This window comes from Papaver somniferum, chromosome 2 (genome assembly GCF_003573695.1).
Source record: "Papaver somniferum cultivar HN1 chromosome 2, ASM357369v1, whole genome shotgun sequence".
Classification (NCBI taxonomy): domain Eukaryota; kingdom Viridiplantae; phylum Streptophyta; class Magnoliopsida; order Ranunculales; family Papaveraceae; genus Papaver; species Papaver somniferum.
In genome coordinates this window covers 51701488-51821451 of record NC_039359.1, presented here as the reverse complement: position 1 = coordinate 51821451, position 119964 = coordinate 51701488, and the positions used below count along the sequence as shown (strand labels likewise).

The window sequence follows — 119964 nt, the reverse complement described above, 5'->3', positions numbered from 1 at the left end:
ATGGAAAGCAACCCATGTTGGTGGCTATAATTTGGCGAGAACAAAAGTAAGAAGAAATATGTTCGAGTAAGTTCAGGAAAGATGTAAGAAAGTGTTATTTAGTTTGTAACAGTGTGGGTGTTACAAAAGTTAGTGTGATAGTGTTACAGATTAAAGAGTAGTGTGATTGAAGGATGTCACAGTTAAGTATTACTAGAGAATTATTACAGAAGCGTCACAGAAGAAAGGGTCACAGTTGTGACAGTGAGGCATAACAAAAGGTGTTATAACAGTGAAAAAGTGTGACATTTTCTGGAAGAGGTATTGCAGAAATAAGATTCAATAATCATTGAGGTAAAGAAGCTTGATCGTGAGTGGTTGATTCAAAGGGTTAAGTCATGAATTTGAAATCGATGAGGATGGAGGAACAAAGCTGGTATTGCAGTTAGGAGGACTGGTACACTTTGATGGCGGATCAAGGGTATTGCAGTCAAGAGGACTGATATGTTTTGATTAAGTTGAAATCGAATTAAAAAACTCAGGATGAAAAAGAAAGTTGGGTGGTTATGTTTGAGCTGAAGGGAGGATGGTAGGTGTTTAAGCTCAAACATGTTAAGCTTAAGTGTGGTTGAACAATTTGTGGGAGAAACTTGGAAATCCTACAAAGTGTGGCAGACTTTGTAAAGAAAACAAGATTGTGAGAGAATCTTGAAGAAGTAAAGAAGTGTGAAAGTTTCGACTCTAACAAGCGTAACTGGAACAAAGAAGAAAAGAGAAGAGAAACAACAGTAAGGTTGTGAAGATGATGAGAGAGTGAAGACAACAATAGTGACTGAGACCCCACCATTTTTTTTACTAATGCCACGTCGATGTTTAGACATTACATGTAAAGATATGTAGACATCCAGAATGTAGGTATAATATTATGTTGGATAAATGTAGACATCAATGTTTCAAAGTCTAGACATCGGACACTATTCATAAAATATGTAGACATCAGGCTATAAATACGTGGACATCGGTCAAAATATGTGGACATCAGGATATAAATATGTAGACATAGGACTATAAAGGGTATCTTATGTATTATGTAAAGTCACTCCTACTTTTGGAAGATTTTCAAAATCAATCATACATTCGGAAGACTTTGACCATTTAATCCCACCCGTGGTAATTTCTTCCATATTACTTACAGAGATTGGGGAAATCATAAAAATCACAAATGCAGCGATCAAGTATGTACATATGTCACCCAAAACCCTAGAATAAAGAGAGTGAAATTGTTTAAACACGGGGACTTTTTTCTGAAATTCAGGGGTCCTGGTACCTATGTTGTAAAAGGAGCTAAGAGAGGCGAGGCGCCAATCCCATCGCCTTATTTCGCCTAGCGTTTAAGCTAGGGTTGTCAATGGGTTACCCGGAACCGGACCCGATCAAATAGGGTCCGATTCCGGGTCCTAAAATTGGACCCATTAACAACTTAAGACCCAACGGGTAATTACCTGATTGAACCTGAATCTTAACGGGTAATATCCGATGGGTACTCATGGGTAATGGATACCCGGTTATTTCATCTTTTATTCCTTTTTTTAGCAAAATAACAAGCATTTTGCTACTTTTGGCTTTGATCTTTTTTTCATTTTTCATTTTTTCTTACATTTGATCTTTATTTAATAAATAAATAAAAAAGAAAAAACAAATTTTTATAAAAATAAGTTAGGTTCAAGTCAAAAAGAGAAATATATCAAGTTTTTGAACTTTTTTTAATGTATTTTTTTAATACCCAATGGGTACCCGAAACTGATGGGTATCCGGGATTTTTAACGGGTCCGGTTCCGGATCCACAAATTTAGGGACCGGACCCGAAACCGTTAAAAACTGCACCTTATTTTTATAAGTAGGATCCGAGTCCGGATCTAATAGTACCTGGGAGGACCCTAACCCATTGACAATCCTAGTTTAAGTGCTCCTTGGGCGCCATAGACGTCAAAAAAAGAAAAAAAAATGGTGATGTCACCTCGCCTTGGCACTAATGTTTATTAGGCGCTGACCCTACAGTTAGTGTTCCTTTTACAACATAGCATGATCCTGCTTATAAATGAAGGACTTGGTCTAATGAAATGAGGCTGTTTAGATGATTAAGCATTGTGTTGGACTTTGTGGGTTCTATTTTTTTTCCTTTTTATTTTGAAGACAACTATGTGTTCAATTGTTTGAGTTGAAGAAGATATTTTAATGGATAATACTCTCGTTGAAAGGAAAATGGGTGTGGCGTTATGGTCGAGGAGAAGAGATTTTGGATTAATGGGAGTATAGTGTTGTGTTTGTTTTATTCTTACACTCTGGCTACACCATTTAATGCGGTTTTGGGTCCCATTTGGCTCTTGTATAGTTTCCGGAGATTTTGATTGCCGCAGCTCAACATAGTTCCAATTGACTAATTTCTTATGTGGGTTCTGGTCAAAAATGGTAGATGGTATTCCTAGGAGTGACCGTTTTCTGCATTATAAAGTTGGTCACTTTGAAGACCTTGTCGTATTAGTGGGATCACTTTTATCCGACCCAAAAACTAATTTCATGAATTGGTTAATTGGTTAGTGACTCGTATGAGTCCAAGGTAATCCGAATGATTCATGGGAAGATTCACCTTGGTGTAATGTTGTTACTGATGTACTCCCTCCATTCCTAATTAATAGTCTGGTTTTGTTTTTAAAAAAAATTAAAAAAAATTAAGAGAATTAATCATTGAAAATGGTCCTCATGATACTTGTCAATAAAAGAAGTGAAGTCAAATGGTCCCCACAACACTTGCCAGCAAAAGAAGTAAATTGAAATGGTCCACCTGACACCTATCATCAAAAGATGTTAAGAGAAAAATGGTCCCAGAAAATTAAAGTAACATTTGACTTTCATAATTAGGAAACCCACCTATTTTTTTGAAACATCTAAATATAGAAACCAACCTATTATTTAGAAATGGAGGGAATAGGATTTTATAACCAAAACCTCACTTGTATGGAGGGATTTTGGGTGAAAACACAACCGGAACTGGGAACAAACAACAGCAGCTACACACTTTTTCTAATTTCACTTTTATTATATAAGCAAATTTGTTCCCGGTACATCCTCAACTGTTGAGATTGAGATATAACTTGACAATAATAAGAAAGAGATTGAGATATAACTTGACTATAATAAGAACATTACATGTTTATGCCATAAATTAGTGATCACAAGATTCGCATTTCAACCAACAATCACATCGATTGAAAAGGCCCTTGTAGCCAAATCCAATATCCCTCTATTCCAATTCATTCCAGTGATCCACATATTCATAAGAAAATTCTTCATGCAGAACGGCAACAAAACTTATGCATGCTCAATAAAACACCAATTATTTGTAGACAGGGTTACACTCATACCCGTGGGAACAGCACCTATTCATAAATTAATTTCTTAGTACAGAAAGCTCGGATAAGACCCTTTAATTTACTTCAGCCAAGTAACTTACTTCATTCAAATGTACATCTGCGCATGACAGCATTCAAATAGCGTTGTTGTCTTTATCACCTTCTCCTATCCTCATGGAATCAAGTAATGATTTCCCGTCAAGTTTATGGGAAACATATTTCTTCAAATAATCCAGATGCCCAATTGTTCTGAACATGGCAGGTGTTGCTGGTGTGATCATGCGAAGTATGGGACCTATTTCCCTATCGAGTTTAAGGTTATGAAATGTTGCAACTGATAGCCTCTCCTTTGTTAAATTTATTGTTGCTCTGTGTTCCACGCTGCGGTAAATCCCATTACTCATTATCTGTTAAAAGGTAACAAGAAATAATTAATAGCCAAAACTCGGTAGATGTCCAAGGCTTGGATAATTGGATTTCATTAGATCTTTGTACCTCCAAAGTATCTCCAATGTTCACTACAAAGGCATTAGGTAGAGGTTTAATTGGAACCCATGATTTTTCTTTTTTAATCAGTAATCCATCCACTTCGTTGAGTTGAAGGAGGATCGTCAAACCACCAGAATCTGAATGTGGTGATAAGCCGATGACGTGCTCGGGTTGAGGACAAGGTGGATAATAGTTCATCCTCATTGCCTGTACCCCGCCTTCAAAAGATTCTGCCATGACGTTAGTCTCCATTTGTAAAGCCTTCTCCATCGACTTAACAATTCACGGATTATACAATTTTGGTTTAATAGAATCATGTTTTTCCTGTTCAACAACCACCCTTTGCAAACGCCAAAGGACACAACGTTTTTGGAACAGTTGATCCGAAACTAAATACATCCATGTTCCATGAAAGTTTCTTTTGGTAAGAGATTTTAATACCTATTCTTTGAAACGTCGCAACTTGGATTTCAAAATCCTATTAATCGGTTATGAACTACTGTGACAATAAATTCTTTAGCCAGCCATTTTGGTAAAACTCCGATCGAATTTTTGGGTTTCGTCTGTTTTTTGTTGAGCGATTAACAGAGAAACCCAAATATTAGTGGGATACTTGAAGGAAGTGCAAGAAGACACATTAGTCAGCCATTTTGGTAAAACTCCGATCCATTTTTTTGGTTTCGTCTGTTTGTTGTTGAGTGATTAACAGATATTCAGGAGTATACGATTTCAGTCATTTCGAACCCCAATATTAGTGGGATACTTGAAGGAGGTGCAAAAAAAGACACGACCCAGGGTGTTTGATCGAGAATGGTTCTTCAATCATGATAGTTCTGTTTGGAGGCTTTATAGCAAAGTTGTACAGACAGAAAGCCGTATCAAATCTAATCATAATGTATTTAATCGGTTATAATTCACCAATAACAGTTTTATGGTGTTTTGGGTTGGATTTCTTGAAAAATATATATTTTCGACTTATTTGTATTTCGAGTTCGCTTGAGTTGGTCTGGAGTACATAATTTGCGCCTTAATTTGCTTTTTTTTTTTAGTGAAGCTTACTTCTTTACTTTGTTTTCATCAGTGCAACGACCGGTGGCGCCTGATATGCACCATGTGCACCAGTTCTAGGTGTCCATATGATTGATGAAATCCAAACAAAATCAGATCAAGTACAGTACAGTTGTAAGTGTCATCAGCGATCAGATTTTGTAAGTCTTTTTTTGAGAAAATGGTTCAGTTTTATTAAAACAGAAAAAGAATCGATCAGATTTTCTAAGTCAATAATGTCAATTTGGTTCAATTATTTTTTACGAAATGGCTTCCATGGACTTATTGGTGGTTTAGACAATTCGACAAAACATGTTTTGGTACAGATGGAGAGATAACAGGCTTGGTCAACCTATAAACCAAATCATTTTTTGGTTAAGATGGAGGCAAGACAAATTTTGATCAACCTATTAGCCAAAACATGTGACATGTTAATATATGATTTTACTATGGTTTGGTCATGGAAAGCAATTATCCCGTCTGAGAGGTATTTTATGTGTTGGGTCAACAATGTTTATAATTGACTTTTGCCTTTCTTCACAATTTGCTTTTAGTTTCTTTAGATTTTCCATTATACGTCCACCATTTTCTGAAATAAGTGTCTATGTAGTCGATTGAGGACAAGCAGGTCGTACTGATTTTGGAAAATTAAACTATGTCGGGACTCCGGAGGTAAATCATATTATTTTAAAAGTTAATCGGTGTAATATCTTATACTTAGGTTGATGTTTGGCTAATGCAAATTATGGCTATTTGTAGAAAGCTTGGCAAATTAATGGCAGACCGGGTTTATCTTAAGTTGCACTACGAAGCAGGACCTTAAGATAATAACAAGAACCATAGATTTAAACTTTTTTGTCTTCAAAAGCAATGAGAAGCTTTTCAAATACCATTTTTTATTATTCCTCCAGGATTCACGCCGACAAGGCTCTTTCCTACTCTTTATGGGTGAATCTCTATTCAACCCAGATTTTTAGGATCCATCAATGGAATTGTTAACCATGTAATCTGTGTACAATAATTGTTTCCATTTCATTTATAAGTTTTACGTATCAATTATTTGTTCTCAAATTAAGTTCTTTTTTTTGATCGGTCAAAGAGGATGTATTAAAATGCACACAAGCCGTGTACGGGCGATTATAACTTACCAAGAGCGAAAAGCTCACAAAAGAAGCGACAAGACAAAAGAAAAGCTAAAGCAAAGAGATTTCTAAGAATACAAAGAGTATCAACAAAAGAATATACAAATTGTGAAACCTAAAAGTCAAAAGCCACTTGCAAACCACGAAGAAGACCACTACCTATTGTCAATTAGCAACATCAACATTTTCTATAATTAAATCATCGTGATTTTTTGCGAGATCTTTAAACATTTCTTCACGATTAGTCTTTCGAAGTGGAAATTCTAAGCCCCAAGAAAAACCAAAATCCAAAAATTTATCTGCCGAAACTTTGTTAGGGACTTTAGATTTAGGAGGCTTTTTCATTTTAAAACTTGAGAGATTATCATTTGGGAGCATACATGTATATTTGGATTTCGAACTCAATTTCTTACCAATTCCTTTACTTGGTTTGGACGATGACGCCTTTGCGATGCTTATCATTGAATCTTCCAAAACTAATTGGCAGGTGGATATCTCTTCTTCTTCTTCTTCTTCGAACTCATGAAACCTGTTTTGAGATTCAAAACCAGGGAATGGCGAGATCAGCAGTTGGGATGCTAGTACCTTCCAAAACCAGATGACCATTTTCATGAGTAGGAACCTGCAAGTGGTTTTCTTTCTTCTTTTTTCCAGCGCCTTTCTTTCTTTTATAAGATACCCACTCGCCAAAGACCTTTTCTTGATCAATTAACCTCTCCTCATTCATGCACATCTCTGCACAAGGATCAACCACAATACACGATGCATTGGGAACAACACCCCAGCACATGCCATCCACTTTTCTCAAATTAAGTTCTTATTGTATTCAGATTTAGGATTTCAGATTCTTGGCAGGGAACACCCGCTGAAATCATTTGTATTCAGTTAGAAGAAGACAGGAGAGATATCCCTCCTAACTTCAATTCCTAATAAATAAAATTCATTTTTTGCATCAAAAAAAAAAGAAATTAAGTTCTTATTGTGTGTGGACTACATCACGACAAGAATGAAATGTGTTTGCTAAGGATTTCTGTATGAGTAAATTAATGTATGCGTTATATCGTCCAATTTACCTTCGCAAATTCGATTTGACAAGAGCTATGAAATTCTTTGCCAAGTAGTTAGATTATGAAGCAAAAGAGGAATTGGTCGGAACTCAGTAACCAGTTTGTGATCCCTGAAAAGATGCGTCTGGCAAGTTTCAAGTGGAATTCATGCTTTGACTTTATATCTGGTTTAGCTTTGGTAAGAGGGTTATGGGTTCAGTTTAAGGTTATTTGTAGTCTATTACAAAGATATCATGTTTACAACATTATTAGTCACTGCTTCTTTCACTCATATTTTTAGTGTGTTTGCTTAGATTACAACAAAACACAAGTTGTTAGTGTGTTTATTCAGACTACAACAAAACGCTAACTTACTGAAGATTTTTACAGAAAGAGGCGGTGTAAGACAAAAAAGGTGGAACGTTGTCTTTGGAAGCAGTGGGATGGGAAAAACATTTTTATTCAATTTGTTGGCAGATGGATTAAGATCGATATCGAAAATTGTTTTACCAGTAGCTGAACCAGGAATAACATCACTCCCATTGTACGGAGGGAGTACAGCACATTCAACATTCAAAATACCTGGCATACGAAACAGAACATATTTGGCAAAGTTAATGTGTAGGGTAGAGTGGACCTAATAATATGGGATGAAGCAACAGTGGTGCATAAACATGCCTTCGAATCAGGTGGATAGGATATTGAAGGATTTGATCAGCAATCCGATCAAGTTATTTGGAAGAAAAAATATAGTCTTTGGTGGAGATTTCAGGCAGATGTTGCTGATGACTCCCAAAGCAACCAGGAAAATGACTATTGACGCACCGATAAATAGACAAATAAGAGATTTCAGAATCGTCAGCCTTGGTGAGAACATGTGACTAATTTTTGGAGTTTCGTCTGCAACGAAAGAAAAAGAAGAATTCGGTAAATAGGTACTCAAACTTGAAAATGGACATCTTTCAGCAATTGCACTTACCGATATGAAAAACCCAACTTGAGAATTGCGCGAAACAAATTGTGTCCATCATGTATCCAAGATTTCTCGACATACATATGGTGAGACATAATAGTTAAGTGAAATATGTGTATTGGCACCAAAAACGATAGACTGGATGAAATTAACCACTACATTGTTTCGACGGTCCCCGGAGAAACGCATCATTTATTGAATTCATGCAACATTACCGGATGACAGGATTCATTCAATATCAAGATGCTCCATACTCTAACCAAATTTTTTAATTCCTTGGAATTTCCAGGAATTACAGACCATCACTTGAAATTTAAAATTGGAGTTCCGGTTATGCTACTACAGAAATGAACGAGCACTACAAAATAAGTAGCTTCTAGGGACGACTGTGTTGAAAAAACCGTCCCTAAAGAAGGATATTTGGGAGAGTGATGGCCTGACCGTCCCTAATAGTCATAAAATATTTAAATCAAGGCTAAAATATGTCCGTTCCAAAAAAAAAATGGCCAAATAGTATTAGTGACGGTGGAACAGGGGACGGTACATAAACCGTCCCTAATACCTCTTGGGACGGCTTTTTGTCCTCTTGGGACGTTTTTTGGCCGTCCCAAGAGGCCTTCTGTTTTGTAGTGGAGAACATGGGTCTTTGCAACATAACCCGATTAATTGTAAAACAAATTGATAAAAGGGTTATTGAAGCACAGATCATACCAGGCAACCACGTCAAATTTCATGTGTACATTCCAAGGTTCATATTATCTCCTACTGCCGCAAACTTACCTTTCGTATTAAGAAGAAGGAAATATCCTATAAACGTTTGATTTGCTATGACAATCAACAAGAGCCTAGGTCACTTATTACTCATGAACATTTATATATGGCAGTATCTAGAACGGCATCAAGAGAAGGTCTGAAGATTCTGATAAAGAAAAATGATAAGTTATGTACATCTAGCGATCCAATTTTTACCACCTGCGATGTAGAAACTCTCGAAACAGCGGGTGCTTATGCACCGGATTAGATGCTTGTAAGTTATAAATCGTCGGTTTAAGAAAAAAAAATAGTCCTATATAAATAATCAACCACTACCACCCTATGTAACGAATGATGTCAGCACCACCGCCGCCCCACCTATACATAATACCATCACTGGAATCAAATTGCTAATTATTTTTTTCCATCGGATTTTTGGACTTTTAATTTTTGTACTAATGTTGTTGAAACGAAGTGTTAATGAATCAAAAACTGGTCAACCAAGAAATCATATAATTTTTGTTGATATTTCGATTAGGCTTTTGATCATATCCAATCATCCTTAAATTTTTATAATTTTATATTAATCGGTTGTTTTGCTTTAGTTGTTCATGTTAGAGCATTGCTCAGTCGAACTCGCATCCGTTGCTATCTCAAGCATGTTTATCAATATTAGTGATCAAAACTATAAGTCTTGATTTCTAGTCTATTATAGCTAAAGTCTCGGAATATGATACAAAGTGTAGTTGAGCTCAAGAACTCCATGGCAATCATCATAGAAGACGAAGAACTACTCAAGGAACTGGTGGAACTTCATCGAATAAAAGGTATGTGGAGACTTGAACTTATATATCACTCAAAAGTCTATTTATCTCTTATCTTGAGACAAAAGTCGTTTTGCTGTATAGACTTTGATTATACGTATTTGGTATTTCGAGCCGAGTTTATCTCGCCTATCTATTTCTCGAAATATATGTTGGTAAGCTTTCACTTTAGCCAAATTCATCTTTACCTAGTGACGAAAGTCATGTTATGTTTCAATCACTTTGAAAATTGCTTTGATGAGAAATGGTTTGTGAATAACTACTATATAACGTCCTCTAAGAATGTTTCAATATTTGAAATGAGATTTTTAGATTATATAACCATTGGTGGATATAAGTATTGTTGTGGAAACACATATATGTATAAGTCCTTATTCCTTGAAACGAAGTTTGCGAACTTTGTTGATCAAGAGAACCGGAACAAGAGCCGTGAACTCAGTCCGCGAACTGGCGGAAGTTCTTGACTCGAGAAAATCTGCTGGAGTTTGTGAACTCCTTCCGGGAACTTAAATCCGCGAACCCAGTCCGCGAACTTGAGTTGGGTATATCTAAACACAATTGTTCTTGAACTCATGTTTTTATAAACTAAGGAATACATTTCAAACCGTGGCTATAAAGTTCATGAACCGATTCGAGTGAATCAAATCGTTTTTGCTTCAATTGTGTCTTGTGTAGTTACATAAGATTTCCTTGTAATTGAACAAATCTCTAACTAGTTCATTTGGGTCATTTGAACTAGTTATGGTGAAGAAGAATATGGTTGATATGAAATTGCTCATATGGATAACCATTTGGTTAACTATTGTTGAACCAACAAATGTACATGTTTGGGTACGGTTACACAAACCTAAAATCGTGCATTTCAATTGTGTGTAACAAGCTAAGTTTTCGATCCAACGGTTGAAAGATATTATCTTGAATCTAATCATGTTTTTATCTAACGGTGAATATTGAATGCTTTGTTACCAAGCTAAGATTGATTGCAAACTATGATTTGAAAGACTATATTAGGGAGAACTCTAGCAACTGGGAAACCTAATCCCCACATCTTATGTGTGATACTAGTTGTGTAAGCTAGAGTCCATTCTCCTTTAACCTTTGGTTTCTTCTTCGAAACCAGGTTAACGACTTAAAGAATTCATTGGGATTGTGAAGCCAGACCGAAACTACTTTCTCGTAGTTGTGTGATTTAATCTGGTTGTTTCTATCGTACGAGTACAATCGCAAAGATTGGCTTGAGACTGATATATCTGATAGGAAAGATCAAAAGTAGTCACAAACATCTTCGTCTCATCGTTTGTGATTCGAATGTATCTTCTTTCGCCGCGTCGATTAAGATTATTGTGAGGTGATTGATAATACCAGGTTGTTCTTCGGGAATATAAGTCCAGGTTAGCAATTGGTTCCTGTTCACCTTGATTTATCAAAAGACGGAAAAAAACTCGTAGGTATTTCTTTGGGAGACGGATTTATCTATTACTGTAGACTTTTCTGTGTGATACATATTTGTTTATTAAAGTCTTCGACTTTGTGTCGTAGCAACTCTTAGTTTTGGGTGAGATCATCTAAGGGAATCAAGTGCGTAGCATCCTGCTGGGATCAGAGACATAGGAGCATAACTGTACCTTGAATCAGTTTGATATTGATTGGGGTTCAACTACAATCCAGACCGAAGTTAGTTTGAAGTAGGCTAGTGTCTGTAGCGGCTTAATACAGTATGTGTTCAATCTGTACTAGGTCCCGGGGTTTTTATGCATTTGCGGTTTCCTCATTAACGAAACTCTGGTGTCTGTGTTATTTCTTTTCCGCATTATTTTTTTTGTATAATTGAAATATCACAGGTTGTGCATTGTTCAATCAATTAGAATATCCGACCTTTTGGTTGTTGATTTAAATTGATTGACACTTGGATATTGGTGTTTGGTACCATCCAAGTTATCTTACTAGTATTTGATAAAGACTCGCAGATTTCTATTTGCTTGAGTATATATCAAATATAGAGATTGAGATATTAACTCCTTTGATATACTTTTTATCTAGATTGAGTCTGACTGTCTAATTAATTCTCTAGAAAGTATATTGGAGTTTGTCCATACAAATTCTAAGCGAAATATTGGGTGTAGTTGTTGTACCCCCGCTTTTTCAATTGGTATCAGAACAGGAAAACACGTTTAAGACCTTACAAGTTTGTGTTTGTGGCAATCTGATTCTGAGGACAATATCTCTAGCATCTACGCAAACTAAGATGTCTTATAAAGATTTTAACTATGCCAAATATCTTTGGAATGCCTCAAAGGATTACTTCTTAGAAGATTCTTCCGAATCCCGAGGTAGGAATGTTATCCCATGTGTAGACATCTCTCTATCCGATGAGACATTGGGCACTATGGCAAAAGCTGAAATGGAGCTCACCAGAATTTCACAAAATTCTACTGAGGCTATTGATTTTCAAGATCATGACCAACGTATTGATGAATTTGAAAAGTCTCTTGATCGAGAACGTGATCTCTATAACATCATTGAGTCCTTCTCTAACAATATTAAGAAACTTCTCCAAGAAACTACTCTACAGCGTGAAAAGATTAGTGTTCTTGAGAATATTGTTACGGAAGACTCAATTAGATAAAAACGTTTGATCGAGACGCATTCATCAGATCTTAACATACTTCGTGTCGAAAAAGAGAAACTAGGTGCATCTCTTACTCTATCCCATGAACAGTGCAGATCCTTGGAAAAGGAAAACTCTGTTTTAAGGGGAAATTCTTCTGTACAAACTAATTAAATTACATGAAGAAAAGTTCTCCAGAAGAAGATTGTGTCAAGAAAAGTTTACATAACTTACAATCTTCTCATATGGCTATGATTCAAAAGGTGCCAATTATTGCCTCTTATCCACGAACCTGTACATTCTATGGGGAAAAAAAATCACTATGTTATCCATTGTTTTTCCAGGAGTAAACAAATTTCTAAACTTCATAATTTGCTTCTTTCCACTGTCAATGGAATAAATAGTCGGTCGACTACTACAGCGAATCACATGACCACAGAAAACTAGATACCTTATAAAAATGATCTCCTTCCTAGAAGTCATCACATGGCTCAAATGCATTCTAGTGGTATAAATTCTTGTGCTGCTGATAAAAGAATTCCATGTGTTTATAAGACTGTTTCTGGTAAATCTAAGTCTAGAAAATGGATCCCTCTCTATCCTGATCCTCTTGAACCAGTTGCTAGAGGTCCTAGATTTAGTCCTCAGAGAAAGCCTTCTGAAGGATGTGTTAAACAAGTTGTGTATTACTCTTCTGGGATGAATGTCAACTGAACAAAGGCGAAGAACACAAATATCAAGCTGTCAGATGATATGTACAACTCATTTCTCAATAATCATGGTGGGATTAATTTCCACTCTACCACCTGACTCCAGGTATTCTTTTCCTTGTTTCTAACTTGAGAGGTGCAAGGAAATTTATTGATAAATGCTGAAGTATGTTGTATATTATTTCAGTTTGATGTTCTGTGCTGACATTCCACAACGTTCGCGTTCTCCTCTTGATAGTTCTTAGGGTTTCCAAAAACAAGAGTTTCCTTCTCCTATTTACATACACACATATATCATTCTATATTGTGTTTTTTTCCATTCCTAACAAAAAATTATATGGAGAACTATGCAAAATCTCAAGAGATTGTGCATCTTGATATGGAGGAAGACGCTCAAGGACGTGAGTCAATTCAAGAGATGGTTCTAAAGAAGATGTTTGAAAGAAAGGATCACAACTCATGGATTGATGATTCTGTCAAGGATTTAATTCATTTTCAGAACGATTAAAAGGTCGAGTTTGCAAATCTTCAACTGCAAGTAAACCAACTCTTGGATGGTCCGGCCAGAATCCTTGCTAATCAGAATATTCTGATACAGAATCAAAAGAAGCTCATCATGGGCTGTCAAGGCTGGACAGCTTTCTCGGGTTGTTGATCGTAAAGTTGGTGTTCTAACTCACGAACATGGTGTATCTACGGTAAAGAGAGTAAAGGAAATCAGTGACACCTTCTTTGATGGATTCATTGAAAGATATGAGGTTCTCAACGAACTATGATTTTCTTCTAGTTTTCCTAGTAGATCTTCTCTTTTATTGTTTTATTTAGAAGAATAACTAGAGTTTGGAATAGCCATTATTGTGAGTGTACACATAGCTATGTCCATCGTTTTCATCTTCATGCTTTTAGATTTATTTCTTTAAATTCTAAAATTGTTTGGAAGATGATATTTGTATTAATCTTTATGGTTTTATATATTGCAATCTATTATGGGATATGTGTATTTTTGCCCGTGAACTGTGACTATCCCATATCTTGCCAAAAGTAAAGTCTTTCGTAAGTCGATATTTATGTATTGATAAAAGAATAAATGGACTTTTGAAAAATACAAAAGTTAAGCCTATTATGTCAATTATTGATGAAAGATAGGTTAAAATCTTTTCTTTACAAGGATTATGTCTATTGTATGTCATTGTACAAATGGTGATGGAAAATAGAATGAGTCCTTGCTTATTCCACGGTATTAGGTCGATCTACGATCCACAATTCTTGTGTATATACTTTGTTGTTCCATAAGGTGTCTTATGTTGAGCTCTATCGAATGAGCTATTGTTTTGGCTTAGTTGTTGCTCCGTGAGGTACTTTATGTAGAGCATATTCAACTAAATTAATCATCTTGTTTGGTTATTTAGTTGTTTCTCTGTAAGTTTTCTTATGCCGAGAATGACCAATTTAATTGATTACTTTTGTGATTAGTTTGGTTGTGTATTCCGATTAGATTAATCGTGGGTTCTCTTGTGATTAATCTAATTGGGTGTTTTTTTTTGAGTCTCCATAAGTTCACTTATGTTGAGCATTTAAGATTAAATCATGGGTTCTATTGTGGTTAATTTAATTGAGTATTTTGAATTTAAATTCATACTTATATGTGATTTGTTATGTCCAAAGAAATCCTTCATTTCTTTCGAAATTAAGGTCGCTCTTGTTGTTCTTTCGGGAATGATATATTATAGGGAAGAGTTCTTAATTGAACTTGTGCTTAATTGCCAAATCTTTGTGGGGAGTGCGGTTGTAGAATATTATATGGGTTATCTTGTATCTTTAAACTCCTTGATGAATGCATTTAGCTTCGGATTTATGATTTCATATAAATAAGATGATATGTACTTTCTTTTGGTCATGAAATGTCTCTTTTGGAAATTTCATAAGGATCCCGTTCTTGTACCTTTGATAATTTTGTTGATAAAAGGGGGAGAATTAATATGTAGTTCACACTACAAATACATATTGTTTTCGGATCATTATGTAAGGAGGAGTGGTTTCCATGTGAGATGGAGTATTGACTAAGGGGGGGTGATATATATGACCATAGTATTTTTGTTAAAGTTATGATACAATTGAACTTTGATGTTGTGTAATGATACTATGACACTATATAAGAATGATCGAGAATTATGTTTTCTCATTGTTATATCTACGGCTTTTCAACAACGATGATGATGAACTTACAACCTTTGGGATCATTGGAGTACTTGGAAGTGACGAAGATTTCGAGTAATGTTAAAGATTAGACATATGGAATAGGAGCTACAAAAGTTATTTATATATATATATATTTTTTATTCCATATGTATTGATAGTTTTCACTAAAATTGACAAAGGAGGAGATTGTTAGAGCATTGCTCGGTCGAACTCGCCTGCGTTGCTATCTCAAGCATGTTTGTCAATATTAGTGATCAAAACTATAAGTCTTGATTTCTAGTCTACTATAACTAAAGTATCGGAGTAGGATAGAAAGTGTAGTTGAGCTCAAGAACTCCATGACAATCATCATAGAAGACGAAGAACTACTCAAGGAACTGGTGGAGCTTCATCGACTAAAAGGTATGTGGAGACTTGAACTTATCTATCACTCAAAAGTCTATTTATCTCCTATCTTGAAACAAAAGTCGTTTTGCTGTAAAGATTTTGATTATACACATTTGGTATTTCGAGCCGAGTTTATCTCGCCTATCTATTTCTCGAAATATTTGTTGGTAAGCTTTCGTTTTAGACAAATTCATCTTTACGTAGTGACGAAAGTCATGTTATGTTTCAATCACTTTGAAAATTGCTTTGACGAGAAATGGTTTGTGAATAACAACTATATAACGTCCTCTAAGAATGTTTCAATGATTGAAATGAGAGTTTAGATTATATAACCATTGGTGGATATAAGCATTGTTGTGGAAACACATATATGTATAAGTCCTTATTCCTTGAACCGAATTTTGCGAACTTTGTTTATCAAGAGAACCGGAACAAGATCCGTGAACTCAGTCCGTGAACTGGCAGAAGTTCTCGACCCGAGAAAATATTCTGGAGTTTGTGAACTCCTTCCGGGAAGTTAAGTCCGCGAACCCAGTCCGCGAACTTGTGTTGGTTATATCTAAAGACGATTGTTCTTGAAGTCATGTTTATATAAACTAAGGAATGCATTTGCAAACCGTGGCTATAAAGTTCATGAACCGATTCGAGTGAATTAAATCGTTTTTGCTTTAATTGTGTCTTGTGTAGCTACATAAGATTTCCTTGCAATTGAAAAACTCTCTAACTCGTTAATTTGAGTCATTTGAACTAGTTATGGTGAAGAAGAATATGGTTGATATGAAATTGCTCATATGGCTAACCATTTGGTTAACTATTTTTGAACCAACAAATGTACATGTTTGGGTACGGTTACACAAACCTAAAATCGTGCATTTCAATTTTGTGTAACAAGCTAAGTTTTCGATCCAACGGTCGAAAGAAATTAGCTTGAATCTAATCAGGTTTTCATCTAACGGTGAATATTGAATGATTTGTTACCAAGATAACATTGATTGCAAACCCTGATTTGAAAGACTATATAAGGGAGAACTCTAGCAACTGGGAAACCTAATCCCCACATCTTACGTGTGATACTAGTTGTGTAAGCTAGAGTAGATTCTCCTTTAACCTTTGGTTTCTTCTTCTAAACCAGGTTAACGACTTAAAGACTTCATTAGTATTGTGAAGCCAGACCGATACTACTTCTCGTAGTTGTGTGATCTGATCTTGCTGTTTCTATCGTACGAGTACAATTGCAAAGATTGGCTTGATATTGATATCTCCGATAGGCAAGATAAAAAGTAGTCACAAACATCTTCGTCTCATCGTTTGTGATTCTACAATATCTTCTTTCGCCGCATCGATTAAGATTATTGTGAGGTGATTGATAATACTAGGCCGTTCTTTGGGAATATAAGTCCGGGTTATCAATTGGTTCTTGTTCACCTTGATTTATCAAAATACGAAACAAAAATCGTAGGTATTTCTGTGGGAGACGGATTTATCTATTACTGTAGACTTTTCTGTGTGATAAAAATTTGTTTATTAAAGTCTTCGACTTTGGGTCGTAGAAACTCTTAGTTGTGGGTGAGATCAGCTAAGGGAGTCAAGTGCGTAGCATCCTACTGGGATCATAGACATAGGAGCATAACTGTACCTTGAATCAGTATGACATTGATTGAGGTTCTACTACAGTCCAGACCGAAGTTAGCTTGAATTAGGCTAGTGTCTGTATCGGATTAATACAGTGTGCATTCGATCTGGACTAGGTCCTGGGGTTTTTCTGCATTTGCAGTTACCTCGTTAACAAAATTCTGGTGTATGTGTTATTTCTTTTTCGCATTATATTTTGTTAAATAATTGAAATATCACAGGCTTTGCGTTATTCAATCAATTAGAATATCCGACCTTTTTGTTGTTGATTTAAATTGATTGACACTTGGATATTGGTCTTTGGTACCATCCAAGTTATCTTACTAGTATTTGATAAAGACTCGCAGATTTCTATTTGCTTGAGTATATATCAAATATAGAGATTGAGATATTAACTCCTTTGATATAATTTTTATCTAGATTGAGCCTGACAGTCTAATTGATTCTCTAGAAAGCATATTGGAGTTTGTCGATACAGATTTAAGCGAAATATTGGGTATGGTTGTTGTACCCATGCTTTTTTAGTTTACCCCTACCATATTATGCACAAAACAAACATACCGTGAATTATAACCCCAAAGAGGTCACTGTCTATATACAAAAACTCCAACAACAAAAAATTATCCACAAAACCCCATTTGATTTAACCAGTCTAAAATACCCTTATGAGTTATATTACACCCAACAAAAACTCACGACATGAGATCTAGATTTTTCTTAAAAAAAAAAAATTCTCTCCCTTACACTCATTCTCTCTGGTTTCACCACCACCAATCAGCATCTCCACTCCACCACCATCCAGTGCCAGCGCCACCACCATCAGCAACAACACAACTACCAACTAGTATAACCACTAGCCAACGCCACCACCACCTAGTCTCACAACCACCAATAAGCGACACCACCAACGAGTACCACTAGAAACTACCACCAACGAGAACCACCAATCACCACCACTAGAAACCATAACGAACATCAACTACCATTAGAAACACCAATAACGAGTACCTTCATCCAGTACCGCCACCAACCACCACCTCTACCAACGACCACCACCACCAATACCATCGCCACCACCAATACCCAACACCACTAACCATCACAAACCACCAACACCACCACCAATATATCCAACAATATTGGTTTCAACAGTAAAAATTAGGCATATAAATGATGAAATCAAATTTGGTTTCAACAAAAAATTTGCATTTCACCAGCATAACTTCAACGAAGAAACCAAATGATCCATATTGAATAAACTAGGAAAATATAGTTGAAACCAAATTTGGTTTCATCATAAACGTATTATTTCACCATTAATCTTTTGTTTATGATAAATAAGTATGCAAAAATAAAAGAATTATTGTTTTCACCAACACAAAATTTATTTCAATGTTGTTTAGTTTTTGTAATATTTGAAGAAACCAAATCTGGTTTCATCATTTATCTGACAATTCATCAACACAAAAATTGGTTTCAGCGTTGAGTTTTTGTAAAATTTGATGAAACCAAATTTGGTTTCATTTTTTTTCTGAAATTTCACCAACACAAATCCCTAGTTTTGACAAAGATGATGTATCATTATATTTTTATGATGATTTCTGACGATGATGATCTGGAGGTGTTGGTGATGTCTATAAAGGACAGAAGGAGGATGAGAAGGTGTTGTTGATGACGGATTTGGACATATAGTTGTGGAAAGAAATGATAAGGAGGAGGAGGCGATGAGGGAGAAGGAGGTGTTGCTAATGACAAATCAAGACATAAAAAGAGAAGGAGGTGCTGATGGTATTGGTGGAGGAGACAGATGTGTTGTTAGTGGCGGATATTGGTGACAAAAATACTATTGATGAACACAAAAGTAAAATAAAAAGAGAAAGAGGTGTTGTTTGAGGAGAAAGATGTGTTGTTGCTGTAGATCTATCATTTCTCACTAGTTTACTGGTGGCGGAATTATTGTTTCTGCTGGTGATGATGGTGGTGGGGAGAAGGAGGCATAAGAAAAAGAAAAAAACAAAAAACAAAAGATGAAGAAGAAACCAAGATAAAAAGGGCATGTTTAGCTTTTCTGAAAATAATTAAAGCTAAATTTAAATATTTTAATAGAATTGAGATTTTTGTCTCATTTTTATTTCAAATAGTTTTTATTTTTAAGTAATAATATGTTTGGAGTTTTTGTACCCCAAATTTGGTCACTTTGATGTGTTACTACTAGTTATGCAAACTAAAAGCTACCTTCGCAGTTTGATCATCAAACAAAATTAATGGCGAACATCAAACTAGATTAATGGCTATTTGGGAATCAGTTTCCACCCTGATTAATATTAAGGTGGTGATAAGAGTTAGGTTAATTGTAGAAAATAACAGAATGAGTATTGTTTACCTTATTTTTTTAAAAGGATTATACAAATATGATCTATGTTGTTGGGATATGACTTAGGAAAAATAGGGAAATAGGTGAAAACGCGGGACTCGAAATTTGTCAAGTGGCGACCCAAAATCATCCTTGATGTCTAAACTTTGCCAATCACCGAAGATTAACCTGGTGCGGTGAAATTTTCCACAAGACCCAACATCTGCCGCGAGGCCAAAAACTTTCCTCGCAACTCAAAATCTAAGTTCTCCTACAGATTTTTCATCGTAATCTATGCTCTTCCTGTTACAGGGAGGTACTCAATTGAGATTTATATCGACTTTTATAGATTTTTTATTTGAGCGACTCCCGGAGATTCTCTAACAACATATTAGAGAGTCTTTGTGACTTGTAGAGACAAAAAATTGATATTCGTATCTGTTATTTGTAGATACAAAAAAAAGTATAAATATCTAAGCAAAAATTCAAAACACCTACCGGTTACTTTATCATGCACATTATAATCTAAATACAAGTACCATGCATACCTGGTAAAATATGTCTTCATTATCAAAATAAATCTCGTTGTTGCCTTATGCCTATGTTTTTAATTTCTTTTTTTAACTTATCCCATGCTCATTTTATTTTCTATGCAATCTCGCTACTGGTTTATTCCGCAGGTGGCTCGTTACTTGTTAATCAGCTTAAACAAAACAAAATATAAAAAACTGTCCTACTCTAAAAAAAAAAATATTCCCCAAGTTTCCAAGTCTCCAAAAATATCACCTCTTGAGGAGAGATTTCGACCATGCCTATTTTCCTAAAAAAGTCTATCCAAATATCTGAAAACTATAAATTAGTGACTTTCAATTCTCATTTTAATAACAAGGACGTTGAGGTGACTTTTTTGAAATCCTAATCCAATAACATTAAGTTCCGGAGAATTTAAACGACTTAAAAAAATATTCTAACCAATAACAAGAGATATTAGAAGACTCACTAAAAATCTCATTGAGAACTCTCTCAAAATTATTTGAAATCTCATTCGACTAATCCCATGTAAGTGACCCAAATTTTTCTTGGGAAGTGTTTATGGAAGTTTCAACTCAGTGTAGCTAGTTTTACCGTTTCAGATAAAAACGAATCTACTCAAATAACCATTTCCGAAAGCATGATCTACCCAATCTCCTCCACTTTTACTTTGAGAGTCCGCGTGATCTACCTGCTCTCGCTCCTCTCCGTCCCATATATAAGCATTATGAGAATATATGCAACTCTTAGGAACACTATATTACATCTAAGTTTCTATTCTTCTTCAAAATTCCCTCCAAATGGGATAAGGTTTTTGTTTTAAATCCACTTTAGGATGATTAATCAAAACCTTGCATATTTGGAGGGATTTTGGATGAGAAAACAAGCAGCTACTAGGAACAAACAACATCAGCTACATAATTTTTCTAAATTTTCTAATGCTGGTTTTGTGCAAATACTTGCAGCCAAATCCAACATCTCCTTAGTCCAGTGGTTTACACTTTTATTCTTTTAATCAGTAAAGTTAAAAAATATCATTAAAGAGAAAAACGACACAGCAAAGTGATTCACGCATATTCTTATTCAGTACAGAAAATTCCAACACACAACACAACTGCAAAAATAGTACTTATTCAATAAAACACCAATTATTCAGAGATAAGAGTTATACCCATACACGCCGGAGTGGCACCTATCTATAAAATAATTTCTTACAACAGAAAGCTTGATATGACCATTTTACTGCAGCAAAGCAACATATTTCTTTCTGTGTACATCTGTGCAAGAAATCATGCATCCTTATCGTCTTTATCACCTCCTATCTTCATGTAGTCAAGGTATGATTTTCCATAGAGCTTCTTTTTGTAATATGTCCTCAAATAATCGTCATACCTAACGCTTCTGAACAAGGCAGGTGTCTCTGGTGTGAGCATGCTAGGTATCGGACCAATATGGGACGTCATTTTAGGGCTCTGAAATGTTGCAACTGAGAGCCTCTCCTTTTTCGTGTTTACTGTTACTCGGTGCTCCACGCTAGGATAAATTCCATTAGTCATAATCTATCAAGAAAAAAAGAGAGCAATGGAATAGTCAACACCCATACTTGAGAACGAGATCCAATCTGTATATGCCTTCAACAAATAATTTGATAATAATTTTAACTCTATTTACCTCCAAAAGGTCTCCCATGTTCACTACAAAAGCCTCAGGTAAAGGCTGAACGGGAACCCACATATTGTCTTTTTTAACTTGTAAACCTTCCACTTCGTTGAGTTGAAGGAGGATTGTTAAACCGGTACCATCTGAGTGTGGTGTAGCGCCGAGGACATTCTCTGCTTGAGGACAAGGAGGATAATAATTCATTTTTATAATTTGTCTCCCATCTTCAAACAAATCTTCAATGACTTCGGCCTCGATTTTTAGAGCCTTTCCCATCAACTTAAGGAGGGTCATGTTTAGGTTATTCACCTGCGATGAGTAGGATTCTACTGTCTCCCTGCATGAACAGATAAACTAGCTGGTTATGGATAAATTAAGGCGACATAGTCCAAGAGCAACATATGTTGGAAACCGAATCACATTTCCTGAGAGCAAAAGTGGAAAAGAATTAACCTTAGAGGTATAGGCAGTTTGGGAAATAGCCGAGGCTTTCTCATATGTTTGGGAAGAGTGACCATGAAAAACATATCTCCCCAATCAAGCTGCTGGTCTTCTGATGTAATAAATACTTGTCCAAATCCTTCTAGATCTCCTTCTTCCTGCCAAAATGGCTTTTTCTCCTCCATTGGGATATTGAAGAAATCGTGAACTTCTGATTTTATTTTCTCCACCACCGATATGTCAACACCATGGTTTACCACCTACATCGTAAAACTCTAATTAATTATCTTTTCCTCACTAAACAGATTAACGTGCAATAATCCATAAAGACAATTACTACGGAATCCTAATTAATGTGTCATATACCTGAAAGAAACCCCATTCTTTGCAAGCAGAGTGAAGCCTCTCCAATTCTGCCTCTGCAATGATGGGTTCTGTAGATAGTAATTTCTGCAAATCGATTACAGGTACCGTTTTAGATGAACTAGATACGACATTAGCCGACGGGTCCTGATCAATGCGTAAGTATCGAGCTGGGACTTCAGCAAGCGGTTGTTTCGCCATTTCCTGAACATTAGGTACAGATAAAGAAGAACCTATATTTGAAACTTCTGGTATCTCCATTAATTTTGCTTCCTTTTTAATCAGATTGATGAATTTCTTTTGTTTCAGAATATGATGAACTCAGTTATACTCTCTACTCTTTTTATAGCTGTTCAATTCTTTATCGGCGATTTTTTTTGTATTGTTATACCTCTTCGTAGAAGGAAAGGTTAAACATTTAATATTCAATAGATTAACAACTAATTCCAAATCTGTAGTCTGCACACCACATGCATGCTCAACTTTCAAGAATTATAACATGATATAGAATTTAAAAACATAAATCAATTGAGCCACCCCAAGTTGGTTAGACTCCTAACTTTAACGAGAGGCAGAAACCTTATGGATCCAACCTTATGTGCCTTGTAGCTTAATTAAAAGAGACACCGGAACTTAAGCATCAAAGAAAATATGAGCAATTGAGGCAACACAAAATAGAGACTTTCATGGAAACAAACTAAAAATCTTAGATGTTTTGTTAGGATGACGGTGGGTCATTGGGTTTATACCAAATGCGAATAGTTTTGCAAATCAACAGATTATTTATCTTTTTAGTCGGCGGCATTTATTTATTATTGCTCACTTGCATTATTACGCTGCATTATTACTTATCTTGCTGTGCTTGGTGATTTAACGTTATCCCGTTATCCGTGGATCCAATCTGATATAATAACCTATAACAAATTGTGTAGCTATAGATGATATGTGTTTTGTCAAGACCAAAAACAATAAATTATCCGTTATCAACTTGCAATACAACTTGGAATATTATTATGAATACATTACTCGGATTCATTTAAACGAGGTGTAGTATATGAATAGGAAAATGCTAGACTTACGGCAGGTTTCTCCCGCAATACATCCCGAGTGTCAACCCAACGGTTTTGGAAAGCACTCTAAACTATGTCATACGGTCGGCCCATGTTTCCTCTCTCTTGCGAGATATGTGTGCGGGATATTCGGTCGGTCATTTTATCATTTTCCATATAAATAACCATCGTGTTGGGTGTGATACACTAAACTATGTCATACGGTGGTGATAATAGTGCAGATCACACGACAAGAAAATCGTATACTATTGATTGGCAGATCAAACGTAATAATCCAGTGACAGATGTAATAGTGCTAAAATGTCAATAATAATGCTATAAAATCATGTTATGGATAGATCATGACCGGAATGAAATCCTTGTTCCAAGCAATAATGCCAAGTGAACACCCATCACTATCCAGCAAATGAGGCGTAAATAGTATTTCGTGATTTAGCATAATTACAAAGTTGCAATTCAGAAAATTCTCTAAACCAGTGAGTTTATCAACAACGAATGCAATCATTTTTCATATTTCAATTTTTTTATCTTTTTTGTTTAGGTTTCAGAAGCATTATTATTCAATATAAGTATTGAGTTATTGGTAATGGTGGATAATTGTCCACACATACTAACCGCCAGGTAAGTGGAGTATAATTTGCTGCGTGAAACACACTTAGTAATAATTTGATTATCAACTGTAAACCTAATTTTTTCTATTTAATTCGTCAACTCCAATGCTTATAATAAACATGCCTTTTTGACTTAGGCTTCTAAGGATACGAGTACACTTGGAACAACCATATGAAGGACTCCGCAAATATCCAAGAAAGATCGGATAGAGTGGTAGCTAATGCAGATTGGAATTTGAAATTTCCCCAAGCTATCCTAACACATTTTGTAGCTATATGATCAGATCATAGTCCAATTTCTCTTACTTTAAATAAGAACTTTGAAAAACTAGAATAAACTTTAAAATTTTATGATACTTGGTAGAAAGAATTTTGTTGTGTACAAATCATAAAAGAATATTGGATTCACTCTTTAAATTGCTGATGCTATTTTAGTTAAAAAACTAGAAAGATTATATATTCAACTACTGGATTGGGGAAAATACATATTTGGTCTTCCCTATAAACAAATCAAAAAGCTCTTTAAACAGATTGAAAATTAAACACAACAAATTATACTCACAGAAAAAAAATCGTAATTCAAGAAAAATTATTACAACTGGAAAAACTTTATAAAACACAAGAAGAAATAGCAAGACAACAATCTAGGGACAACTTTATTAAGCTGGGAGAAATAAACACCGAATATTTCCACACTTGAATGAAGGAAATGGAACACTGTTGCATGCCTTAGAAATAGCAATATTGCAGCAACTTTCGACAGAAATAAAATCCATTCATCCACAAATGAATACTTTCAGTGTCTCGTCCCTGAAAATGCACAATCAGATGATGGAGGTTCTAATATATTTAATAATATTCAGACATATTTATCCAGTGAGAATAATGATAAGCTAATTCTCATCCCCACAAGAGATGAATATTAGGAGTTCTAAAAAGTATAAAACCTAATAAAGCACCGGTCTGAATGGTTATTCAACAAGTTTTTTAAAAAAAGAACTGGGATACAGTGGGAGAACAAATAACTCAATCAATTCAACAGTTTTTCAGACTAGTACGCTTCACCCTGATCCCAATAAAACCTTCCTCTTTTTAATCCCAAAAGCTAAACATCTAATTTAGGCCAATTGGTCTCTGCAGTGTAACTTATAAAGTCATAGCAGCACTTCTAGCTAACAGAATCAAACCCCTCTAAAATGGCATCATCTCGTCATACCAAGATGTTTTTCTTTCAAAAAGGAATATAACGGATAACATAGTGAAAGCCCACAAAATAATCCATTCAAAAGCATTCGATAGAGTAACCTAGGTCTTTCTATTATCAGCTCTTAGAGCTTTTGGTTTCAACCCCTCGTTCTTCCATGGCAGTCGTCCTCAAAGATAATTCTCGGATTTTTTTAGACCCACTAGAGTTCTTAGATTGGGAGATCCTTTATTTCCATACCTCTTCGTAATTTGCATCGAAATACTTTATAGACTTCTCCTATCTGATGAAAATGAAAAGCTAACCATGAAGTAAAAATCACATTTCATTGGAGAAGCTCTTGGCAAAGAGGGGGTATTACCTTGTTTGCACAGGTGTATTCCTTTTTAGGGGTGTAAATTTTGCCCGGCAGCTCGAGGCACAGTACCGTACGCCCTGTCCCATGACAGCCGATGGGTGACCGTGGCCCTTTACGGGCTGGCCCGACCTAGACCATTCAAATAAGAGGGCGGGCACAGGCCACAATTCAAATTTTATTGCCCGACCCAATACCCTCCCTATTATCCCGTCAATGCTACCCGCCATGTTAGCCCGCCAGTGTTATCCATTTACCTAGCCTAAGTGATTGTTCTCATTTGTTTTATCCCAGAATATACTTGGTACATATACTTAATACAATCAAACCTCGTAGTTTTCATATGTATTTCTTAACTTTTTATTCCATAGGAGTCTAATTTTGTTAACCATATAGAGAAAATATTGAACAAAATTTAAGGAAGTTTCCTTTTCTGATGATTCAATTCAGGAAAAATTATAGGAAGTTTGGTTTATCTTATTCCCATCTCAATTCTCGTATTTGATTATTAATTTTAAGTATATCTTGTGTATTATCACTACATTTTTTTAATAATATATATGTATAATATATATTTGTTTGTAATACTCAAGGCCCTCCCGGCCCTACCCGCCCGAGCCCAAATTACAAAACAGGCTTGGGTAGGTCATGGGTACTAACTGTAGATAAATAACCCTGCCCGCCCGGCCCTTTTAATTTCATGGATAAGAGATGTTCCGGCCCGTCCTATACCGTCCCATTTAATTAATAGGCCGGGCTGCCCGTCCCGGCCCAATTTACACCCTTATTCCTGTTGTAACTGAAGAGCAATTTTCAAAATGTTGCTTGTTGTGGTTTTCTCATGTATATATAAGTTAACCAACCACAAAGACAAAGTCCACATGAGGAAACAGAAAGACGTACGTGAGAGCAATTGTAGGAATTTTTGTGGTGAATAGCTGATGAATGGTGCGTGAGCATTCTGTTCTGTTGGGTAAAAAATTGATTTGGCTTGTAATACGGTTCCGATTTCTGGAGCCGAGTTGAAGGTCGGGCATGTGTCATGAATCTGACTTAGGATAATGAATGTTAGCAATCCTTTATTGATTGCTTTCCAAATGAAAAACAGGATTTTTCGGGGGTCAAGGAAGGAAGTGATCTACATAGGGTTTGATCATGTGGTTGGTGATCTAGACTAGAAGTAAGAGATTTAATTTGCATTGATGTACAACAAGCAGGCAGACTTGTAAATCAAATATCAACGTTGCTTTGAGGAGAAAAGAAAGAAACAAATAAAAATCATTCAAAATTCAAATGTTAAACCACATGAATATACTATCGTTTATAAGACATTTGGTAACTATCCAGATAGTGAAAGATGCAGCTAAAGAATGCACAACAAAAGTATTCATAAATATAAGTATGGAAGCGAGTTATTAACTTCATTACCTTATCCTATCCTCATGGAGTCAAGCAATGATTTTCCACCGAGTTTACGAGAAACGAATTTCTTCATATAATCTTCATACCCAATTGTTCTAAACAGGGAAGGTGTCTCTGGTGTGATCAAGCTAAGTATTGGACCTACTTCCGTATTTACTTTGGGGCTATGAAATGTTGCAACTGATAGCCTCTCCTCTATTGTGTTTACAGTAGCTCGGTGCTCCACGCTATGGTATATACCATTACTCAGTATCTGTCACAAGAAACCAACAAAGAAGTAATAATCAAAACTCAGTAGATGGTCTAGACTTGGATAAATCAATTTGATTAATGCCTTTTACCTCCAAAATGTCTCCAATGTTCACCACAAATGCATGAGGTAGTGGTTTAATGGGAACCCATGTCTTGTCTTTTCTAACCTGTAATCCATCCACTTCATTGAGTTGAAGGAGGATTGTCAAACCCGTAGCATCTGAATGTGGTGATAAGCCGATCACGTGCTCGGGTTGAGGGCAAGGAGGATAATAATTCATCCTCATTGCTTGTCTTCCGTCTACAAACAACTCTACCATGACCCCAGTCTCCATTTGTAGAGCCTTTCCATCAATCCAATGAGAGTCAATCCTAGTTTATTTAACTCCAGTGAGTAAGATTCGATTGTTTCCCTGCATTTAAAGAATTATATGCACGCAGCCTCATAGTCTTTAACATTAATTTCACACTATGCTTGATTGGTACAGTAATATCATGTAGAGACGCGCAGAACAAGTATCTGAGTGAAAGAGATCACAAAGAGCCAACCTGAGAGGTAGGGGCAATTTGGGTAATAGTCTAGGATTTCTCGTTTGTTGGGGAAGAGTGAACATCGAAAACTTATCTCCCCAATCAAGTTTTTGGTCTTCTGATTGAATAAAGTTTTGTCCAAACCCTTCCGTATCTCCCTTTTCCTGCCAAAATTTCTTTTTCTCATCCATTGGAAGATTAAAAAAATCTTGAATTTCTGATTTCAATTTCTCCACCAACAAATTGTCAACTCCATGGTTCACCACCTACATCATAAAACTCTAATTAATTTCTTCTCAATTTATCATCTTAAAACATAATCGTAGTTGAAGTGTCAGAGGTATATATACCTGAAAGAAACCCCATTCTTTGCAAGCAGAGTCAAGCTTGTCCAATTCTAAGTCTCCAGTGATGGTTTCCACTGAAAGTAATTTTTGCAAATCGATAACAGGTACTGATTGATCTATTAATGACACACTGGAGAGGTGAGTGATCAACATTTCCTGATCATTGCGTATGTATCGAACTGGGACTTCTGCAAAGTGACACTTTAATGTGTAAAAATAGCCCCCTACGGAAACAGGCTTCCAAAACTGCCACCCTTAATTGAAATATACAGATAACACCCTTTTGGGGTTTTATAGACATTTATACCCTTATTTAGAAAAGGTCCAGACCCTATTGATTGAGTCAGCTACCACCTCAGCAATTAAATCTGGCAGAGTCACCTACCAACTCAGCAAAGATATTTATCCCCGTCTTCTTGTTTTTTCCGTCAAATTTTTTTTTCACTTCGTGATCTCCGTCTCTCTTATTTCCTTCTTTCTCAATTTTCAAAGTTCCATCGACTTCTTCCTTCCATCAACATCTTCAGAGATTTCTCAGTTTTTCAATTTCGTCTCAGATTCAATCCGCTGCATACCCATTTCGCGAAGAAATAATATATATATATATCTGAATATGGATTTAAAAAGGAAGAAAAAAAGAGGTATGATTTAGGGTTTAGAATTATCTGTCATCAATTTGAATTGAGGATTCAATTTTGGGTATGTATGAAATGAAAGTTTAATCGATTTCGTTATTTTAGGTAGATAGGAACTTAGTGCGGTTTGTAGAAGAAAAAAGAAGAGCAGAGCAATGGATTGGGAAATTTTGATGTTTTCTAGATTATGAAATAGGTATTTTCATCAACTTCACTTACGATTTAGGGTAACTGAGCACAAAAAAATAAGGTATGATTTAGGTTTTAAAATCTCATTTTTTCTGTTCATGTCGTTAGAGTATTTGGAACTGAGACAAATGAAAAATTTTGCGATTTATTCCGTGGAAATTAGTATTTTGCTTCAGTTTTGATTTTGATTTCTTAGGTTTTTCAGAATAGATTTTGTTTTTTTGTTGTTTTTTTTGTTAAATTAGGGCTCATACTTTCATCACTGTAGCTTGTTGTGAATGAGAAATTTTTATTTATTTGTTTTAAAATTGGGTGTATTATGTAGGGTTTCTCTCTAATTCTTGTTTATCGGATACTAAAGATTTTGTAATATTTGTGGATCCTGTGCTCAGAGATAGTTGGAGTTGTTAATTGAATCGTAGTTCAGAGCATTGATGTGGTCCACCTAAGTTTAAGTGCAGGTAAAAAACTCTTGTCATTCATTACATAATTAGTACTCTTCCTTGTTTTCCTATGCTTTGTCATGGCCACCAAAATCTTCATTGTTTTAGATTCAACAATAGCTCTAAATCATGAATTTGTGGATGGTTGTAACATGTTGTATGAATAACTATTTAACCACTGCTAGCTCTAAATATGGACATTTCTTGGCTTAAATTACAAAATATATTAACCCAATCAGCATATAATTAAGATAGAACCAAAATCCGAATTAAGTTACACTAGACTAATGAGTAGTGTATTCCTTTTACCTGCATATTCTCATCCCAACCTGCTAACAAGAGATCGACTTTGTTCCCATTATTTTGTAAATTAGATTTGCTGTATGATTCCAACTTCATCGAACCGATTGGTTTTCTTAGCATAATTGGTGGCCTTTACACGGATGATATGATGGTGTTTGTTTGATACAACTTCATTCATGGGTGTACCATTTTAGGTTTTGCTATCATATGGTACTTGACATATTGTTTCAAAAAAACTCTCATACGTATTATTGTACACTGCCAATGTATGATATTCATTCAGTGTATGATGGAAGTTTTGGAAGCTTGTTTTTTGCACTTAGTTGTAGTTTCAATCTAATCTATTAACCTCACTTGCGAATTGTTTATAATGTCATATTAATGTCATGATGAGCATGTAGTTTTAGGTAGATAAAACTTAGTTTTTCTCAATCACTATAACTTTGTGTGCGGAGTGTACTTTGAGTAACTAAAGAATATGAATTACTACTATGTTATTACTAATCCTGACTATATTATTTTTGTAGGTTCCAAGTTATGGGTGTAGGAGGGAAGAAGAAGAAGAAGTGTTCTCGAAAAGTGAAATCTTCGATTCATGTGGATGAAACAGTGTTGGATGCCCACTGTTGAGGACAAAAGAGTGGTATCTACAGATGGTGTTGGAAGGTAGATAGGTGACATTTAGCCTGTTAAGGCTAACCATTCATTTTATGTGCTGTGTCTGGTCACTTCTTTTTTATTGCTGGAGATTCACATAAGATATTTCCTGAGTATAATAATCACTAAAGATCGAAGAGATTAATACTTACTTTTAGATATAGTTTTGAATCTACTTCTTCTAATAGATGATTGTATGGTATAGTGTAATCGTGCCACCGTTGAGCATTCCCTGTCAAATGCTGAAATGTATGCATTAATAACCTAAAACCCAAGCTACTGCCTATTTGCTCACTATTTTAAGAAGTTAAATTTGAACAATAAAAATATTTTAGTTATTTATATATAAAAGAAAGTTAGATGCCTCTATGCGAATCCTATTTTTTCCATGTTGCTGCATTGTTCTTTGTAGGTGTATTTGGTATAAGCCACTTGTAAACGGAAACTAGACCGGTCATTCGTTGAGTCACTTTTACAACTTGAATACAGGTGGTTATTGGATTAGTTGGAATGTACGACTATTTATCTTTTTTCAATGTTGCTGCTTTCCGCTCTCAAATACTTAATTCTAAGAACTTTTATGTTGTAATTGGTGTAACTATTTATTTCTATGTTGTAGGATGTTTGTTCACCCTGCCAGGTACCGGGCTTATACGTGCAAGGTAACAACATACTCGAGCCCGAAGGTTTTGAAGTGGGTGCGTAACCTGCTGTCTCCTGCCGAGCAAGAGAAATTTATGTCAACTACAATTGGCACCTTACTGCACCTACCAATGCAAACGTGGTCTAGTGCCTTGTTTCATTTTTTATTGGCTAGTCAGATCTCCACGGGTGATGAAGGTGATAAGGGTAACCGTGAAGAAATGCGCGTAATGGTTTGTGGAAAGGAACTCTCCTTCGGAAAGAAAGAATTCGCATTGATTTCGGGGCTTAGTTTTAGGAAGTCGGACCATAATTTTTCTCGTCCCGCCACGAAGCCCTGCCTTAAGATGAAGCATTTCCCCGATGAAGGAAAACCAGTAACTGGAAAACGTTTGAAATTATTACTTTTTGGCAAAGTGGAGGAGGAAGAGGACGACGACGAAAAAAAATTGAAGAAATGTAGCAAAAAGGAGGACAAAAAAAATCGAGGAAATGTCACCGATCAAGCAAAAAGGAGGTGGAGGAAAAAATATCGGGTGAATGTCACCAATCAAGCAACTCTAATGCTGAATGTGAAATTGTCAAAGTCCCACTGGAATCTGATGACAAGGTGAAATTGTCGTTACTATATGTTGTCCACAGGTATGTCCTAGGAAAGGGATATGACAAAGTAGTTGAGCATGATCACTGGTACCTGGTGGATAACCTCGTGGACTTCAACTCTTATCCTTGGGCTGAAATAGCGTTTAGCAGAACTATTGATAATAGCAATTCTGCCTTAGATTATCAGATTAACGCTAACAAGCCTGTTGGAAGTGAGGTGACTTACAAGAGTCAAGGAATGGCCCATGTCTTGCTGGTAAGAATCAGTTGGGTTTATATTTTCTAGTTGTCTAATTTTTTGTGATTGTTGTTTTAAATGTTTTCATTTTTTCACCAAGGTTTGGGGTCTGGAAGTGTTGCCGAAAGTGCTTGATAAGTTTGGAAGCAAGACTACTTTTGCAAATTGGCGCCCCCATATGTATAGTGTTACATGCGATTTAGTAATACACCATGAGCCTCTACTTACGATTTTGGAGGAGTCAAAGGTATGAAGTAATAACTACCTTAGTTACTTTATTTTTTTGTTTGCTACATTGTTAATTTGGTCGAGTGACTTTATAAAATTACAGGGTGAAGTATGTGATGACATTATGTGGCATAAAGAAGATGCAAAGCGTTTGGTAATGTTGGGGTTATGTGAAGGTCCCTTGGTAGATGACGAAGAAGAAGTTTCGTTAAAGAATGAAAATGTGGTGGAGAATGAAGATCCGTTTGAGAAGGGTGAGGAAGAAAATATGTTAAGAGTCTGAAAATGTTTTTGTGGATGAACAGGTTCCAGAGGAGAGCATCATGGATGATGAAGAGGACGAAGAAGATCTGTTAGGGAATGAAAATGTGGTGGAGGAAAAAGATTTGTTTGAGAAGGATGAGGAAGAAACACGTGTGGAACATCCTCGCTCCCAACTTGATGTTCTTTGTTCTAGGACATCAACTTCAGTCATTGCTTCTTTCGAGTCTTTTGTGAAAAATGCAATGATTGGTCATACGGAGGATTTGAAAATGACGGTGATTGGTGAAATGGAGGTATTTAAAAGTGCAGTGAAGGGTCAGTTGGAGGAGTTAAGTGTCCAGGTAAGTAATAGCCATAAAACAATGTTGAATCATGTGGAGTGTTTAACTGCCGAGATCAAATCAATAAAGGATAAGATTGGTGGAACCAAGACGTACAATGCATTGTCAAAGACAAAAACGGTGAGTTAATTGGAAATTCATTGTATTAAGATAGATAGAAAGTCACATCTATTCTGATATTGAATTTTTATTGAACTGATATTTATGTTGTTTGAACAGGGGACTCCACCTGGAGGACATAACGAAGAAGGAGATTTTGATGGTGCGGCAATGCAGAAGCCAAATGTGACTCCTGGCAATGGATCCAACAGTATTGAATTAAATCCACCATATCCGTACAATCCTCCAAATAAGGAAGTTGATGTGATTCGATCTGTTGTAAGTATTTATTGCATCTCTAGTTTTGTTGCTACATTAGCATGTATATATTTTATACTTTTTTCACAAAACTATCGTGGTATGACTTTTTGACTGTGTCGGATATGTAGGTAAAAAACATTTGTAACAGCTCAAAGGGAAAAAAAAGAAAGCGTCAGAAAAATAAACCCTGCACTGGCCCTTCTGCACCCATTATCGTTCTTTCTGATGATGTTACAAAAGGTCAGGGAAGGGCTAGGAGGAAAATAAACCCTGCACCTTCCCTGTTTCCCCCGTATACTCCTACAGGGAAAGTGGCGAAAAAGAACGCAAAAAAGGTTCCGACAAGCGAAGAGCCTGTTATCATGAATTATTTTGAAGAAGACACATTGGATCAGCAAATAACGAAGCAGGATATAGATGATGTGAACAGATTCATAAACCTCGGGTTAGCCTCATCCCTAGTATACCCTTTTTTGTTACTGTGTCTTGTTGTTTCTCCTCCCTAGTATACCTTTTTGTTTCTCTGTGTTGTTGTATATGTGAAAACTAACAATCATGTTGTTTCTTTCTTAATTTACCACAGTATCAAGGAACATGGCGATAACTATAATGGTGATGGTACATCATTATTGTCTTTCTCTGAGTATAAACTACTACTACTACGTTCAACTGGTTGGTTATGCGGTAATGTGAGTCATATTGTATCATTTGATATTGACGATTAAATCTAATAATGAGAACATCATTTGGGTTGTCAGAAGTTTTATGTTTATTGGTCTTCCTGCAGATTATTGACAGTGCATTGGTGCTTTTGCACAAGTCTTATGCTTCTAACAAATCCACTGGTACCTGGTCATACTTTGAAAGTCACTTACCGGTAAGTTTTTGTGCAGAATAGATTGGATATTTTATACTTATTTATATTATTGCATGAATACATTGTGACTGAGCTGCCTTGCTCGTGAAACAACAACATTTTGCGAATGGTGATTTTGCCCAAGTTGACAGATTCAGACTAGGGTTAGCAGGACGCCGTGGTTCACCACCTAGTGAGCATTTACCCTCTTGGGATAAGGTTGATATCGTATATGGTGTAGTTTGTATTGAGAATATTCACTGGGTCGCAGTCTCCATTCAAGTAAAGGAGAAGACAGTTACAATTTATGATTCTCTTAGACCGAATCGTAATAATCGCTCAAGCAAAATTCACCCGGAAGTCGGTCAAATTCGTGATTATTTGGAGAAACATACAACCGCGGTCCATGGTGGTCTAGATATGACTTAAAAACCCCTAATCAAAATGATACGTGAGTCTTACTTGAAATCTATTTTTAACCTTGAATTTTTAACCTTATATTTGGAGAATTGATCCATATACTATTTATGCAGTAACTCTTGTGGGGTGTTTGCTTTCAAGTTTATCGAGCATATGGTCAGGAAGATTCCTGTTTGTGAAGACGAACCTGCTTTCGCTACTTGTTATCGATGCGAACTTGCGGTGCAGCTATTCAAGAAACAATTTATAGAGGTGAATGGCACAAGTGGTGAATAGTAACCTGTAATCATATGATCTTGTAGTATAATTCCTGGCCAGCATGTTGGTCCCTGTTTTTTGGATGTGTATAGTTGAAAAAGATGTCAGCTGTAGTTCTAAATCTAAGTTAGTGGCAATGGACTCTTATACCCTGGATATATCTGTTTATATTTTGTTGATCATGTTATGATCCTTCAGTTATGTATGTATAGCGGCTTGTCTCTGCTTCTAAAAATTGATGCTTAGATATTTTATCTACTCCATGTTCTTTGAAGGGAGTTAGCAGCTTAGTTCATATTTTCATATTTTCATCATGCATATCCTATAACCTCTTTTTCTTTTCAACATGCTTAGTTCGTCTCTATCTCTATCCTGAGAGAGATCATCTCAGGATCCTATAATCTTTTTTTGCTGATTTGTCTCCTTCTTTTGATGTCTGAGTTTCCTCTACCTCTTCCTAGTCTCTCAGTCTTAATTAACCTAGGACGTGCGGCAGAATGATATGTTTTGCATGCAACCTAGTTCTGTCTTGATTTGTCAAAATTAATTGTGGCTTTCTATCCCTTCCCTGGTGGTCTTTTCAAAAAAAAAAAAAAACACAAAACCAAGCTTATGCGGGTCCCATGAATACTCTTGAAGTCGGATCCGGGTCGGACTCTCCAGACCCGGTACCAAATAATGATTCCCCATCTTTATCTGATAATAATATCTCTATTGCAAGAAGACTATCTTTCTCTTCGCCTTTTTGGGGGGATTCTCTTGAATCCCTAATTTCACCTTTTGTTCTAGTGAGTCCTGAAATATTCTTATCTAGGAACACCTCTATTTATAGATAAAACCAAAATAAAACTGTTTGAAAGCATAGTAGAAAAAATGGAACACAAAGAAACTCTGCTTTTAGAGATAAAATCCCTTCCTCTAGCTCTTGGATGTGGAAATGTATCTACAAAGGAATAATTTTAGTTGAACAAAACAGTATTTAGGAAATGGGTGATGGAATGAAAGTCAATATATGGGAGGATAAATGGATTTCTGTTTGTGTGTTTTCAAGAATATAAGAACCCGGGACGATAAGAACTCGTATAATCCTAGTTAGTAATTTTGCGAATCATTCCCGAATAGTAAATCATATTTTCATCATGCATATCCTATAATCTCTTTTTCTTTTCAACATGCTTAGTTCGTCTCTATCTCTATCCTGAGAGAGATCATCTCAGGATCCTATAATCTTTTTTTGCTGATTTGTCTCCTTCTTTTGCTGTCTGAGTTTCCTCTACCTCTTCCTAGTCTCTCCGTCTTAATTAACCTAGGACGTGCGGCAGAATGATATGTTTTGCATGCAACCTAGTTCTGTCTTGATTTGTCAAAATTAATTGTGGCTTTCTATCCCTTCCCTGGTGGTCTTTTCAACAAAAAAAACAAAAAAAAAACACAAAACCAAGCTTATGCGGGTCCCATGACTACTCTTGAAGTCGGATCCGGGTCGGACTCTCCAGACCCGGTACCAAATACTGATTCCCCATCTTTATATGATAATAATATCTCTATTGCAAGAAGACTATCTTTCTCTTCGCCTTTTTGGGGGGATTCTCTTGAATCCCTAATTTCACCTTCTGTTCTAGTGAGTCCTGAAAGATTCTTATCTAGGAGAACCTCTATTTATATATAAAAACAAAATAAAACTGTTTGAAAGCATAGTAGAAAAAATGGAACACAGAGAAACTCTGCTTTTAGAGATAAAATCCCTTCCTCTAGCTCTTGGATGTGGAAATGTATCTACGAAGGAATAATTTTAGTTGAACAAAACAGTATTTAGGAAATGGGTGATGGAATGAAAGTCAATATATGGGAGGATAAATGGATTTATGTTTGTGTATTTTCAAGAATATAAGAACCCGGGACGATAAAAACTCGTATAATCCATCCTCAGTTCATCCGAGTGAGAGACTGATGCAGAACAAGGATAGTCACACCTGACAGTTACAACTTTCAGAAAATATCTAATAGTTATTTTCAGTTTCTAGTTTCAGTTTCTTATCTTGTGTGTCTAATGTGTGTGTTAGCTTCCTATAACTACCTACTAGTATTTAATCTTAGGATCCTGATTTGTAAAACGTTATTGATGATTGTTATTTTAAAAGGAACTAGTTTTCTGTTTGTGTATTTTCAAGTGTTCTATTTGTTGTTCTTGTGGATTCAAAACACAAATATCTTGAGATTATACCTTGTGTGCAGGATTCAGAACAGTGTTTTGTGGATTCAAAACACACCTTGTGGATTCAAGGCTATTTCTTATCGTTACCGCTGCGTCAATTGGATTCAGAGAAAGGTTTGATCCTTGTTTCATGGATTCTAACAATGATGGAGATGGTGGCAACCGCTCGACTGGAGATGTTCGGGAGAGTGCTGCGACGTTAGGGCAGATTGCTAACACTCAAGCACAAATGATAAGGTCCTTAGATACGTATAATCTATCCTCAGTTCATCCGAGTGAGAGACTCGGGTCTAACTCATGTAATATACGAAACCGGGATGATAAGAACTCATATGATCCATCCTCAGTTCATCCGAGTGATAGACTCCAGTCTCACTCGTGTAATATACGAAATCAGGATGATAAGAACTCATATAATCCATCCTCAGTTCATCCGAACGATAACCTCGTGTCTAACTCTAGTAATCTTTGAACCCGAGATGTCGAAATCCGATAGATATCATATTCAATTCATCGAAATAAGAACCTCTGTTTTAACTCTAGTAAACTTTGAACCCGAGATGTTGAAATATGATATATTTCATCTCTATTAATTAGAAATCTGACAATATGAAATATGATCCATATCTAGACGTGGACTAAAATATACACGACATTTATTAATATACTTGGTCATAATGAAGGTTGTTAATACCCTGAAAACACGAATTGAGTTTAGCAAAGAAACACAAACTTCATGATCTATACGAACAAAATAGGTTTATGTGAACCATTGGATTCTTAATCCGTATGAGACACAATAGATGGTTATTGGCCATCGATTTAGGGAGAAACCCTAAGTGTCGCGAATAATTCCCTAAAGATTCACAGTAATTACAACCGTTGCCACCAATATAAGCAAACCATAACCCTAATTATCACTTTTACCTGATGTATCCCCTCTCTCTTCATCAGTTCATTTGCAAACGAGAACCAGACCAGCCAAAATATCTCCTCCTTTCTTTGAACTCCACCATTACCAACCATTTAAGCCCTATTTGACAAAACCTCATTAAAATTCATTATGATTATTAACCTTCAACATCTCTCAATTGTGCAGCAGTTATGTTTGATTTTACAAAATCAGCAGGTACAGTTAGGGTTTTTATCAAAAAAAATTTTCTCTTCTTGATTTTTTACTGGTCGATTTTCTTAATGGGGGTTTAACAATTATTTTTTCTGGTTGGTTTACGGTAGATCGAACATCTTAAGTTGCAGTTCAGATCTTCTACAGGTAGATCTCAACATCTTTAGTCGCAGTTCATATCGGGTATACTTGATTTTATTCAATTTAGGTGATTTTTACCTTTTGTATAATACTGATGTTAGGTTTGGCTTGTTGATTTTAACCAATTTTTTTTTGTTTTTGGTATTTTTATGCAGATGCATGGAGTTAGGTTTCAATATGGGATTTATCGGTTTGTTTTTAGGTTAGTTACTTAAATTGAATGACTTGAACTTTAATTTGATATGAAAGTTATGTATTGGTGTGATTTTTTTTTGTTGTTGATTTTGCAGGTTGAGAACCTAAAGAAAGAAAATGAAAAAGAAAATGAATGTGAAGATGAATAGAGAACTAAGTTAGGAACATGGAAACACGCCCAACTCAAGCTGAGAAGAAATTGAAAGACTCCAATTTGAAGCTAGTCAATGTAAGGACTTCAACTGAAGCTGAGAAATTGATATGGAAGTTGTGGATTGGTGTTGATGATATATATTTTTTGTTTGTTTGTTGTTTTTGAGAAATTGATATGGAAGTTGTTACCTTATTGGAAGGAACTTTGTAACTACTAACTAGTGGCCAGTTTCCTGTTAGACCTGCATATGTATATACTTCCTTATTGGAAGTATATATACCTTATTGCTATATATACTTATTGTGTGATGATTGTTGAGTGCCCATCATATAGTAACGCGTTCACCAATATATGAATTATAGAAAATATACTATGGTTTTTCTGCTAACAAAGGGGTATCTAAATATAATTTTGATGGGTGTTTGACCCCCTTTGAGATGGTAACATTTTGAACATTATGTATGCATTGGTTTTCTTAGAAAACTATGTTGAAGAAGTTGAATTATGGTAGATAAATACCTTTCTATATTTTATGAAAATGTATGTTCGTCTGATTCGGGATGTATTTTAATAGTTTTGTTTTGGATCAAACCTAAGATGATGGTTTTGTTTATCGTCAGTTGTGCAGTATGAAGCTCGCTGAATACAAAGGGAGAGCAACAAAGTAGCAATGGAGAACTGCGATATTGTTCGTAAATTTATACTCTGAAGTACTATCCTGCTGCATTGCACTTGCACAACAACTTCAGTTACTACCAAGTAAACTGAACAGAAGATAAAAGGTATACTAAATTACCACTCATACACATTGCTCTAAATAAACTTTTTTTTACCATAATACTACAAGAGAAAATGATTGATTTTACTACCACTCCAGTTACATATTAGTCCCATGTAGAGCAGAATACTTCTTCCGATTAATCAATCTCCTATTAAGTGCATTATTCTCAGCTATATAGAATTAACACATTTGACCAGATCATTGTATGTATGGTGTAATAGATCTCCAAGAGGTGGCAACGGCGTAACTGGAAGACCCAACTCAGTTGTTTCCTTTCTTAATCTACGACCTTCTTCAATCGAGTCATACCATTCCTCACAGGACATAACTCCATTGGCAGAAGTATCCAGATTTGTTAAAGACATACTTGAAGAACCCTCATCCGCTGGTTTTGGTAGGTTGTTGGTTTGTTGGTTGCTTTGACGTCTTCTTTTTGAAGGAATTTTAGAAAAACATTTTTCCAAACATGATTTGCTCTCTGATCTTGAACCCATGTGATCGAAGTGGGTAGTTTAAATTGTAAGAAATCACTCCTAAGGGTTGGATGTCATATATATATGTATGTATAGAATTGTAGACCGAGAAAGCATCTTCCTACCTCACTCATATCTAAGTTGTTTGATTTTTCTTTTGTTTATAATTTTTTTTTCTTTGTTATGTTAAATGACTCACCCATTTGCTTTGAAATTTGAATAAGCATTTACTTCCCAACTCCCACACCCCCACCTGCTTTGACTTAAAATAAAATACAGGCCGCCACAATAATTTTTCCCTTATTGGACCATTTTTATGCACAATTTTTAATAGTGATAGAGGTAACGGTTTGTCCCCTTATGGCATGGAGGTGCTGTGGCTAATGTGATGAAAAGAAATTGGTTTTCACTTTTCAGGTACAAATGAGAGGATTTGAAGGGAATGTTGTCAATGTGTGTAAACATTACCCAAGAATGGGACAAGCTTTAAATTTGCTTTTTTCTTCTTCCTTATCTCTTTTTTTTTGAAAGGTAACACAACCCGTAAGCTGCCAGCAGAAGACTAATTGGGAAACGTGAAAAAAAGAAACAAAAAAAAAACTTTTTGACTAATTGTAATTAGTCAAAAACAGCTTGCTTTTTTCTTTTCAGTTACACATGAGAGGTGAACATGAGAGGCGCCAGCTATATTTAGTTGGCATTAAATTCTACATGTTTGCCAAAAAGTATAAATGGACATCATTCAGATTCGTTTGTGCTTAATAATCTCTAGGGTAAAGAAAATCATTGTTATTAGGTACATTTGTTTACAAGTTTTTATCTCAAATCATCTGAAAACAATGGCAAGATCCTCTCAACAGTCTGACGTAACCTCACTTAATTCAACTGCCCGAACAAGAAATCATATACTACCATATATGGGAGGAATGGTGTTGCGTCGGATGGTGATGAGTTTGTTGACTCTAAAAAACCTATTGCTAAGCGTGTAGTAACTAATTTCCACACAACAAAAAACGGTAGCCAATTCTGTAAGGAGTGGTTTGAGTTAGTAGAGGAGGATCGCCAGTTACGTGAAGAATGCAACAGGTTAAGGATCTCAGTCCCGGAGTCATGTATCATTCCTTATCATGGAAGCGGCGTATGGATCAAGGAAGAGAATTTTGGACAGAGTTTGTTTCAAGATCTTGCCCTTGTTGAGCTGATGAATGGTGCAATGAAGAGCAATATTCGAAGGCACAAGAACGCAGAACTTGAAAAGAAAAGTGATGAAGAATGGTTTAAGATAATGTCTGATTAGTTTATTTTATATTTGAAGTCCTTTTTATTAGGTACGATGGAACTGTTTTTACTTGTAGGTTATCCTAGTTATGGCTATATAATTTTCGTTGTTTCAATAAGAAAAGTAAATGAACATTAGCACGTTTAAAAGAGTGCATCACCTAGCTACCAATCACTAAAACAACATGGTAGTAAATGATTTTTGATTCTTGTAATCAGTTCACAGAAACATGCCAGTAGAACTTACAATTAATAAACATAAGATAACTAAGGAATTCCTTTTTAAAGGGTAATTCCCAAATTCAATTACAAAAGACCTACTTTCCGAAATTTAAGGTTTAATATCAAGTCTGAGAAAAACTAATTTACCCTGAGGATGAAAATATGACTAAATCCACTCTACTAATGATGCCTCCTAAACTATTTCAAACAAACATAACAAGGTAAGCAATGTCAGCAACCAAAATCACTCCAGTTCTAAGCCTTGGGACAACGTTTGCTGTTAGCATAATGCCCTATCTGGTGACACCTTGAACAAGCTCTTTTCTTTCTAGGTTTTTCAATGGAAGACCTTTTCCTCTTGATGCTCCGACGACCAACTTCTGGTGTAGTTTTTGGAGGAAGCACCACCCGTTCTGCCACCTCCGCTGGGACATCCCAAGTTTCTGGGCTCAGTACACTATAGATTTTAGGTTCATACATAGATCTCCAAACCGATGTTTTATAATATTACCCACAAAGGCCTTCTTCTTTTATCTTATATGTCTCACACACTACAAGTACGTGGGGACACGGAAGATGCTGATAGTCAAACACTTTGCACGTGCAAGACCTTCGGTCAAGATAGACGGTGTGCTGCTCTTCATAGTCACCCTCGTCCACTTCATATTCGTCCCATCGACATGGCAAGCCACAAACCTTTTTTCCACAGCCCACCGTTCTTTGATTATATCCCGTGCATGTTGACTCAAAGGATCTTGCCGATCACGAGATAGTTGTCTACGTTCGCATAACCATTCCATAAGGAACCTGCGAATGTAATCGACTAAATTACAGATTGGAAGACCTTTAACATCAGCTATTCTTGAATTGAAAGTTTCACAGGCGTTTGTAGTCATGAGAGTAAAACGACCTGTTCTAGCCTTCACCTTGGCCCACATTTCCGGTCCAAGATCCACTTCAGATTTTAAAGCAGCGGGTCTCACTAAACCTAGGTCTCTCATAGCAAGTTCATACTCATCATTGCTAAACGCTTTTGCAGCTCTTGTAAATGCCACCGAAGCCGTGGCGTTGTGGTAGGTCTGTTTGATATTTTCTGCAAGGTCAAACATTACATGATTGACCTATAAGTACAACATGAAGCATGCATATATATATATGTCTGAAATGTATCATACAACAGGGTGGACAACAAAACTTGTTTGGACTGTACATATATGCAATATGATGCTATTGATGCTACAAAACATGTTCTGCCACCTCCGCTATTTCTTTCTACTTTGGCTATTGCAAGTATAAGTTTCAGCTCCCCCTTGCTTTTGAAAGTGTTACCCACACATAGATCATTGTACTTCATATCCTTCGGGGGTTTAGGAATATCCAGAACCGGCGCTGGAGTTGTTGTCACATCATGAAGACTTCGGAGTTTCTTGGCTGATGGAGTCATTACTGGTTCAAGACATCTCCTAGCCTTTGGACCACTAGTACTCGCTGAAAAAATAAAACATTCAACATTAATGTGACTATTTGGTCAGGAAAAACATAATAGAAAAGTACAATAACAAGAGGGACAAATAAACGTACCTTTAACAACACCATCTCCCTTGATGGTTTCATTCTTGGACTGATAATCCTCACTGGAACACGACGCGAGATTGTTAAGAGGGGTCAAGGAGTGTGGGGAAGCATCTTGGATCCGCTGTAATCTCCAGTAGTTGTTTTGGGAGTCACGAGAGGAATATCTACTTTTACTTCTTCTCCATATTTGATTGTGTAAAAGCTTGGGACTCCACATGTCTGGCCAACATAAAAAATCAACATTTCTTCACTAACAATCTTAATCCTTTCCTTAAATGAGGTTCCCGGGACATCTATGAGGCCATACACATCAAAACAAGGTTTGTGCACGAAACCTAAAACATTCATTGCTCTCTTCTTCACATCCTCAAAAGTGTACTTATCAGGTACCCCCGCAAGATGTGTGATACCTTTGTAGTCATCATTACCTTTTTTGTGCACCCATTTACCATTGCAGTGGATGAGAACAGCTTTGCTTATCATTATGGCGACGACAAAGTAGCAACTGCATTTCACAAAACATAACATACTATCAGTTATAAGATCATCCTGTATCATGAACCCTACATAAATTAAGTAACCAAACCACAAAATTAAAGATAACCCGTACCTCATTTCACTGTAAACTATGTAAATAAACATGGATTCGAATCCCCAATACATATTTAAGAACCCTAACTTTGAGTTTGAAATTGAAATTAACCCAAATTTAATATCGAATTTGAAAGAGCTAAAAGTTAAGCTCACCTATAGATCATTCCTTCTCTATCTCAATTGGATGATTTGCTTTCATCGTGTAGCATCTGCCATGAAAAAGAAAAAAAATATGAAAGAAGGAAGAAGAAGAAGATGAACCGCTAAAAAAAGAAGAATGAACTTGGGTGGGTTATGTAAGGAAAAGAGGGGTGTAACGGGGGTGTAAGGAAGGTGAAGCGTTAGGGTCCCGTCAAACGGTAGGGTCCCGGCTTAGATGGTCTTGACCCTAGTAAAAATGTTATCACTTCGTTCATCCCCGTTTTCACCTACATGGCACCTACGTGGTCGAGTTGAGAAAAGTATTTAGAAAGGTCCTGACCCAGGTAGAGAAGGTCCTCACCACGTTCGTTCTACTTGTCATCTACATGGCGCCTAGGTGGTCAAGTTAAAAGGTCCTTATACTAAGGTCCTGACCTCCTTCAAAGGGTCCAGAACTTTCAAATCTTATTTAATTCCATTAACAAGATTATTTTATTCATAATCCAAGAATCCAGTATAGGGTCCAGTTAAAGGGTCCTGGAACTTGACAACAAAATATTAACAAAAATTATCTTATTTTAATATTATTTTCTATTAGAAAACTAGAGTGGGTCCAAAAAGGTCCTGTCAGGAGTCCAGACCCTGTCTAGGGACCCTAAACAATTAAATACCATTAAAAAAATGTGATTTCCAAATTTTTATTTCAAAAAATAAGATTTTTTTAAAATATGTTAGGGTACAGTAGGGTGTCCTGACGTTTTCATCAGGACCTTTGCACTGAAAACCATACGAAAAAACACTTACTTTAAGTTTTGAAAGTTGGAAATAATATTAAACAATTAAGAGTCCTCTAATATCAGGGGCAGAAATGTCATATAGTGACACTTTTGGTAGATTTGGGTTTAGGATGGCACTTTTGGAAACACATTTCCAAGAGTGGCATTTTTAAGAATTGAGCCGCAAAGTGACTGTTTGGCCAATTCTTGAACATTTGGTACAAACAGAGAATCACCTAGCTTTGTCAAATTTGGTGTCTCCATGAATTTCAAATACAGCTTTTCTATCAGATGAAGAACCAACTTCTAGAGATTATAGATAATGGGAAGATGGGTTTTGGTATATGGGGGAGATGAGATAAAGTTGAAAATGAAATGGATGAGTTGACTCTCAAAGGCATCATTTTTTGTCTACGATTTCTACTTTATTTTATTCTTATAATACACCAAGCCTACCCAAATCTAAATGCCCAGGGGAAAGAGCTGGGTTCCACAGACGCGGACACGACACGGAAGTGGAAGCAATTGAGACAGCAAAAGTTTCTGATTAATCACTCGTTAGAGACTATGTCAACAAATCCTTAGTCATTTACTTACTATGATATACCGCAATACCAAGTACAAGCAAAGCAAGTAGATTTTCTAATCAAATATCAACAATGTCTTCAAGAGCAAGAGGAAGAAACATAGAATTTGAACCCAACTTTGACTTTGAGTCAAGTGCAAATATCAAGTACTGCAACAATATGCCTTCATTAAAACACCAGTATTAGTTACACTAGCGGGATATTGGCTTCATCACCCTCTCCTATCCGCATGGAATCAAGGAATGACTTTTCGTCGAGTTTACGGGAAAAGAATTTCTTCAAATAATCATCATACACAATTTTTTTGAACAAGGGAGTTGTCTGTGGTGTGATCATGCTAGGTATTGGGCCTATTTCTCTATCTAGGTTAGGGCTATGAAAGGTTGCAACTGATAGCCTCTCTTTTGTTGAGTTTATTGTTGCGCGGTGCTCCACGCTACGGTATATGCCATTACTCATCATCTTCCACAAGAATGCATCAAAAAAAGTTATGGTCAAAACTCTTTATGCCCAAGAATTGGATAATTCCATTTTCAGAGACTCTTTTTACCTCCAAAATATCTCCAATGTTCACCACAATGGCATTAGGTAGTGGTTTAATGGGAAACCACAGCTTTTCCCTTCTAATCTGTAATCCATCTACTTCATTCAGTTGAAGGAGTATCATCAAACCACCAACATCGGAATGTGGTGTTAAGCCTATGACTTGCTCAGGTTGAGGGCAAGGAGGATGATAATTCACCTTCATTGATTGCCACCCGTCTTCAAACAAATCTGCCATGACCCTTGTCTCGATTTTTAGAGACTTTCCCATCAACTCAAGGAGAGTCATGCTTAGTTTATTCAACCCCAGTGAGTAGGATTCAAATGTCTCCCTGTATGAACAAATGAACTGGCCGGTTATGGAATCTATTGCACTTCAATATGTTTTAAAATTCTAACCTATGTTCGAACGGTGGTACTAGATTGACACAAAAGAGAAAGAAGAAGTAACCTGAGAGGTAGAGGGAGTTTTGGAAATAGCCGAGGCTTCCTCAAATGTCGAGGAAGTGTTTGCATGAAGAACATATCCAATCAAGCTTTTGTTCTTCTGATTGAACAAACCCATGTCCAAATCCTTCCATATCTCCTTCTTCCTGCCAAAACTTTTTCTTCTCATCCATTGGGAGATTGAAGAAACCTTGAACTTCTGATTTCACTTTCTCCACCAATAAAAAGTCAACTCCATGGTTTACCACCTACAACCATAAAACTCTAATTACTTCTTAATCATGAATAATACTTTCGTGCAATACCGATACTACTTTGTTACCGCAAGGCCTGTAGATACCAAAATATGGATCGCCATGTGGACATAGGAAGACGTGAGAATCCGGACTAAAGATCCTGTATCGTGTCACGAAAATCTTCGTCAGTGACTTGTCAAATCAAGTCAGATTCACCATTATTGACAAGTCGACGAGGTAAAATCTATGTGCGAGATAGTGTCTCATCACAAAGTAAGCTCCGAGAAGAGCAAGGGTTATGAAGATCCGTGTAGTACCCTACAAGATATCTGCCGCGAAGTAAAAAAGGACAAAGTAAGATTACTTAGCCGAAAAGACAATCCACGAGATAGATAAATTATGGAGCAAGAAAAGAGACAGGTGTTCCGACAAGTCCATGTGAAGTAAGCGAAAAAAGGGGAAAAAATTTATGGAAAACAGTCTGGGCGAAGTGTAAAGCGTTACTGCGAGAACGCGACGAGATAAAATGAGCTAAATAGAGGTCCTTGGGAAATGTATAAGGGATCAGATTTTTGGAGAATGGGAGAGTTTAACCTAGGGGAGAGATTATGATTTCCTTGTATTCAAGAACTTGTATCTTTGTTACTTTGAATGATTCATCAATAAATATTTCGTTGTTTATCTTACTTATTATATCTTACATCTTGGTTACTATTACTTTAGGTGTACTACTGGGTTTCCAGTGGTTACATTTTGGCGACCAGAAACAGGGAACTTAGATTGGGGATTCATCCTCATCTAAGGAGTGGAGAGAAGCTAGAGTTTTAGGAATAATAGATCTTGGCAATACATCTCAGCTAAAGTTGTAGGAGTAAGAGATTTTAGCGAACATCCCTTTTTAGGATTAGGTTTTAGAGAAAAACAATATTGAAATCAGGGAAAATCGATGATTAGAACACCAAATCGGGCGGCACACATGATGGCGACGGTGAGAAGCAAATGATTAGAGGACAAAAGGGGAGGAAGAATGGAAAGAGGACGAACATCGTCTGCAAGGAGGATCAAGAGGTTGGAAGCCTTGAAGAAAGGGGAGAAGGGAGAGACGCCCACATCAGATGAAAGACGAGAAGTCACAAGGAAAAGTAAAAGCAAGTAGAGTGTAGAGGATGAATCCATGGAGGAACCAGCTCAAATCGTGAAAGTCGGGGCTATTACGAAAGGGGAAACAAATCGAGAAGAAGTGGAGGAGAACGATGGTGATAAAGACGTGATATCTAAAGAATCGAGTAAAACAACTCGTCGAGATAAGGGGCGAGCAAGGTACAATCCGGAATGGCAAGCAGGAACGGCAGAACAAGGCAGTCAGGCGAAACAAGAGGAATATGAACGTGGCAGTAAAATGAAGGTTGGAATCTCTCAAGAAGAAAATACTAGTTCAGAAATGATAACGAGTTCATCTCGGAAAAGGACCCTGTTCGGGGAAGAGATCCCCTACGAAGGTTATGAGGAAGAGGACGAACGAAGAAGGTTGATAGAAGGATACGATCGGGAAAGAAATCTAAGGAGGTTGTTAGTGGAGGCGAGAACAGAAAATCATAAGCTAAGATACGAAGAAGGAAGAAGGCGTATGGACCACGAGAAAGAGATATTGATGAATCGGTAAGAGGGATTATGGAACACGAAATCTTTCGAGAGCTGCGAATATTGAGGATTCAGAAGGGAAATTCACAAAGGGAAGACCAGGTGCAATGGATGGAGAAGAAGGTTATGATGGCTTCCATGGTGAAAGCAAGATAAGAAGGAGAGCTGAAGCGGGTTGACCAAAAGAGGGAAAAATCCTTGCAGAAGGATCGAAAGCCTCAAAGTGGTAAATCCAAAGGACACCAGCTGAGGAACATAAATCCGACGAAGCAAGGAGTAAACGCTCGGACAAAGTTAGAAATCCTAAAGCTTAATGCAACTGTGGAGAGGATATGGGAGGAAGTGATATTGACTGAGGAAATTCCAACACCACCAAATTTGGGAAGAGAACCAACTCTTAGGAAGAGTCATGAGTTCTGTAGATATCATAGCTTTCATGGACATCATACCAACAATTGCAGGAGCGTTAAGAAAATCATACTTCGCCTCATGGAGCAAGGAAAACTCGCACATTACGTATAAGGTCGGGAGCTACCACCGGCACCACAACATTATTATAGGGACTTGACGGGACAACATCAAGTTAAAACAAACCAAGGAGGGAAGACGTTCGGCTGCAATTCTATAGTGCATTCGAAGGAGGATTTCCTCAACTTTCAAGATAATGTGCTCTCAAGGATATACAAGGTGGACTATGAAGGGAATGAAATATTGCCAGTAGAAAAGAAGGATCCACTATAGGAATGGAAAAATCGAGACATACAATTTTCGGCACGGGATGCACCAAAAGGAGGGGCTCAACACATGAATTTATTGGTCATCACCTTGACCATGTGTAAACATTTTTTGAAGGAATAAAGCCAATGAAGAATGCGGGTTGTAGACAAAGTCTTGGTAGATATGGGAAGTTCGGTAGATGTCCTCTTCTACCATACGTTCAGAGCCTTGGGGTATGAGGATCTGACATGATACCATCGGCATATACACTTTACGGATTCAACGGGGTGGAAACGAAACCAAAAGGCGAGATATGTATGAGGATCCTCGCAGGAGAATTAGAAACAATGGTTACCGTTTGCGTGGTGGATGTGGAGTCACCCTAAAATGCCCTTATGGGCCGACCGTGGATCCATGGGATAAAGGGAGTCGTGTCAACCTATCACCAATTATTACGATTCCCCATGCCCAGTGGGATTGGAGAGATACGTGGAAGTAGCAAGGACGCGGAAGAATGTGATGAGAATGACATTGAGAATTACGAGGGAAGATTGAATAGGAAGAAGGAACGAAATAAGAAAATGCTTGAGTTGAAAAAGGAGGACGAGTTAAGGGTATACATGGCAAGAGCTAAATAAGGATGGTCAATACCCAGCGAGATACCAGAAGAAGAAGGAGAGCTTGTGAAACAGATAAGGTAGCCGACGCCATTAAGAGAATCGGTCATGAACTTTGCTGCAGTAGAACCAATAAAGGATGTAAAATTGGGGACAGACAATGAACCCAAGAACAAAAGATTGGGACGACAATGGACGAAGAAGAAGAAGTGAGGCTGGTTGAATTTCTAAAAAAATATGGCGACATATTTGCGTGGAGTAAATTCCAGGAATTGATCCACGGGTGGCATGCCATAGATTGGAGCTATATATATATCCGACAATCAAGGCAATCAGGAAACAAATAAGGAAGATCGCCACAATATATCATGATCAAATCGATAATGAACTTCAAAAGATGATGGAGGCAAGAATCATAAGGCCAGCAAACTGTCCAGACTGGATTGCGAACATGGTAATCGTGACAAAAAAGAACAATGGAATAAGAATATGTATTGATTTCAACGACCTGAATACCGCATGTCCCAAAGATAGTTTTCCCCTACCAAATATCCCACAGATGGTGGAATCAGCATCATGGTATAAAAGGTTGTCATCCATGGATGGATATTGTGGATACAATCAAATACCCTTGGCTGAGGAAGACCAGGAACACACGGCCTTCTTCATTCCCAGGAGGTTGTACTGTTACACAAGAATGCCATTTGGATTGAAAAATGCAGGGGCAACATATCAACGGATGGTGGAGAAAATTTTCTCCAAGTGGGTACATACGAAATTAGAAGTTTACGTGGATGATATGTTGGTCAAGACAAAAGATTCGGGGGATCATGTGGAGGACCTGGGGAGATCTTTGAAAAGATGAGGAAATACAAAATGAAGATAAACCCAATAAAATGCATCTTCGGGGTTGAATCGGCGAAGTTTCTGGGACACATAGTTTCACGAAAATGCATAGAAGTTGATCCAGCAAAAGTCCAGGATATACTAGAAAGGCCCTCACCCGCGACCATAAAATATGTACAAAAATTAAACGGGCAGTTAGCAGCTTTGGGAAGATTTATCTCGCGGTCCTCAGACAAATATAAGATCTTCTTTGACATTTTGAAGAAAGGAGAAAAATTCGCATGGACACAAGAGTGTGAAGAGGCGTTGAAAGGTATAAAGGAGTACCTTATTAAATTTTCAATCTTGCAAAAACCAGAACCCGGAGAGGAACTGTTTATTTGTCTTGCAGCGACACCAAACGCTATTAGTGTTGTCTTACTTCGGAACGATGAAGGAGTGGAGAAACTAATCTTTTACCTCAGCAAAACCCTTAATTCCGCAGAGAAAAATTATCCAAATATTGTAAAATTGATACTGGTATTTTTTTACACGTCACAAAAGTTACAGACTTATTTCCAAACCCACAAAATTAAGGTCCTTACAAGAATTCCTATAAAATCAATCCTGAAGAATTCAAAGAGAGTTGGGAGAGTAAAAAGATGGAATACCCAGATTGATCAATTTCAGCTAAATTATGAAGTACATACTTCTACTAAGTCACACATAATAGCAGAGTTCCTCGCTGAATTTCCTTCGGGGGAAGACGAAAGCATATGGGAAATGATGGATGTAGACGACAGTCGGCCAAACCCTAAGGACTTGTTACAGGAGAATCATCCCAAAAGGTGGGAAATATTTTTCGATGAATCATCAAACAGTTGTGGAGGAGGAATAGGATAGTATTCACTTCTCCCACAGGGATCTTGATAGTTTTCTGCTTTCGGTTGGAATACAAAGAAACAAATAACAGGATTGAATATGAAGCAGTGGTACATGATTTAAGGATTGCGATAGAATTGGGATTATACGAAGTATGAATTACCAGTGATTCGCAGATAGTGGTTCGCAAAATTGAAGGAAGATATAACGCAGTTGATCCGGTGATGCAGAGATATCAACAACTCGTGAAAGAATACTTAATGAAGATATGAAGCCTTATTTGGAGAAACATAGGACGAGATAATAATAGACATGCAGATGCACTTGCCTTTATAGCCTCAATGATTTAGGATCCAAAAATCGGGCATATCATGATTGAACAGTTAATGCAACCCTCAGTAAGCAGAGAGGAAAGGGAGTCCCAAGTAATGATGATAGAAGAAGGGGATGTGGAAATAAGCGATGATAATTGGCGAGCCCCCATTTATAACTATTTTATGAAAGGAGATCTCCCGCGAGATAGGCAAGAGGAAAATAAAATTAAAAGCAAGTCCACGAATTACGAGGTGCGAGAAGGAATTATGTACCGAAGATCGTATTTGGGTCCAATGATGAGATGTTTGTCGCAGAAGGAAGGGACATAAATCATGAAATCAATTCACTATGGGGATGCTGGTAATCATAGCGGAACCAGGTCACTAGCTCTCAAAACCAGGACGCAAGGGTACTTTTGGCCATATATGCACAAAGAAGCGAAGGATATCTCAACAAGGTGTGAAGCCTGTCAAAGATTTGGGAAAAGGATACATGCACCATCCACGAGCTTAAACTCTGTATTGAGTGTATGGCCCTTCGCCATGTGGGAAATAGATATCGTTGGACCGCTTGTAACCCGGACAAAGCAAAGAAGGTACCTGATAGTAGCAACAGATTATTTCACGAAATAGCTGGAAGCCAAAGCCCTACAACACACGAGAGATGGTCACGTGTACGATATCATCCTAGAGAATACTATTTGTAGATTTGGAATACCAGTTATGAATGTTTCAGACAATGGGAAACAGTTTGAAGGAGAAAATGTAAGAATGTTATTTAACGCATTCAAGATTCAATCCGGGAAATAAACTCCGTTATACCCACAGAGCAACGGGCAAGCGGAGGATACAAACAAGACGATAGCAACAAGGTTAAAGAAAAAGTTGGACGGTCATCATAAGGGATGGTGTGAGCAGATCCTAAACGTGTTATGGTCATATAGAACAACCAGGCGAGATGCAACGGGAATGTCACCTTTTTGTTTGACATATGGAGCTGAGGCTGTGTTGACCGCCGAAGTCATCCTTCCAACCACGAGAAGAGAAGCATGGGAGAAAGGGCTAAACTTGGAATTGATTCTATCAAAGTTGGACGACCTCGAGGAAAACAGGGAAGTTGCGTTACAACATATGGTAAATTATCATCAGAGGTTGTCAAGGGAGTATAACAAAAGAGTAAATCCCAGAAGCTTCGTACCTGGAGAGCTTGTACTACGAGAAATACCCCCATACCAAAGGGGATCAGGAGGAAAGATAGATCCTACATGGGAAGTCCCATATATCGTGAAAAGGGTAGTTGGCAATGGGGCATACGAGTTGGCAGATTGCGAAGGAAAGGACATAGATGAAGAAGGGAATATAATATATGCTAAGATCGAGAGTCAAGATCGATAGCTGAATCATCCCTGGAATCCAGTGTATATCAAGAAGTAATACCCATGAATGTAATTAATAATACAGAAAAGGAAATAAATGTGTAGAATTGAGTTTATTAATGAAATATTTCTTCCATAATCAACTTATACAGGAGCAAGGTCTTTTAAATAAGCAAAAAAAACTCACAACATAACTAAAGAGAAATAAGACCTCACATTAGGAGGAAAATAAGATTCACAAAATAAAAAGTTTCCCGGGAAACTTAAAACCTTCGCCTAGGAAGGATGAGAATCCACGGCATGAACCCTAGTTCACATGAAAAGTGCAAGAGGCAAGACCTAAAGCATGTCATGAACAACTCTCAGAGACATAATATAGAGGAAATAATAAGACCTATCCACTGAGGGTCCCTTTTTATAATGGCCTTCAGTAAGGGGTGCAGAAATATGACCAAGGTGACGACGTATTCAGTTGAGCTGCGGGTGCCTGGGACGTCTGTAGCGTTACCGGACATGTCCATATGGAAAGTATTGTCTACTATGCACTCGATCCCAATGAAACCTCACTTGGGGTGTGACTTCGTAACCCCAAGCCATATCGGCGAAGGTGATAAGAAGCCACGAAAACAACTGACTGTCGTAATAACTGGATGGGAGGAGACCAACATGCATGTCAGGGTTAACCTCCTTGAAGGGGAAATCAGGAGGAATATAAATGGATGGCGCCCTCCAGATTAGGGAGTTGTGACCAAAAAAGACGGCAATGTCATGTGGCTAATGTTCAAGGGAATAGCTAGGCCTGTCGCATTGTCGCGGAGAAAATAAAAATAAATGTTAAGACGAGGTAGATAGATTATTATTCGCAAGGATAATAAGCGTCTGATACTTCTTCGAATTAAGATCCTTCATAAAGGATGAGGCACAATAAGACCTTAACTAGGAGGCGCAATAAGACCTGGTAGAGTCACAAAGAAAACACAAATTTGCTCAGACCCAGCAAGGAAGTTGAAACAATAAATAGAGAGGACTAAGCATGAAATATGGCTTGCGCAACATTGTCTTGATTATATAATGCTCAATAAGAACAAGAGGAAAGTATATACTTTTATAATTTATGTTCTTATTCAACATTATCCTCACAAGAATCGGTTTTCCAAAGTATATACTTGGTACGAAAGCAAAGGCACGAGATAGAGGAAAACGAAAATACATTAAAAATATTGTCTGCCCCTCAAGATTGGGAGCGTCCATCCAAAGTGAAAGCTAAGGTTACAACACTAGCAAAGTTCAAAAGGGTCATGCATCCTCGCGGGAATCATCTTTATGATCCTCGTCGGTTTCGGTATCCTCGCGGGAATCATCTTCACGATCCTCGTCGGTTTATGTATCCTTGCTAGTAGGAGACAATTCATTAATGATAGGAAATGATTCTTTGGCAGAAGGTTCAGGCTCATCATCATAAAATTCTTCAAGATCCAGAGAAACGCGAGGAATGCCTTGGGAATCACATAACTCATTAAATAGCCTGACCTTCTCGTCTTGAGGATTTCTGAGAAGACGCTTTGCAATCAGGGTTGTATCCTTCACCATCTGATCGAGATCCTCATGAAAATACTGAACGTCCTCTTGAAGAGTGGATACCTTGTTGGAAAGACTGTCCTTTTCAGAGGATAAAAGAGAGACCTGATCCTGCAGCTCTTTCTCACTTCCTGAGAAAGACAGTGCCAAAATAACAAAGAAAGGGAAACTCACGAAAAAGATCGGACGAGATTTTCCTCTCTTCTGTGAGATGCTCCTCTAAGTGGAGAATACGAGCGCTATACTTTTTCATCAATTCACGAGACTCCCGAAGCTCCACGAGATGAGCCATGCTGCGATGTTGCTCCTAAAGATGAAAGATCTGCTTTAAAAATTCCGCGAAGTATTACAAGGGGAAAACAAATGATTAAACGCATGTTAAAGACTCACCAAACCCATTATGGTAGAATGTTGCTTCAGAGAGAGATTCAAAGAAGCATTCAAAATAAAGGATTGATCTTCAGCCAGAAAATCGTTAAAACTAGGAGAAACCAAAGATTTGGTAGCCTCGGATCTTAAGGAAGGATATCCACGAGTTGAAACAAAAATATCCCTTTAAAATTTTAGGTTAGGAAGAAGATTAGGCTCCTCCACTTCGGTAGTTGGCCGACCACCTCTAGACGAAGTGAGCTCGGGATAAGGGGCACTACGCGAGGGGATAGTCTCGCAAGATGAGAGAGGATACTGAGAGGGATCAGGGAGAGGTAAGACTGAGGAAGGGACTTATGACAGGCCGTCCACATCCAAGCCGTGACGACAACGCTGTGAGGTGCGAAAGGTGGGAGCATCGTCCTGAAATCCACGAAGTTAAGGGATGATGAGAGAAGAAGAAAGCAAATTAAGGAAGAAAGGGATACCTGGTCAATACTAGGAGGAACCCCAGAACGTTGGTGTTTCCTCAAATTCTTAGCAGGACCATCCGATGATTGAGGCTAATTCTCTTGAAAATGGGAGGTTATGAATCAACGAAAACAACGACCAAAAGGGGGGACACGGGATACGAACCTATGCGTGAACTGACTTTTTAGAGCGGTCCTTCAGCATACCAGGCGGGGGAAGAGGATACTGAGGCAGGAACAAGGACATTAGGAAACAATAAAATAAAAGACAAGGAAACTGAAGGAGGATAAGACTAACCTCGTTGGGCATCTTATGCCAGCGAAATCGACATGCATCATATACAACGAGATGGGCATGTTGAGGGAGAGGACCAGTGCGAGCAGCCCTATTCTCGTCGAGACCCCACACCAGAGGGCCTTCGGCTATCAAATGAAACATTATCCAATCCTCATCACTAGAAAGACGAAGATACTTGTTTCGTTTCGCACCAATAGGATCCACATCTAAAAGAAGGGCCTTGGAAGGATCAGCCAAAGTGTTGCGAGAAAGCTTGACGCCCCACTCCCCATAGGCTATCGCGGTCATATCCTGGACGGTGTAGTTCGCAGAGAAAGATTCAATGTTGTAATCCGCAGGAACGAAACTTTGCACCAAAAGTGGAATCCGGGAAGTATTGTCTTTAGACCTTCTGACGAATTCATTAGCAAAACAGATGGCATTTCCACTCAATTGATGAACACCTTGCTGAAGCTTGACTAGGATTTCATAAAAAAGAGGTTTCTTCGGATCATACAAAGGAAAAGAAAGACCCGCTCTCAGTTGGCCAGCGGTGATCAACATCCTTGTAGAAGACCAAGTTTCCGTTTGAATCCATCGGTAATTTAATTCCATGAATTTGGTTACGGTAATAGGAGGAGAAACGGAGGAATGAATCGCCGAAGATAGAGAAATACCCAACTTCTGAAGATCGATTTTAAATTCCTCATAAGTAGTAGAGGTAGTAGGACTGGGACTTTCTTAGGAGCCATTGGAGGAGAACGAAACGAAACCTAAGTTTACAGAAGGAATGAAAGGGAAGAGAAGAAGGTAAAGGTTATAACGTACTGAGAAAAGGGGTATTTACAGAGATGACTAGTCAAACCAAACTACCCACGATCGAAGAATACGAATCGGTAATTAGCGGTTACACGAGAAAAGGGACCACGTGGAGAGCATTGATGGGGAGGAGTGGCGGTTACTTAACTTCAGACGGTTCTTATTCTCCTTTCCCTACGATCGAGAAGAATAAGAAAAGGAAATATGTAGATACCAAAATATGGATCGCCACGTGGACATAGGAAGACGCGAGAATTCGGACTAAAGATCATGTATCGTGTCACGAAAATCTTTGTCGGTGACTTGCCAAATCAAGTCAGAGTCACCATTATTGACAAGTCGATGAGGTAAAAGCTATGTGCGAGATAGTGTCTCATCACGAAGTAAGCTCCGAGAAGAACAAGGGTTATGAAGATCCGTGAAGTACCCTACAAGATATCTGCCGCGAAGTAAAAAAGGACGAAGTAATATTACTTAGACGAAAAGACAATCCACGAGATAGATAAATTATGGAGCAAGAAAAGAGACAGGTGTCCCGACAATCTCATGTGAAGTAAGCGAAATAAGGGGAAAAACTTTATGGAAAACGGTCTGGGAGAAGTGTAAAGCGTTACTGCGATAACGCGACGAGATAAAATGAGTTGTATTCCATTAGGGTTAGATGGCCTATAAATAGAGGTCCTTGGGAAATGTATAAGGGATCAAATTTTGGAGAGTGGGAGAGTTTAACGTATGAGAGAGATTAGGGTTTCCTTATATTCAAGAACTTGTATCTTTGTTATTTTGAATGATTCATCAATAAAGATTTCGGTGTTTATCTTACTTAGTATGTCTTAGATCTTGGTTACTATCACTTTGGGTGTACTACTGGGTTTCCAGTAGTTACAAGGCCAAAACTAATTCATATTCATTTGCATCCTAATTCTTACAAGTGATAGAAGGAAATTACCATACACAATTATAGTTGGAATATGATACATATATATATACCTGAAAGAAAACCCATTCTTTGCAAGCAGAGTGAAGCATCTCCAATTCGAAGTCTCCAATGACGGGATCTGGAGGCAGTAATTTCTGCAAATCGATAACAGGTAAAATTTGATCTACCATACACATACCAGAGACGGTTGTCGACGAGTCCTGGTCAGTGCGTATGTATCGAGCTGGAACTTCTGCAAGAGATTGTTTGGCTAATTCCTGAACATTAGGTACAAACAAAAAACCACATAGCTTTAATGGTTTTGATATCTCCATGAATTTTCTAAATAGCTTGCTAATCAGTTTGAATAACCTCCTTTTCCTCTGTATCAAAACATGAACAGAGTCAAGCTCTATCTGATGATTCGTCTATTCTTTTGCTGTTTTAATTACTTTGGACTTTCTAGATCAGAATATTATTCCACCCACTATTTTAATCGTCTCTTCTTCAATGGAAGGCAAGCACCATTTTTTTAAATAAAAATAAATAAATTTTAGATTAACAACAACTTCATAAAAATAAAAAATCAAAGAAAAAGAAACCGAAAATGGATATCTTGTCGACCCTGCTTGCTAAGTGGCAACTAGCGGATTGCATGCGGCTCAACACCCTGCTTGTCAAGTGGCAACTAGAAATTGCATGCGGCTCAACACGATGATGATATGCCCACCATCCACAGGATGGTAAACCAGTGGGGGTGAATGACAATGATAATTGATAAGAGTGTCATGATATGTCCAAGTCGACATTAATCTTATGATTCTTATCTGTAACCTCAGATTGCTAATTGTAACTAGCTATTCGTATGGATCTTGCTTGTCTTCTATCATTTTCATATCCCACAGTAATAAATCCACAAACAAGCAAGATACAAAATCTTAAATGTAACCTGAGATTGCTAATTATAACTAGGGTAGGCATGCCAAAACCTATTTGGCCCATAACTTAACCAAAAGTAAGATGGAGCTTATTTAAGCAAGCATCAACCAAATAAAAAGTCATTCCTACTACTTACTGAGATTGGGGAAACCACAAAAATCCCAAATGCAGAAATCCCCATCCTTTTTATCCACAACCAGGGGACATCATTTATGTCCATCACTTACAAAATTTCAAATAAATGAGTGAAATTGAATAAAGATGAAGCCATTTGTTGGGTTGCTTCCTCCTCCTGATTTCATGAATGACTTGTTCTATTGAAATGAGGTTATTAACCAGAAAGAAGGCCTCCATAAAAAATCAAACTGATTCGATTCTGGCAACTAAACATGTTAGAAAAGTTATGCATCTCCTCAGCGAATGTCAAACCAAAATAACTAACTTACCTGTTCTTTTAGCAGCAAACATGGCGATAACTCACTTTCACTCGAGTAAATTAAAATAAGTAGGTGAACTTGCCAATCAAATATCAACATTGACTTTTAAGGATAAAAAGAAGAAACAAATAAAACCAAGAAACAGGTTATGTAGTGCACAAGATTTGGTTTTTATCCATATAGTGAATGATGCAGCTAAAGAATGCACAACAAACGTACGGGATATAGGAACATCTATAGTCACAATCCATAGGATACTAGAGTTCGGCAGCGACATTAAAATACAAAATATTCATAAACATAAATTATACACGCGGGTTATTATCTTCGTCTCCTTCTCCTTCTCCTACATGAGGAATGATTTTCCGTCAAGTTTACGAAATAATTAGTAATTGGGTCCTAGATTTTGGTATGCCTTTGAGTTTGGTCATAAGTTTGTACGTTTTAGAGTTTGGATCGTTTACCCGTTAGTCAACATGGTCAAATAACCATTCCATTATAAAGTTGACCTCGTTTCAGGTATTTACATCTGCTCCTCTTCCTTCCAAATTGTTGAAACCCTTTTGACTTTGTTGAGAAACAAATCCCTTCTCTTTCCCTGAAACCCCGTAAAGACTTTTTTTGGTCTCTTTATATCCATCAACTTGCGTTTCTCGTCTCAGATTCGTCTGTGAAGGTAGAAAATGTTGCATCAGTAAAATTGAATCTAAATGTCGTTTGGGTTCTTGGATCTACATTCAATATTTTTTTTTTGAACTAGAACTGTAATTAAATTATGGGGTTTGTTAATTTAGGCAGGGAATCATTGGTATCATGAAGACATGGGAGATTATTAAAATCATTAGGAGATGCTTCTCTCTTTGTCATTTAGTTCCAACCCTCTCAAAACCCCAATAATCTCTTCTTCTATTCAGAATTCAACAGATCTCTCAAATTATTCCTGTCTCAACTAATCCGTTAAAATCAATGAATTAAAGAATTAATTGTCTTGTTTTCTTTTGATTTTGGATCAAAATCATATTGAAAAGGTTTGATTTTCTGTGAATGGTTTAGACGAAGAGAATATAAACGTTTAGATGATGATAATATAAACAAGATTAAGTTGTATAAGACTACGAACACTTTGATTGAAAACGGAGCAACTGATTATGCATTTGTATTTTAGCTTTCAGTAACAATATATTAGTGTGCCCGCACGAAGATCAGTATTGAAAATTCCCTGAAAGTTGATGAGATAAAATTTACAGATCAACGGTTGGGATGAGTCGGTGGCAAATATGTAAATATAACTACCAACAGATGTTAACTCTGTTAACGATTGACCAGTTGACTAACGGGTCAACAACCCAAACTCTAAAATGGACAAACTTACGACCCAAACTCAATGGCATACCAAAATTTAGGACCCAAATACTATTCTGAACAACTCTTCTGATACACAACTCTTCTGAACAAGGCAGGTGTCTCGGGTGTGATCAAGCCAACTATTGGACCTGTCTCTATACCTAGTTGAGGGCTATGAAATGTTGCAACTGAGAGCCTCTCCTTTGCTGAGTTCACTGTTACTCGGTGCTCCACACTAGTGTAAATCCCATTACTCATTATCTGTTAAAACAAAATGTAATAAAGAATAATCAATGCTCAAACTTGAGAACGAGATCCAGAATTTTGTATATATGCATGCCCCTACACAATTTTAACTCCTGATAAAAACAAAAACAAAAATACACAATTTTAACTCTATTTACCTGCAAGAGGTCTCCAACGTTCACTATGAATGCATTAGGCAAAGGCTTAACGGGAACCCACATATTTTCCTTTCTAATCTGTAAACCTTCCACTTCGTTGAGTTGAAGGAGGATCGTTAAACCGGTAGCATCTGAGTGTGGTGTATTTCCGAGGACATTCTCTGGTTGAGGACAAGGAGGATAATAATTCATCTTTATAATTTGTCTCCCATCAACTCCTCCATGACCTTGGCCTCGATTTGTAGGGCGTTACCCATCAACTCAAGGAGGGTCATGCTTAGTTTACTCAACTGCAATGAGTAGGATTCAATTGTCACCCTGCATGAAGAGATAAATTGACGGGTTATATCTTTTGCAACTTCAGACTTTTTTAACATTTAGGCTATGCTTGAGTGGTGCAGGGTATATATATCCTACATAAATTGACATGTACACGACATACTTTGGGATCAACATCGATCACAACCCTCCTCATCCCTCGGCTTGCTATGGCCTAGCAATACTACAAATATCATGTATAAATCATATTCTCAATCGGAAAGCCAAAGACACAAAGGAGTCACCTGAGAGGTAGAGGGAGTTTGGGAAATAGCCGGGGCTTCCTCATATGTCTAGGAAGAGTGTACATGGAAAACATATCTCCCCAATCAAGCTTTTGGTCTTCTGATTTGACATGGACTTGTCCAAATCCTTCCATATCTCCTTCTAACTGCCAAGATTTCTTTTTCTCATCCATTGGGAGATTGAAGAAACCTTGAATTTCTGATTTCGTGTAGGGGCAGAATGTGGCACAAATAATTTGTTAGTTTGCGAGATTCATCTATTTCCTTAGCGTGCGGGAAGCGTCAGTACGAGCGTGCGATGGTGTCGCATGTCAAATCCGAAAATAGGGGAATATTAGTTGTACTCCACTACATCTTAGCTGTCATCCACTATGTAAACACCTATATAAAGAGAAAGGTATGAGAGAGAAAGTATTATCAGGAAAGGGGGCACACTTTAGAGGAGGACACATTTATAGAGAGAGAAAACAGAATTTGTATTATTATTATCTCCATCTTCTTCCTTCACCAACTTAGAGCTCCAAATACTCATTAATGGAGTCTCAATGTAATCCAAATGTAATTTCAACAATCATAGTGAACCCCGTGGATGTAGATCACATTGATCGAACCACGTAAATCTTGTGTCTTATTTTACATTTCCATCATTTTTATCTTCATTTTCATGTTAAATAAGTTTAGATCTAGAAATTGTTAAAGGGTATTAGTTGTGGGATCTCCACCAATAAAGTGTCAACTCCATGGTTTACCACCTACACCATCATAAAAAGATCTAATTTGTTAAAGCCAAGAAGTACCTCATCGATACCCATGAACATCCTAATTTTTATATACCCACCATAAAATCAATTTGGACGCAAAAATAATTGGAGTTTCATATATCTAAAAGAAACCCCATTCTTTGCACGTTATTAAAGTCTGCGGGCATCCAACTCAAAATTAATTGGCAACGAGTGGAGCGGCCCTTCCCTATTATATTTAAGTTAATTATGCGGAAATTAGGGATGTGGGACTATTGTCCTTTCACACACTCCCTCACATGTAAGGCCAGTCATTCGGCCTAACATGTGGACCTATGCACGTGTGGGTCATGGGTGTGCTGGTGACATTCGGTCACGGACAATACCTCACGTACAGGTCATACGAGTGACCAGTCATTCGGTCACGGGTGTAGATGTGCCCACTCGGGTCACGACGGCCAAAATACGGCCTACATCCCGCGTACGGGCCTAGCTCTGATACCATGTTAAAGTCTGCGGGCATCCAACTCAAAACCAATTGGCGATGAGTGGAGCGGCCGTTCCATATTATATTTAAGTTAATTATGCGGAAACTAGGGATGTGGGACTACTGTCCTTTCCCACAAGCAGAGTGCAGCCTCTCCAATTCTAACTCTCCGACGATGGGTGCTGAAGATAATAATTTCTGCAAATCGATAACATGTACCTTTTTATCTATCATAGATAGACACAACAGAGACATCAGTCAAAGGTTCACTACACCAAAATCAGGATTTTGTAACAGTGCAATATGTCAGGGTTTATTTTTCAGTCACAGATACACCTGTGGTAAGTCCTGCAACAGCTATAATTGTTATTAAATTTTGTATTCGTGATAATAATTAGGAATATTAAATTCTTTTATTAGTCACAATAATATTTGTTGACAATTTTACAGACAATCACAATTATAATTCAAAGTGACGGTTCCACCCAAATATTTCACAACATCTAAAACAACCCCAAAATTATAACACTTTAAATTTTACTTGTCATTAATTTTCCCACATTTGTACAAACTAACAATTATATTTCATTTCTATAAATCAAAATACATTTTTTTTTTAATTGACTTTGACATAACTGCTTCTTCCGAAGATAGTGAAAATTACCAGACTACCCTTATCGGAATAAGTGCAAAAAAATTCCGAAGATTGTGAATATGACCAGACTACCCTTATCGGAAATAAGTAAAGTAAATACTACAGATTGTTAAAATGACCATATCACCCTTAATGGAAAAAAGTGCAACAAAATATTATGCAGACTGTGAAAATTACCAGACTACCCTTATCAGAAATAAGTAAAATAAATATTACAGACTGTGAAAATGACCATATTACCCTTAATGGAACTTACTGCAATAAATATTATGGAAACTGTGAAAATGACCAGACTAACCTTATCGGAAATAAGTAAACTAAATATTACAGACTGTGAAAATAACCATACAACCCTTATTAGAAATAAGTAAAGAAAATATTACAGACTGTGAGAATGACCATTTTACCCTTACTAGAAATAAGTGCAATAAATATTATGGAGACTGTTAAAATGACCAAACTACCCTTATCGGAAATAAGTAAAGTGAATATTATAGATAGTGAAAATGACCATACTACCCTTACTGGAAATAAGTGCAATAAATATTATGGAGACTTTGAAAAGGACCATTCTGCGTAATGGTCATTTTAACGGTCTATAACTATAATGATGAGTAATGGGATTATATCCCAAATCGAGTTAATATCTGCTGATACGTCTCTTGACTAGTCTAATATCGTTGATGAACTTGCGGGTCTTTACATGTCAATACTCTCAAATCATCTCACAACTATTATATTGTTCTGGATCCTCAAGAAAGCTGACCATTCCATCCTTCTGGTTAATGGTTGCAAATATATCACCATCTTCAATCTAATAAAATATACACATGCTTATATACTAGCTTAAAAATCATACAATTAACTAGCATTCAAATTGCTGTTAAAGATCATGTTGCAACTATGCACATACAAAAACAGTATACTAAAAAAAGTCCAGAAAGTTGTTAGATCACTTGAAAACTGAAGGGGCTCATTGTGTTTGTATAAATATTAAATTCCCTGTTCACAGACTTGTGAATAATAAAGATGAAGAGATGGAAACTCACAGATTCAAACTTCTCCCTATGTGCTGCCACACAACTCTCTAACTCGGCAATCTTCCCAGTGCCGTAACTGGTGTATGTGTTGTAGATGTATTTTGGTATCAACTTCAAAGTCATGGTCCACTTCCTTCAACAAAATAATAAAGTATTTAAAACCAATGGATATGTCTCATGGATGTGATAGCAGCATGGAGATACATATCAGACCAGTAATTAAACCATTGTACAAGAGTATTAAAACTAAGTGTCTGTCATTCAAGAATCAAAACTCAACTCCACCAAGCTCATCATCTGCAACATGATTATTCTTTCATCTTCATTTCTAAAAATTGAAAACAAAAACAAAAATTAATGCATTGATAGTCACATTGCTGATGCCTTCCCTGTCTCAGACCAAGTTCCTCCTTGCCTCTTTGCTGCATTGCCAAAATCAAAACCACTACAAACCCCAATTCACATATAAAAACATCTAAGCTGTATCTCACAAGTTAGAAAAACAAAATTTTATCTGAATAGAATGAATGAGGAAGCATGCCTATTTGGCTTGTTGTTTACTTCACTGGTTTCACTCTTAAGCTTATTTTTCTTTTGCTGGTTCTCTTTCGTTTTCTGCAATTACACACTGCATTAGACTCCAGTTCCACAAAAATTCAAAAATTTCGATAAGCGAATGGATGAACAAACAAACCTTGATTGTGTTTTCAGTTTTCTCCTTGAACTGCAGGTATTATTCAAGCAATTCCATTGCAGTTTTCTGCTTATGATCCTCTTCGACTAGCTTCTTCGCCTCTTCTCTTCGATTTGAATCCTAAATTTTTTGAAACTTCTTTGAATTCTGCATCTGGGTTCTCTTTTTTAACCTCAGCCTATTGATCTTTGCACCAACATAGGCTGATGGTGGTTTTTTCTTATCTAAGTTCTTCATCTTCTTTTTCTTGTTCTTTTCATTCTTTTCTGCTTCTTTATCTCTCAGAGATTGAACCAGTGGAAGACTCTGCACATACGGAAAAAAAATCCCCAAATCAAAATCAAATCCCAGATTCAGGAATCTAAGATAAGAAATTGAAACTCTTAATTCAGAATTTAATATTAATTAGTTAAAGCCAAAATCGAGAAGAAATCAAATATCAAGATCAAAACCCTAAATCAAAACTTCTATTTCAACAATGCATGATCAATAAACGAAAAACCTTTATCTAAAAATCAAAACCCCTAATCAGAAACTCTGATTCAACAAATCAAGATAAAGATATGAAAACCCTTTATCAAAAATTTATGAACCCTAAATTTCAAAATCAGAGATGAAGAAAATCATACCACAGTAGGATTAAATTCCTTCAACTCAACTTGGAGTTTCTGATGTTCTTTCCCTTTAATCTCCAACTCCCCTTCTTTCAATTTCAGCATCTCATCACGATCTTTCAAGATCTCTTCAGTTTTCTCCTTAACCGCAAAGATGAAAAGAAGAATATGGTTCAAGAACAATGGACGAATTTCTTCCTCTTTGCTTAAGTCCATGGTTACATGTTTTACTGGATAATTCTATGATTTTTTTGGAGGAGATGAAGAAGACGGTAAAAGGGGCTGGGTTGAAGAGAAACGATTTAATTGATTTTCCTATGAGGTTTTTTCCAGTTTTGCTTTGGTGGTGAGGGTGAAGAAGATGGATAAGAGAGGCGAGGAGACCGAGAGAGCATAAGAAGAAAGATAAACGGGAGAGGGAAAGAGGTATATTTATATTCTCTATCAAATAATAAAAAATTATCACATCGATATCCGTTTTCATGGGTCGCGGGATCGGTAGCAGTTTTAGGAAAAAAAGGTAATTATTCAGAGACGGCTATTAATCATCTCGGAATATTTCCGTGTTTTTATCGTATCTCAGACGGCTATTTTTGGTCAACGATCCAAGTACTGTTACTGAGGGTCTCAGATGTGGGTTATAAAAACCCCATTTTCCACTAGTGGTTGGAGTCATATTTCATTTCCCTACAACCTGGAGGTGAAAAATCATGACTTTGAAGATAACTATTTTTGAGGTTTCGAGCGACGTCATCACACACGGTCAACGACCACCATCAAGTGAAAAATACATATAATATTCAGTGGACATCCTAACTGCCACATATACATAGAGTCGCAATTCCATATCTCGTAAGGTACGAATACAATTAAATATTTTTGCATCATTTCATATAATCATGCATACTTTTGTGTACTGGGACACCTACAATGTGGCGAGCATTTTCACATGCCAAGGCATGAGGATATGCACACGTCTCAATTCTGTGCGAATCTGGAATAGTGGGATTGGCCCCCTACGGGAATTTCAGATAGTAGAAAAACTTTCAACCTCGATCCATGCACGATAAAGATGTAGCAAGGAAGTGCACCCTTGTGCGAACATTGAGCAGCATGATAGTCACTATTTTCTCTGGGTAAGAGTTGCATATCACTTCAACGTGACTGATTATCACTTGGGGGCGAGATATGTAACACCTCATGGTCTAAAGTAACTCTTTTGAGGCGAGTTGCGTAACACTCCACACGCTTGGGGGCGAGTTATATAGCACCTGAATACAATGTGAAATTCAGCTGCTGGAAATCGAAACAAAAGGTAACCCAAACTTTTTAGTCCTCCAACGAGTTACAGGATTAAGAGGGGGCGAGCATAGACCCTAATATTTTGTTGCAAATAGTAACATTAATAACTTCCACACTTAAATTGATCGAACTGTTGTAGTCCAGTTCAAAAGCAACTGCTACACTCAGTTGGACGCAACTGATGCAGTCCACTTTTTCTCATCAATTTTGTACTCAGTTGGACGCAACTGATTGGTGGTTTATCAAAAGTGATTGTAGTAGTGGTAAAAACTGGGTCTTTTCAGACTTGTGAAGAAAACAATTTTTATAGATTTAAATTAAACAGGCAAATAAATAAAATAGTTCAAACCTTTAGAGAAAATACCAAGACTAGGATTCCACCATTGACCAATTAAATAGTAAATTCTAAATAATATTCATGCAATTCTATCTTTAAAAATAATTCTAATATTTGCCTCAAATATATTTTTGAAGTAATAATTGTAATCACAAAGTATAAAACATCAAAAGTTTTTAAAACCCAGCATGCTTCATCAAAATAATTCACAACTATTCAATAAAAACTAATATTTCAAATTCAATTCCATGTAAATAATCAAATAATAATATTGCAAATAAATAATAAAATTAGAATTATACCAATCAATATGGACCAATGGCTTCCTCCGTCGTCTCGGCTAATGGGTTTAGCTCCTCATCCCAAAGACACACTCACAAGATGAATTCATGGCTAAAATAGGTGTTTTTATTGATGAATATAAGATGAAACAGAAATTTGCAACGCTGTAATGGTGTTACAGCGCCACTGTTACAAAGGGGTAAGTGCTTTTAAGACTGCTGTAAACGATAAGCCATTACTGCTGTAAAACAACGACACTAGTATTGTTATTTAAGACTGCTAAAGAACGACTGACTATGTGAGTCTGTTCTTCGTGTTCTTCAGGATCTTCAATGGCAGCAGCAGCAGCAGCAATATCTCCTGTAACTTCTTCTTCTCGTCTATCCTCTACTCCCAATTCTCTCCTAAGGGTTTCTAACCCTTCTATGACTTTAACCAACTCTTATATAGTCTTTTAATCCCCAAAAATCTCTACTGAATCCGACTTTTTCTTTTCTTTTTTCTTCTCTGCGCTGTTGAGAGAATATCTCTCTCTGATCTCCCTGTACGCGTTTATGAGCTATTCTATTGCCCCAAAACTCTCCCAAGACTTTAACATGACCAAGTAGAGTTTTCTTTAGCGTAAAACTCTCCCAGAATCTCCTCAAAAAATCTTTGAAACGTAAACAGAACCATACATGTCCTATTTGGACTCTGATTTCTTCTCCCGGCTATTCCAGCCCAATCTGATCGATCAAAACACATGTACCATCTCTGTTTAGTCCATTCACATCCAGCCCAACTGATTTTAGGGGTTGAATCTCTTTAGAAACCGTCCATTAATCGAATCCAACTCTGCCAGTAAACATGCATGAAGTTTCCCGCCAAAACATTAATTTGAAAACGTGAAGAAATGTGATCTCCCCCTATCCAGTTTTGGTGTCCCTTTAGCAGCTGCCTGGAAATGGGTCACCCCTTAGTAATTAGGTTACCCCTTATCCAAAATCAAGGGTCCGTATAGCAAGTGTCCTCTGGGGCATTTTCCGAACTTTTTTCGGGGTTCCTCCGGGGTATTTCTGGGATACTTCCGGTACACTTCTGAGGCTCTTCCGGTACGTTATCAATGGAGGTCCAAATGCCACATTTTTAGCCAAATTCGCCGCAAGAGATTATTTTCCAAAAACACCTACAAATACATAAAATAACCAAATAAGTACAATATCGAGTACTAACAATATATACAAATGAGCTATATTAGACACATAAATGCGTCTATCAAATACCCCCAAACTTATTATTTGCTAGTCCTCGAGCAAATCTAATCTAAAATAAAATGACTACACTTAGCACGTGCAGTAATCCGTTAAACCACTAGGTGGCCCTAGTGGCGGAGTGTTGTCTCCGGGGGGTTTACCAGAGGTGTACCCACAAAACCTTAATACTCCAGAGCTTAGCTATCTACGCAGAACCTTGGAAGGCACTAAAGAATCTCCTTGGTTGGAATACTTATTGACTACAGAAAGAAGTACCCTGATGCGAAATTCCAATTGCTGTACACGAGTTTGCACTCAAGCATACTAAAATTCATATAAAGTGACAGAGCTCTACTCAGATAGTTGCACTATGGACATCATATTCGGAGTCAAATCTAATCACATGGATAGATCAAGAAGATGGATATAGAAAAACATATATGGTTTTGATGTTTACTAAGTGAACGGCGTTTCCCATATCTGTCTGAAGGCCTCCGCCAAAATGAACCTATCCTAATGGATTGAGATACTAGTCTGACTAATATCAACACACTGGCATATACAAGGGTACCAGTGGTCGATAACCTAACTCTAGGTCAACACAACTGGCATATACAAGGGTATCAGTGGTCGACTTTATTGAATTTATTCCTTTTGGTCAAATGGTCTGGTCTCAATTTTTATTTTATTTTTTCAACTCTTTTTTTTTTATTTATTTTTTTTTCATGGTATCTCAATCACTCTAATTCACCCTAGCATTGGTAACAACTTGAATCGTGAGCCCCACCAAATCACTTAGAAACATATTTAAAAAGAAAAATAAAAATAGAAGTGAAAAGGACTCAACGAGATATGGTGAAACTATCATGTTATTTCTAACACCTGAGCTCTGTGCTTTTATGAATAGACTCTTCTAGATGTTTCCACCTAATCAGATTGGTTCCTCAACTCCTACAACCAACATGCTTCCATCCACTTAGATTAGTTAGTGCAATCCTCAATAGGCATAAATTTCTAAGCTCTGGAGTTTATTTATTGCAAAAAGGTGACAAAAAGTGTTTCTTCCCCACCCCCAAACTTAAATCTAACATTGTCCTCAATGTTCTAAAGATGAAATTAAAAGCATGAACAAGGAGAAACTATTACCACTGGAGGGAAAAGAAATAAGGAAGGATATTACCGTATCACATGAACGCGGGAGCCTCCCAGTAAATGCTAAATTTATAGTCATTAGCTAGACATCAAATACCTCAAAAAGAATTTTCACCTTCCAAAGTCGTATACCAATAGTCGAAATAATTGTGGGTCCATAAGACCAAATATAACTGCCACGAATAGGAGACAAATGCTCAAGATCAGAAAAATGAGCATATAGAGCACAACCTGATCTAAAGTTTCTCGCAAGACAACTGGATTTATCTGAGGTGCCCACTTGGGCTTCATATGAGTGTCTCGGCAAACAGATTCATCCGAAAAACGGGTCTCTAACATATGGATTTTCTCCTGGACATTATCAGGCGGATCAGGTTGTGGAGTCTGAATACACTCAAGCGATACCTCAGATGCACTAGGCTTGAGTCCCAAGTAGGGACTTCTATTGGGGATAATTGACAATCTCTACCCCCAACTTAGAATTTTGGGTGCCTCTACATGACTAGTCACACTGTTCCTAATTTCTAGACCATCGGTTTTTGAAAAGGTCAATTGCTTTCTCTAAGTCATAATCAGGTGGTTCATCCTCAGCTTGCTTCATATCTTCTATGGTCCACTCTAAGGCTTCCTTATTTTCTTGAAGCACGGTCTCTGGACTACTTTCCTGATCACTATCCAAATCGGAGGCCATAATCCAGGGAAAGACTCGGGTGGTCCTAAAATGTATGTTAGACTCCAACTCAGAGGCTCTTTTAAATAAGGTATTAAGATAGACTCAGAAGCTAGTAATGGTTCGAACCTATCTTTCCATATATCATAATCTAACATAGGAACAGAATCCAACAGAGCATTTACTTGTTCAATGTTACTATCATCGTCGAAATCCAGGCTAAAATGGGATAAACAACTCTCCAATGTATTTTCCGGTACGATGTTTGGTAATGACTCCTGAACTAAGGTTCCTATCATTTTCACCTCTTCAATACATGTGCTATCTAGCTCAGAATGTAGCTTGTTTACATTAAAAAATATTCAGCTCAATAGTCATTTACCAAAAAGATAGATTCATAATACCATTTCGACAGTTTATGATCGCATTAGACGTAGCTAAGAATGGGGGACCTAAATCACAGGTATTTGGTTCTCTGTCGGGATAGGTTGGGTATCTAGGACCACGAAATCCACTGGATAAATAAACTTGTCGACCTCAATAAGAACATCCTCGATCACACCCACGGGGATTTTAACGGACCTATCAGCTAACTGGAGTGTTATCTGGGTAGGTTTCATCTCACCTAGTCCTAGCTTAAGGTACACATGGTATGGCAGTAAGTTCACACTGGCTCCTAAGTCAAGCAACGCTTTTCTCAACACGATACTTACCTATTGTACAAGAATGGTAGGGACCCTGGGTCTTTATACTTATGAGTGTGGTATTCTGAATAATAGAACTCACATGACTAGCTATGAAGGCTTTCTTCTGGACACTGAGCTTACGCTTTCGCGTACACAAGTCCTTAAGGAACTTGGCATAAGAGGGAATCTGCCTAATTGCATCTAATAATGGAAGGTTGATATTAACCTGCTTAAAAACCTCATAATATCATTAAAGTTGGACTCCCTCTTAGTCGGACTACAGCTGGGGAAACGGGGCTCTAGGAACAAAGTGAGGCTCAACAGGACCCTCATTGGTCTCTTTGGAGACTCTATCAGTCTCCTCATTTTCTGGCTCAGCAGGGTGAACTACAACATGTTCACTATCAGGCATGGCGACCTTGTTGTCAACTTTCTTTCCACTTCTTAGGGTTGTGACAGCATTCACATGATTGTACGATTTCTCTCCTCTAGGGTTAGGATCAGTATGACTAGGGAACCTTCCATCCTCTCTCTCACTTATAAACTTAGCTATTTGTCCTACTTGAAGTTCTAACTTGGCAAGACTCTGGGAAGTATTCTTCAATTCCTTCCTAGTTTCTTGTTGAAAGCTCATGTGGTTCTTTGATAGCATGTCATGGTTACTTACTAACATAGTGATAGCTTCCTCTAAGGTAGAGATCTTTTTATCGGAAGTGTTCTGAAACTGGGTTTGACCTGAAGAGTTCTTAAAACCAAAACCTGGGGGAGGCTGAGAATTGCTAGACTGGCCTTGATTCTGGCCCTTAGACCAAGAGAAATTAGGATGGTTTCTCCAACCAGGGTTGTAGGTTTCTGAGTATGGGTCAAACTTCTGACGGTTCTCAAACCTAAAGTTGTTATAGACAGCATGGGCTTGTTCTTCACTAACTTGACCTTCCCAAAATGAATTATCGGGCTCTATTCCACAACTATAGACTTGAGAGGCTCTATTAGGTTCAACAAGGGGCCTATATTTAGACTGACCCATTTCTAAAGCTTCTAACCTTCTGGACAAAGCAGCAAACTTAGCATCTGATGCAAAACTCGTATCTACCATATTGGTGCTACTTCTATTGACCAAGAGTCTTTTAGGGGGTTCAACAAAAGATTCCCACTGTTAGGATTTTTCAGCGATAACTCCTAAGAAGGTAAAAGCATCATCAGCATTTTTACTAGTGAACTCACCAGCGCACATAGACTCAACCATGGCTTTGGTCGAATAGTCTAAACCATCATAAATAATCTGTACAAGTTTTATATTATCAAATCCATGGTGAGGACACTGAGATAGGAGATCATTTAATCGCTCTAAAAACCTATAAAGAGACTCTCCCTCTTGTTGCACACTAGCACTAATTTTCTGCCTAACAGCTGCAGTTTTATGCTTAGGGTAGAATTTCATATAGAAAGAAGCAATAAGTTCCTGCCATGTTTCAATAGATTCAGATGGTAGGTTGTTTAGCCAGGTCTTGGCTTTATCTCTCAAGGAAAATGGAAACATATTAAGTTTCAAGACTTCATCAGTAAGGTCTTTTATTCTAATTGTCCCACAGATTTCCTCAAAGTCCCTAATATGAAAATAAGGGTTCTCATCATCTGTTCCTAAGAATCTAGGGATCATTTGAAGAATACTAGGTTTTATCTCGAAATTAGCCGTAGTGGCTGGCAATTTAATGCATGAAGCTCGGTTGGTCCTAGTTGGGAACATGTAATCTTTCAAAGTTGCCATCGTTGGCTCAACTGGAGTACTAGGGGTACTTTTGTCACTCAGAGATAAATTCTCAAAACTGAAGTTTCCAAAAACAGGGCTCTCCAAAGAAGAGTCTTCGAGCTCCCTGCTTAATTCACAAGAACTACTAGGTTTTTCGCTAATCAATCGACCTAGAGTATCTCTTTTCCAAGCCCTAACAAAATCGGGCATACACTAAAAAAAAATTCAAAAATAAATAAAAATCCTAAGAAGAAGGTTCTAGCAATCACACAGCAGGCTGACTCGACTTTACCACAACAAACCTAAAGATTTCTAGCAAACAACAAGCATGATGGCTCCACTTAGATTGTTTCTAGACCAGCTTATAATCCTTCGAAAGGGAATTCGTTACAATTTGAGCACACCCCTCTGGAATCAAATCGAGTTTAAGCAAGTTGAATCGAGGCGAGGGAAGCTCAGTGGAGCTTTGATACCCAAAACCTCACCGATCCAATGCGGCGCAGTCACGCATTCAACTCGCAGAAACCGTCAAGAACTTCGAGGTGTGCTTAAAAGAGTAACCAATATTTTTCGAATGATTGTCTGTTAAGCTCGATACCCTATAGGTCTCTTTCTAGTCCAAATTTTAGGCTTAGGTTCGCTTTAGGTTTCGTTTTCCTAAGGCGGGCAAGAAGGGAGCGGTGATGAAATCCGAACCCTTATCTTATATGGTCCAGTCCTTGCCCTTTACTAGGAATATAAAAACAGTCCATATTCAAGTCCTCAGCATATATTCACCTTAAGGAGTCCAGTAACCCGCTTGCAGGAGATTCGCGGGTGTTTAGAATTTTACCTCCCGTACCAGACGGGCGAAGAACCGCTGAAGTCGACTCGGGCCACGACTCCTATGCCGTGTGCGAACCCGAGGGGCCGAGACGATATCGTAATCGTCTTCCTTCCCTGCAAACAGTTTATATTTAAGGGTACCCTTCCGTAGGGTTTAAAAATAAAAATAAAAATGTCCCAAAATTAATGTCCAAAGTCCATAAAAAAAAACAAAAGAAAAGAAAGTCTGAAAAAAAAAAATTACAAAAATAAAAATGTCTCTCTTTTTTTTTCTCTCTTTTTATCAAAAAATAAAAAAAATTCTTCTTCTTTCGTTCCTATAGCTTTGCTTTTCGCTCCCAAACTTTAAGTAAATCACCACAAGCTTTGGCAAAATTGTCTTTCGCTCCAATCTTCAAAAATCTGCAAGGAAACAAGAAAAACCCAAAAAACGTAAAGAAGAACAAAAAAATAAAAAAAAATCTAAAAAAATGCTAACTAAACACAGGTCCGCGTCGGCGGCGCCAAAAATTTGGTGGTTTCAAAAGTGATTGTAGTAGTGGTAAAAACTGGGTCTTTTCAGACTTGTGAAGAAAACAATTTTTATAGATTTAAATTAAACAGGCAAATAAATAAAATAGTTCAAACCTTTAGAGAAAATACCAAGACTAGGATTCCACCATTGACCAATTAAATAGTAAATTCTAAATAATATTCATGCAATTCTATCTTTAAAAATAATTCTAATATTTGCCTCAAATATATTTTTGAAGTAATAATTGTAATCACAAAGTATAAAACATCAAAAGTTTTTAAACCAGCATGCTTCATCAAAATAATTCACAACTATTCAATAAAAACTAATATTTCAAATTCAATTCCATGCAAATAATCAAATAATATATTGCAAATAAATAATAAAATTAGAATTATACCAATCAATATGGACCAATGGCTTCCTCCGTCGTCGTCGGCTAATGGGTTTAGCTCCTCATCCCAAAGACACACTCACAAGATGAATTCATGGCTAAAATAGGTGTTTTTTGATGAATAATAAGATGAAACAGAAATTTGCAACGCTGTAATGGTGTTACAGCGCCACTGTTACAAAGGGGTAAGTGCTTTTAAGACTGCTGTAAACGATAAGCCATTACTGCTGTAAAACAACGACACTGGTATTGTTATTTAAGACTGCTAAAGAACGACTGACTATGTGAGTCTGTTTCGTGTTCTTCACGATCTTCAATGGCAAGCAGCAGCAGCAATATCTCCTGTAACTTCTTCTTCTCGTCTATCCTCTACTCCCAATTCTCTCCTAAGGGTTTCTAACCCTTCTATGACTTGAACCAACTCTTATATAGTCTTTTAATCCCCAAAATCTCTACTGAATCCGACTTTTTCTTTTCTTTTTTTCTCTCTGCGCTGTTGAGAGAATATCTCTCTCTGATCTCCCTGTACGCGTTTATGAGCTATTCTATTGCCCCAAAACTCTCCCAAGACTTTAACATGACCAAGTAGAGTTTTCTTTAGCGTAAAACTCTCCCAGAATCTCCTCAAAAAATCTTTGAAACGTAAACAGAACCATACGTGTCCTATTTGGACTCTGATTTCTTCTCCCGGCTATTCCAGCCCAATCTGATCGATCAAAACACATGTACCATCTCTGTTTAGTCCATTCACATCCAGCCCAACTGATTTTAGGGGTTGAATCTCTTTAGAAACCGTCCATTAATCGAATCCAACTCTGCCAGTAAACATGCATGAAGTTTCCCGCCAAAACATTAATTTGAAAACGTGAAGAAATGTGATCTCCCCCTATCCAGTTCTGGTGTCCCTTTAGCAGCTGCCTGGAAATGGGTCACCCCTTAGTAATTAGGTTACCCCTTATCCAAAATCAAGGGTCTGTATAGCAAGTGTCCTCTGGGGCATTTTCCGCACTTTTTTCGGGGTTCCTCCGGGGTATTTCTGGGATACTTCCGGTACACTTCTGAGGCTCTTCCGGTACGTTATCAACGGAGGTCCAAATGCCACATTTTTAGCCAAATTCGCCGCAAGAGATTACTTTCCAAAAAACCTACAAATACATAAAATAACCAAATAAGTACAATATCGAGTACTAACAATATATACAAATGAGCTATATTAGACACATAAATGCGTCTATCACTGATGCAGTCTGGTTTTATTTGTAACTGTTACACTCAGGTTTATCGAACTGTTTTAATCCAGTTCCTCCGCAATTGCTGCAGTCTAGATGATCGAAGCTACTGCAGTTCAGGTATGTTCACAGCTCCTGCAGTCCAGTTGACCGTATCTGCTGTAGTGCAACTTTGCTCGCCGCTGCTGCAGTTTAGCTGATCGGAGCTACTGCAGTCCAGCTATGTTCGCATCTCCTACACTCCTGCTGATCGCAGCTGCTGCAGTGCAACTTTGCTCGTCGCTGATGTAGTTCAGCTGATCGAAGCTACTGAAGTCCAGCTATGTTCGAGGCTCCTGCAGTCCAGCTGATCGCAACTGCTGCAGTGAAGTTTTGCTCGTCGCTCCTGCAGTCCAGCTTATCACAGTTCTTGCAGTGCAGCGTTGCTCACTCCTCCTGCAGTCCAGTTGATCGCAGCTGCTGCAGTCCGGATATGCTCGTCGGTGCTGAAGTTCAGCTGATCGAAGCTACTGCAGTCCAGCTATGTTCGCAGCTCCGGAAGTGTAGCTGATCGTAGATGTTGCAGTGCAACTTTGCTCGTTGCTGCTGCATTCCAACTGATCGCAGCTGCTGCAGTCCAGCTATGTTCGCAACTCCTGCAGTCCAGCTGATCGCAGCTGCTGCAGTGCAACTTTGCTCGATGCTGTTGCAGTCCAGCTGATCGAAGCTGCTGCAGTCAAGATGATCGCAGCTGCTGCAAACCAGCTTTGCTCAATGCTGTTACTACCCAGTTTTTCTCATTACTGCAGAGGACAGTTTTTTGTGGCCGTCGCAGTCCAGTTTACCGCAATCATTGCATCTCAGTTCCGTAACAACTATAGCGATCTAGTCTACATCTTTGTTGCTATATCGATTCGTATAACTATTGACGACGTATAAAGATCGATATCCTATCCAGTAGCACTACCAAGACCATTGGAGGTCCAACAACACACAAAGTTTGTTACCATCTCAACTATTGAAGGATCACACTCTTTCGCACGCAACTGCCACAGTTCAGTTTTACATCAACAGTTACAACTCACTTTCAACACCACTCCGTTCCAGAATCACGATTTCATTGCAGACTAGTTCAGCCTTCAGTCCAGTTTTTTCATACAACAACGGTTCATGCTCAACTGTTGCCCACCGATCTCCCAGTCATAATTGGGGGCGTCTTAATTGTGATTTCCGCAAACAACGAGGGAAGTTTTCCAATCACCTCAACATCAATAATCCACACTTTGGGGCAAACTTCATCATTGACTAAGGAAAAAGAATTTTCTTAACCCCCAACAAGTTGGAGGTTAAGAGGGGGCGATGTTTGTACCATGAGTAAAAATACCACATATTGGGCCAGAATGTTGCCTGGTCCACTATTCAGCCGCCACCAGCCTACCCACAGAAGTAGATACCAGCAAGTCAAGGGCTCCATGAAGTCAATGCCAGGTCAATGGTCAAAGTCAACCGTTAGTCATGTATCAAAGTCAAGTTGCCAGTTGCGCTTCTAGGAACTACGCCGGCGGTCAATGTCGGCGGCCAGCGGCGGCGGCCAACGCCGACGGTCAATGTCGGCGTCCAATAATGGAGTCCAGCGCCGGAGGCCAATGCCGGAGGCCTACGTCGGCGGTCAATATCGGCGGCCTACGCCGGAGGTTAGCGTCGGCGGTCAATGTCGGAGGCCAATGCCGCACTGCCATCCAGTCACTACCCATGCTGTCAGTTGTACTGCAGACAACATGCATCAATACTGCCAACCAATTTCCAGCCAGCCTCCATCCAGTCTCCAGTCATTTCTACCAGCAAGTCATACCATTCAAAGTATGACAGTTACAGTTTCATACATAATTAAACATGGAGGCATGCAGAGCAGTTTCATGCAGAATTAATACAGGGAGACATGAAAGAGTAGTTTCATGCAGAATTAATGTTAGGAGGCATGCAGGGACAATTAATTCCTTTTAAGTTTATATTGAAATTAGGTATTCGACTGTATAAATAGGGAGGTCCTGATAGAACGAAAAGAGGGAAAGAGGGGGAGAAGATCAAAGATCATTATAATCCATATATCAATAAAATATTTGTCCCTACGGGGATTTTTCCGTGGATGTAAGCAACATTTTCCGAACCATGTTAAATTCGTGTGTCTGTTGTTCATAATTATTTCCTGTTATTTACCCGGTTTATATCAACAACACCAGTTTTATCGTGTTTTGTACCTGGAAATATTTCCGGGTACAAATACCTGCTATCTGTGAAACAGATTAAACAAACATGGACGTTATACCAATATATGTGATTTCCTGAAATCATGTATGATGTTGTCTCCAAATGAGGATGTTAGGTGGTCACTTTGTCTGGATAATGTCAAGTCCAGACGATTTCATTTTGGTTTGTTTGAGATGCTAGTCTTTATCTTCTTTTGGGAAAGTTGTGGTGCTTGTTATAAACTTGTAATAAGATGTTTCTTTTGGAAAACATCTTTCTTCCATTTTTCTTTGATTTTATGATGAAACTTCAAGAACTGTATGAACAAGGGTAATTTGATTTTGATAAGAAGTAACTATGATTTTAACCTGGTTTTGACCAGTCAAACAAGTGGTTTGACGGGTCAAAACCACTATTTTTTTTGTTGTTGCAAAAATTTCACAACCGCAATAAGCAGTTGCGAAATTCCAGTTTCGCAATTGTTTGAAGTTGTTGCGACCATCTAATTTCGCAACTGTTCGAAACAGTTGCGGCATTTTGACGTTGCAACAGTTTGAAACTGTTACGAGCAATGGTAATGTGGGCATTGCGAAAAATTGCAACATCGACTTTCGGAACAAAAGAAGACTGTTGCGACCTCGCTTTGCAATAGTACCCCACCGTTGCTAATCACTAAAAATAGTGTAGTGTTGAGTTTTAAACTTGAAGATGAAATATCAGACGGTGGATGTTCTAGTAGTATTCCTCGTGATGCATTCCAGATGGATGAGTAGTCTTCATTAACTTTGGATCTTCAATAATTGTTGGTAGATGAAAATTAGGGTACCGAACATTCTGATGCCTCAATGAGTAGGAGTTATTGCAAATTTTTATTGGAAAAAAGGCTTAGCAATGTGTAACTTTCCTGTTGTAATTTCACCTCTATTTATAGGTTGTAGAAGAATTGTATCCAGTCTAATATTGATCTGGATACATTTTGACTATGTATCTGGACGAAAAGCTCTCCAGGTTCATCCGAGTCGAAAATAATTCACCTTTTTTAGGGACAAATTTTTAACCAGAAGGAAAGCCTGCATAAATAATCAAATGTGATTCGATTTCTGACAACAACTTAACTACTCCTTCAGCTACAAAAACTTGGCAATTGACCCTCACTTTTACTCAAGTAAAAGAAGTAGGTGAACTTTCCAATCAAATATCATTTTCCTTTTAAGCATAAAAAGAAGAAACGAAGAGAAATTATCAAGGTTCGCAGATAAACAATTAATTTTAACCAAACATCCAAAATTCAAATGTTAAATCACCACCCATCTATGCATGGCATTCTTCGACTCATCATTACTCTAGATGGTGAAGACGTTATTGACTGTGAACCTATATTGGGTTATTTACACAGAGGGATGGAAAAAATAGCGGAAAACGAACATATTCCTTCCCCTTTCAGGGCAAGAAAATCCAGTACCTCTTGGTCGTGTGAATATCTGAATATGACGAACCAATGTGGTGCAAGACTTTAAACTACAAGAAAATTCAAACGTTTATACGACGTTCAGTAACTATCCACTTAGTGAATGATGTATCTAAAAATGCACAAAAAAAGTAAGGGAATAAGGGATATATAGTGAAGTTGGGCACAACCATAATATCATCATACAAAAAATAAAATACAAACATTCGTATATAAATATACATTATACACACAGGTTATTGCCTTCAGCACCTTATCCTGGAGTCAAGGAATGATTTTCCGTCGAGTTCACGTGACAAAAGTTTCTTCAAATAATCCTCATGACGAGTTGCCTTGAATAAAGAAGGTGCCTTTGGTGTGATCATTCTAGGGACCAGACCTATTTCGACGTCTAGTTTTGGGCTCTGAAATGTTGCAACTGACAGCCTCTCCTTTGATGAGTATATTGTTGCTCGATGTTCCATGCTACGGTAAACCCCATTACTCATTATCTGTCAAAAAGAAGCAAGAAGAAATCAATAGTCTAAAACCATACTTAAGGCCCAGGATAAGAATATTTTATAGGAAAAATATCGTTTGGTCCTTTTTTAGGTGGGCCCATGTCTGTTTGGTCCTTTAGGAAAACGCCTTTACTGTTTGGTCCATAATTATTTAAAAATATTAAACTGACAAAAGTACTCTTCCGTGTTAATTTTTACTTATTTTCCTGTAACAGTTAATTCCAGAAATGAAGTCCATATAAAAACTTATACAAACCAGAGTTCATTCCAGAAATGAAGTCCATATAAAAACCTAAAAAAACAGACTTCATTCCAGAAATGAAGTCCATATAAAAACCTATACAAACTAGAGTTCATTCCAGAAATGAAGTCCATATAAAAACCTAAAAAAACATACTTCATTCCAAAAATGAAGTCCATATAAAAACCTAAAAAAACAGACTTCATTTCAGAAGTGAAGTCCATATAAAAACCTATACAAACCAGAGTTCATTCCAGAAATGAAGTCCTTATAAAAACCTATACAAACCAGACTTCATTTCTGGAATGAACTCCATATAAAAACATTAGCAGCATCATCTTCATCTTCAACAACAGCAGCAGCAACAAAGAACTTCATCAAAATTCATCGTCGTCATTCATCTTCAACAACAACAACAATAAAAAACGACGAAAAACACCCAAATCTTCATCTTCTTCATCGATTTCAACAACATCATATTCATCGTCGTCTTCAACATCATCTTCATCGATTTCATCATCTTCAACGCCGTCTTCAACAAAAACAAACAACATCATCGTCTTCATCTTCTTCTTTATCAAGATAGAAACAAAAAAACCCTAAAAACAGAGTTCATCTTCATCTTCAACACAAGCAGCAGCAACAACATGAGATCGTCGTCGTATTCATCAAGTAGATCGGGTTCACCATCCTCTTCAACATCAAATCTGATCAAATCATCAAGAAAAAAAAAGAGAGAAAAGTAGATCTGAAAAAGAAAAGAAGATGAGAGAGAAAGTAAACCTGAGAATGAGATATTTTTTAGTAATTTTGGTATATATGTGGTCACCCTAGGACCAAACCATTATTTTCTAGGACCAAACAATAATATAAGGGTATTTCTGCCACCACACAATAAAAATTACATCATCCATGACATCACCCTAGGACCAAACCATAATTTCTAGGACCAAACTATAATATATTTTCCCAAATAGGACCAAACAGACACATGACTAAGTCAACTGGACTAGACTCTCTCTAATATATTATTTCTAGGACCATATGGTATTTCCTACATATTTTAGATGCAAAGACTTATATAATTTTGACTTCGTCATCTGTTTTTACCTCCAAAACATCGCCAATCTTCACTACAAAGGCATTAGGTAGAGCTTTAATAGGAACCCATATATTTTCTTTTATAATCTGTAATTCATCAACTTCGTTGAGTTGAAGGAGGATAGTTAAAGCACCACCATCTGAGTTGGTGCTAATCCGATTACATGTTCGTGTTGAGGATAATAATTCATCCCCAACATTTGTCTAACCACTTCAGAAAATTCTGCCATTACCCTAGTCTCCACTTGTAGAGCCTTTCCCATCAACTCAACGAGAGTCAAGCCTAGTTTAATCAACTCTAATGAATAGCATTCAATTGTCTTTCTGCATAAAGAGATGGACTGGTCAGTTAATGAATTACATGCACTTTCAATTTTTCACTCTATGCTTGAATGGTGGTACTAGATAGATTGACACCACATACATTCAGGGAGGCATCACAACTGACTTCGTCCCTCTGTTTGATAGTTGTGCTGCTTGAATTAGGAAATGAAATCATGTACATATCCTGAAACTAAAAGAGGAAAAGAAGAAACCTCAGAGGTAGATGGAGTTTGAAGAACATCCTTGTCCTCATATGTTGGGCTAGAGTGCGAATGAAAAACATATCTTCCCAATCAAGTTTCTGGTCTTCTGATTGAACGAACATTTGTCCAAATCTTTTAAAATCTCCTTCCTGCCAAAATTTCTTTTTCTCATCCATTGGAATATTGAAGAAACCTTGAATTTATGATTTCACTTTGTCCACCAATAAATAGTCAACTCCATGGTCTACCACCTGCATCAGAAACTCTAATTACTTGGTAATTCCTAGAATGAAATAGTAAGACACTATAAATTTGAAATTTGTCAAATACCGACGATATTAATTTGAAATTTGTGAGCATCCTGATTCCTACCGACCCATAAAACAAAATCACCATACATTACCGTCTATGTTGTAAAAGGCGCTCTCCTAGGCGCCAAAGGCGCACTAATCCTAAGTCGAGCGCTCGAGGAAACCAATTCTATGCTATTTTCCACGTCGGCGCCTTAGGCGAGCGCGTTTGGCGCTTTTACCGCCTAGAGGAAGTGTTAGGCGCTAGCCTAAGCGCCAAAGGCGCCAAATAAGGTGAATAACTCCACAACTATATTTTCTGATGATCATCGTTAAACCACGTTTCCTTTTAAATCAAAATACATACGCAATGATGAAAATATACAGAAAGCTCATAAACGTGATTGAAGGTAATATGGAAATTTAATAACTGTGCAACTTAATAGTATTTTGTTTCCTTTTTCAAGGTTATATTATCAGTTATAGCTAGGGCTGCACATGGGCGGGTATGGGCGGGTATAAGCTAAAACCAACCTCGCACCCACATACTACGGGTTTTTTTTTTCATAACCAACCCCGCACCCACAAACAGCGGGCGGGTTTTGTTACCCGCCCGCTACGGGTTGGGCGGGTATGGGTTTAAACGGGTTTAAACCCGCTTTATATTCAAGTATTTAGAGTAACTTCTATTCTCCTTGATTAAGTGAGAAAAAAAAACCAAAACCCCCAAAATATTCATATCTAGGAAGTTCACAGATGAAGATTAAGTGTTGAATCTGTTGATTTTTCGATTGTTGTCGATTTCTGGTGAAGATTCGAAGTTGTTGTTGTCGATTTCTGGTGAAGATTTCTGATAATTGTCGTTCGTAGGTGAAGAAGAAGAACTGAGGAGGAAGAAGAGGAGAGGCCGAACATAGAGAAGAGTGTAGAAAGTGAATGAGGGTTATCAGTTATCCTATCTACTAGTATTAGGGTTTCATAATGGACGAGTAGGATTAGTTTTATCTAATGGTATATAATCTGCGGGTTTTTTGGGAGGGTATGGGCGGGTATTAGCTTAAACCAACCTCGCACCCACAGACAGCGGTTTTTTTTTTTTCATAACCAACCCCGCACCCACAACGGGAGGGTATGAATTAAAAACCCACGGACTTAGCGGGTACGGGTGGGTTTGGGTATCGTGGGCGGGTCTTGTGCAGCCCTAGTTATAGCGAACATTGTATGATCAAAAAGATGGTAAGAAAAGATTGATATTAAAGTGCTTGATTTGTATTTCCTAATGCAATCGTCAATGACGAAACTATAAAAAGAAAAATAATGATTTATTAGTAACGTGATTTCGTGATTGACGAACATATTACGTGATTCCGTGATTGACGAACATAAAAAATGATTAATATTAACGTGATTGATGTGATTGATTTTTGTTTCTTAATTTTAGCCATTGATAGTGAAATCAGTAATTGGTTTTACTAGAATATATAATTATAGAAATTGCACTACAATCAGCACCAATATAATTATAGAAATTGCACTACAATCAGCACCAACATTCAATAATGAAAAAATGGAAATAAAAATCGAGAATAACGTGATTGATATAACTAGCTTTAGTCAAGTCACATGGATAATGCAACAATTGTGCAATGTTCTTTGCCTATATTTTCTAGCAAATATCTGTCGCACAGACAAAGGAAGATGATTAAATTCAGTTTTCTTTTGTGTGGTGAAGCAGTTGAAGTATTACTGTAGGGGTAAAATATCGCACACGTAGTTATTATGCGAAGCGGTAGTATTATAAAGGAACGAACTTGATCGCACATAGCATATCCCAGATGACGGGATGGATGACGTCACAAAGTCACGAGTAAACTGTGGAAGCTGTACGAAGTTAAGGAGCACGTGCGAGAAGATATAATATAAGCGTGCGAGAACATCGCACGTCAGATCCGAAAATAGGGGCTTTATTAGTTGTCTTCCACTATGTAAACTCCTATACAAAGGACTAACCAACATTTTTAGTAAAGAGAGATATTTTTTGAGAGTTGAGAAAGAACTTTAGGGCGAGAGAAAGTTATTTTCTTCCCAAGTTAGGGTTTTATCTTATTCTTTGTATTGATTTCTAAACTTAATAAAATTCTTCTAAGTGTTCTTCATCTTGATTTCATAGTTAGACTCACGTATTATCAAAGGGGTGTAGTTATGGGATTTCCTGCAACTACATTTTGGCGTCCAGAAAAAAGGATTAAGAAGGGATTACACCTGCTTGTGAAAAATTTTAAAAATGGTTTCAAAGAATTTCTAAATAATCTTGTCTCTAATAAAATCTTGTGATTGTTTCGCTAAGTTTTAATCTTTAGGTTCAATTCATAAATACGAGTTTTCATCTACGAAGAAAGTTTTTGTTTTCATAAGTTTGTGAAGAAATTATTGTTTCAGAAAAAAAATGGTGAGACAAGTATCCACAGGACAAAACGCAACACCAATCAGGGAGGATTCCAGGAAGAAGGAGAGGTGAAATCGCAGAATTTTCGCGTATGGGAATGAGGAATAATCAGCCGAGGCAAGTTAGATCTCAGATCCAACAGACATCAGAAGAAAGCGACCACAGGAACTATGAGGAAGTGAGTGTTCACACCACAGATAAAGATACCACCGAAGAAAACGAAGAAAGAACACAAGATGAAGGAACGGTAGGAGTAAAGGTGGAGAACATGACCATTGGAGAGCTCATGCAACAGTTAACAGATGAAAGAATAAGATAAGATGAGATGCGTGTGAACTTGACGAAATAAAATGATGAGCTAAGAGAAGAAAACCACAGGTTACAGGAGGAAAGGTCACAAACCAGATCCAAAAATACACGTGCGAGTTCAAGATAAAGTAGGAGTACATCCAGGCGAAGAAGATCTGACGGTGGAGACAATGAACGAGAACAATTTTTTGATAACAACTTGGTGGAAAATTTTCAGGTAGTTGATAATTTACAGGAGGAGCGCGAACGCAATCGCATAGAAGATAGATATGTACAGGTGGGTGAGAATGAACCCAGGCGAAGACTTCGCAGAGAAGGAAGACCGGAGCAAAATGAAGAATATAACCGCATACAGGATGAATCAGGACAAGAGAATGATGCGGAACAAGAGAATGACGCCGAACAAGAAAAGATGATACTTCATGGGAGATAAATGTTGAGGCGACAAAGAGAGGGATAATGCCACACAGGAGCACGCGAGGAATGAGAGAGAAATCCGTAGAAGAAGAAGGGAAGATATAGAGCAACAAGAACTAGAAGAAGCCATACGTCAAAACAGACACGAAAACAGATTGAGGAAAGCATGAATGAAAAGTCCTATGCAACAACAAGAGAACCCATTCCATAATAATGAAATCATGAGAGAAATAGCAGAACTAAGAGATTTAATGGAAAGAGAAAAAAATGGAGGAAGAAGACAACTGGAGGAAGCAATAGAAGAAGCAGAAAAGACGCCTTTCGCACTACAGATACAACTAGTGACAATACCAAAAAAATGCACATTACCTAAATTCCCTTATATCTTTGATGTATCTACAAATGCAGTTCAACATATCAAGGCGTACAGCTTGGCTCTACTGCAATAGGAGGATAATGATGCGGTGATGTGCAAATATTTTCCAGCAATCTTGACAGGAGAAGCATTGAAATGGTTTGATGGATTTCCAGTAGGTTCAATAAGATCATTCCAACACTTGCAGAGTCTATTCTTTGGACAGTATATCATCAACAACATGCTAAGGCCTGGGATCGAGAAGGGAACGAATGAAAGCCTGCAAACTCTAAAACAAGATGGAGAACCACGTGTAGCGAAATGGCAGGGAGAGTAGATGAAAGAAACTTCATCCTAGCCTTCATCAATGCACTATTTCCAACTGATCTACTATACACGCAGATATTCATGATGAAGGACAGGATATCCATGGCAGAGCTGCACGAGTACCAGGAGGAGTACATCGCTCTTGAAGAAAAACAAAGAGATATGGAGTTGATAGACACATTTTTGTGTCCGATTTGTCTCGATTCTATATATTGTTAGGGCTCATTTTTGTACTTGTTATGGTGTTTTGTTTATTTGTAGGTATTTTTGGCCAATAAACATTTTTGGAAAAAATTGGCTCGAAAAGTTGTCGGAAAGCACCCGGAGGACATTTGCTATTCAGACTCTCACTTTGGATAAGGGGTAACCTAATTACTAAGGGGCATCCCATTTCCAGGAAATTGCTAATCGCACCCCTACCCTGGATAAGGGGCAACCATCTTCAACATTTCAAAAACCAGGTTTGAGCGGGAACATAGGTGCAGCGAAGAACAGTTTTGGCAATCGTGATTTGGAGAAGTTTGAGGTCGATTAAACCTCTGATTTTCATAGGATAGACTCCTTATGGGTCTAGGAATCTGATATGCGTGTTTAAATCGATTAGACTGGGCTCAATCGACTGATTTTTCTCACAACAGAAAATATGGAAAGTCACGTGTGTGACCTGTTTTAGGGAATTTTAGAGAGATTAAAGTGCTTTAAACCTTCCCAAAGATTTGTATCTATCTAAGGAAGAGTTTAGAATAAAAAGGAAAGCTCAGAAACGCGTAGAAATTCTAAAACAAGAAATTGTCGGAACTTGGCCATGAAGATAAGGAAAGAGATTTTGGAAGATTTGGGAGAGATTTAATCGGTATTTTTGATATAAATAGATGTCTTGGGTCATATAGAAGAGGTGTAGAGAGTTTGGGAACCTAAGGAGAGTCAAAGAAGAAGAAATCAGAGCTTTACCAAACTCTGTTTCTGCTGCTGCTGCTGATGAAGAGGAAGAACGCTAAGAACATTGATGCACGGGAAACAGTCGCAGAATAGTGTCGTTGTATAACAGCTGAAGAACATTAAGCTGTGCAGGACAGTCGTATTTTAGGGTCTTAAAATCAGCGAAAAATCGACAGTACTTACAACAGTTTTCTGTAACAGTTCCATTGTAACAGTTGTTTTGCAACACCAATACACTGTTGCAAACAGTCTGTGTTATTACTTTTCACTCTTTTAATCATCTTTTGAGCAACAAACACATATTTTGAGATCATGATTAATATGAGGAGCTAAACCTCATTGCTGAGGCGATAGAGGAAGCTATTTTTCCAATAAAAAGTGGTATATTCTATTTTATCTTTTTATTTGCAATAATTATATGATTATTGCCTTGAACTATTATTGAATATGATTTTTATTTGAGTGATTGTGATCTATTTGATGGAGTATGCTTAGTTTTAAGACTTTTGATTCTTCAAACTTGGTATTTACAATTATTACTTTTGAAAATCTACTTGTTGCAATATTTTAGAATCAAATTAAACGACAAAATTGCATAAATATAAGTATTGGTTTAATCACTTTGAACTTGGAAAATAGTGGAATCTTAGCCTCAGTGTTTGTTTATATGTTGATATCATCTTTGATTGAGTTTGCTAAAATTTTTAGTGAGTTTTTATTATTTTAATATTAGAATTTAAATCTAATTAATATCCTTCACAAGTCTGATATTCGAACCACTTTTACCACTATCTACAAATCATATCAATTTTTGGCGCCGCCGACGCGGACTTGTTTTCAGGGTTTTAGATTTATTTTATTTTATTTATTTATTTATTTTGTTATTTTTGAGCCAAAGAGTTTGGTGATTTCATAAAGACTTGGAGCTAAAGATTAAAGCAAAAAGAACAGAAAAGAAGACAATTTTATTTTAGACAATTTTAGTTTAGGGTTTGTTTATTTTATTTAAAAAAAAGTATTAGGGTTTATTATTTTTGTAATTTTTCTTTATTTTTTTGGACTTTGGGACTTTGGGACATTTTTTTTATTACCCTACCGAAGGGTACTTTAAATATAAATTGTTTGCAGAGAAGGAGGACAATTACGATATTGTCTCTGCACCTTGGGTTCGTACACTAGACATCGGAGTCAGTGGCCCGAGTCGACTACAATCGATTCATCCCCCGTCTGGAACGGGAGGTAAGATTCTAAACACTCGCGAATCCCCTGTCAGCGAGTTACTGGACTCCTTCGTATGCATATATGTTGAGGACTGAATACGGACATTTATTTTTCTAGTAAAGGGCAAGGCCTGGCCATACAAAATAAGGGTTCGGATTTCATCACTGTTCTCTTCTTGCACGCTTTATGAACACGTAACCTACGCGAACCTAAGCCTAAAATTTTGACTATAACGAGACCCATAGGGTAACGAGCTTAACAGGAAAGTCATTCGAAAAATATTGGTTACTCTTTTAAGCATACTTCGAAGTTCTTGACGGTTTCTGTAAGTTGAATGCGTGACTGACCCGCCTTGTAATACCGGTGAAGCCTTGGGTATCAAAGCTCCACCGATATTCCCTCGCCTCTATTCAACTTACGTTAACTCATATTGATTTCATAGGGGTTTGCTTAAATTGTAACGAATTCCCGTTCAAAGGATTAAAAGCTGGTCTAGAAACAATCTAAGTGGAGCCATCATGCTTTTTGTTTGCTAGAAATCAATTGGTTTGATTTGGTTGAGTCGGCCTTGATCTGTGTTTGCTTACCCTTCCAATTTATAAAATTCTATTGTATGCCCGAACGTAAAAGAGACGCACTAGGTAGATTTGTTAAAGAAAAACCTAGTAGTTCGAAGCGTCTCGATTACCTTAATCTAGAAAGTCCGGCTTTTGAAGAGTCTGTTTTTGAACATTCTTTGACTGAGGAGAGAATCCTTGTTCCTCCGATAGCGCCAGAAATGGCAACTTTGAAAGCTTTGTTGAATCCAACTAGGACTACCCTTCCTTCGTGTATTAAGTTAGCTGAAACGGAGGCACCCTATGAACTGAAACCTGGACCTTACAGATGCTCCCAATATTTTTAGGGAAAGAAAATGAAAACCCTTATTACCATGTTAGGGATTTTGAGGAAATTTGTACTCTAAGAATTAGAGGCTTAGATGATGATGCTTTGAAACTTAGGTTATTCCCATTTTCCCTGAAAGATAAGGCCAAGTCGTGGCTGTATAGTTTGGACTCCGAGTCAATTGAGACATATGAACAACTTACATCTGCCTTTTTCAATAAGTTTTTCCCTAGGCACAAAACATCGTCTATTAGGACGCAAATATGCACATTTTCACAACAAGAGGGAGAATCTTTATATAGGTATTTGGAAAGGTTCAATGATTTATTATCCCAGTGTCCTCATCATGGTTTAGAAAAGGTTAGGCTAGTTCAGATCCTTTATGAGGGTTTAGATTATTCCACAACGACCATGGTTGAGTCTCTATGCACTGGTGGATTTGAAAACCAAACTGTTGATGCGGCGATGGAATTTTTTAATGAAATCGCCGAAAAAACCCAGCAATGGGAAAATAGTAGGGCACCCCAGAAAACAATTCTTTTAAGTAGAGGAAACGTTAATAGGGTAGAAGGAGGCTATGAATCAGATGCCAAAATTGCTGCTATAGCAAAAAGGTTAGAAGCCTTAGAAGTGGGCCAGACTAGTGGTAGAGTGGAGCCTTTTTGGGAAGGCCAGAATATTGAAGAGCAGGCCAATGCTCTTTATAATAACACTAGATTTGATAACCGTCAAAAGATTGACCCATATTCAAAACCTATAATCCTGGTTGGAGAAACCATCCGAACCTTTCGTGGTCTAAGGGCCAAAGTCAAGGTCAGTTTAGTAATTCTAATGCTCCCCCAGGTTTTGGTATACTAAGAATCCTTCAGGACTAGCTCAGTTTCAGAATCAGTCAGATAAGAAAATCCTAAGTTTAGAGGAATCTCTCGCCTTGTTAACTCAGCAAACTGCAAAATTCAGTTATCCGTAGAACGAGTCTACAAGCTAGTAACAGGATAGGACAAGAAAATAGTCAGGCTATTTCCGAGTTAAAAACCCAGGTTGGTCTGATAAGTGATTCTTTGAGAGAAAAAGGTAAGTTTCCTAGTCAAACACAACCCAACCCTAGAGGAGTTCATGAATTAGGTGCAAAACCATCGAATCAATTGAATGCTGTTAGAACCCTTAGAAGTGGTAGAGTTGTAGACAATAAGGTAACCATGCCCGATAGTGAACATACTGTAGTTCACCCCTCAGGATCTCACCTCTCAGGACCAGTAGCTGAAGAGACTGATAAAGTTTCTGATGATGTGAATTCGGTTCCTGAAAGGTCTGATTTTAGGCCTAGAGCCCCATTTCCTCAGCTATTAGTACCAACAAAGAAGGAATCGAACTTTAATGACATAGTGGAGGTTTTTAAGCAAGTTACCATAAACCTTCCCTTATTAGATGCAATTAGGCAAATTCCTGCTTATGCCAAGTTCCTTAAGGATATGTGTACGCGAAAGCGAAAACTTAGCGTCCATAAGAAAGCCTTTTTAGCTAGTCACGTAAGTTCAATCATTCAGAACACCACAACTCCAAAGTACAAAGACCCAGGTTCTCCTACCATTGCTTGCACAATAGGTAACTTCCGGGTAGAAAAAGCTTTACTTGACTTAGGAGCCAGTGTGAACTTACTGCCATTCCATGTATACTTACAGCTAGGACTTGGTGAAATGAAACCTACTCAGATGACACTGCATTAGCTGATAGGTCTGTTAAAATCCCTCGAGGTGTTATCGAGGATGTTCTTATTGAGGTCGACAAGTTTATTTATCCAGTGGATTTCGTGGTCCTAGATACCCAACCTGTCCCTGACCCAGAGAACCAGATACCTGTGATTTTAGGTCGCCCATTTTTAGCTACGTCTAATGCGATCATTAACTGTCGAAATGGTGTGATGAGTTTATCTTTTGGTAATATGACTATGGAGATGAACATTTTTAATGTCAGTAAGCAACCTCATGAGCTAGATGACACATGTGTTGAGGAGGTGAACATGATAGAAGCCTTAGTTCAGGAGTCATTACCATTTTGGTTTTAGGTTTACCAAACATCTTGTCTGAAGACCCATTAGAAAGTTGTCTATCCCATTTTGGTTTAGATTTTGACGACGATAGCACTATTGAACAGGTGAATGCTCTATTAGATTCTACCCCTGTGTTAGACACTGATAGATGGAAAGCTAGGTTCGAACCGTTACCAGTTTCTGAGACTACCCTAATTCCTTCTTTAGAAGAGCCCCCAAAGTTGGACCTTAAACCACTACCCGATACTCTAAAGTATGTGTTTTTAGGCCCATCTGAGACTTTACCTGTGATTGTAGCTTCCAATTTGGATAGTGATCAGGAAAGTAGGCTAGTAAATGTACTTCAAGACAATAAGGAAGCTTTAGGGTGGACTATACAGACATTAAGGGTATAAGTCCTACTGTGTGTATGCATCAGATTCATTTAGAGGAAGACTCCAAACCTTCTAGGGAGATGCAACGTCGACTGAACCCTAACATGAAAGAGGTAGTTCGAAAAGAGGTTTAAGTTGTTAGATGCGGGTATTATTTACCCAATTTCAGACAGTAAGTGGGTCAGCCCTGTTCAGGTTGTCCCCAAGAAATCAGGTATCACTGTAGTCCAGAATGATAATAATGAATTAATCCCAACCCGAGTGACCACGGGATGGCGTGTGTGTATTGACTATAGGAAATTGAACAAGGTCACAAGGAAGGATCACTTTCCCCTTCCTTTTATCGACCAAATGCTAGAGCGATTAGCTGGACATAGTCACTATTGCTTCTTAGATGGCTACTCCGGTTATAATCAGATCGTTATTGCCCCAGAAGACCAAGAGAAAACCACTTTTACCTGTCCCTTTGGTACCTTTGCGTATAGACGCATGCCTTTCGGGCTATGTAATGCCCCTGCAACTTTTCAGCGTTGTATGATGAGCATATTTTCTGATATGGTAGAACGGTTCTTAGAGGTCTTTATGGATGATTTTTCAGTGTTTGGTTCATCTTTCGATGAGTGCTTGCATCATTTGACATTAGTGTTGACTAGGTGTAAGGAAAAAAATTTAGTGCTTAATTGGGAAAAATGCCATTTCATGGTTAAATCAGGAATTGTGTTAGGGCACATCGTCTCTTCAAAGGGTATAGAGGTAGACAAAGCCAAAGTTGACCTTATTAAGACTTTACAGGTCCCAAAAACCGTAAAAGATATTAGGTCATTCCTAGGGCATGCAGGTTTTTACCGTCGATTCATTAAGGATTTTAGCTTGATTTCTAGACCTCTTTGCAATTTGCTTGCAAAAGATGTTAAGTTTGTCTTTGATGATGCTTGTTTAGAGGCTTTTGAGAAGCTTAAAACTTTACTCACTACTGCCCCGATAGTCCAGGAACCTACCCTTTGAGATTATGTGTGATTCTTCAGATTATGCTATAGGCGTCGTTTTAGGACAACGAGAAAACAAATTACTTCATGTGATTTATTATGCTAGCAAAACTCTGAATGATGCCCAAATGAACTACACAACTACCGAGAAGGAACTTTTAGCCATCGTGTTTGCCTTGGATAAGTTTAGGTCCTACCTATTAGGTTCTAAGATCATAATCTATACAGATCATGCTGCTTTGAAATACCTTTTATCTAAGAAGGATACCAAACCTAGATTGATTAGATGGATCCTATTGTTACAGGAATTTTCCCCAGACATTAGAGACAAAAAGGGTGCAGAAAATGTAGTAGCAGACCACTTGTCTAGGCTAGTTGTTAGTTCCCCTAGTGATTCCCTTCCTATAAGGGATAGCTTTCCTGATGAACAATTGTTCTTTGTTTCCCAATCACCTTGGTATGCAAATATAGTGAATTATCTTGTTACTGGTCGAACCCCTCAACATTGGGGTAAGCAAGATCGTTCTAGGTTTTTAGCCGAGGTTAAGCATTTCTTTTGGGACGATCCTTATCTGTTTAAGTATTGTCCGGACCAGATTATTAGGAGATGTGTATCTGAGAGTGACCAGTCTAGTATTATCTCCTTTTGTCATGAACATGCATGTGGGGGTCATTTTAGTGCTAAGAAGACTGCTGCTAAGATTTTGCAGTGTGGATTTTACTGGCCTTCGTTGTTTAAAGATTCCCATAGTCATTGTGTTTCTTGTGAGCGTTGCCAGAAGTTAGGAACCATTTCCCGTAGAAATATGATGCCTTTGAACCCTATTTTAGTGATTGAGGTCTTTGATGTGTGGGGCATTGATTTTATGGGTCCATTTCCTATTTCGTTTGGTTATCTTTACATACTTGTCTGTAGACTATGTGTCTAAGTGGGTTGAGGCGGTTCCGTGTAAAACGAATGACCACAGGGTCGTAGTCCAGTTTTTGAAAGAGAATATACTTACACGTTTTGGTACGCCGCGAGCTATAATTAGTGATGGAGGTTCACACTTTTGTAATAGACCGTTTCTTTTAATGAAACAATACGGTATTACCCATAAAGTAGCAACCCCATATCACCCTCAGACTAGTGGTCAGGTAGAGGTTTCCAATAGGGAAATTAAACGTATTCTAGAGAAAACAGTTAATCCAAATAGGAAAGACTGGTCGTCGAGGCTTACTGATGCCTTATGGGCTTACCGTACTGCGTTTAAGACACCCATTGGAATGTCACCTTATCGTTTAGTGTTTGGAAAGGCATGTCACCTGCCTGTTGAGTTAGAGCATCGAGCCTATTGGGCTATTAAGAACTTAAACTTTTCACTTGACAAGGCAGGAGCTCAAAGAAAGCTCCAGCTCAATGAGTTGGACGAGATTCGTAGAGATGCATACGATAGTGCTAAGGAGTATAAGAACAAAATGAAACTTGTGCATGATAGGAATATTTTACGAAAGTCATTTTCTCCAGGTCAAAAAGTTCTTCTGTATGACACTCGTTTGCATCTATTCCCCGGGAAGTTGCGCTCTCGGTGGACCGGTCCTTTTGTGGTCCGTACTGTTTTTCCTCATGGCGCTGTTGAGATTGAGACACCAGATGGTAGTAGTTCTTCGAAAGTTAATGGTCAGCGATTGAAGCCCTTTTTAGAGACTTTTCCTACAGGTGATTTTGAGGAGGTCCCTCTGGAGGACCCTGTTTACCTTGATTGACCATCGAGGCGATTTTGTATGTTGTATAATATTTTTGTAGGTTTTTGGTTACACTTCACCTAGGTACTATCTTTCCGACTTCTCTCTTTACTATTTCCTTATATTACTTATATTTTTGGTACTGTTATTTGATTAGAAACATTGAGGACAATGTTAGATTTATGTTTGGGGGTGGGGTAGAACTTTTTGGTACCTTTTCGTTGCAATAAATAAACTCCAGAGCCTAGAAATTTATCCCTATTAAGGATGGCACTAACCAATCTAAGTGGATGGAAGCATTTTGATTGTAGGAGTTGAGGAACCAATCTGACTAGATGGAAACATCTAAAGAGTCTATTCATAAAAGCACAGAGCTCAGGTGTTAGAAATAACATGATAGTTTCACCATATCTTGTTGAGTCCTTTTTACTTCTTTTTTTATTTTGTTTTGTTTTTAAACTATGTTTCTCTAGGTGATTAGGTGGGGCTCACGATTCAAGTTGTTACCAATGCTAGGGTGAATTAGAGTGATTGATATTAAAAAAAAAAAAGAGAGAGAGAGAGAAGAAGAAAAAGAGACCAGACCATCAATCCAACTGGAATAAATTCAATAAAGTCGACCTCTGGAACCCTTGTATATGCCAGTGTGTTGATATTAGTCAGACCGGTATCTCAGTCCATTAGGATAGGTTCATTTTGGCGGAGACCTTCAGACAAATATGAGAAACACCGTTCACCTAGTAAACATCAAAACCATCTATTTTTTGTATATCCATCTTATTGATCTATCCATGTGATTAGTTTTTACTCCGGATATTTATGTCCATAGTGCGACTATCTGAGTAGAGCTCTGTCACTTCATATGAATTTTAGTATGCTTGAGTGCAAACTCGTGTACAACAATTGGAATTTCTCATCAGGGTACTTCCTCCTGTAGTCAATAAGTATGCCAACCAAGGAGATTCTTTAGTGCCTTCCAAGGTTCTGTGTAGATAGCTAGGATCTGGAGTATAAAGGTTTTGTGGGTATACCTATGGTAAGCCCTCCGGAGACAACCCTCCGCCACTAGGGACACCTAGGGGTTTAAAGGCTTATTGCATACACTAAATGCAATCGACGATGCCTGCGACAGTGAGTTAGGATTTTATTTCTATTTTATTTTTGCTCGAGGACTAGCAAATAATAGGTTTGGGGGTATTTGATAGACACATATTTGTGTCCGATTTGTCTCGATTTTATATATTGTTAGGGCTCATTTTTGTACTTATTATGGTGTTTTATTTATTTTGCAGGTATTTTTGGCCAATAAACATTTTTGGAAAAAATTGGCTCGAAAAGTTGTCGGAAAGCACCCGGAGGACATTCGTTATTCGGACTCTCACTTTGGATAAGGGATAACCTAATTACTAAGGGGCATCCCATTTCCAGGCATTTGCTAATCACACCCCTACCCTGGATAAGGGGCAACCATCTTCAACATTTCAAAAACCAGGTTTTGGCGGGAAAATAGGTGCAGTGAAGAACAGTTTTGGCAATCGTGATTTGGAGGAGTTTGAGGTCGATTAAAACTCTGATTTTCATAGGATAGACTCCTTATGGGTATAGGAATCTGATATGGGTGTTTAAATCGATTATACTGGGCTCAATCGACAGATTTTTCTCACAACAGAAAATATGGAAAGTCACGTGTGTGACCTGTTTTAGGGAATTTTAGAGAGATTAAAGTGTTGTAAACCTTCCCAAAGATTTGTATCTATCTAAGGAAGAGTTTAGAATAAAAAGGAAATCTCAGAAACGCGTAGAAATTCTAAAACAAGAAATTGCCGCAACTTGGACGTGAAGATAAGGAAAGAGATATTTTGGAAGATTTGGGAGAGATTTAATCGGTATTTTTGATATAAATAGATGTCTTGGGTCATATAGAAGGGGTGTAGAGAGTTTGGGAACCTAAGGAGAGCCAGAGAAGAAGAAATCAGAGCTTTACCAAAATCTGTTTCTGCTGCTGCTGCTGCTGAAGAGGAAGAACGCAAAGAACATTGAAGCACGGGAAACAGTCGCAGAACAATGTCGTTGTTTAACAGCTGAAGAACATTAAGTTGTGCAGGACAGTCGTATTTTAGGGTCTTAAAATCAGCGACAAAGCAACAATACTTACAACAGTTTTCTGTAACAGTTCCATTGTAACAGCTGTTTTGCAACACCAATACACTGTTACAAACAGTCTGTGTTATTACTTTTCACTCTTTTAATCATCTTTTGAGCAACAAACACATATTTTGAGATCATGATTAATATGAGGAGCTAAACCTCATTGCTGGGCGATAGAGGAAGCTATGTTTCCAACAAAAAGTGGTATATTATATTTTATCTTTTTATTTGCAATAATTATATGATTATTTGCCTTGAACTATTATTGAGTATGATTTTTATTTGAGTGATTGTGATCTGTTTTGATGGAGTATGCTTAGTTTTAAGACTTTTGATGCTTCATACTTGGTGTTTACAATTATTACTTTTGAAAATCTACTTGTTGCAATATTTTAGAATCAAATTAAACGAGAAAATTGCATAAATATAAGTATTGGTTTAATCACTTTGAACTTGGAAAATGGAATCTTAGCCTCAGTGTTTCTTTTAATATTGATATTATCTTTGATTGAGTTTGCTAAAAATTTTAGTGAGTTTTTTAATTTTAATATTATAATTTAAGTCTAATTAATATCCTTCACAAGTCTGAGAATCGAAACACTTTTACCACTATCAACAAACCACATCAGGAGTCTTACCCAGTTGCAGTTGCGAATGCGAAGGAAGGAAATGCAAGCCTACTGCCAAGAATAACAAACACGATTGCGAGCACTTCGCAAGGTATTCAAGAAAAGTTAGTATCAGAAGATAAACAAAAAACCGGTGCCGATGATTAGTAGAGATCAAGAGATGTATAAACGCGAGTAAAGAGAAAGGCAATAGAATAATCATGGAGGAAACAACAAAGTCGCAAGGTTCGAAAATCAGGGGGAAGGATACGGGGAATACATGAGATATTACAATCAAAATGCAAACAACAGATTCCATGAAGAAGTCAGGATACCACCTCTTAATACAACAGTGCAGAATATTTGGGAGGCGGTCATACTAATGGAGGAAATTACACCACCGCCAAATCTAAGGCAAGAACCACCATCGGGAAGAAGAAGTAAAGAGTTCTGTGCTTACCATCGTTTCTACGGCCACACAACAAATAAATGTAAGAATATACAACGAGTAATATTAAGAATGATCGGTCAAGGAAAGCTTAACCACTTCCTAGCTACACCACCGCCACTACCACAACAAACAACAGGGGTACAGTCGTCAGATGCGGACAAAGGAAAAAACACCTTTCTGATCAAAGTGGGAGAGAATTCCAAGAACGTATATTGTAATTCAAAAGTATAGAATACTTCCACGACAATGTGTTGAGTCGCGTGTATGCAAGGGATACTGAAGGAAAAGAAATATTCAACCTGGCAAAGATACCAAAACTCAAGGAATGACAGAAGTAGCCAATCAAATTTAGCGCAGAGGAAGTACCTAGAGGGGGAGAACTTCATGAGAATCCATTGGTGGTTAAATTGAAGATAATACCAAAAGAAAAAATATCTAAGGGAGAAGATGTAGAGGATGACACATGGGCGATAAATAGGATATTAATTGATTTCGGGAGCTCGGTAGACATTTTGTTCTAACATGCATACAAGACAATGGGAGGAAAAGATGAAGACCTGGTTCCATCAACTTATAATATCTACAGTTTCAATGGATCAGCCAACAAACCCAAAGGAGAAGTTACTATGGGAATTCCTCTTAAAACAATAACCACAGAAATAGCCTTTTGTGTTGTGGATGTAGAATCTCCCTACAATGCACTAATAGTGAGACCATGGTTACACAACATTCTAGGTGTGGTCCTTACATATCACCAATGCATTAAATTTCCATTGCCTCAGGGAGTGGGAATTATCAGACGTGGTACAACAGAGGCGAAAACATGCAATGATAGTGATGTGAAAAAAGAGTGAAGGACGTGCGACCAAAAAAAGAAATTGGAAGAATGAAACAGAAGAGAGCAAGCGAGGTGAAAATACCGATGGTGGACTTTATAACCAAAGATGAAGAAGTAAATAGTCATTGTGAAGGTGAAGCACCGTCAAAAGATAGAAGTATCTCAATCAGGGAGAAGAGTGAAGAAACAGATAATACATGTCAGATTTATATGGAGAAGACCACATTAGCAAGTGAACATGAATGTAACACGCGAAAAAATAGAGGAGAATTTCATCCATGAAGCATGGTTCTGAGACAATTACCACCCTACCAAAAACAAGGAGATAAAAAGAGAAAGGCAACATGGGATGGACCATATGAAGTGAAGAGGAATGTTTTAAATGGTGTATGTATGAGTTGAGAGAGAAGAATGAGGGAAATATGAAGAAAATGCATAATCAACTTCACAACAAAAAATATCTGAAGAACCACTACAACTAAAGAGCGCGGCAGCAAAAAATTCGAAGACATTAATCACTATGCGAAATCCTTAAAAAAGAAAAGGGAAAGTAGGAAATAAGTTATTGTCATAATATTATTATGTATGCGAATAAAGAAAAGAAGAAATCAACATTGTATGAGAGAAAGACATGAAAATGAATGAATCTACTTCTTCATATCGAATCCTTTGTGAATACAAGTACGAAACAGAGGAAACAATAAGACCTCGGAATAAGACCTCACTAGGGGGGGGGAATTGAAACCTCTAACTAGGGAGGATATGCATCCAATTGTGGCGTGCACCCTAGTTCTCACTTGTTCAAGAGGAAATATAAATAAGCCCTATCGCGCGTCATAATTGGGGGAAACCTAGTAATGCATGGATCAGGTAAAATCCATTACCAACCCTGGAACCTGACTCATGGATATTGGGGGCGAAATAAAAGCCTATCCTGTAGAGACTCCTTAGTCGAAATACTAAGGTACTAAGTTCTCTATCATGGAGTGTAGGAACTCGATCAGGGCGCCGCGGTACACGGTTGATTCAAGAGTGTCGGGGGCGTCTGCAGCATACCTCGCCGCTCTTGGAAAGTCCTGGCTATGTTATACTCGGTCCTCAAGAAACCCCACTTAGGGTGCGGTCTCGAAAGACGCCGCGAAAACAACTGGTTGTTGCATCACCGGATGGGAGGAGCCCACCCTAACCCGATAGGGATACGCTTCCTTGAAGGGGAAATGAGGGGAAATATAAGGACGACACCCTCCATTAGGGAGCTGAATTGTGTCAAAAGACGTCAATATCATGTGACTATAACTGTAACGCACAATATAGACATGTCGTATTGGCGCATAAAAACATCTCGCAGAGGTAATAATACGAAAGATGATAAGGCGAGAACAATGGGTCATTGCGCAAAAGCTTAAAGACCTCCTGCGATTTCTTCGCACGACCAAAATGAATACCCCGGGGAAACAATGATTCCTAATAACAGGGGAGGCTGATTAAGACCTCTACTTAGGGAGGCTCAATAAAACCTCAGGAACAAACACAAAAGACCGCACTAACATTATTTTTCATATTGGAATAAAGCAGAGACAAAGGTATAATCAAAAACAAAGAGTACAACCGTGAATAGTTCTGAGAGAATTTCTTGCAGAGGCAAAAGGAAAAAAGAGAATTACTAAGGTATTGTATGGAATCAAGGGTTTAACAGAGGAAATCATACTTACGCGAATAACAGAGGCATGAATGGGAATATAAACAAAACAAGAATATGTTACTCACGTTAGCATGATAGCCTTATGTCAAATATGATAAAAGTAGATAATTAGCATTAATATAGTAGACTCATACACATATACTATTATATTCGCGCCTATAAGTTATTCTTGGACTAACATAAATTATTAGAAAGAAAAGGATCTTTATTTAGGTAATTAGCCAGGAGGAGAATGAAGAAGCGTAAACGAAGGAAGAAAGACGACATCTATTAAAAGTTGAAGAATAATCAGTATATACAAAGGAGAAGATATAATACAAAGAGTAGGAAAAGAGAAAGTCAAATAAGGTGACTACTTCTCGCCAATGTTGTCTTCACTAACTTCAGAATCATGATCTTCCTCATCGTTGTCTTCACATTCAGCATCACTATCAGAGATGTCGGAAGTTTCTTCATTATCTGAATGATCTTTAAACTCATAATCTGGCATAGAATATGAAACTCGGTACATAGCCCACCCACTTCTCCTTTAATAGCTTCATCATGTATGCGAATAGCATCTTTAGTCAGATTGGAAACGGTGACTTTGAGATTTTTCTTGAGTCTGTGGCACTTGGTATCACGAGCTGTAAAGTTCGCTTCGAATCTTTCGATTTCTGCAGAGGACTTCGCCTGTAGACTTTCGATATCCTTCAAATACTTCTTCTCCTTTTCGAGGAATTCCTTCTCGGAAGATGCGAAGAGATAATGACAAGAGTCAAGTTCGCACGTAAACAACTTAAGAGATAAAAGCAGGGGAAAATTTATTAACAAGGATAATGAGAAACCTTCTTTCCAGAAAAAATGGTGTTAACCAGAGATGCATGATCAGATTCTAAACTAACATTTGTGGCCAACTCCAGCCTAACATTATTAAGGACTCTAGCATCCCATTCAAACTCAGCATCATTCTCTATTACAAGACGAGAGCGAAGTTCATTCTCACAAGCAAGAAGGGTGTTTCTCTCGCTTATGGCCCGGTCCCTTTTTATCTCAATCTTGAGCGAGCTTCATGAAATTCCTTCAGAGACTTTGCACCATTAGCAGTTGCCTAATCTTTTTCAGTAATAAGTTTATTAAGTTTCACTTCTAAAACTCTAATTCTCTCTTTATCCTCACGAGCGCGACGCTGAAAAGTCTTATTACAAGTAAGCATTGGCCTATGATCACAAATGAGGGCTTCGTACTTCGACCTCAATTCCTCCCAACTAAGATCCTCTAAGCCACAAATGGGGAAATTATCCAAGGAGGCGTTAAGGCGCTCTAGAAGGGCATCATTATCGTCAGGAAGGCTATCCACCTCTTCGGTCAAATTATAAATTTCTGCAAATATAGATAGTTGAAAAAATATGAAGATATAGCGAAAGTCATAAGGTGTGGAGGAGGGAAAAGAAACATACCTATTAACTGATTATTCCTTTGGCGAAGTTCATCTGCCTCCTGTTTTTTACGCGAAAGCTCCCCATTAATCTTCAAACGCTCGGCTTCTAAGAAGAGAACTTTTCTACACAAGTCAACCGCATGAGAAATTCGCGCGTTTTGTAACAATAAAGGGAAACGAATGTTTAAGAATGATTAAAGTATGAATAAGAAACACAAGCTTTCACTTATCACAAAAGAGAGAGTGAGAGCAAACCAAAGATCCCATTGCAAACTGAAATTCTGGAGTTAAAGCTGAGGCAGATCCTCGCAAAGATTCGTGATTCCATGTGGGAGCATCGCATAAGGCAGAAAATACCTTTCAGGCGCGAGTTAAATCATCATCACCAATGGAAAAGAAGGAATATTTGAAAATGTGAGATAGTTGGGTCATGGGGCTAACTGAGGCAGAATTCAAAAGAGTAGGAGAATATGTAGTAGAAGCAATCTTTCTTTTCTTCTTGTATTTCTTTTCCTTGACGTGATACTTCGCAGAGGACTTAGAAGCAACGGTTTTGCCCTTAGCCTTCGCTTGGGAAGAAACTCCTTCCTCGCCCACAGTAGAATCTTCATCGTCAGCATCCCCGACATTTAAAGCGTCCCCTTCGCACACAGATAAAGATAAGAAATAGAGGCAATAATATTTTTAAATTTGAATGAAAATATTTCTTACTTCAACAGTGATTGAACGTAGCGCTTCCAACGTTCCTTGTTTCCTATGAGGCTTGTAGTCTCTTTTTAGCTTGGCAATCTGAAGTCAGGAAAATTGGTGAAATGAAGAAAAGGAAAATAAATAAAGGAAAATTGGTAAGCAAGCAAAGTTTAGAGTAGTATACCATAGTCTCTCTCTCAGGACAACTGAACTCCCAAGAGGAGCAGGCAGAAAAACCCTCAGGAGAGGATTTATCAATTTATTGTCACCAAAGCCAGTGATGTGTGGACCTTCAAGGATGACAGGGTAAACGTCCCAGCGATTGTCGTTAGATTTGCGTGCGGTGCGATTAGTTAAATCATAAAAATCAACATCTCGCATAATCCTTTCATTCTCTGCGATACCTCTTTTGTCCCCAGACGAATGGCCCAGCGAGATGATTCACTCTTCATAATAATAATATCATAATGAGCGAAGAATCTCTCAACCATACAATCGGAAGGGTTAATCTCCATGTCAGAATACTCTTCATTCCAGTATTTTTTGGGGGGTAAAGAGACCCTAATCCAGCCGCACGACGTGCGAATTCCATCATAATCCTAATGGCATCACCACTCAATTGATAATCACACGCTTAAAATTTTCATGAGATAAGATTTGATAAGACAGAGGAATTCGCTGGTTAAAAAGAGGAATGGGAAGGCCAGCGAGAAATTTCCCAACTGAGATGATAATTTTCTGGTCATTCCATTGATCAGACACAAACCACTTAGGGTTAAGAGTCAAAGAAGGTCCTGATAAAGGAGGAACAAACAACTTAAAACCTTGATCTCTGAGTTCGACTTGCAGTCTCTCAAAGTGTTCCACCATTCTCCATCATGCTTTGTGACCCATTGATGTTTCCTAAGATGATCAAGATAATCAGGATGATCAAGAAAGCGAGATGAGATAATGAACGGGAGATTGAAGCGGTAGTTGGAGCGACGGTGAAAGGAAAAAGGTAAGGCAAAAAAAAAATGCGAAAAAGAATCAAGAAAAAAAGCAGCAGCAGCAAGAAAATAAAAGTTGCAGAGGTTGAAGAAGAAAAAAAAAAGAGAAAGATGAAAACAAAAGGGGATATATAAAAGATTCCCTTTCCTTCTCTCGAAATCCTCTTGTACGAATGCATTAATGGGTGAGAGGATATGAAGAGACAGTTGTAAGGATCAATCGCGACGTGTCAAAAAATAAACCAACAAGAGCGACACATGGAGCAATCTAGTCCGAGATCCTGGATGATTGTCAGTTAAGGAATATGGAAAGTTGATAGGGTGCCGCAAATATTATGTTAAGACGCGACAAGGATACTAAGAAGAACTTCTCTCATCGCTCTTTCTAGAATAAAAATCGCTAAGAGAAGAGGCAAAATGTAGGGGTAAAATATTGCCACATAGTTATCATGCGAAGCGGTAGTATTATAAAGAAACGAACTCGCTCGCACATAACATATCCCAGATGACGGGACGGATGACGTCGCAGAGTCACGAGTAAAGTGTGGAAGTTGTGCGAAGTTAAGGAGCACGTTCCAAAAGATCTAATATAAGCATGCGAGAACATCGTACGTCAGATCCGAAAATAGGGGCTTTATTAGCTGTTTTCCACTATGTAAACTCCTATATAAAGGCCTAAGTAACATTTGTAGTAAAGAGAGATTTTTTTTGAGAGTTGAGAAAGAACTTTAGGAGAGAGAAAGTTATTTGCTTCCCAAGTTAGAGTTTATCTTATTCTTTGTATTGATTTCTAAACTTAATAAAATTCTTCTAATTGTTCTTCATCATGATTTCATAATTAGATTCACGTATTATCAAAAAGGTGTAGTTGTGGGATTTCCTACAACTACAATTACTTTCGATTTTATGCATGTTCGCTAAGGCGCCTAGGCGCTGGGCGATGGACTTGGCGCCTCGCCTAGCGCCTAACACAACATAAATTACCGTACAATCATACATAATTGAAGTTTCCCATATATACCTGAAAGAAACCCCATTCTTTGCAAGCAGACTGAAGCTTTGCCAACTCTAACTGTCCAACGATGGGTTCTGGAGAAAGTAATTTCTGCAAATCAGTAACAGGTATTGACACACTAGAGAGGTTAGTGATCAATGGCTCCTGATCCTTGCGTATGTATCGAGCAGGGACTTCAGCAGGCGATTGTTTGGGCAATTCCTGAACACTAGGTACTAACAAAGAACCACCAAGCTTTATTATTTTTCGTGTCTCCATGATTTTCCAGATAGCTAGAGCCCTGATCAGACTGACGAACCTGCTCTGTATCAGATTATGAACACAGTCACACTATCCAATGATTTGTCGCTCTACCTAGTGTTCACTAATGTTGTCCACTGAATTATGCAACCTTTTTTCAAATTAAAAATAAAGCTACTTTATACATTTACAACTAGTTCTTATCTATACACCAACATGCTCAACTGTCGACTAAATTCCCGACTATGCTTGCAGCTTGTTGAATCGCATATGGTCTGCCCGCCCACCATCTACTGGCCCTAAATACATGGTACACTTGTTGAGGCAAATACCATAATTCGAGAGGCATGATTATCATTTTCATATATGTAGTATCATTGTTAACAATGAGCAGTACACAAAAACCATTTTTCCCCATAATAACTTAATGAAAACAGATGACAAAGCTTAATTAAGTATCAAACAATTCATATATTCATTTGTCTAACTGTACGAGGTTTATATTGACAATTCAATTCAGGTACTCTCATATTTATCGGGAAGGTAATGTTGTAGTCGATTCATTGGCGAAGTGGGGAACATCTATACGCTCGCAATTTTGGAAAGAGCCACGGCATTTCATTCGATCTGCCATGGATAGTGACATATCAAGTCTGTCAGTTTATCGTTTTAGATAATCTCCACCATTTTCTCTTTACCATTATTTTTATCTTCTCTTCTCCTTTCTACCGTGGTCAAGGCCTAGTCCCTTGAGAGTTTTGTGGAAAAGAAGAAAAAAACGTCAAACTGCAAAATTTATACAAGTCAAAGTTGATAGTCAACTATTGACTTACTTATATGTGGGAAACAGTCAAACAGCAAAACTCCCAAATGCAGCGATCAATACAATTGCTAATACACGAGTAATTTTGTCTTTCTGAAGGTCAATTGCTAATAATGAAATGCAATTACGTGAAGAACTGAATATGTAATGAAAATTAGATCGTTTAATCTGTTGATACATTTTGTGTTGACTTTCGTGGAGAATTTTCTTGTTTGAATGAGTTTGGAAGGAGAGAGCAGGGCCGTACCAACTGCTTAGGAAACATAGACAATCGCCTAGGGCCCCCGAATGATTGGGCCCCCCAATTTTTTTTTAAGTGTGTATTCAACTGTTACAAAGAAAAGAAACTATTGTCAATATTATAATCATGATCAACAATTGAACATTGGACTAATTTTAGTGGATTGGAGAAAATAATGGAGCAAGAAAAAATTATACGTAGTGTTGTTTTATTTGTTGTATAATTCATATTTTAGTTCTTCTTTAAATTATGGGACGTACAACATTACGTCCCATAATTTAAATGTTATTTGCCAGAAGAAACTTAAAGGCCTATTGAAGTGTTGAGTTTCTTGAAATATATGAAGGTTGCTACCCAAATGCAGAAATTGCATAAAAGATTTTATTGACAATTCCAGTTACAGTTGCTTCTGCAGAAAGAAGTTTTTCGAAGTTAAAGTTGATCAAGTCTTACCTCCGGTGGAAAATGTCACAAAAAAGATTAAATGACCTAGCAATAAATTCTATTGAGATCGACATGGTAAATAACTTCGATTACGATATGATAATTTGTGATGCATGTAGGAGGCCCTGAAGATCAATTTTTCGTAGATTAACTATTCTTGTGTAGTCGGTTTCCACTTGAAAATTTTATTACATACTTATGTTATTGTTTATTTTCTTCAAACATACTTATGTTGTAGATATTCTTACTTTAAACAATCCGGGATTTTTTTTTTAGGGTCCTTATTTTCAGTTTTCGCTTAGGGCCACTAAAAAATTTGGTACGGCCCTGGAAGAGAGAGAGAGGGGGTAAATGGTCCAAATTCGTTCATCTCCGAAAATTCGTCCGAGATTTATTTATTGATTCTTGTTTTTGTTCTTCTGATTGAACAAAGGCCTGTCCAAATCCTTGCGTATCTCTCTCTTCCTGCCAAAATTTCTTTTTCTCATGCACTGGATCCTGGGATATTGAATACACCTTGAATTTCTGATTTCACTTTCTCAATCGTCGACTCCATGGTTTACCACCTACACCCTAAAACAGATTACCGTACGGACAATACCTGTACTACTTTGTTATAACCATACTAATAGCGAAATTCCTAATAATTTTAACGGACAATATATATTAAAAAAAATTACCGTATACGCAATAATCATAATTGAAGTGTCATGACATACCTGAAGAAACCCCAGTCTTTGCAAGCAGAGTGAAGGTTGTCCAATTCTAACTGTCCAATGATGGGCTCTGAAGAAAGTAATTACTTCCAATCAACAACAGGTATTGTTTGATCTACACACCAGAGAGGTCAGTACGTAGTCAACCACTCAAGTTCATTGTGTATGTATCGAGCTGGGACTTCTTCAAGTGATTGTTTGGCCAGTTCCTTAGCACTAGGAATAAACACATAACCTCCAAGCTTTGTTACGTTTGGTGTCTCCATGAATCTTCAGAGTAAGAATAAGCACATTTTTTTACTCTTTTATTGCACTGCTTTGCACCGACGTTACTTGGATCCTGCGTGTACTAAAGTCAAAACCATTAATCTGTTAGGTGACCAACTTATACAGACCTTATCAGGATTACGGGATTAGTCCATATCCTACGACTTATGGTTGAGCCACATTTCAGCAATAATGGCTCACAAATGATTTTTTCATCTTACACAAGTGGTTCCTAACTGTGCAATACATCCTCGACTGAAGTACTAGTCAAAGGGAGACATAACTTGACTAGAGTAAGCACATAAATTACTAATCAGAAATTCGCATTTCGATCGAAAATGATATGGACCAATAGAGTACTTGTAGCCAATGTTAATATTATCCTATTTTAAGAATATATATATTCTTTCCTAGTATACATGATCTTTGCTTTATCATAATATTGTGCTCTATATATTCAAGAACTGTGTAACCAGATTTTATTATTATCATCATTAATTAAAATTATTATCTTCTCGGTCCTATATTTATGAAGATGGCATCTATGATCTAAGGTTCTTGAATCATGAGTAGTGATTTAGAATGATTTAACCAAAATAAACCAAAACAAAAAGAGCAGATGGAAAACAAATCTGCTCCTATTAGCGTTCAATCTGAAGGTGCAACATTCAAGGAAGGGATTGTTCTCGCTACACCATATGGCCCGATTTGAGACATATTAATTTTTGGGTTCGAGACATATATACGTGTCTTTAGTGCTTTCACTCATATAAGAGTCTCAAATCAAAAATATGAGTTGTTTAAATTATGATTTTTCAACTACTTTTATAGGTGTCTTAAACTTTTTGCAAGTGTCTTAAAAATTTATAATTTTACAAGATGTTTTAATAGTTTATTATATATATATATACCAATTTATAATTTCCTTTTCATTTTAATTCCATTGTGGTTCCCTTCAAAACCCAAAATTTCCCTCTCTTTCCAATTTCTAAATCTCTTTCACATTTATTTCTTTCTCAAATTCCCCCAATATCTTTGTCTCACATCAAATCATATTAAAATTGAATTCATTTGATTGAAATGAATTCCCACCATTTATTTTTGGTTCCCTCCCTCTATTTTGGGTTGTCTTAAATTTAGAAAATTTGTTAAATATGTTTTCTTTTCTTTTTGTTAATAAAACTCAGTCTTATCTTTTCACCGTTCTTTTTTATTTCCTTTCCCTTTCTTTTCTCTTCTCTCTTGTTTCCTTTTCTCTTCAGCTCAAAACCAACGGAGAGGAATGAGAGAAATCGAGAGAAACCACAGATCAAACTAAAACCAGAGATCAATCCAAAAATGTTTAACTGATTGTGATTTTGTAAACCTATAAAGTTGTACGAAAAACCCTATTTTACAGAATCGATTCGAGAGAAACCAAATTTATTTTTTTCTTTTAGAAAAAAACGTTGAGAAGAACATTCAATTGAAGAAGTAAAAACCCTAGAAGATCTTTAACCTCAGGTAAGAAATACCCCTTTTATAGAAATCGAAATTATTTTGATTTGTAAACCCTAGAAAATTGATTTCTAATTTTTGAGTTTTAAACTCGCAGAAGAAGATTGGAGTGATATTTAGAAGGTTCAACTACAAATCCTTGAAGATTCAGCCAGGTATAAACTCTAACCCTATTACTTGGTTGTTTTTTCTATATTTTGCAAGTTTTGTGTATTTGTTTGGTTGATGCATATATAACTGTTAACATGTTTGATCTGTTATAAAGGTTATGAGTATAGTAGAGGTCTTAGCTTAATTAATTGAGTTTATGAGTTTGTCTTTTTCATGGTTGGTATTTGATTTATGTTCATATATGAAGTATAAAAATACAATCATTTGAAGTTATTAGTTCAGTGTAGTGTAGCGATCTGTAGCTTCAAACTATATGATTTGTAGCTATTATAATATCTCAAACATAATCAGTCAAGCATTTGGTTTTCTCTTGTCTCTAAAGTGTTTAAGTATCTTGTTTTGATGCAATCTTTGAAGATTTTGATTCCGGTGTGTTATTTATGAGTTTTATCTAAATATTGTTGTTTTCTCAGTGGAGTTTTGAGTCTTATAATATGTTTGGAAACTGAAAACTGGTGATTCTGCTTTAGCTGTACATGGAAGATGCATGTTCAGGGTATGTTTTTGTTAGTAAACAATGCTTGGTTTGCAGTTAGATCGTGCGTTTGCACCAGACCTGGTTAACATATGTCTACATACATCTGTGTATATATCTACACAACGTAGAAGTACTGTATTGGGTGTGTTGGTACCCTTCTTGCATCCACCGCTTGCTTATTTCACTGCTTGTTAAAATGTCAAGAACTGTTACCTAGTTGTTTGCACGGATGTATGAATAATGTAAGAGACTAATACAACTATTTGTTCTAGTCAACTGTTAATTTCTGATAATTGCATTTCTTTCTTTCTGTGGTGCTGCATGGAGACGAAGACAGGAATCAGAGGATACTATGAAAAAGAAAAAGGAAAATCTTTACACATTGATTGCTATCTATGAGAGTATCAAATGCTCAGAAGATGTACTTATTGTAAATAAGTCAATTGTGCAAGTGCTTAGAACTGTAGGATTCATGGGCAAATGTCTTGAGATTCCAAAGTCTTCTTACACTAAGTGAACCGATTTATTAAATCGTGATAATTACATTAACTTTTTATATATGATATATGATGCTTACTTAGTTTTCTAGTGGATGGTGTACCTGAATTAGTTTTATTTTTTATTTTTTTAGTTTCTTCCTTTGCAGATTGCACCTAGCTCAAGTGAGCCAACAACTGATGATGACCAACAGAACTTCTTCATAAGCTACAACCATTAGTAATACTGATGATTGTCTGAGAATTTGATTTATATAAGTTTGGATTGTTGGTATAACCTTATAAGATATAAAATGAGATGGGAACCACAATTTCCAACAGGAACAACTTAAAGATGGTCGTACACATCCAGAAAGGTAAATTTCGAAAACCTCCATGTTTTTATCAATCTGAGATTGTTCAATTTCCAAAGTATTGATATATATAAATTTGTTTTTTTTTTTTTGTGCGAATGAAGAATCGACTCTACATCTTGTTTTGAGGCTACGTGGTGGGGTTATTGAACCATCTTATTTGATGGCTTTGGCAAGGAAGTACAACCGGGACAAGATGATCTCATGCAAGTAAGTTGAATCTTTCACACTTACTACCCTTGTAAATGGATTGATAAAATGCGATAGGTAGCCCATATATTACTAAGGCAAGAAATAGATATCCGAGAGTTTGAATTGGTTGATAGAAGTTCAAATAGTAGGTGTGTACCTTACATTTACCGTCTTATTTGCATTTATTTTTATTTGATACTTGTTTTATATTAACCTGCTTTCTGTTAAGCAGGGTAATGATGAGCTGTAAAAACTTACCAAGTAACAAACGTTATGTGAAAGGGTCGAATGCGAAAATGGCAATCACAGAGCGACACAAGAAGCTTTCTTAGACCCTGAATCTGAGTATAGCGATGAAGGCCTGTTTATGGAGATGAAAGTGTGACTTTGAGTAATTTTCAGTTCATACAAATTCGTCGATGGGTGCTTTTTTGTCGTGAAATAGAAGGTGTACTATAGGTGGGTTGTCTTTCTGTTACCATTTCGTATCAGTGTTTATTTTTTGTACTAATTATTATGACAACTATGGTACTAATTGTTATGACAACTAACTGGATTGTAGTGAATATTGTGACCAAGTGTCTGTCAATTCAAATGGGAAAGGGAAATCGATCAGCGAGGTAGAACGACAGACAAATTTCATTACGTGGTTGTATTTTAAGGTGTGTCGAAGTTTATTCTGTAACTGTGTTACTCAATTTATGTCGTTACCTATCACTTATGTGTTTTCACTAACAAGTTCTTACTGCTCGCAGTTGGAGAAAGAGGGCAAGATTAATGGGAAATTGTGGCGCTATGTAAAGGGACCAGTTAGAGCATAACAGTTTGACAAGTATCAGGTGAACGGTTATATGTTCTCGCCAAAGATGAAAAACATGTTACACAGGATAGTGGGGTCTGGATAGAAGCTACTACCACATTCAGGGCTATCAGTAAAGATAAGAACCTCCAAGATCAGAATACCAAATATTATGGCGTGATTCGTCAAATTCTTGAGTGTAAACTCTGCCCAGATTCAAACCTGGTGGTGGTAAACTTGAGTAGGTTCAAGAGCATAGACAAATACATTGATGAACCTGCTATAATGGAATTTGTGTAAGAGGTCTAATATTAGTATCTGTTACTGGTAATCACAGATCGAATCATGTCTTTCAAGCCAGGTAAAATTCTTGAAATCAGCTATTTATCTATGATGTTCTTGATAAGGATCCTGATTTGGAAATTTCTTTGTTTGTAGGTGTAAAAGCTAAGCCTTTGAAGCAACCCAAGGCACAACAGAAAGTATATGATGATATAACTGTATACTTTCTTTATCTTGAAGTTAGTACAATAATTGTTTAAGTACAATAATCCATTCGATATGCTTCAACCACTAAAATTTGAAATGTTTGAATATGAATCTGGATTTTAATATACCTATTTCACATCATTGGGGTATAGCTTTCATGTATGTTTCCACAACTGTTAATCCACTTTGAAAACTGAAAACTGTCTTTTGACCTTTTTCCTTTACATATGTTTCCACAATTGTTTAACAAGTTCCTTTGCAGACAGTTTTTCATTATTTTTGTTGTCTCTTTTTGCAGACTGACTTGGAAAATCTTCAGAAGAAGAAAAGGGAAGTTTTATGTTAGGTGGTGCTGGACTAAAGAAAAGTGGAAAGACCAGAACAAGATGCTCCAGTTAAGGTATTTGTCTGGAAATTGTGCCCATTTGATCTTGTCCTGTTTTTGTTATGGTCCTTTGGTATGTAAACTAACTCCTAGAGATGTCCCATTTACATCAGGTGCCATTATAAGGAAATCAAGAAGATAGTTGGATAAGCATGATTTGAGTGAACAAGTTGTAGGTAATTTCTTATTTCTTAAATTCTTGTAGAAAATGTATCCACTGCCAATGGGCGCATGATGAAGTCCGGTGACATTGATTGAACAAGAAACCCAACACATGATCAATTTTGATCCCAAATTGTAGAGACAGACTTGTTATATATAGTTTATTTTGTTAAATTTCAGTCAACCTTACATCTGTAATTGTATCAATTGATGGATTAGATACATATGTGATGCTGCAATTCCATATGTGATAATAGAATGGATTGAATAATGGTTTCATATATGATTTGGGATGGAGTGGCTAGACACCTGTATACTGGTGCAGGACACAAAATGTGCAGGTGCAAGAAATTTTGAAACAAGAATTTTTTTTTAAAATATGATTTTTATTTGAGACGTATATAATAGTCGCTCAATTTTTTTTTGCGTCGCTTAGAAAGCAATTTGGTTCACTTACTAAACCATGGTAAACATTTATGAGATACATACAAACGTCTCAAAATTTAATTAAGAGACGTTTATAAATATTATAAACTCGTCTCAAAACATTCCCTATGCGAAAATTGAGACACTTGTATGTGTCTCAAAATATCATGGCAACAATTATATATGTCTCAAAACCGTCTATTTGCTGTAGTGTCTTGATGAAACAAACTATAATTTGTGGTCACAAATCATGGAGATGCATATCGGTGAAAAAGAAAAAAGCTCCTTTATTATGGGAAAGACGAAAAAACCTACTGAGGAAGATCCAAGATATGAGAAGTGGTACACAGATAATCAAAAAGTCAAGAGATGGTTGTTGATGTCTATGTCACCAGAAATCATGAAGAGATATATTCAGTTACCTACTGCTCGAGAGATTTGGTATGCACTATCTAAAGCCTTTTATGATGGAGATGATGAGATGCAGGCATTTAATCTAAATCGATGAGCGTTTTAGGCAAAACAAAATGGCATAGCACTGTCGATTTATTATGGGGAACTAACTGAAATCTTTGGAGAGCTGGATCATGGTGACAAGGTGGTTATGGAGAATCCAAATGATATTGAAGCCTATCGAAAATCAATTCAGCGCCTAAGGGTGCATATCTTCCTTGCTGGAATAGATGAAAGTTTTGAGCAGATCCGTGGTGAAATCTTGAGAAAGGATCCTATTCCTGAATTAGAATCATGTTATGCACTTGTTCGTCATGAATCTGTTCGACGTACAACAATGACAAAAGAATCAGAAGAAGTTGAACCTGCTGCTATGGTGGTACAATCAAAAGGGGTCTTTTCAGAGATACTCAAAGACTGAGGTGGAAAAGTCATCACTTAAGTGTACACACTGTAATCAATCTGGACATACAATTGACATGTGTTTCGAGCTGGTTGGATATCCAGATTGGTGGGATCAAGATCTTGAGAGGAAGAAAGAGACAAAGAAAAATTCTGGTGCTCAAATGGCTTCAACAAAGAAAGGAAAGGATTCCATGGTAACATCTGCATCAGTAGCAAGGGAAGGTAACGATGGTAAGGTTTTAAATGTTTCTTCACTTGTTTCGAATAATTCATGGGTAGTTGATTCTGGTGCCACAGACCATATGACATGTAATTCTAAACAAATCTCTTCCCTTAAACCAACCTTACAAAAACACAGTCTCTATTGCAAATGGCTCACAAGCTCCAATTACTAGTGAAGGGTCACTGAAACTTTAAACTTAGATTTTGTCTTAGTAGTTCCTACATTAGACTGTAATCTCCTATCAGTTTCCCAAATAACTAATGCTTTACATTGTGTAGTGATATTTTTGCCTGACTGTGGTGTTTTTAAGGACATTAAAACGAAGCAAACGATTGGTTATGGTGTTAAGCGTGGGAAGTTATATTATCTGGATTTGGTGTCTAGTAGTTCGGATAATCTGCGTCAAACTCTTCTTGCTTATTGTTCTGAAAGGGAGAGACAAAAATTTCAAATTTTGTTATGGCATCGAAGATTGGGACATGCGTCGTTTGGTTATTTGAAAAAATTATTTCCTAGTATATTTGCAAAAAATGATATTTCTAATTTTCATTGTGAAGTATGTGAACTTGCAAATCTCCATCGTGCTTCTTTTCCATTATCATTCAATAAGAGTCCAGTTCCTTTTATGATCATACACTCTGATGTATGGGAACCATCTAAAACTACTACTCTGGGTTGTTCAAGATGGTTTGTTACTTTTATTGATAATTGCACTAGGATGACGTGGGTGTGTCTTATGAAAAACAAAAATAAAGTTACTGCCTTGTTTCAACAGTTCCATAAGATGATTAACACTCAGGACAACAAACAGATTCAAGTACTTCGTAGTGATAATGGTGGTGAATATACGGATTCTGATCTTCAATATTATTTGGAGGGACACGGAATTATTCATCAAACTACTTGCTCTAATAAGCCTCAGCAGAATGGAGTAGCAGAGAGAAAGAATCGTCATTTACTGGAAGTGGTACGTGCTTCATTGATAGAAGCACATATGCCATTGCTGTATTGGAGTGAGGCACTTACTTCTGCAGAATATTTTATAAATCGAGTTCCATCTAGTACCATTGTGTTTCAAACACCCCATCAAGCTCTTGTTGAAGCAATTGTGGCTCCACGTGTTCCGAATCGGCCGCCTCATGTGTTTGGTTGTGTAGCTTATGTTCATCTACACAAGAACCAACGTGATAAGCTGGCTCCTAGAGCTTGGAAGTGTGTATTTGTGGGATATGCAATAACAAAAAAGGGATACCATTGCTATCATACTCCAACCAAAACAATGTTTGTTACATTGGATGTTGTATTTCATGAAGATTTGATGTATTTTTCATGTGAGTCCGAACTTCAGGGGGAGTACCATAAGGAAATTCATACTCTTAACTACGATGAAGATATATCGGAAAGTGATGTATCTGTTATTAACAACTCTTATGATATGGTCAGAGAATCTGTTGGTGAAGGTTCTTCAAGAGAAGAAACAGGAAGTACATTATTGCATCATGATATTGAGATTCAAGATGGAGTTATGATAGAAGCGATTCCAGAGTCTACGTTACCTCAATAAGATGAAACACCAAACCAATCGTCTGCTACGGATGTTCTTGAAGAATCAAGGAAAAAACTTCCACAACGTGTAAACAGAGGTATCCCTAAACCCATATATGAACCTGAAATCTCTAGTAAGGTTAAGTACCCTATGAGTCAGTATGTCTCTCACCACCGTTTGTCTAAAGCTAATAAGGCATTTGTGAATCAACTATATATTGTTTTTATTCCTAAGAATGTGTAGGGAGCATTAGCTGATCCAAAATGGAGAGCATCTATGGAAGAAGAAATGAGGGCCATTTTACAGAATGGTACTTGGGATTATGTTGATTGTCCAGAAGGAAGAAAGATTGTGGGGTGTCGTTGGATTTTCACCACTAAATACAAGGAAAATGGTGAGATTAAATGTTATAAAGAAAGATTAGTTGCTAAAGGGTACAACCAAACTTACGGTATCGACTACACAGAAACTTTTGCTCCAGTAGCGAAAATCAACACAGTACGAGTTTTGTTATCGCTTGATGCAAATTTGGATTGGCCTTTGCAGCAGTTTGACGCCTTCTTGCATGGTGAATTAACTGAAGAAGTTTACATGGAGCTCCCACCTGGTATTTCAGTTCCATGATCTCATGGTAAAAAGGTATGTAAGCTAAACAAGTCATTGTATGGACTAAAACAATCATCAAGGGCCTGGTTTGGCATATTCACCAAATCTATGAGGAACTTTGGATATCGTCAGAGTAATCCTGATAATACTTTGTTCATAAAGAAAAGGAAGGATAAAATTACTGCTCTTATCATATATGTAGATGACATGGTGGTGACAGGAAATGATCCAGAGGAGAGGAAATCTTTGCAAAGATACTTACCAAAGGAATTTCAAATGAAAGATCTTGGTTAGTTGAAATACTTCCTTGGGATTGAAGTTTCTCGATCTGGTGAAGGCATTTTCTTGTCACAAAGGAAATATGTTCTTGATCTGCTAAAAAAAGTGGGCATGTCAGTATGTCAGCCAGTCCATATACCTTTAGAAGAAAAGGTAAATTTGTGTATTGAACCTGATCAAGTTCCTGCTGATAAAAGGAGATATCAAAGACTTGTGGGGAGATTGATGTATCTATCTCACACAAGGCCAGATCTTGCTTATGCACTCAGTGTTGTTAGTCAATTCATGCACAATCCAGGTGAACAACACATGGATGCAATTTTACGTATTTTGAGGTATTTGAAGTCTTCTCCCGGAAAAGGAATTTTATTCTCTAAAAATGAAGATTATAGAAAGGTTGTGGCATATACAGATTATGACTATGCAGGAGAAATAGATGGCAGGCGTTCTACTGCAGGCTACTTTACCTTTGTGGGAGGTAACTTAGTTACTTGGAGAAGTAAGAAACAAACTATTGTTACACGATGAAGTGCAGAGGCTGAATTCAGAAGTATGGCAGATGGCATTTGTGAAACTTTGTGGCTGAAATTTCTCCTTAAGGATTTGGGGTTCCCCCCAAGGATCCCATTACTCTGTATTGTGATAACAAATATGCGCGTGATATTGCTCATAATCCTGTTCAACATGATCGTACTAAACATGTGGAGGTTGACAGTTTCTTCATCAAAGAGAAGCTGGACAACAACATTTGAGTTGCCGTCGGTTCGGTCTGAAGAACAAATTGCAGATATTCTCACACATGGAGTATCAAGCAAGAAATACTTGAGTTTTCTGGACAAGTTGGGCATGTGTGATATCTATGCACCAACTTCAGGGAGAGTTTTAAGAATATATATTCTTTCCTAATATTGTGCTCTATATATTCAAGAAATGTGTAACCAGATTTTATTATTATCATCATAATAAAAATTATTATGGTCTCGATCCTATGTTTGTGAAGAACCAAATCCAATCTCTCTCTAGTTCAATTCATTCAAATGATCCACATATTCATTAAATGCAAAAATACATGTTCAATAAAACTCAAATTATTCATTGTTTTGAGTTATACTCATACTAGAGGGAGAGGCACCTACGCATAAATTTATTTCTTTGAAAAGAAAGATTGATATGACCCTTTTACTTCATCAAAGGAACTTATTTCATCAATATGTACATCTGTGGCAGCAATCATGTAGCCTTATTGTCTTTATCACCTCCTATTCTCATGTAGTCAAGGTATGATTTTCCATCAAGTGTACGTGCATAATAGTTCCTCAAATAATCCTCATACCCAACTGTTCTGAACAAGGAAGGAGTCTCTGGTGTGATCATGCTAAATATTGGACCTATTTCCGACTTCATTTTAGGGTTCTGAAATGTTGCAACTGAGAGCCTCTCCTTTGTTGAATTTACTGTTACTCGATGCTCCACACTAGGGTAAATCCCATTACTAATTATCTGTCATACAAAAGAAAGAAATACGGAGTAATTAATAGTCTGGACCCATACTCGTGGTTTAGGACAAATTTTTTCTGTACATGTCCTGGACTTGGATAATTCAATTATGTCAACTCTTTTTACCTCCAGAATGTCTCCAATATTCACTACGAAGGCATTGGGTAGAGCCTTAACGGGAACCCATATCTTTTCTTTTCTAATCTGCAGTCCATCCACTTCGTTGAGTTGAAGGAGGATCGTCAAACCTCCAGCATCTGAATGTGGTGTTACGCCGATCACACGCTCTGGTTGTGGACAAGGAGGATAATAATTCATCCTCATTGTTTGTCTCCCGCCTTCAAACAAGTCTTCCATGACCCTAGAATCGATTTGTAGAGCCTTTGCCATCAACTCAAGTAGAGTCAAGCCTAGTTTACTCAACTCCAATGAGTAGGATTCAATTGTCTCCCTGCATGAAGAGATGAACTGTCTGGTTATGGAATCTTATACAACAGTACAACTTCAACGTTCTCTTATTTTAGGCGATATTTGATTAATGGTGCATGTTCTTAGATGGAATGACACCACAGAACTTGAGAGAAACATCGATCACAACCCACTTCATCCCTCGGCTTGTTAGGCCTATTAGTACTATAATACAATGCAACAATGGGCAAGATCAATTTTCGAAATGAAATCACATTTTTGGAATGCAAAAGAGGTGGTAAAATAACCTGAGAGGTAGTGGGAGTTTGGGAAATAGCCGAGGTTTCCTCATTTGCCGGGGAAGAGTGAGCATGAAAAACATGTCTGCCCAGTCAAGCTTTTGTTCTTCTGAATGAACAAAGGCCTGTCCAAATCCTTCCAGATCTCCTTCTACCTGCCAAAATTTCATTTTCTCATCCATTGGGAGATTGAAGAAACCTTGAATTTCCGATTTCACTTTATCTACCATTAAAAAGTCAACTCCATGGTTTACCACCTACACCATAAACTCTAGTTACTTGCGTGCAATACCGATACTAATTAGTTAAAGCCAAGCTATATGACTATAAAAGAAAATTACCATACACAATTACAGTTAGAGTGTCATATATGTACCTGAAAGAAACCCCATTCTTTGCAAGCAGAGTGAAGCCTCTCCAATTCTAAATCTCCAGTGATGGGTTCTGGAGACACTAATTTCTGCAAATCGATAATAGGTACTGTTTGATCTATCATGTACGTACCAGAGACGTCTGTCACCGGGTCCTGATCAGTGCGTATGTATCGAGCTGGGACTTCCGCAAGTGATTTCGCCAATTCCTGCACATTAGGTACAAACAAAGAACCACCTAGCTTCACTGGTTTTGGTGTCTCCATGAATTCCCAAATAGCTTGCTAATCAGATTGAGAAAACTCTTTTTTTCTCTATATCAGAATATGAACTCAGTCACAGACTCTCTCTTATGATTTTCCTGTCTGTAGTTTTGGTTTGGTTATCTTATTACTAGTCGTCTCTTCTATAGACAAGCAACGTTTTTGATTAAACAAACAAACTAATTTTTTGGTTGACAACTACTTTATATCTGTACATTATTACATCGACTATAATACGAAAATTGGTATATTTCAGCTGTCAGCATGTTACACGCATTTAAAAACATAAAAAATAAATAAAAACTGAGCAAAAACAGATAACTCGACCACCATCCACGGGACGGAACACCAGTAGGAGGAAAAGCCATGATAAGAATGACGTGATATGTCAAAATCGGTTAGCAATTTGTATGGATCCTGCGTGTCTCATATCAATTTTGCATTTCTCCTATCAATTTTGCAACTCATAGTAGTAAATCAAAATGTGCAAGGTACAAAAATTTTCATTGTTCAATTATGCATATTTGTCACTGCGATCCAAAATTTGCTCCATGATTTTGAATTTTACTATGTCCTCTTAGTAATTCAAAATTTATCACTACGACCAAAAGTTTACTAAAAGTGATCCAAAACACGCACAGTGACCGAAAATTTGTTAGCTGACTCAAAATTTAACCCTGAATAAAAATAGGTACCGCAACTCAGAAAGATACCATGGTAATGCAAAATATGTCTGGTGACGACAACATACATAACCCAAAAAATATAGCACTGTGATTCTAAATTTGCTTCGTACACATAAACTTATATTCTAAGTATGGCTGCTGAGCTAAAATTTATCATGTGGCTTAAAAACAACATAATTTTCACAATGTCCCAAAAATCGGCTGGGTGACAAAAAATCTGCATAATTGTCCCAAAACTACAACTGTGGCCAAAAATCCATATTTGATAAATTTATCCACTCATATTTGGACCGACCGAGCGAAGCGAGGGAAGACCTTATATGGCTACTTTTTTTTGTAAAATCTAAGTGATCAATTGATACAAAAAGACTGGAAATAGTTCGGGCAGAAAAACCAAAAATGACCCTCTAAACCGAAGAGGAAGGGCAGTATGTATTAGACATTTTCGTAAATAAATCAAAAAGGAATGACAATAGGTATTAGACATTTTCGTAAATAAATCAAAAAGAAATGGCAATAGGTATTAGACATTTTCGTAAATAAACCAAAAAGGAATGGCAATAGGTATTAGACATTTTCGTAAATAAACCAAAAAAAAAGACAAATAGATACAGGTGTCAAATTGTATTATAATTTCTTATGTATCCTACTAGGCCTTTACCCGTGCTGTGATCATTGTCTATATGGTCATTCGACAAATTATGTCACCAAAACATCGGCATATATAGCATTTACACGGGCATATGACAACGATGGGTAGCGTCTTAAAGGTTTTAAATTGCTCATCGGAGGGGTTGTACACTTCTTCACATGACTTTCCTCAAACTCTATTATCAAGTATATATACAAGATTCATAACACATTGGTTGCCCTCCATCAAATCCATAATGGTCTTGGGCCTGTAAACTTAGACCAAAAGACAATTGTTGACAAACTTCACAAAGGTGCACTACGCCAAATCAAGGTTTTCCTTATGAAGAAAAAGTGTTACTAAAAATTAAAAGCTAATTTCCCTAACTAAGAAAAATGGTTACTCATAAGTAGTTATATAATGTGTTGGTATTTTATCTAACCCTTTTAGTCCATTAGGGAAATTAAATAAGCTAACACTTCATTTCCATTACAATATTTATCCTAGCTATTGACA

At 37.3% G+C, this 119964-nt stretch overlaps 3 protein-coding genes and 2 pseudogenes across 6 annotated transcripts; all 5 read right to left on the bottom strand.

Moving 5' to 3' along the window:
- Nucleotides 1–3099: 3099 nt before the first annotated feature.
- LOC113347640 (codeine O-demethylase-like) lies at nt 3100–4136 on the bottom strand. Of its 2 annotated transcripts, XM_026591318.1 has the most exons (3): nt 3885–4115; nt 3491–3796; nt 3398–3416 (listed from the first exon to the last, which is right to left on the bottom strand). In XM_026591318.1, the coding sequence occupies exons 1-2, from the start codon at nt 4113–4115 to the stop codon at nt 3524–3526; spliced, it is 504 nt and encodes a 167-aa protein (XP_026447103.1). In that variant the 3' UTR covers nt 3398–3416; nt 3491–3523. The 2 variants fall into 2 exon arrangements, with proteins under 2 accessions (XP_026447104.1, XP_026447103.1); XM_026591319.1 differs by having other exon boundaries at nt 3100–3796; nt 3885–4136.
- Nucleotides 4137–21138: 17002 nt separating this feature from the next.
- LOC113347638 (codeine O-demethylase-like) lies at nt 21139–22884 on the bottom strand. Its single transcript, XM_026591317.1, has 4 exons — nt 22550–22884; nt 22196–22443; nt 21755–22079; nt 21139–21642 (listed from the first exon to the last, which is right to left on the bottom strand). Exons 1-4 carry the CDS (start codon nt 22805–22807, stop codon nt 21373–21375), a joined length of 1101 nt encoding a protein of 366 aa, XP_026447102.1. The 5' UTR covers nt 22808–22884; the 3' UTR covers nt 21139–21372.
- Nucleotides 22885–27173: 4289 nt separating this feature from the next.
- Nucleotides 27174–103859, bottom strand: LOC113350997 (annotated as a pseudogene).
- LOC113354672 lies at nt 88859–88958 on the bottom strand (annotated as a pseudogene).
- Nucleotides 103860–116296: 12437 nt separating the features above from the next.
- Nucleotides 116297–118279, bottom strand: LOC113347634 (codeine O-demethylase-like). 3 transcript variants are annotated; one of them, XM_026591313.1, is made up of 5 exons: nt 117874–118279; nt 117725–117754; nt 117507–117652; nt 116917–117241; nt 116297–116793 (listed from the first exon to the last, which is right to left on the bottom strand). In XM_026591313.1, the coding sequence occupies exons 1-5, from the start codon at nt 118132–118134 to the stop codon at nt 116524–116526; spliced, it is 1032 nt and encodes a 343-aa protein (XP_026447098.1). In that variant the 5' UTR covers nt 118135–118279; the 3' UTR covers nt 116297–116523. The 3 variants fall into 3 exon arrangements, with proteins under 3 accessions (XP_026447098.1, XP_026447099.1, XP_026447097.1); XM_026591314.1 differs by lacking the exon at nt 117725–117754; XM_026591312.1 differs by having other exon boundaries at nt 116299–116793; nt 117507–117754.
- Nucleotides 118280–119964: the final 1685 nt, after the last annotated feature.

Excerpts from the sequence above, each read along its gene's own strand:
- LOC113347640 (XM_026591319.1), bottom strand. The coding sequence starts at position 4,130 with ATGGAGACTAACGTCATGGCAGAATCTTTTGAAGGCGGGGTACAGGCA. Across the intron at positions 3,797-3,884 it reads ACATTGGAGATACTTTGGAG|ATAATGAGTAATGGGATTTA; the intron begins GTACAAAGATCT and ends ACCTTTTAACAG.
- LOC113347638 (XM_026591317.1), bottom strand. The coding sequence starts at position 22,807 with ATGGAGATACCAGAAGTTTCAAATATAGGTTCTTCTTTATCTGTACCT. Across the intron at positions 22,444-22,549 it reads AAGAATGGGGTTTCTTTCAG|GTGGTAAACCATGGTGTTGA; the intron begins GTATATGACACA and ends TTTACGATGTAG. Across the intron at positions 22,080-22,195 it reads AAACTGCCTATACCTCTAAG|GGAGACAGTAGAATCCTACT; the intron begins GTTAATTCTTTT and ends CTGTTCATGCAG.
- LOC113347634 (XM_026591312.1), bottom strand. The coding sequence starts at position 118,134 with ATGGAGACACCAAAACCAGTGAAGCTAGGTGGTTCTTTGTTTGTACCT. Across the intron at positions 117,242-117,506 it reads AAACTCCCACTACCTCTCAG|GGAGACAATTGAATCCTACT; the intron begins GTTATTTTACCA and ends CTCTTCATGCAG. Across the intron at positions 116,794-116,916 it reads ATATTGGAGACATTCTGGAG|ATAATTAGTAATGGGATTTA; the intron begins GTAAAAAGAGTT and ends TTTGTATGACAG.